At 41.5% G+C, this 140,099-nt stretch overlaps 11 protein-coding genes and 3 non-coding genes across 16 annotated transcripts in view; 6 read left to right on the forward strand and 8 right to left on the reverse strand.

The window, feature by feature from the left end:
- Positions 1-4,994: 4,994 nt before the first annotated feature.
- On the reverse strand, positions 4,995-46,028 carry lamb4 (laminin, beta 4). Its single transcript, XM_071542164.1, has 35 exons — positions 45,914-46,028; positions 42,516-42,550; positions 40,131-40,288; positions 36,071-36,206; positions 35,872-35,945; positions 34,498-34,686; positions 34,324-34,387; positions 34,001-34,215; positions 31,831-31,951; positions 30,708-30,896; positions 30,176-30,331; positions 29,349-29,461; positions 28,341-28,420; positions 27,475-27,631; positions 26,630-26,761; positions 25,000-25,182; positions 24,063-24,175; positions 23,263-23,383; positions 22,972-23,152; positions 20,333-20,476; positions 18,645-18,876; positions 17,887-18,044; positions 16,887-17,111; positions 15,733-15,950; positions 15,267-15,363; positions 14,214-14,583; positions 13,861-14,021; positions 12,435-12,637; positions 11,418-11,621; positions 11,057-11,201; positions 9,905-10,112; positions 8,606-8,741; positions 7,259-7,426; positions 6,047-6,200; positions 4,995-5,192 (listed from the first exon to the last, which is right to left on the reverse strand). The coding sequence occupies exons 2-35, from the start codon at positions 42,538-42,540 to the stop codon at positions 5,053-5,055; spliced, it is 5,370 nt and encodes a 1,789-aa protein (XP_071398265.1). The 5' UTR covers positions 42,541-42,550; positions 45,914-46,028; the 3' UTR covers positions 4,995-5,052.
- Positions 46,029-49,271: 3,243 nt separating this feature from the next.
- glsl (glutaminase like) lies at positions 49,272-62,582 on the reverse strand. The gene is made up of 21 exons (XM_071542165.1): positions 62,461-62,582; positions 60,845-60,945; positions 59,707-59,756; positions 58,826-59,090; positions 57,835-57,970; positions 57,675-57,741; positions 56,424-56,536; positions 55,436-55,565; positions 55,031-55,098; positions 54,770-54,933; positions 54,303-54,361; positions 54,169-54,213; positions 54,031-54,089; positions 53,480-53,546; positions 53,349-53,399; positions 52,711-52,887; positions 52,358-52,489; positions 52,147-52,239; positions 51,982-52,043; positions 50,908-51,048; positions 49,272-50,215 (listed from the first exon to the last, which is right to left on the reverse strand). The coding sequence occupies exons 1-21, from the start codon at positions 62,505-62,507 to the stop codon at positions 50,128-50,130; spliced, it is 2,115 nt and encodes a 704-aa protein (XP_071398266.1). The 5' UTR covers positions 62,508-62,582; the 3' UTR covers positions 49,272-50,127.
- Positions 62,583-63,405: 823 nt separating this feature from the next.
- On the forward strand, positions 63,406-66,814 carry cunh15orf40 (chromosome unknown C15orf40 homolog). Its single transcript, XM_071542187.1, has 5 exons — positions 63,406-63,660; positions 64,551-64,680; positions 65,346-65,473; positions 66,057-66,231; positions 66,542-66,814. Exons 1-4 carry the CDS (start codon positions 63,457-63,459, stop codon positions 66,144-66,146), a joined length of 552 nt encoding a protein of 183 aa, XP_071398288.1. The 5' UTR covers positions 63,406-63,456; the 3' UTR covers positions 66,147-66,231; positions 66,542-66,814.
- An 8,087-nt stretch (positions 66,815-74,901) lies between these two features.
- cart2 (cocaine- and amphetamine-regulated transcript 2) lies at positions 74,902-78,513 on the forward strand. The gene is made up of 3 exons (XM_071542181.1): positions 74,902-75,047; positions 75,822-75,905; positions 78,085-78,513. The coding sequence occupies exons 1-3, from the start codon at positions 74,928-74,930 to the stop codon at positions 78,190-78,192; spliced, it is 312 nt and encodes a 103-aa protein (XP_071398282.1). The 5' UTR covers positions 74,902-74,927; the 3' UTR covers positions 78,193-78,513.
- Positions 78,514-79,552: 1,039 nt separating this feature from the next.
- LOC139663490 (small ribosomal subunit protein eS17) lies at positions 79,553-85,778 on the reverse strand. Its single transcript, XM_071542178.1, has 5 exons — positions 85,737-85,778; positions 84,511-84,662; positions 83,641-83,746; positions 80,927-80,992; positions 79,553-79,676 (listed from the first exon to the last, which is right to left on the reverse strand). The coding sequence occupies exons 1-5, from the start codon at positions 85,737-85,739 to the stop codon at positions 79,599-79,601; spliced, it is 405 nt and encodes a 134-aa protein (XP_071398279.1). The 5' UTR covers positions 85,740-85,778; the 3' UTR covers positions 79,553-79,598.
- Positions 79,769-79,895, reverse strand: LOC139663500 (small nucleolar RNA SNORA71). The gene has a single exon (XR_011696712.1). It is a non-coding gene; the product is annotated as a small nucleolar RNA SNORA71 (small nucleolar RNA).
- LOC139663501 (small nucleolar RNA SNORA71) lies at positions 81,191-81,317 on the reverse strand. The gene has a single exon (XR_011696713.1). It is a non-coding gene; the product is annotated as a small nucleolar RNA SNORA71 (small nucleolar RNA).
- Positions 83,836-83,962, reverse strand: LOC139663502 (small nucleolar RNA SNORA71). Its single transcript, XR_011696714.1, has one exon. It is a non-coding gene; the product is annotated as a small nucleolar RNA SNORA71 (small nucleolar RNA).
- Positions 85,779-87,701: 1,923 nt separating the features above from the next.
- Positions 87,702-91,107, forward strand: pclaf (PCNA clamp associated factor). The gene is made up of 4 exons (XM_071542185.1): positions 87,702-87,827; positions 89,319-89,399; positions 89,497-89,671; positions 90,943-91,107. Exons 1-4 carry the CDS (start codon positions 87,782-87,784, stop codon positions 90,980-90,982), a joined length of 342 nt encoding a protein of 113 aa, XP_071398286.1. The 5' UTR covers positions 87,702-87,781; the 3' UTR covers positions 90,983-91,107.
- A 1,458-nt stretch (positions 91,108-92,565) lies between these two features.
- On the forward strand, positions 92,566-107,308 carry LOC139663495 (L-fucose kinase). Its single transcript, XM_071542182.1, has 24 exons — positions 92,566-92,922; positions 93,584-93,735; positions 94,684-94,734; positions 94,818-94,943; positions 95,559-95,631; positions 95,973-96,070; positions 96,250-96,330; positions 97,196-97,315; positions 97,497-97,668; positions 98,251-98,362; positions 98,463-98,562; positions 99,274-99,444; positions 99,885-99,958; positions 100,413-100,768; positions 101,277-101,315; positions 101,370-101,571; positions 101,672-101,838; positions 102,184-102,411; positions 102,784-102,927; positions 103,159-103,278; positions 103,429-103,616; positions 104,610-104,709; positions 105,388-105,611; positions 106,594-107,308. The coding sequence occupies exons 1-24, from the start codon at positions 92,844-92,846 to the stop codon at positions 106,663-106,665; spliced, it is 3,249 nt and encodes a 1,082-aa protein (XP_071398283.1). The 5' UTR covers positions 92,566-92,843; the 3' UTR covers positions 106,666-107,308.
- A 73-nt stretch (positions 107,309-107,381) lies between these two features.
- On the reverse strand, positions 107,382-111,740 carry commd9 (COMM domain containing 9). The gene is made up of 6 exons (XM_071542183.1): positions 111,679-111,740; positions 109,964-110,080; positions 109,086-109,225; positions 108,900-108,934; positions 108,336-108,439; positions 107,382-108,160 (listed from the first exon to the last, which is right to left on the reverse strand). Exons 1-6 carry the CDS (start codon positions 111,730-111,732, stop codon positions 108,026-108,028), a joined length of 585 nt encoding a protein of 194 aa, XP_071398284.1. The 5' UTR covers positions 111,733-111,740; the 3' UTR covers positions 107,382-108,025.
- A 731-nt stretch (positions 111,741-112,471) lies between these two features.
- On the forward strand, positions 112,472-120,188 carry sh3gl3b (SH3-domain GRB2-like 3b). The gene is made up of 10 exons (XM_071542179.1): positions 112,472-112,516; positions 113,690-113,758; positions 114,423-114,495; positions 114,822-114,965; positions 115,519-115,652; positions 116,238-116,396; positions 117,604-117,707; positions 119,044-119,174; positions 119,278-119,331; positions 119,977-120,188. Exons 1-10 carry the CDS (start codon positions 112,472-112,474, stop codon positions 120,186-120,188), a joined length of 1,125 nt encoding a protein of 374 aa, XP_071398280.1.
- A 4,975-nt stretch (positions 120,189-125,163) lies between these two features.
- nedd1 (NEDD1 gamma-tubulin ring complex targeting factor) lies at positions 125,164-134,354 on the forward strand. 3 transcript variants are annotated; one of them, XM_071542172.1, is made up of 16 exons: positions 125,164-125,225; positions 125,980-126,123; positions 126,649-126,743; positions 127,256-127,372; positions 127,795-127,935; positions 128,527-128,756; positions 129,023-129,227; positions 130,039-130,162; positions 130,254-130,385; positions 130,995-131,045; positions 131,139-131,228; positions 131,425-131,591; positions 131,757-131,949; positions 132,742-132,883; positions 133,083-133,149; positions 133,597-134,354. In XM_071542172.1, exons 2-16 carry the CDS (start codon positions 125,988-125,990, stop codon positions 133,699-133,701), a joined length of 1,995 nt encoding a protein of 664 aa, XP_071398273.1. In that variant the 5' UTR covers positions 125,164-125,225; positions 125,980-125,987; the 3' UTR covers positions 133,702-134,354. The 3 variants fall into 3 exon arrangements, with proteins under 3 accessions (XP_071398273.1, XP_071398271.1, XP_071398272.1); XM_071542170.1 differs by lacking the exon at positions 125,164-125,225 and adding an exon at positions 125,703-125,809 and having other exon boundaries at positions 133,597-134,213; XM_071542171.1 differs by lacking the exon at positions 125,164-125,225 and adding an exon at positions 125,703-125,809 and having other exon boundaries at positions 130,257-130,385; positions 133,597-134,213.
- Positions 134,355-134,404: 50 nt separating this feature from the next.
- The window catches only part of LOC139663488 (serine-threonine kinase receptor-associated protein-like), a 7,157-nt gene continuing 1,462 nt past the window's right edge, over positions 134,405-140,099 (reverse strand). Inside the window, exons 3-10 of the mRNA XM_071542176.1 lie at positions 139,421-139,556; positions 138,761-138,842; positions 138,515-138,587; positions 138,321-138,420; positions 137,325-137,462; positions 136,339-136,475; positions 135,935-136,084; positions 134,405-134,738 (exon numbers count right to left, since the gene is read on the reverse strand). Of these exons, the coding sequence (XP_071398277.1) occupies positions 134,677-134,738; positions 135,935-136,084; positions 136,339-136,475; positions 137,325-137,462; positions 138,321-138,420; positions 138,515-138,587; positions 138,761-138,842; positions 139,421-139,556 (878 nt within the window). The 3' untranslated portion in view covers positions 134,405-134,676. The remainder of the gene's footprint in view (positions 134,739-135,934; positions 136,085-136,338; positions 136,476-137,324; positions 137,463-138,320; positions 138,421-138,514; positions 138,588-138,760; positions 138,843-139,420; positions 139,557-140,099) is intronic.

Genomic DNA, 140,099 nt, shown 5'->3' on the forward strand with positions numbered 1-140,099 from the left:
ATTATCATTATTATTATTATTCATTTCATTTTTTGTATATATGTATATTTTGTATATATGTATCCAGTTATGTACTCTTGTTCCCACCAATCAGGTCGCCATGCCACCTAATTGTAGAGGGAGTATATAAACAGTATATCTGGTACCAGTAGTGGAAAGAGTACTAGAATGTCCTACTTAAGTAGAAGTGTCACGTTGCTGATATTTTACTTAAGTAGAAGTAAAAGTACTGTTGTAAACATCTACTTAAGTAAAAGTAAAAAGTAGCTTATTTATATTGTACTCAAAGTTACTGAGTTACTTTTTAGAAAAGAGAACGTTGTTAGATGTGATCTTTTCCATGCAATCATGAAAGGACGAGAGAACAGAGTTCAAACTCGATTATTTTAATTGGAAAATCTGGACATTGCAAAATAAAGTGCACAAACAGTCATCTTCTTTGATGACTGACTGTTCACTGCAAATGGCTCCAATTTAGGATTATCCAGTTTCTGATGCAGAGCCATAAAATTTGTACTCTGTAATGGATGTGATTTAAAATGGAGTGAAGTGCATTACTAAGCTAAAAACGTCCTTAAGTAAAAGTAAAATTACTGACTTGAAAAATACCCAAAAAAGTACAATTACACAATAAAGCTACTCAATTACAGTAACGTGAGTAAATGTAATTAGTTACTTCCACCCTTGTCTGGTCCTCTGGTCTAGAACGCCCTGAAGACCTGCTGAGGCTGAAACGTTGGTATCTGAACACTTTGTGGTATTTTGTTCTTGACTTTGGAAGATGTGCCGCCTCTGTTCATTTTTGACATGTGGACACAATTACTTCTATTTAAGGGATTTTTTTTTTTTTGCTTACAAAGAAGTCCTTGTTCTTGTTTGCTCTGCCATTTCTGAGCTTCTATTCTTTCCAAACTATCTTTGAGAAAATGAAATATCTGCCATTTGAAAAAATGTGACACCTCCTCTAACAAAATGACTGTTGGAAAGTAAATTGATTGAAGCATTCAATAAGCTATCTTGAACCTTAAGTACAAAGTAAAATTTTATAAAATATAATAATTTGTGGAGTTTTTTAATATTGAGTAAATAACATGAATTTTATTTTATTTTTACAAAATGGATATAAAGCATTATTTTTGAATTTGTTTTTTGTTTTTTTTACATTTTACATTCTGCATGTTCCAGCACTAGAGGCCATGATCTACCTCTCTCTCTTCCTCTCTTCAGGATATAAAGCATGTTAACCTTATGTTTTCTCCTGGATCTTCAGTCCCTGCAGCAGCAAACTGTTCACTGGAAGAGTCTGATCCACTGACCGGTTTGATTCTCTGAGAGACTCTGCATGTTGAGGCTTGTGGAGCACAAACGGCCCGGAGGGGAGTGGGGGTGGGGGGTGGGGGGCAAAGAGAGAGGGTACTTCTATTGTTGTTCTTTTGTTTTATTGTTCTTCATCTGTTATTTCATGTTATGATGGATTTCTATAGTCTGTTTTGTGAGACAAATGTATGCTTTACCTTTCTTTCATTTTTATGGATGAGCACCATCAGTGCACATTTGCTTTGGCAATATTGTTACACAACTGTCATGCCAATAAAGCTTATTGAATTGAATTGGGATGGGGGGGGAGAGAGAGAGAGACAGAGAGATGGGGGAGAGACAGAGAGACAGAGAGAGATGGGGAGAGAGAGAGATGGGGGGGAGAGAGAGAGACAGAGACAGAGACAGAGAGACAGAGAGATGGGGGAGAGACAGAGAGACAGAGAGAGAGAGAGAGAGACAGACAGAGAGAGATGGGGGGAGAGAGAGAGACAGAGAGACAGAGAGATGGGGGAGAGACAGAGAGACAGAGAGAGATGAGGAGAGAGAGAGAGAGAGAGAGACAGACAGAGAGAGATGGGGGGAGAGAGAGAGACAGAGACAGAGAGACAGAGAGATGGGGGAGAGACAGAGAGACAGAGAGAGATGAGGAGAGAGAGAGAGAGAGAGACAGACAGAGAGAGATGGGGGGAGAGAGAGAGACAGAGACAGAGAGACAGAGAGATGGGGGAGAGACAGAGAGACAGAGAGAGATGAGGAGAGAGAGAGAGAGAGAGACAGACAGAGAGAGATGGGGGGAGAGAGAGAGACAGAGACAGAGAGACAGAGAGATGGGGGAGAGACAGAGAGACAGAGAGAGATGGGGGAGAGAGAGAGACAGAGAGAGAGAGAGAGAGAGAGAGAGAGAGAGAGAGAGAGAGAGAGAGAGAGAGAGAGGGATGGCTTGGTTTAGAGCTTCTGCATGATTTTAGGCCCCAGACTAACTGGACTGTAGCAAACATGCACCTAACCATTAACAGAGAAATGGAAAGTCCATTACACTGTGTGTATTTTCACAGCTAGAGCGGTCAGTGAAGTGGAAAGTCATGAGATACAGAGAAAGGGATTAGAAAGGGGGATCAAATGTTTCAAATGTTTTGTGTTGTAAGAATCAAGGCTGGTAGTAACTAATTACAGTAAGTAACTAAGTACATTTTCACTGAAATATTGTACATTTTAAATCACATCCATTACAGAGGACAGATTTTGTGTCTCTCCAACGTAAATTGGCCAATTGTGGATCTATTCACAGAGCCACAGTGAGTGGCTTTACTTTGTTTCTGCACTTTATTTTGTAGTTTCTAATTTTTCAAATCAAAAGAATCTAGTTTGAACTCCGTCCTCACTCCTTTTAGAATCACATGGGAAAGATCACAGCTGACAACGTTCTCTTTTCTAAAGAGGAACTCAGGAGGTTTTACTCTGAGGACATTTTATATGAGACTTTACTTATGTTTACTGAAGTACATTTTCACACCAGTACTTTTTCTTCTACTTAAGTAAAATATCAGCAAAGTAACAGTTCTTCAACGTCTAGCACTCTTTCCACCGCTGGTAAGATTACGTTTTCAATCCCATTCAGTCTAAACAAGTTTTGTAAATTCCCCAATTTTGTCGTGAAGTCGCGTTTCTAGATAGTGTAGAAGCCTGTTTGTATTTATTGGATTACATCAAGTCAAAAACAAGAGGATCGAGCTCAGAGGCAAACGAACACATGGACACATTTCCCATTTCCAACCTGACAGTCAGTCACTGTTTAATCTTGTGACACTGCTGAAAAAAAGATACAAGCTTTGGTATCGAGGTGGTCAATCCAACACACAGGCTTATGTACAAATAATACACTAGATTGAAAATATTACATAGCTTTAAATGGTACATTGTAAAATGGGAGGTAGGAAATTCAAAACAGAAAGTTTCAAAGCTTCACAAGCTTTTAAGCACAATGTCAGTGAGTAGGCAGATTAAAATGTCACCCTGAAGCCACTTAAGAGGAGAGAGAGAGAGGAGAGAGAGGAGCTCAGGACAGACAGAGAGTTTGGTCACAGAGCGCCGCCTGGTGGGCATGAAGATAACTGACAGTGGTGGAAAGTAAGTACATTTACTCAAGTACTGTACTTAACAACAATTTTGAGGTACTTGTACTTTACTTGACTATTTCCATTTTATGCTACTTTGTACTTATACTCCTCCTCATCCTTTCATACTCAGTACTTCTTCCACCACTGATAACTGAAGTCAGATTTGTAGTTGAGACAGAAAATCAGAAACACAAAGGGAAAATACAGAACTAGGCCCATCGTCATCAAGCGTCTCAGAATTACTCTGAGGAATCAAATTAAAAGTGACTGTGACCAAATTTACTCACAGTTTTGTCGTTTTTTCCCCCGTTTTTTTTTTTTTTTGAGGGGGTGTGGAGGGGGGGACACTTGAGTGAGTGTACTGCACATTTCCAAACAACAAGACAGATTTTTTTCCTCAAATATTATTTAGCGCATTTCATCCAGTCAGTGACTTTACAGTAAAAAGAAAAACAGATGAAAACAGAAAGTGCAAGTAAGAGAGAGGAGAGATCAGCAGAAGAGAGCGAGAGTGAGATAAAAACACTCTAACGGAAAACATTTTTTCCTCATGATTCTCAAGTTTCTCATGAGAAAAAATGCAAAAAAAAAAAAAATGCATCATGTCACTTTGGCGGCTCATAATAACTTTCTCTTACTCCTGTGTACAAAAGCAGGAGCACATCTGTGTCACTCTGAGAATTTTGGGGCAGTTGGGACCAATTTCTTACTCTGAGACGTTTGATAACTACGAGCCCAGGTGTTGAAGTAGTTACACTCATTGGCCTTGTGATGATGCTATATTAAAGGTCAGACTCCACTGGTCCGACTGGAGGGATGCTGCGTCTTGTCACTGATTGGCCCAAAGGCTTCCTGCTTCATTCATGGGGGTCGACATGTTTACTTGTTTCCTAAATGCTTTTCATTTGGTCTGGGAAAGCTTTCAGAAATCTCTAAAAAATACTGACTGGATTACACCAGAAACAGTGTTGCAGATATAAAGGATCGAGGCAGCGGGGGGTCTAGCAGGTAGGAAGCCGTCCTGTAACAGAATCATCTCAGGTTCGATCCCCACAACTTCAAATGTGTCAGTTAATGTGTCCGGTTGCAGTATCGCTGTAAGTCTCTCTGCATAACAGCATCAGTTAAAGCTTAAAGGAATAGTTCACCCAAAAATGGAAATTCTGCCATCATCTCCTCCCCCTCATGCCAGTTGAAACACAGGTGAAGTTTGTCCATATAACACACAGGGAGGCTGCAGCACAACTCCATAGCAGCCTTCTCCAAAACAACTGAAGTCAGTGGGGACCAGTTCTTCAGAGTTCCAAAAAGACCTACAGTATATTTACACCATCATTTAGTGCAAATCTTAACTACAGCTGATTGATTTGCAACAAATAATGGTGTATAGGTCTTTCTATTCACAGTGTGATTGTTTGGCTGTTTTTGTTTTGGAGCTCTAAAGAACAGGTCCCCATTGACTTCAGTTGTTTTGGAGAAGGCTGCTACCAAGTTGTGCTGGCAGCCTCCCTGTGTGTTATATGGACTAACAAATTTCACCTGTGTTTAATTTGGCATGAGGGTGAGTAGATGATGACAGGATTTTCTGACTTGTGCTGACTTGTGTTCCTGAGGCCTAGGAGGTGCAGTGAATGTATCCTTCTACCCGCTTGGCGATCTCCTTCCGGAGGGAATCCACCGTCTCCAGCAACATGGCAACCTCCTTCGCCTTGTCCTCTTTACTCTTGATTAAATCCTGGATCTTCTTCTCCAAATCTGGCAACCGAGACAGAAAGAAAGCAACAAGAAACCTTTCCATGAGAAAATACTACTACTACTACTCAGAGGTGGAAAATAACTAAGTACATTTACTTGAATACTGTACTTAAGTACAATTTTGAGGTACTTGTACTTTACTTGAGTATTACCATTTTATGCTACTTTATACTTCTACTCCACTACATTTCAGAGGGAAATATTGTACTTTTTACTCCACTACCTCTATTTGATAACTTAAGTTACTAGTTACTTTGCAGATTCAGATTATTAATACAAAATATAATCAACTAATAAATTGTGATGTATTATTATAGATTACTGTAAGCTACCCAGCAGTATATAAAGTAGTGGAAATCAGCCCCACCTTTTCCAGCTGCAACATTAAAGTGATGCTTACACATTAATGCATCAATAATTATAATTCAATAATATAATATATACTGTATTATTCTGAAATGGGCCATTCTGCATAATGAGTACTTTTACTTTTGTTGCTTTAAGTACATTTTGATGCTAATACCTTTGTACTTTTACTTAAGTAACATTTTGAATGCAGGACCTTTACTTGTAATAGAGTATTTTTATACTGTGGTATTTCTACTTTTACTTAAGTAAAAGATCTGAGTACTTCCACCACTGCTACTACTACTACTACTACAATAATAATAATAGTGGCTGTTAGTTCTACAGCAAATAAGCAGTTAAAAACATACACTTACAAAGTTACAGAATGAGAGACAATAAAACAGTAACTAAAAGCCAATAAGATAAACATGTACAATCGTATACAACAAATATAATTAATGAAAGCACTGTCTGTGAAAGAAACTCAAATCTCTTGGAATGTCTACCTTCAATTTGTTTAAGTTTGTCCTCTACTTTGCTTTTAATCTTCTCCGCCTCCATCGTTATGTTCTTCAGCCGTTCGCTCGCCTCGTCCTGCAGAGTCTGGTTGGAGTTTTTCTCCTTTAAAACATCAAACAGGTTCTTCACGTCTTCCAGCTCCTGTTGGAAAAACATATCAGAAAAAAACAAACTCTAAGAATCCTCAACTACAACAATAATGTGAATGAATGTATCACTTTATAGGTTTTAAAACATCTTGCCAAAAGACTGCAGTTGAAAATTATGGAAATGTTGATTAATGTGTGTTGTCCTTATAAATAAACAGAAACAGAAATAGAATGTAACTTAATGAGTACGTCGCACACTTCATTAGCTGCGTTGGTGTTACTTGACTGACCAGACTGATAATTCCTCTGAATATATTGCATGTTTGTTTCCCAGCCTGCTTCTTTTACATATGCGGACCAGATCAGCCTCAGCCTCAGCAGGGCCGCAGCCAGCTGGGGAAGGGACCGGGTCTTTTTCCCCCCAAAATTGACCTTTTTATTGTCATCACATGACATATTATCTGACACCTTTGTCTCACTTATTAAAACAGTTCCTTGTTTAGTTAAGGTACAGAAATTGTACTTATACTTCAGTACATTTTAGAGGGAAATATTGTACTTTTTACTCCATTACATTTATTTCACAGCTATAGTTACTAGTTACTTTTCAGATCAATATTTTACATTTAAAACATTTGATCATCTTTATAAAATAACTATAAAATAGCATTGTTATAGATTAGACTACCCAAAAGTAAAGCTAAATTGTTAAGATTAGCTTCACGTTGACAACTTTAAAATGCTGCTTACATGTACATGTATGTCAATAAATCAGTATTAATATTCCAATAATTTATGAAAAATATAACTCTCTAAATGGGGACAGTTTGCATAATGAGTACATTTACTTTGATACTTACTAAGTACATTTTGCTGCCAATACTTATGTACTTTTACTTAAGTAAGATTTTGAATGCAGGACTTTTACTTGTAATGGAGTATATTTACATTGTTGTATTGCTACTTTTACTTAAGTAAAAGATCTCAGTACTTCTTCTACCACTGCTTAAAATAACAAACCTTTAGTATAAACAGACTATTCATAATCAATAGCTTAAAATGCATGGTATCTAAACCAAGATGAAAAGACGGTGTGTGGCTGCAGCTTACAGTCTGGGCGTCTGCAGCGTTGGCTAAGGCGGAGTCTGCCGCCTGCTTGGCCTCTCTGGCCTGCTCCCGGTTCATCTCTGTTTTGTTCTTCAGGGCTTCGATCTCATCCAGCAGGTCTTCAGGAGACTTCTTCAGGTTCTTTTCAATGTTGTTCAGCTTCTCTGTAATCTGTGGGTCAGAATGGAGTCTGAAACATGTTTAAACATATGGATGGATGGATGAGTGAATGGATGGATGGATGGATGGATGGATGGATGGGTGGATGGATGGATGGATGGATGGATGGATGGATGGGTGGGTGGGTGGATGGATGGATGGGTAGATGGGTAGATGGGTAGATGGGTGGATGGATGGATGGATGGGTGGGTGGATAGATGGGTGGATGGATAGATGGGTGGATGGGTGGATGGATGGTGGATGGATGGATGGATGGATGGATGGATGGGTGGGTGGGTGGATGGATGATGGATGATGGATGGGTGGATGTATGGATGGATGGATGAGTGGATGGATGGATGAGTGGATGGGTGGATGGATGGTGGATGGATGGATGGATGGATGGGTGGATGGATGGGTGGATGGATGGATGGATGGGTGGGTGGGTGGGTGGATGGATGGATGGATGGATGGATGGGTGGATGTATGGATGGATGGATGAGTGGATGGATGGATGAGTGGATGGATGGATGGATGGGTGGATGTATGGATGGATGGATGGATGGATGAATAGATAGATGGTGGATGGATGGATGGATGGGTGGATGTATGGATGGATGGATGAGTGGATGGATGGATGCATGGGTGGATGTATGGATGGATGGATGGATGGATGGATGGATGGATGAATAGATAGATGGTGGATGGATGGATGGATGGATGGATGGTTGGATGGGTGGATGGATGGATGGATGGTGGATGGATGGGTGGATGGATGGGTGAATGGATGATGGATAGATGGATGGATGGATGGATGGTTGGATGGGTGGATGGATGGATGGATGGATGGATGGATGGATGGTTGGATGGATGGATGGATGGATGGATGGGTGGATGGGTGGATTACGGGCGGAGATTTGTGTCACCAGACAGCTGAATTTGAATTATGTGTTCTGAATTTTTATGTGATTAGTGAAATTGAATGTTGGCAATTTGAATGTTATCTTAACCAATATTTAGGCACAAATAGAAAGAAATGAATTTAGCTTGTTTGTTAGTTTAGTTTAAAGAAATGAACTGAAAGATATAGGTGTACAAACAAAAACTGTGTATGATGAGCCAAAGGCATTTTCATGATGGACAACAACACCGCGAGAGGAAGAGAGAGAGAAAATGACGACTGATATTTACATCTTTGGTTTGATCTGCAGCCTTGTCTTTGTTGCGGCTGGCGTCCTCCAGGTCGTCGTTGGCCTTGTCCTGCGCCCTCTCTGCATCATAAATGGCTTTGGTGATTTCTTTCACATCAATGTCCTTGGTCCTGTCCCTGGAAACAGGAAGCTGCAACATTCACACCACTCCTCACCACTTCCACTGAAAATCTAAAGACCTCAAGTGACGAAATTCCATTGAAATAGTTGTTATTCTGCAAAAGTCGACATTTTCCAAAAAGATCCCATTTATCCTGTTGTTTTCTGAGTTTTTAGTAATGAACTCTGAAGATCAAGCTAGTGACATCATTGGGTTATGCACTGTCACTTTCCTGTAGTAAACATCTAGAAATTATGAAAAACATAACATCACTGTCCATAACATTTTCTTTCATCTGTTACAGGCAGTGTAGTTCACTGATGTCACTGGATTGCATTTTGAGCTTGATCTTCAAAGCGCACTACTTTTAAAGCCACAAAACAAGAGAAAAATTTGATATTTAGGAATTGGAATGTGAATTTTCAGGAAAATGTCGACTTTTGCACTTAAAGCTAAAATTTTATGAAATTTCCCCTTTAATGCACCTTCAGTGTTCAGGCAACTGAACTCAATTTCAGTAGAGTAAGTAAGTAAGTTTCATTAAAAGCCGAGTTCAACCCCTTTATGCCAAGCTCAGACTACACAGAGAATATGTATTTTATGATGTGTAGTATGTTAGAGCTGTTGTGCTGTTGGCAGTGTTTTGTTGTTGAAGAGGACGCTATCTGGGTGGTCTATCCTCCACAGAGAAGTAAGGTAATTAATGTTTATATAACGCTTCCTTCACACTGTACAGATTTGTTTCCTAGTGTGGAAACAGAGGGAGACAGGAGTCTCACTGTACCTATCTGTGCCTGCAGTCTTAGCCCCGTTGGGACTGGCCCTACACTGCGTGGTTTCCAGTCCCAAGTCCTTGCATTAAAAACCTTGGTTTTTTGATCGTACAGGAACTTTGACTATGAGTGGGCAAGGTTTACAGACCGAATTTAGCCAATCTGACAAGCTTTCTGGGGTCCTTGAACCCTTTTCTGTTACATAAGTAAATCATATTGTTTGAAAGTATTTACAATAAAGTATAAAATCTTGCCGTTCTGTGGCTTGTCCTTGTTTTCATATGGATTTCTTAAAAAAGGCAGCCACTCTTCTTCTACACTTTCTTCTCACAGGGAAGAGACTTAGAAGAAGAGTCGTCTGAGCTTGGCATAAGAAACACAACCCATGTCTTCCTAGTGTGCTAACTTGAGATCCCGGGCTTTCTCCAGCAGATCCTTGGCTTTCTTGGCTTGCTCATCCAGCCTCTTCAGATCCTCCTTGAAGTCTGTGGGGTTGGAGAGCAGATTTTTGATGTTGTTGATCATGGAGCGGATCTCGTCCGGGGATCCTGGCAGCTGGATGGCCAAGACGGCTCTGGCCATCTTCTCAATGTCCTCTGGTGGAACCATCTCATCTGTTGGTGAGGGAATACATCACTGGGTCAAATAACTTTAAGGGCTCTATTGTCATGAATCAAGGTGCAGACATGGGTGGTGGTACAAGTTCACAGGCGCATGAACTGTGTCCGCATGAGAGTCCCAAATTTAACTCACAATCTTGTGCTTTGAAGACCTGTGCTTTAACCTCAAGGCCAACTCTGGAGTTGCTGAGCCAGAGGGGGGAAACAAAAAAAGTTTTGTGATAGTCCAACCTATGTTGAAAATATAGCCGCAAGCAGTTAGGCATTACGGTTTCTGAGCTAAGCGTGCTCAAATTTCATTGGCTGATGGCAGCCATGTTTTTTTTACTGTACTACTTTATTTTTGTATAGCCTGATAAGGATTTACACCAAGTTCCAGTTCAGAACATTTCAGATTCCTGGGACAAACGGTTGAGGATATAAACAATTTTTCGTTTGGATTGGACAAAGCATTCGTGAAATATTCCTGAAAAATGTCAAAGACACCACACCCACAAACTGGAAATCAGGGTGATTGAAAAGTGTAGGATAAATAATTATTTATCCTACACTTAGTTCAGCCTCCACTGATTCTATCAACACCACTTTTGTTCTAATCACAGAAAAATCCAGGGACTAGTTTGCAAAAGTAGCAGAAACATTTATATAATGTAATAGTAAGTAGTATGCATATAGTATAATAATACTAATGACGCGCTATTGATCCTCTCAGGGAAATTCTCTTTTGGTTTTCCCCCTCCAGACACCTGATCAGCTGCAGAACAGCGTTTGAACCCTATGGTTTGAACCCAGATAATCCAGTTGAAGGACAGTTTCTAAACTCTAGGCCACCCAGCTGACTCAGTGTGTTCAGTGTCTGTCATACTGACCCATCAGTAGTCAGTGTGTTCAGTTCTGACCCATCAGTAGTCAGTGTGTTCAGTATCTGTCATACTGACCCATCAGGTACTCCTTGACCTGTTTGATGAGTTCCTTGGTTTTGCTTTTCTCCTTCTCAAAGTTTTCCTTCTTGTCGTTGATCCTGTCCTGAAGTTTGTCTGCCAGGCCCTTGGTGTCCAGAGCCACCTGTCTGGCATCATTGATCTGAAACAGGAGACAGGGTTAGAGCTGGAGAAGTTCTACTTGTGGGGGTTAAGTATTTAAGGATTTAAAGGAGCAAGGATTTAAATGGCAAGCTTCAAGTTACAAGCCTGCATCTCTAACCTCTTGGTGAATGTCTGTCTCAATATAGAAAAACACTACGGGGAGTGGACTTCCCAATCTCTCTTAAAAACATACACCAGTCGTCTGGTAACTTGCCTTATTTTTGGAGTCCTGCACTTTGTTCAGCAGGTCATTAATATCGTCCTCCACTTTCTCTGCTGTGTCTGTAGCATTGTGGCTCAGCGGGACGCTTCCTCTGCAGTTGGGACCGCCACACTTTCTCTTTCCCAGGGGGAAGCGACAGAGAGCGCCTCCACATTTTGATCTGGAGCATTCCTCATCGCCCGGCGCTCCGCAGATCTGCATGAGACACAACATGGACAACCAGGTTTCTACTATACAAATGTATTATCATGTCTTTTCGTAGATAGACATCGCTTCGTTTTAAGGGTCACGAGCCTAAAGTTTTGAGAACCACTGCAGGGTATTATATTGCCACTGTCCTGTGATGCCTTGAACACAGAAACATTTTTTCTTTTTCTTTTCTGCAATTAAAACAATTGTTTTGCAGAGTCTGTGACTTTTAGCATCCTCTTGAGTGCAGAAACCTTTTAAGATGATTTCTAGATGATTTCTTGTCTAGATCATGGTGGACAAGAATGGAGTGAACAAGAACTTACTGAAACAAAAACTGGTTTGTACAATAATATTCATAGCATTTATAGCAATACAACAAATATGACTACATAATTAATCTGACCAGTATACTACTTAGAGGAACTAAAAAATGACTGTTTCTTGTATCTCCTGACTGGTGTGATATAAATGACTTGGGAGTGAAGAAATGAAGGAACTGTAATATAAAAACAAGTGTTTTACATTATTGTTTTTACATTATGCAGCAGTCGTGCTCGGGGCTAATTTTATTTCCACACCCATCCCTGTTTGCTGCCAGTTACGGTTCTAGTCTGGGTTGAAGTGCTAAAACCATTTTCACACTAAAAGAAAATTCAGAACATTCAGAACTACACCTCTTTGCATTTTACAGGATATTTTTCGCAAATAACTCCACTGTTGTTCTAATTTGACGTTTTCTCTAGCAGCGGTGGGGTTCAGCGGTGCTGAATGAATCTAGAAACAGTGAAAAAACAATGATTTCAGATGAACGCTCACGTCTTCGTTGAGGTCGGCCACGCTCAGCGCCTTGACCTTCTTCTCCAGCTGAGTCATGTCTCCTCTGCTGCTGCAGCTGGCCAGCTTCTCTTTGATCTCCTGTCGTTTGTCCATCGAGTCCTCCAGCGCCTTGTTAGCGTTCCTCACCCTCTTCTCCTCCGCCATGAACGCTTTATGAAGCTTCCTTATCTCATCCATCAGCTCTGAAACATGAAGGTACGGTGAAACGTCAAAATCGATGATGAGGTCAGAAATGATTGCACAAGATGTCTCCTCTGTAATTTTATGCTGCAGTTGTGCTTGGTTCCACAAGTGTTTCTGTTTTGGGCCCAGTTATGGTTCTAGTGCAGATTGTAATGCTAAAGTCAGTTTTCTCTGGATACTTAAAGGGGCAATAAGTAAGATTTTTCCCACCCCATACCACAAAATTACCATAATATATCATTAGGGCTTCATAGGGTTCTTGATCAATACCAGTGACTTATTACTTGACCAGGGACTGAGATTTCTGGCTTTCAAAACCCACTTTTCAGCTCGTAGTTTGTTTTGGAACAAAACTCCCCACCCATTGGAATTTCATGGCACTGCCAACTTTGCTGTTGTTACAGTTAATGGAGAGGAAAGACTGCACAGAGAAAATAGAGAGGAAAATTAAAGAAGGAACTACATATGATTTGAGAAGATATTTTTTCCAAAATGACATATCCACCATTTAAAAAATTGACTGTCACTCTCAGAAAATGATGGTACTTTTTAAAGATAGTAGGTAACTCAAGGTAGACAAAACCTCTATTTTAGAGATGGAATGCCTATGTTTTTAATAAGTAAGTTGAATAATGAATTTCAGGTAATGATTTTGTTGCAAAATGGACATATGGATCTGGAACAGAACTCTTCATATAATCACAGAAATGAAGCATCGCGTTAGTTCAGGCAGAACACTGAAATCGTGCACGCCATCAGCTGATTGGCTATCAGTTGTCCAATCCAAGCTGACTCTCATCACCAATCACATTCAAACAACATGAGGCGGTCTTTATAATCTGCCAGCTCACACTGCCGTTCATTCATGCCGCTGCTGTTGACCCAAGTCAATGCAAATTCCTTCCACCACCCCAACCTCCTCCTGTATTATCTGCTCCCAGGATGCTTGTGCAAGCTATCTCTATCCTTTATGTTGGTTCATATTATTAATGATATGTCTACTATTATATGCCTTGGGGGGGTTTATTGCGCTCCCTGCAGAATCTCTCACATGCTGCTTGGATTCACTAGGGAGCATCCTCAAGAGCAGAGCCTTTTCCGCCAAATACAACTATTGTATATAACCATTAGTGCTATAATGGTCCAATCTCCTTTAAAGTAAGTGTCTCTGACTGAACTGATATTAGATGTCCACCGGCCAGACGATGCGGCTTCACTGTACCTTCCACCTCCTCTTCATCCACCTCCGGCTCATCGATGACTTTGTCTTTCAAGTTGTTCAGCAGCTTCTTGAACTCATGCAGTATGTTGTCCATTTCAGTGTTCAGGAGCGGGGATGGGTCGATCAGGATTAAGTTGGGATCAATGCTGTCTTTCAGCTTCCTGTGTGGGAGAAACAATTTGAGAAGTTTGGAAAAATGTGGTTTATATAAAAAACAGCTTGAGTGATGACTGAAGCCAGCTCCTCCTATACTGATAATGTATTCCTCCAAATCCAAACAGGTGCATTCAGGAAAACAGGTTTAACAATAACAAATTTAACAATTGACAATTAATTACCACCACACAACATACCCGATCTTCAGACACAGTTTCTCCACCTTCTCCACCTTGGGAATGGAGCGTCCCGTCAGGTTGACCAGCCAGTCCAGCTTGGAGTGCATCTCCAGCATCCGTTGCCAGCGGTGACTGTATCCAGGCTGCACGTCGTCGCCGTGGCGAGGGATGAAGGTCTGCATCCTCTGGGTGGCGCGTTTGACGTCGGTGACGTTTTCGGTCCAGAGCGTGGCGCAGGCGTGACACGGCGCGCAGGCCGGGAAGACCGAGTCGAACTCGGGGGCGCACTCGTCACAGAAGATACCCGTGACACCTACGCGACAGAGACACTCGCCGGTGTCGGGATCACACGCCGGACGCTGCGTTCCCTCCATGTTACAGTCACAAGCTAGGAGAGATAAGACCAGATGAAATTTAAATGATTAGGACAGAGATGAGAACAGAACAAACAGAACATGTTCAATTGATATTGTTAACTGATCATATTGTCAGATTTACATGGAAAACCATATGTACAGAAATGTGTACAGACATGCAAATGTGCATTCTTATCTATTTAATATTGATAAAATGTGATATGGGGAGACCATATTTTGTTTGCATAACAACTGCAGTTTTTATACCAGCTTTGGCAAGTACAAAATTAGCTAAAAAAAAGGAAAAAATGATTTTTGAAGAATGAAGAATGTTTAATGGATATATTTAGATTGATAAAGTCTACTGTCTGCTGCCAGGATGTACTATTATGTTAGTCTCTAGACTCTGTTGTCCTGTACCATGTGTGTCAGTATGTACTGTGTCTGTTGTCCTGTACCATGTGTGTCAGCATGTACTGTGTCTGTTGTCCTGTACCATGTGTGTCAGTATGTACTGTGTCTGTTGTCCTGTACCATGTGTGTCAGTATGTACTGTGTCTGTTGTCCTGTACCATGTGTGTCAGTATGTACTGTGTCTGTTGTCCTGTATAATCCCAGGCTGTATATTTATTATACCTGCCAATTAAATTGGTTGTGAATTGCGTTCAGCACACTGGTGTACCGTATGAGTTTGGTGTCTGTTGGCATCACTTACATATACACTGCAGGTCAGGATTCCCAAAGTGATTTTCCCCACATTCATCACACTGTCTTCCTCCAAACTCTGGACGACACGGACACTGTCCAGTCACCTGGAGAAAACATTTACAACCTTTTGTTCATTTCCAAAATGCTATATATCCATCCTATGGGAAAATCATTAAATGAAGTTCATCAATCCATATTTTGTAAAATATCAAGGATTCAATCTGTAAAGGTGTTATATGTATCAGTGTTATCAGGGGACAATTCCGGTGTGATTTGAGTTTTTGCTAATTTTTTACAGTGCCACTCCTCTGAACTTGGAAGCTGTGTGGAATAGCCTACCGAGTTATAGCCAACCAGTTTGGTGATGCTAGTTGCGCAAGACTGAATCTAGGTGCCCACATTGGATGACAGATGCGTAATTCACCACATCCTTCAAAGCTCTACAGATACCCGGTAGGTTGTGGAAGTCTTGCCTTGTTGCAGATATTGGAGAGAGCGTTGGCAGGATCGCAGTTGCAAGGCTGACAGCCCGACGCCCCGCCGATGTTCCAGAATCCGTCGTCACATTCGTCACAGAGGACGCCCGCAGCGCCCGTCCTGCAGGGGCACTGTCCCGTCCGGGCGTCGCAGAAACACGGACTCCCCAGGGGGCACTGAGTGACCTCCGTACCTCGCCGGTCACAGGAGCACTCTGGGAAATACATGATATATTTAGTTTAATGTTAGGGTCAATATTTAGTTTAATGTTAGGGTCTATGTTAGGGAGGCAAGGAAGATGTCCGCACACTGAATATACTATAAGCTCCCAAAAAATGTATTGATGCAACATTTCGACCAGCATGGTCTTGGTCAGGTAAACACCCACGTGAAGAAAAGACGGGCTATATACAGTATGCACAGGCAGGAAATGACATCACATCTACAATCAGGTGGTCACATGATATTTAACTTACCTATAACCCCCAAAAAAGGAAGAACTATATATATACTGAAGAAAAATATAAACGCAACACTTTTGGTTTTGCTCCCATGTTTCATGAGTTGAAATAAGAAATCTAAGACGTTTTCTATTCACACAAAAGGCTTATTTCTCTCAAATTTTGTTCACAAATTTGTTTAAATCCATGTTAGTGAACACTTCTCCTTTGCCAAGATAATCCATCCACCTGACAGGTGTGGCATATCAAGATGCTGATTAAACAGCATGATTATTGCACAGGTGTGCCTTGGGCTGCTGACAATAAAAGGCTACTCTAAAATGTGCAGTTTTATCTTGAAAAAAGACATTTATTAGGCACTGAACTATGGATCTCACATGACTAGGGCTACAGATATGCATATATAATATATTTATATATATACTTATATATAAGTATACATTTCATTGTATACTTATCATTGTATTATTAGGCTATTTTTATTTTTTTGTGCCACACATGCCTTTCTGACATTCTTTTAGCCTACTGTACATCTGTATCATGTATACCCAGCATCAGTATTATCTGTATACAACAAATACAACTGACAAATGGAAGAGTATGGGCGGCTGTAGTGTGTCAGTATTAACTAAGCTGGAGGGAAGCAGATAGCGGTCCGACCCTCCCAGCCTTAATATCGCCATCGTTACCTTTGCAGTCCTGAGCCAGAGCGTCGCCATAGTAACCCGGCTTGCAGCTCTGGCAGCGGGGTCCCTGGGTGTTGTGGAGGCAGCGGAGACACTGTCCCGTCACGCCGTCGCAGGCCGCCCGGTCGTCTGGGTCGATGTTGTTGTTGCAGGGACACTCCTCGCAGCGGGCTCCCGGCAACGTCAGGTCGCCATAGAAACCAGGGGCGCACCTGTCACAGCGGGGGCCTGAGAGAGTCACAGACACAATCACTTCAGCTGTGAGAATTTGTCTCTTGAGCCTGTAACATAATAGCATTTTTGCCCATAATGTAATAACTTATTACTTTATTGACCATTTATGACATTACCACAGATAATCCCCAAGTGCCACAAAGCCTGTTACAAGAATCAAGTTTGGAAGTAACTAATTACATTTACTGCCTACCTGCAGTGGTGGAATGTAACTAAGTGCATTTACTCAAGTACTGTACTTAAGTACAATTTAGAGGTACTTGTACTTTACTTGAGTATTTCCATTTCATGCTACTTTATACTTCTACTCCACTACATTTCAGAGGGAAATATTGTACTTTTTACTCCACTACATTTATTTGACAGCTTTAGTTACTAGTTACTTTGCAGATTTTGATTATTAATACAAATTATAAATCAACTAATAAATTATGATATATTTTTATAGGTTAAGCTACCCAGCAGTATATAAAGTAATTAAAATTAGCTCCACCTTTACCAGCTGCAACATTAAAGTGATGAACACATTAATGCATCAATAATTATAGTCCAATAACATGATATATATGATTCTGAAATAGGCCATTCTGCATAATGACTACTTTTACTTTTGCTACTTTAAGTATATTTTGATGCTAATACTTTTCTATTTTGACTTAAGTAATATTTTGAATGCAGGACTTTTACTTGTAACAAAGTATTTTTACACTGTGGTATTGCTACTTTTACTTAAGTCAAAGATCTGAGTACTTCTTCCACCACCGCCTACCTGTATGTCCATTCAAGCAGTTGCAGGTCAGACTGCGGGATTCTGGGTCCTTGTTGCAGGAACTGGCGAAGAATCGTCTGCTGGTCTGAACATCTGGACACAGGCAAGGCTCACAAGGCTCTCTGGAAACCGGGTCACCGTAAAAACCCTGCACACACCTGAGTCAGCAACACAGACTTGTAAGAATCAATACATGTACAGGACTCTGTCTTGGTGAATATAACTTGAAGAGTTTCACAGTACATACTGACACCCAAATCAGTCTCAAGTCTTGAGGAGCAAGTCTCAAGTCTAAATGTAGAACAGCAAGTCAAGTCAGAACAAATCAAGAGATCAAGAAATCCAGTATCAATTTAATATCTTAAAGAAAACTAAATATCTAGGACTACTCCATGCAATATGGTTTTAATAGGATAAAACCTTGGTAAGAGCATCATGAGTTTCAACTTCAATAAATTCAATCATTCCATACAAATTCAGAAAACAGAATTTAAATTCAGTCGTCTGCTGGAACAAGAAAACAGAATTTAAACACTTTAGAAACCTTTTCAAGTCATCAGAGTACAAGTCAAAGTCACCAGAACCCAAGTCAAGTCAAGTCTCAAGTCTTCTCTTCATGCATCAAGTCAAGCCTCAAGCAACCAAAACTGTGACTCGAGTCCAAGTCATGTGACTCGAATCCAAGTCATGTGAGTCGAATCCAAGTCATGTGACTCGAATCCAAGTCATGTGAGTCGAGTCCCTCCTCTGGTCAGCACCTGTCACAGTGGTCTCCGGTGGAATGCCCCCTGCAGTTCAGGCAGGCTCCGGTCTCCTCGCTGCACAGCTCTGCCAGGCCGTGGCACTCGCAGGGCCGACACAGCGGGAAGCCCCAGTAACCCGGCTGGCAGCGGTCGCAGCGGCGGCCCGCCACCTCCGCACGGCACGGACACTGACCTCTGACCTGGTCGCACAGCTCCGACACCGAGCCGCGGGGGTCGCAGTCACACGCTGAATGGAAAGAGCGGAAAAGGAAAGGGTGTAGCGGTCATCTATGCTTTTTTTGTTGTTACATCGTTTCCTTTTTAGTTTGGAAGTCATTTCGTTTCTTACATTCAGTTCAGTTGTGTCTTTGTCTGCAATCATCTTTTTGGGTTTTATCATTTTAAAAGGTCTATAGGTAATTTCCGGTCCAATGCAGGCCTCTGTCGTTCAGCGTTGTCATGACAACACTCTGCCTCTCATCTCATCAGCATGGTGGGCAGGTTGGACTGTTTCACAATCAACAACAATCAACCTTCTGTCATGTTCTACCCAGTTGGACAATTTTTTTGTTCGAAGGATGCTTGCTGTGATCAGGATCCTGACATCACCACGATTCCTGCTGTCTGTGGATTTTTGGAACGTATGGAAGGTAAGGAGTCGCTATTTTGTGTGTGAAGTAACTCCACTTCCCTGTTACATAAATGGGCCGGTCCGTTAAAATTTGAGCTGTTTGGAGGATTACATACATGCTGAATTTACTAGAACATTCTATCAATTAGTAATAATGTCTCAAATTATATTTTACGATTTGTGTTTTTTGCTTATACTGTGGGCAAAAACAAATTGCCAGATTTTTGAAGGGGCCTTGGTAGGAGGGCATTCAGCCTCGGCCCGCTCCTGTGTTTTTGAATGCAGACATTTCAGCTGTTCACTTTGTTTCACTCTCTATCATTCAGGAACCTCTGCTGATATTTACTAGTCATATTATGCTTCAGTGAAGCAGACATATTACACATTTACCCTTTAATAACTACAGTATAACCCTGAAAACCACTCAGCTTCACTAATGTTGCAGAGTGTCCTCTAGGTGGCGCCACTGTACTCAGTAAAACTGGAAGAATGTTCAGTCACAGAGGATTCTTGATAGCTCTGGTTGGTTCATTTAGCAGGTGGTGGTATGACTTAATATAATATTGGGAAGTTTAGTTTTGCCTGTGGTTTTGTTTGTCTTAGTTCATTTATATCATTTATAGATGGGTAGAAAATTGAAGAAATTTGATTTATGTAATGGTTAACAATAAGAAGATGCTTTTATTTTAAAAAGGCTTTACCTGTAAAGGTTATAGGGACCTGTGGGTAATTAATATGGTGTCGCAGGTAGCCGCAGTTTTTCAGTTTATTAGGAAGACGCCAGCACACACTTTTCAACCACTTCTTGTTATAGTATTATGGTCTTATTTTTATAAGTTTAAATCATCATGCCTTTTAAACAACACTCCCTACACTACATACTCCCTGGACCAACACTACAACCAACCACTAAACACGGTAAATGGCCTTCATCTCTATTCATTCATGAAAGCGTGTTGAAAACCCTGCTGTGGCATCTATTGTGGCTATGAGAAATAAGGTGGTGTGATCTCCAACTATCTGTTGGAGATCACAGTATGTGTCGATGACTTTGTTAGTAACAGTTACGTACGTTTGCAGCCTTCTGGTCCGAAGCCAAAGGTCACCGGTGCGCAGGTATCACAGCAACGGCCAATCACGTTGGCCTTACACTCACAAAGCCCGCCCAGTTTGCTGCAGGACGGTCCCAAGGAGCCCTGCACATTACACCTGCAGGCTGAGACACACCGCTTACTTTAGATTCACTTTCATGCAGAATGGAGTGATAAACACAAAACAGAAAACAATACCAAGTAGTGCAAGTGAAAATACATAAAAGGGCTTCTAAAAACATCTCACCTCCTGTGTGTGTCTGTGTTTTCAGGAGGAAAACAGAGACACACACACATATGCACACATACACACTATACAGCTGCACAAATCTTTGTGTAACATCTACAGTTCTGCTAAAAATAAAGTGGGTGACTTCCTGCAAACCAATAAACATGACTCGACTTCCAATAAACATGACTCGACTTCCAATAAATATGACTGGACTTCCAATAAATATGATTAGACTTCCAATAAACATGACTCGACTTCCAATAAATATGACTAGACTTCCAATAAACATGACTCGACTTCCAATAAATATGACTAGACTTCCAATAAACATGACTCGACTTCCAATAAATATGACTAGACTTCCAATAAACATGACTCGACTTCCAATAAATATGACTAGACTTCCAATAAATATGACTAGACTTCCAATAAGCATGACTAGACTTCCAATAAACATGACTAGACTTCCAATAAACATGACTAGACTTCCAATAAATATGACTAGACTTCCAATAAACATGACTAGACTTCCAATAAACATGACTAGACTTCCAATATACATGACTAGACTTCCAATAAACATGACTAGACTTCTAATAAACATGACTAGACTTCTAATAAATATGACTAGACGTCCAATAAACATGACTAGACTTCTAATAAATATGACTAGACGTCCAATAAACATGACTAGACTTCCAATAAATATGACTAGACTTACAATAAACATGACTAGACTTCCAATAAACATGACTAGACTTCCAATAAACATGACTAGACTTCCAATAAATATGACTAGACTTCCAGTAAACATGACTAGACTTCCAATAAACATGACTAGACTTCCAATAAATATTACTAGACTTCCAATAAACATGACTAGACCTCTAATAAACATGACTAGACTTCCAATAAATATGACTAGACTTCCAATAAACATGACTAGACTTCCAATAAATATGACTAGACTTCCAAGAAGCATGACTAGACTTCCAATAAATATGACTAGACTTACAATATGACTAGACTTCTAATAAATATGACTAGACTTCCAATAAATATGACTAGACTTCCAATATACATGACTAGACTTCCAATAAACATGACTAGACTTCTAATAAATATGACTAGACTTCCAATAAACATGACTAGACTTCCAATAAACATGACTAGACTTCCAATATACATGACTAGACTTCCAATAAACATGACTAGACTTCTAATAAACATGACTAGACTTCTAATAAATATGACTAGACTTCCAATAAACATGACTAGACTTCCAATAAACATGACTAGACTTCCAATATACATGACTAGACTTCTAATAAACATGACTAGACTTCTAATAAATATGACTAGACTTCCAATAAACATGACTAGACTTCTAATAAACATGACTAGACTTCTAATAAATATGACTAGACTTCCAATAAACATGACTAGACTTCTAATAAATATGACTAGACTTCCAATAAACATGACTAGACTTCCAATAAACATGACTAGACTTCCAATATACATGACTAGACCTCTAATAAACATGACTAGACTTCCAATAAATATGACTAGACTTCCAATAAACATGACTAGACTTCCAATAAATATGACTAGACTTCCAAGAAGCATGACTAGACTTCCAATAAATATGACTAGACTTACAATATGACTAGACTTCTAATAAATATGACTAGACTTCCAATAAATATGACTAGACTTCCAATATACATGACTAGACTTCCAATAAACATGACTAGACTTCTAATAAATATGACTAGACTTCCAATAAACATGACTAGACTTCCAATATACATGACTAGACTTCCAATAAACATGACTAGACTTCTAATAAACATGACTAGACTTCTAATAAATATGACTAGACTTCCAATAAACATGACTAGACTTCTAATAAATATGACTAGACTTCCAATAAACATGACTAGACTTCCAATAAACATGACTAGACTTCCAATATACATGACTAGACTTCCAATAAACATGACTAGACTTCTAATAAACATGACTAGACTTCTAATAAATATGACTAGACTTCCAATAAACATGACTAGACTTCCAATAAACATGACTAGACTTCCAATATACATGACTAGACTTCCAATAAACATGACTAGACTTCTAATAAACATGACTAGACTTCTAATAAATATGACTAGAGTTCCAATATACATGACTAGACTTCCAATAAACATGACTAGACTTCTAATAAATATGACTAGACTTCCAATAAACATGACTAGACTTCCAATAAACATGACTAGACTTCCAATATACATGACTAGACTTCTAATAAACATGACTAGACTTCTAATAAATATGACTAGACTTCCAATAAGCATGACTAGACTTGGCTGGACCGTCACTCACCCACAGCTCCGTTGTTGATGCGGGCGGACATGCTGCCGATGAGGCCCTCACACACCTCAGGCAGCTCCTCCTGCTGGCCCAGCTCGGCAGCCAGTCCCATGCAGCGGAACCGGCGGAACGAGTCCAGGTCGCTCTGGGAACAGAAGTCCTGCACCGCCTCGATCCGGGGAATCAGACCCATCTGGACAACAGACAGCGACTGACAGTCATTTTTCAGCCCAGGCAACTCGCTATAGAGCAATATATAAAATCAAAACCAATATTATTTTTCAAGTACATAGAACGTCTTACAGAGTCGACGAGGATGTGTGAGCTGGATCTGGGATCAGAGTTGGGCTGTTTCTTGAAGATGATGTCCACAAAGTACCGCCCCCCCGCATTCAGACACACCGGCTCGTCCAATATGGCGCTCCTGGGAACAAACATATATTAGTAGTAAACCAGATGGGCCCAAGTGTCATTACATAAAAACATATGGAACTTCCACATGATTGATGGCTTTGTCGGCAGTAATCTGATCTAACAACTCCATGTATAGTGAGAGATAAAATGAAAGCCAAGTAGTCCAAGCGGTAGTCAGGAATTCATCATATAGAATTAAAACATAAAACCTGCACTAATATTACAATGTTGTTCAGGATTTTTAAGTATTCTGTTTGATGGTTGGTGAATGATTGTGCATTTAATATGAACTCATCTTTGTTGATGTCACTGTTCAGGCTTAATTCATGTTAGTAAACCAATTAGTTAACAGTATTAACAAACATGTATAACAACATTAATTAATGCAGTTGTTCATGCGCATTTAACATTAACTAATCTTTGTTAATGTTGTTATTCATGTTTAATTTCATGTTAGTAAATGCATTAGTTAACATTAGTTAATGAACACTTAATGTAAAGTGTTACTATGGTATTGATTTATAAAGTCAGGCACTGTAAACCGGGATGTTTATGATGAAGATGAAGAAGCATATCAACAGCTTAAAATCTTGATCAGGATCTGAACTTCTGGCTGGAGGACTAAGACCTTCATCAGGAGGACTGTGTGCAGGTGAGCAGAGACAGTGTTGTGTGTTACAGCGTCTCACCTGGCGTTCCCAGGCAGGTTCAGAGTTCTGGTTCCTGTTGGATCTCTGGAGCAGTGTCCGTCACCAGGAGACAGAGGGACGATGCTGACCGAGGCCAGCCAGCCGTCTGGAGACTGCAAAGCAACAGCTGAACACATCAGGCTCACACACACGCTTTTTACTCTGGTTTGTTGTAGTACATTGCAATATGTGTATGTATGTAGTGTGTACACGTGTAGTATGGAGAGACATGTGTGAACTTGTTACCAATGGCAAATAATGACTGTACACATATGAAGAGCTCTATTCCAAATTGGTATAAATCGGTAACACTTTACAATAAGGGTCACTAAGTTAAGGGTTAGTTAATGCTTAATAAGCATTAACTAACCCTTAATTAACAGTTAACTAATGTGTCTGGTAATCATTTACTAATGGTGTTCATGTTAACTAAGGTATTTATACATTATTTAATAGTCATCTTTATAAACTATTAAATAATGTATAAATTAATACCTTAGTTAACATGAACACCATTAGTAAATTACACATTACTTAACTGTTAATTAAGGGTTAGTTAATGCTCATTAAGCATTAACTAACCCTTATTAATCATTAACTAACCCTTAACTTAGTGACCCTTATTGTAAAGTGTTACCAAAAAATCAGTACCTAAAGTCCTTCATCTAAAATATAGAGAATAGAGTCTATTAAAGTGTATTTGATATACTGTAAAGACAGAAGAAAGAGCCTGTAAAAGTGTCATTTAGCTTGTGTGAGTGCAAGTCAAGAGTGTTATTCCAAAACACCATAAAGTATCTGTTTGGAAATCATTCAATATCTCTAAAATATAGATGGTCCAGTCTGTAAGTGTGAGGACTTAGGTTACCCACTATCTCTCAGCAAGTAAAATAATGTATTCCACATGCTGGTGTTTCAGTGTGCTGGCGGTCCGTACCTCGGGCTCGTAGCGGATGACCAGCTGGTAGTCCAGGGAGGAGGGCAGGTTGTCAACAGTGAACCTGAGCCCCGCCCCGTCCAGCGCCCGGACGAACCCCGGGCCGGTCCAGGTGACTGGCTGATCCGCCGTCCGCCGCCGGGGGACGATCTGCAGCGCCGAGCCCGGGTCCAGAGGAATCGTCTGCATGGAGAACAGGAGACAAAATGTTTCATCCAAAACTCACCGGCCGTGATTCCTGTGGTTCCCAGCCAGATGTGAAGTTTAGGGCAAAAACACAACCATTTCAACAAGATTGTGTTCCTGGCCCAAAAACACTCCAACCAAATTAATAATAATGATTCCGTTATGTGGCCCTAAACCATGGCGTGACTGTTGCCACGGCTCAGCTCTGCATTCGTTTGTTTTGGCGGTGGCATCAAAGCAAAGGACGCCAACAGACTGAATAAACTGATAAAAAAAAGGCTGGGAAGGTTATCAGATCCAAGCTGGTCACACTGGAGGAGGTGGTGGAGGAAAGACTGCTGGCAAAACTGCTGGCGATTATGGACAACACCTCCCACCCCCTCCATGACATGACAGCCAGGCAAAAGAGCAGCTTTAGTAACTAATGTTAAAGCTTTAGTTGACTAATTCAACCCCGGTGTGTAAAGGAGCGACACAGGAGATCATTCCTGCCAGGTGCCATCAGACTCTACAGTTCATCTGCTTTGCCAGGCCTGGTGACATTAAACTGTCTGTGGACTAACTTTTATTATTTTTAACTTGTCAAGTATTTATATCTTTATTTATTAATTTAGTCACTTGCTTTTTAGCCGTCATAGCCTCTTGTGTTCTTATCTGTTGTGTTTTAATGTATTTTGTCATCTGTGTGTCTTGGCTACTATGTCAACTCATTCCCTTCTGGGATCAATAAAGTTTTCTATCTATCTATCTATCTATCTATCTATCTATCTATCTATCTATCTATCTATCTTCTTTACACGCTTACTCCTATTCACGGTGGGGGGGGGGCTGGAGCCTATCCCAGCATGCATTGAGAGGAAGGCATGGAGACACCGGCCCGGTCTCCAGTCTGTCACAGGGCGAACACAGACTGACAGACTGACACTCCCTGTCAGACCTACGGAGGGCTCACACTCTGGTCCCCGAGGGCCAGTGTACTGTCTCCCTGCCTTCCACCCAATGCATGCTGGGACAGGTGGTGAGTGGAGGAAAGCAGGAGAAGACAGGGAGAACATGCAACCTGCACACAGGAAGGACCGCGAATCAAACCCACGTCCTTGCTGTGAGGCAACAGTGCTGAACCACTAAGCCACATTGACTCAGTATAACTCAATTATATTCAAATATCTCAATTATAAGACTCATTTGTTACAATAATGTGTTTAACTATATGATAAAACACAATAAATAATAAATGGAGAGCATTCTGTAAGCTGTATAAACTGAAGATTAATGATTTTTTGTGGCTTTTTACCTTTATTGATAGGTCAGGAGAGATTGACAGGAAAATGAAGGCAGAGAGAGGAGGGAGGAGGAGGATTAGGACTTCGCCTTAACGGATCACGCTCCACCGCTGGAGCCACCGGGCACCCAGAAGATGAAGGACGGACTGAGGACGTCCTACCTTGCCCTGTCTCCTCTTGCGGGTTTGTCTTCGAGTCCGTCGGACCAACACGAGGCGGCCGTTGCTGTACTTGAAGTCGTAGCCCTGCTCTCTGAAGTACTTCTCACACTTGGGCAGACCTGTAGGGTTCAGCTGGGAGTTGAAACAGACAAACACACAGCCACAGTTACTGTCAAAGACTTCAACAATAAATAAAAATGTACTCAACCTTATATGAAATTAATGGAAAGGACCAGGAATTAATTTGAATTGAAGTAACTCCTGTGCAAAGTTGCATAAAGCTAGTGTAAGACTAGTCTAAACCTGGTCTTACATTCTCAGGCTGGACTAGGCTAATTAAGACTGTCTGTCTGTTACTTAAATATTACGACTGACTTATTTTGAGGTAGGAATGTTAGCCACCCTCCCCCTGGCTAATCTTGAGTTAAGAATTTTGTTGTTATGGCAACGAGTCGGCCTAACTGTCAGAGTGGGACGTTTAAATACTGAAGCTATTTCATAAAAGATGGCAAATCTTTGGTTTTTGAAAAGAACCTGAAGAAGAGAGAGTCTTTAGAGAAAACAACAGAAACAACACATTAGATCTACAACAATCAAGAAGGTGTAGGAACAGGTAAATATAAATGTCTATAGCAAGTTTGACTTAAGGTAACATTTAAGTCTAAGACTGGGTCTATCTTTATGCAGCTGGTCCCTGATCATAGTAATAACATTCTCCAGTGTGTCAATACTAATACTCATACTAATACAGAAATCCTCCTGCAGTACCAAGTGTATCACTAACAAATTAACTTCTCTGACCATTAGATGGGTTCTAGAGGTCAGAGTTCATGCTTAGCACACACCAGAGAAGAAGAGCTCCCGCCGTCCAGCGGAGCAGCGGACTCTGCCTCATACAGGAAGTAGTCCAGGGGGAGTAAAAAGTGTCCGGGGGCGGGGTCAGCACACCGCCGGCCCGCCATGTTGGGCAAACACTGACACTGTCCGTCCTCTGGAGAGCAGCTGGGGAAACACACGACACCCACAGTGACTTACAGTAGTTATCTGTCACATTTTCATATAAATACATTACTGTTTTGCTACTCTCTATCACCCACTGATATAACACATTAGTGAGTCAGCCTATATCCAGTTCATAAAGCTTCTCCACTGTCTGTTCTAAACAGCCGGTGTCTGGTAACTCTTTCCTGGGGAAAGATCCTCTGTCGCACAGGAAGTGATGCATTTAACGTTTCTGGTTTGTTTGGAATAAACAGAAGAAGAAGAACTGGGTAGTTAGCATGAGCAGCGATAGCCACCATGGCTGAACAGACAGAGAAAAGAGAAAGAAAATCCAAGCTCCGCCCACACTGTTTGATTGACAGGTGATCTGTGGGAAGTGCAGTGCAGAAACACCACAGTGAGGCTGAGGGACAGAGATGGAGACAATTTATAAAAACACTTGGCAATATTAAAAGAAAATAATAATATCTTGCAGATTTAGGAGTGATCATCATTTCTTCCATATTCCATTTGTCAGATGTTTTTATGTCTTACAGCAACAGGAGTGCATACATTTTTAGCATGGGCAGCTCCAGCAGTGATTTAACATACTGTAGTGTTAGTGCCATGCTGCAGGACCACCTGGATATAAACATAGATGTTTTGACATGCTACTTGCAGAGCTTTGACTTCTCACAAGCGGACAAAGAGAGTGTCAGAGTTAACGTACGCTGTGCTGTGTGCTCCTCCAATGTCACAGTCACAAGGTGCACATCTGTACACAGTGTTGCCCAGACCCCAGTAACCTGGCTGGGGACAGAGGATACAGGAGAAACAGTTCATGAAAATATTACACTTTGGAATAAAAAAAAAAGTATATTTGTTAGTTTTCTTATAGGCTCTAAAACACTATGATGACTGAAAAAGTTAATAGAAAAGAATGAAGTGCACTTTACTGAATTGATGTCAGTAATTGCTGTACTCCACACACTGGTGAAACACTGTTGCTCCACTACTGGCTTTGCTTGCATTCTGATTTATTGGATTAATTATTATTATTATTATTTTACACCTGGAATGCAAGGTGAATTCAATTCAATTTGGGTCCAGAGGACTGAAAACCACCGGACTGAGACATTTGTCACTCTTACATTTACTATCTGAGCTGCTGATATGTGGTCTAACATTTTGTGACAGCCAAAATTTATTTTGGAGGTATACATTTCATGAGAATAGGCAAGGAATCTGCACAATACTTAAAATCAGACTCAAAGACTTTTTCTGCCCCCTTTGTTAGCCTTTTTGAGTAGTGTGTACTGTGCAGATTCTTTGCCTTTTCTCATGAAGTCTCTGCTAATTGGAACCTAGGAACCTGCTGCCAATTACACCAAAGGACTGAAAAAGCACTAAATACTGGAGTCAAAAACATCTATATTTTGAGTTATTTTAGATTAAGAAAGTTCCAATAAACGTACTTTCCATCTGCAAGGCAAAGTTTTCAAGTAAATAAGTAAATAAACTCCAAATTTATTTCACTGGGCGTCATATCATATCATGTAACCACGATTCAAATTTGGCCCAGGAACTTTGTTGCATGTCATCCCCCTCTCTCTCCCACTCTTTCCTGTCTATCTCTACTTTGAACTGTCAAATAAATGCAGAAATGCCCCCCAAAACTTTTTTTTTTTTCATGGAGAAATGAACTGCTGAATGTATCTTTAATCCTGCTGATACCTACCAGACACTGGTCGCAGAACGGTCCGGTGGCCAGACGGTCACACACACACTGTCCTGTCTGCTGGTCACATGCATGGGGAAACTGGACGCTGCCCAGCAGGTTACATCTACACACTGCAGCAGATACAGAGGGAGAACCAGAGAGATGAGAACGCAAAGAACGCAAACTGGGTTCTCTGAAAGCCTGACAACTGGATGAGACCTGGAGATTTAATAATCCTCAGAGAAACAGTGAAAGGTCTAGGATAATAAAGTAAACACCACTACAGACCCGGGTGAAAAAGAATGTGTAAATGCCCGCATGAACTAGGCAAATGTAATTGAAATATAATTTATTCAAATTTTCTACGACAGTTAAACTGACAGAATCTGAAATTCCGAGTTAAACCCCTCCAATCTTTTATCCTATTAAAATTATATTGCATTGACAACTCCTAGATGTTTTGTTTTCTTTAAGATTTTAAATTGATACTGGACTCTTGATTTGTTCTGATTTGACTAGGTGTTCTTCATTTAGACTTGAGACTTGACTTGAGACTTGTTCCTCAAGACTGACTTGGGACTCGAGAAGAGTTGACTTGGTCACACCTCTGGCTGAATGGATAGCGCTCAGAGTAATATTGCTGACAGATATTGGATGTCTGTCCCCCTTGCAGTGTATATGAGACCCTGTCGTCCTTTAGATGTGTCAGTATGCATTGTTTTAGTGTTGTATCTGCACCAACACCCCAAAGACAAATTCTTGCACATTTATTGTATTTGGCAGACAAAGAATTCCTGATACTGATCATATTGTAGTGACTGTGTGAAGTGATCTTTGATCCTTACTCTGACAGCCAGCGGGATCCTCCTGTCTGAGGCCAAAGAAGCCGTATTTACACTGATCACAACGCTGCCCCTCCACGTTATCCTTGCAGACACAGTGACCCGACACTGGGTCACACAGGCCGTTTCCCTGGGAGCCTGCTGGGTCGCAGTCACAGGCTGGAGGAGAGGGAACGGAAATGCTTCAGAGAGATTTACATCAACGTGTGAAACGGAACCTAAACTGACCAAGAGAAAGCAAGGAAACACTGCAAATTCTAACAATTTTTCCTCTAAAGCACACTCCTGAAGATGACCTAGAGTAAAAAAAAAGTTGGGTGCTGTTTTTGATCTAAAAACTGGAATATTTTGGATTGGAATAAAACAAGATATTTTTACAAACTCCATTTGGACTCAATGTTAGCAGCAAGAGGCAACAGAGCTCGCCGTTTCAACCAGCAGCTGACTGGAGACAATATTGTCTGTGGGTCCAAGTACTACAGGGATGTAAGAGACTAACTATATATATTGAGAAGCTCGGTGTGTAGAAACGTACGGATGCAGCCTTGCGGGTCGTCCAGCGCTCTCTGTGGATCCTGGTAGAGGTACGGCCTGCACTGCTCACACTGAGGCCCGACCCGCTCGTTTCGACAGTCGTCACACACTCCGCCGCTCACCCTGCCGGTGGCCTCGAACCGCGAGGGGTCGAAGTGACACAACTCAGAGTGGCCATGACAGTTACACCCTGACAGGAGGGACAAACAGCGTTATAACTCTTATGTTGTGCATTTAAAGAGTAACTAAACCCCAGACTTTTGTGGGTTTGCTGCCATCTAATGGTTAAAAGTGTGCTATTGCAATTGCCATCTGCTATTGGCTGTCACCTTTACAGCAGGTACAACAGGTGGTGACATCACCTGGTACCAAAGATCAGCCAATAGCAGAAGTCTAGGGTTTAGTTACTTTTCATTCCAAAACTAGATATCATCACCTGAAAAATGTGACACATTCTCTGATAAATCAAAATGAAAACAAACAAATAATAATTAAGTAAATGAAATTAGTATATAAATGATACAATGGTATAAATCTACGGAAGAGGATTAGGGCCACCAAAAAAAAAAAGTTGTCAGGTGAAAAAAAAAAAAAAAAAAGTTTTGTCAGGTGAAAAAAAAAAAAAAGTTTTTTCAGGTGAAAAAAAAAAAAAGTTTTGTCAGGTGAAAAAAAAAGAAAAAAAAAAAAGTCAGGTGAAAAAGAATTCTGAGTTTAAAGTCAGAATTCTGACTTTAATCTCAGAATTCTGACTTTAAAGTCAGAACTCAAATAAATGTTTCACATGTGGCCCTAATCCTCTTCCGTATAAATCAGTGACATCAAGAGTTAAAAATTAAAGCGCTGTAATTACATATTGAAAAGTGTGTTATTAGTTAGGTTGAGCCCTTTACTAACAAAATAGTAGCATTTTAGAGGATAAAAAACTTTTTACCTTTTCTACCCAGCTCTTGCTCTTTCCCAGCACTTCTCTAGCCTATCATACATGTCATATTGCCTCTGACCCTTGACCTCCTTAATATTTGTTGCTTGTAACGTCAGTGGAATAGAAAAAATGTAAGCTTATTGTACTGCTGCTGGACACACTATGATACACTGTGGGAAAGAGTGAAAAGGAGACTGCCTACTCCTGCAGATGTTTGGTCCATGTTCTCCACCCGGCCTCCAGGGGGCGTCATTGTGAAAGTCCTGGCATCTCTCACAGTTGTCACCCACTGTGTTGTGTTGGCACACGCAGCGACCGTGGACCTGAAGGAGAAAAAAAACACAGTGTCTACCTATTGTTGGCTTGACATGCCGCAAAAATCTTCAATAATTCAATAGGTTTTCAGCAAATTTCCTTTGAATAGCTGTTACCTCGGATGATAGGGATCCGAACAGAGAATAGATGCATCATGAATTTAATTTCAGAAACTTTATCTGGTATTAAAGCTAGACTTCACATTCATTCTCTCAACAAGAGCGCACTTGTGTTTTATATTATACAGTCAAGGTGCCCAAACCTTTTCACATGAAAGGCCTTGAGCTAAAATTGACCACGGGCAAATATATCCCCACTAAACACAGATGATTTGGAAAAAAGTTTTGTGTTGTTTTAGTTTTAATTCCCTGAGGCAGATTGCCTGATATCAGACAGAATTATCAACTCGTTCCACTCCATTTCCATCCTCAGTCTGACATTGCCTCCACTCTAACCGATTTCCGTGGGGGAGGGGGGTTCGATTTTCCCTAACCAATCACTAGAGACCAACATATGCGCCTGAATTTAACGTCATTTTAAGTCGACACTGATGCGAAAAAAAACATCTCCCCTTTGAATAAATGCCTTCAAAGCAGAGCGCTGTTCGGATTTCAAAGTAATTGGTACTTTTAATTGATTTAGAACAGCCTGGATAGCAGCGTCTATCTTGTCTATAGCGGTCGCCATTGTTGTTATTACTCCTCCTTGGTTCCGGCGCACAGCTTGACAACAGCTTGACAACGGCGTTAGTCCCGCCCGTGGCCATGATTGTTTAATCGTTAGTCCCCCCCAGCGCTCAATGGACCGATCAGATGCGAGAATGGAGTTGGAGTTGAGAGACGACGTCTCATATGCAGATATCTGTTTATAGAGATTAGCCGAAATGTCGTCCAGACCTAAAACACCTACAAAAAGTATTGATGTTTGTGTATTGTACTCAACTCCGACTCCATTCTCGCGTCTCAAGTTGCTAATCGGGACTGTAAACAATGATCGGCGCAGGAAAGCTATTAAAACTATACATTTATGTACCCTGTATAACATTTTTGTAAACTGATTTATGATTTCTGACAGTGTTCTGATCCCCTGGCTTTACATGTTTGTTTATTTATTTGTTTACCATGCTGTTTGTTAATAAATGAATAAAAAAAAAACAATGATCGGCGCACGGAAGAGGAAGTCTTGGCCCGGATGTCCGCTGGCTACACCGGAAACCCCGAAATATTGGCCGTCGCCCCCAGAGTCTAATCGTCGTCAGACCGATAGACGATGGGTTCCGAGATTGACCTGCAATAAGCAATATCAGACCTTATAATCGATCCTGAAACTAATCTGTGCTATGTGGAGATTTCAAAATGACTAGACCTATGTTATATAGTTTTTTGAGTTGTGTACTTACATTATCCCAAATGTTTCCAACAATGTTCGAACCCAGAGAAATCCATAATTTTATTCAAGGTAACGGTGCGTTTCATTTGGTCGCCTGTCATGGCGTCATATCCCCTTTACCCCCTAACTTCCTGTCATGGCGTCATATCCCCTTTACCCCCTAACTTCCTGTCATGGCGTCATATCCCCTTTACCCCCTAACTTCCGGGGAAACACGGGAAACACCAGATGATCCGTCAGAGAGTGAGGAAGGAAGTCGGCCAGCTAGCTAGCTAGCCGCTCTAGCCGCTCTGTTGTTTTTTTCATTCTATTGTTTTTATCGCTCACTGTGACGGATCACGATTATTCATCCCTTTTTGCTGCGCGTTCTGTCGCCGAAGCTGTCCCCGTAAAAAAACTCCCATGAACCCACACTACTTCACGATGTCATCAAACTACGTCTTTTGTTATTGTTTTGATTGAGAGACCCCTAGAGGCAGAAATTACATACTGTGCGTTTAAGCCTGTTAGCCTTTATGCACGGTGCAGTGCGATGTTTGTCCTTGGTAGTGCGGTGGCTTTGCTGTGTGTTATTTACAAATGTGTTGCGGTTTCTGTCGCCCTCTAGTGGTCAGAAAATGTTGCTTATTGCAGCTTTAAAGAGAAAGTAAACCAAACTGGTGCCGTACCATGCCTGCCTCAGTGAAGACGTCCCCCCTGCCTCCGTCCACAGGCATGCACTGGCTGGCGTGGCCGTTACAGAAGCAGCTGCCGCGCACCACCATGTCGTACAGGGCGTAGTAGTACTTCTCCTGCGGGTTCCTGCGCCTCCGGCCCAGCAGGGTGTCGCCCAGCGTGAACAGACGGGAGAAGTTCACCCGTATGTTGGTCATGGTGATCAGCTCTAAGGATGACGGGAAAAACAACAAAAAGAAATATTAACAGTATTTGCAAAAGGTATTTGACCCCAAGTTTTATGAAGCCTAAGTAAATGAAACAAACGGAACAAAACCTTGAATTTGGGGCGCATACGGGTTTTCTATTTCAAAGGTCGGATCCAAAGCCTTCAGCACCACCTGGGATGGAAATACAGAAAAAAGGAGAAATTTAAAGAATTAATTAGTGAACTGAACTGAATGCATGCAGGGTTGTGTGTGTGTGTGTGTGTGTGTATGAGTGTGCGCACCTCTCCGTCAGTGGAAGGTTCAGACCCGGAGTATCGACTGTCGCAGACGACGTCGTCCACGCTGTCCGCAGGCTGTGCGGACGCCCAGGGGAAATGAGCCGCGCAATCCTCCGCAAAGTAACGGAAAACCTTCCAAGTCCGTCCGAAGTCCTTCGACCGCTCCACCAGCATGGCCGCCGGACGGAAACTCTGTGAAGAAGAAGCACAAGAAATGACATCACAGGATAATTTTCCTTTAACATTTCAGTTCACACTCTTATCCAGGGCTGCGTACAAGGAGGGAGCAGGTAGGTGTCTCAATCAAGGACTCTTCGACTGGATACATGGACACAAACTGGTGGCTGCTGTAGGGATTCAAACCTGTGACCTTTCAGTTACAGACTGCTCTCTCTAACTGTTATTCCACCCTGCCAGCCAAGCAGATCTGATTTTTGTGTGGTAATCATAGCAGTTAAAAGTTTTAAGTCTTTTGGAACTATATATAATTTCTTTCTTCCATACAGGTCTTGGACCCACAGACAATATTGGCTCCAGAGTCAGCTGTTGGTTGAAACAGCGAGCTCTGTTGCCTCTTCAGTTCAGTTCAGATCAACTTTATTATGATGAGAGGGCAATTGTTTCGCAGGCCAAAAGCAACACAGCAATAGACAACACAAAGAACAACACAGAAGTTGAAAAAGACATAATCAAACACACATCACAGTGGGTTGAATAATTCGGGCAGACCAGCCTGACTGACTCCTATAACCTTGCTGCAGTGCTTCACAATCCAGCTATGAGCGTTTTTACTTTTCACACTTAGATTTCCGAACCAACAAATCATAGAAAAACACAATACTGACTGAATAAATGATTTGTAAAAGATGGTCATTAGTGTCTTGTCAACATTGAAAGACCTCAGTTTCCTCAAGCAAAACAAGCGTTGTTGACCCTTCTTACAGAAGACATCAGTATTTGTGTCAAAGCACAGTTTGCTGTCAATGACAGTTCCCAGATGCTAACAATGAGTCCAAATGGGGTTTTGAGATTTTACTCATACCCAAAGATGAAGACACTGCCTGTGTCAAGTGTTTTGCACCTAATAAATAATTATTCCATGTACTGCAGAATCCCTGGGTCAAGTTTACTTTCTTCACCCTATTTCTACATAACTTGAAGTCCTTCTGTTGAGCACCGATCCCTGTGGCGATTACTGTAAGGATGAGACGCGTGAGCTTTGTTATGATAATAAAATGGAATTAATTACTTTTGGTTCAAAAGCAAAGAGAGAATACATTATGGCAACAGAGAAGTGAAATTTTCCCTTGTGACACCTAAGATATCATAAAAATAACAGAAACACTGTGTGGATGGTCTTCATGTTTGGTAGTTTACCTTGAAGGTGAGGACGAGATGACTGAACTGGAACAGGGTCTCCAGGTTCAGTTGGATGCTGACTTGATGAACTCCTACAGAGAAGAAAGAAAGAGATGGGCAGACAGACAGACAGACAGATGCTTTATTAATAACCCGGGGTAGTGGTGGTGAACATAATAAACTCTTTGATCAGATCTGTATAATCTCTTCAACCTACCGTTCTCAGACTGCCACCACCTCGTTTTGTGGTCGGGGTCAAAGGTCGTGATGACGTTTTCGATGCGGTGGCTGTCTGGGTTGTTGTAGCGGTTGTACGGCAGCCTGGAGTCACATGTGAAGCACTTCTGCTCCTCCTGATAGACGAAGAAGAGCATAGACATCATGCCGACCTTCTCAATTATCCAGTTTCATTGTGTTTAGCATTGTCGTGACTAGGCCAGTGATTCTCAACTTGGGGTCTGGGGACCACCAGGGGTCCTTGAGGGGGTTCCAGGGGGTCCCCAGCAAACTGATGCATTGTTAAACTTCACCATTACTTAATTTACAAGAAGTTAACACCATTAGAGAATGTAGAAGAATGACTGTTTTGACAAAATCATATCTAACAATAAAAATATTCTCAGATTTGGGTCCAAGACAAAAAAATATCATCAAATTGGAGTCCGAGGCCCTAATGTGCACTAAATTAGGGGTCCTTGATATGAAAAAGGTTGAGAATCACTGGACTAGGCGAGAACAAAGCCAAAACCTTGTAGTCATAAGGAATATAAATCATACAAATGTAGCCTACATAAGGAACTTCCATGTAAAGACAAATCCCATTTAAATACCCTGACCATACAATATAGGATGCATCTGTTGAGATTCTGTATGAAGTCTCATAACATTAAATGGGACTGCAACAATCCAGTCTGGTAAAAATGTATTTGTACATGTGGATGATTCTCATTCCAGATGTATGTTGGATACTGGAAATACATTTTCTTCCCATTGACAACAGACATCTGCAAGTACAATATATCAGAAATATATTTTTGAACACTTTATAAATGTTGTCTCCATCTAGAAACACATTTTGGCAACTTTTTGTACATTTTAAAACATCTCTGAAGATAAAAAATCATTACTGATCAGTCTCACCCATTACATGATGAATTCCAATTAGGCGTTTTAGAATGACAAAGGCCAGTAAAAGTGTTTTTAAAAGGTCATGTCCCTAGTGTAGTAAAGATTTTAAACCAAAATCAACGTATTTCTCCTCCCTCCCCCAATCGTTATCATTAAATTAGAAATTAAGTTTCAAGGGCCAGAGACTTGGGATTTACTTAAACTTCCTTCTAATTTTGTTGAGGTGGGACGTACCTGCACCGTATTCTGCAGCAGTTAACTATTTTTATTGTCTGTGTTGTTTACAAGGTCTGTATTGACTGTCTTATCTTGTTACTTGTGTTGAAGCCAAAGACAAATTTAGAGTTTTCGTATTCGTATCCATATTCGTATTCATATTCGTATTCGTACTCGTATATCTTGAAATGGTAACACTTTACAATAAAAAAAATTAACTAACTCTTAATTAACAGTTAACTAATGTGTCTGGTAATCATTTACTAATGGTGTTCATGTTAACTAAGGTATTAATTTATACATTATTCAATAGTCAGCTTTATAAACTATTAAATAATGTATAAATTAATACCTTAGTTAACATGAACACCATTAGTAAATTACACATTAGTTAACTGTTAATTAAGGGTTAGTTAATGCTTATTAAGCATTAACTAACCCTTAACTTAGTGACCCTTATTGTAAAGTGTTACCCTTGAAATATATGTGAAATGTAACTGAAACACTTAAATTAATAATAGGGGAAGGTGCATGAAAAAGTGACAAGCCCACATACCAGGCTGAAGAATGAACCTGCCAGCTTGGAGGAGGGGTGGGGCAGGAGAGAGAGGAAGAGAGAGAGAGAGAGGGAGAGAGAGAGAGGGAGAGAGAGAGAAGGGAATGCAGAAGTAATGACGAGAGCTGGAAAACATAAATGAGTCCCCGGAGCGGTGTAAGGGAAAGCCGGGTAATGACCTATAAACGTGGCGGATCAAGACTTGTCTCCAGTATGAAGCATCTTCAGGGCGAGCCAGCGAGACGTCAGTCAAACCTGCAGGCTTCATATCCACCTCATCACAGCTGCTCTCTTACTGTATGTGTTTACGCTGGGAACTTTCCTCACTGTTGTTTTATAACACTGGAGGCATAATAAAAAGGTGGATAAACTATGACTTCTGGTTGGTTGGTGATCATTTTAATATGTTAATAGTTTACTCTTTTAATCAATGCTCTTCATAAGCTGCATTTCTTTTTTTCGACTTTTTATTTCATTTATCTATTTATATTGAATTTTATCTCATGTATACAAAGTCTGATGCGTTGGATTTTGCTGGAGTGGCAAAGACAATTTCCCATTGCATGTAATGCAGCGGACAATAAATATCTATCTATCTATCTATCTATCTATCTATCTATCTATCTATCTACCTATCTATCAGTCTATCTATCTATCTCTCTATCACTATATAGCAAACAACCACCAATATAAACAAGAATCAATTATATTTTCAGAAAAGTATCAATTCATGCTGTTTTTCTCTTCTGAGACTCTATCCTCATATACCTTACATCAGTTTGATACTACTTACTATAATGTAAACTATGAATTTACCTCATAAAGATCCATGGCAGCCTAGAAAGGTGGATAAACTGAGTGTGTTTACACTCCACTATATCACTATCATCTTCAGTTAAAGGCACAGGTAAGTACGGAGCCCCTAAAGTCCCGAAAAGTGATATTTTTTTTATCTTGTGCAGACAAGTTAATTATCTTGTGGGAACAAGTTATGTGCGCACAAGATAAAAATATCACCTTTCGGGACTTTAGGGGCTCCGTAGGTTAGAGTGTATAAAGTAACTAGTTACAACTATTCTTCTTACTGCAACTGTTTTTGTGCAAAGTCGATTAACTTGAGTATTTCTTCAACTATTAAGTTAAATTTTTATAGCAGGCCTAGTGAAGACAAAAGGCCATGGCATTTATAGTAAACCATTATGGATTTTACTTCTCATAATTGAGTAAAAATGTTTTTAAAAGGTCATTTGTCCATAGTGCAGTAAAGATTTTAAACCAAAAGCAACATACAGTATATACTGTACCCCCTCCCTGCCCAATCTTTATCATAAAATTAGAAATTTAGTTTCAAGGACCAGGGACTTGGGATTTGCTTAATCGTCCTTGTAATTTTGTTCAGGGGGAACAGACAAGGCCACACCTGCACCATATTCTGTAACTGTTTACAAAGTCTGTACTGAGTGTCTTGTCTTGTCACTTTTGGTGAAGCCAAACACAAATTTCCACATCATGGACAATAACGTTTTTGTATACATATTCATATTTGTTGACGTATAGTTTGAAATATATGTGAAATGTACTAGAAACACTCAACTAAATAATGTTCATGAAAAAGTGACAAGCCCACATACCAGGAACCATCGCCAAACCACGAGCTGATAAAGACAATTAAAAGGTGGAATGTGTGCAAAACCACCGATAGATATCAGGTAATTCTTGTACAATTTGTACAAAACACCTTGTGGAAGTGTTGAGGCCACGTGGCTCATTTGTGGTCCTGCAAGTGACAAGTGACAAGGCTAGTGGAAGTCTGGGTTAGAGACTTGGGCTTGTGACCAGGACAGTAAAAGACTGTGGTTGAACTGGGCAGCTCCCAGTATGAATATGTGGAACTATACACACTAGTCAAAAGTTTGGACACACCTGGTTGAATGTTCTATGTTTTTCATTCTTTTAAAGCCATTTTGATCTAAAGGCTTCTGCTTAAATGCTTGAAATTAGTTTCTTAGACAAATATAAATAGTGAAGTTGATCCTATGTATGAATTTCTTTCCAAAGCCTTTGTCTTTCCATCAAGGCAAAGGGCGGCTACTTTAAAGAATCTGAAATATAAGATAGTTTTGATTTGTTTAACACTTTTTTGGTCACTGCATAATTCCATTTGTGGTATTTCATAGTTTTGATGTCTTTACTGTTACTGTCTGTTACTTCTAAAATCTGAAAAACAGTAAAAATAAAGAAAAATGCATGTGTCCAAATTGGTAGTGACTGGTAGTGTATGAATAACTAAAACCTCAAAAACTATAAGGTAAAATAGAATCCAGTACAATAACGTTCTAACCCCAGAGTTCCCCCCGTTTTAAAGTTGACCCCTGACCTCCAGGTATCCAATGATGCAGTAGTTCTGGGGTCCGTCCAGGCCGCAGGTGGAGGAGGCTGACAGCTGGGCGGCCCGGCCCACCATGAGGTCACCGAGCCGGGGGTTACAGGAGCTGCCCTCGCACTCCTCCTGGAGCCGAGCGCCGGGCACCAGGACTGCACACACAGCAGAGAGTAGCATCAGGTTCATGCAGAGGTGTGACCAAGTCAACTTTGCTCAAGTCCCAAGTCAGTCTCAAGTCTAAATGTAGAACAGCAAGTCAAGTCAGAACAAATCAAGAGTCCAGTATCAATTTAATATCTTAAAGAAAACTAAATATCTAGGACTTTTCAAGCAATATCCTTTTAATAGGATAAAAACTTGGTAAGAGAATCATGAGTTTGATTTCTATAATCAGTTTCAACTTCAATAAATTCAATCATTCCATACAAATTCAGAAAACAGAATTTAAATTCAGTCGTCAGCTGGAACAAATCTCATCACTTTCAATCTAAGTCATTTACACAAACACAAGATCTCAAGTCAAGACTTTAGAAACCTTTTCAAGTCATCAGAGTACAATTCAGAGTCAAGTCCCAAGTCACCAGAACCCAAGTCAAGTCAAGTCTCAAGTCTTCTCTTCATGCATCAAGTCAAGTCCCAAGCAATTAAAACTGTGACTCGAGTCCAAGTCATGTGACTCGAGTCCCACCTCCTCTGGGTTCATGTATGGTGAGAGTCATCACTGTATGGATATGAAGAAATTAATAATGTAATCATGAAGGTATGCTGCTCTGGCATTATGAGTGACAGTATTTGCTGTGTTAGTTCCTGACTTGTTTCTATATCAGTGCCAGTCTGAGCTGTTAGGACACGAGTTGTTATGCTTCTGCATCGGAGCTAGAATGTACTGTGTTGGGACTTGAGTGTTTCATATGCAGAGGCGGGAAGTAACAAAGGAAAACTACTTTGTTACTGTACTTATGTAAGATTATCATTGTGTAAGATAAGAAGTTTCTCTAGTTTTTCTTTCACTTAAGACTTTCTACATTTACTCACTACATTTCAAAAGAAAAATCTATACTTTCTCCTCAAAACATTTTCAAAACAGACAGTTACTCTCAGGAAATCATCAACTGATTTTTTTTTTTTTTCCAGCATCAGACAGCTTCCATCCTGATCAAGAGCCAGATGTGATTGGCTGCTTGTTCACCAAAATGACACCAAAAAGGAGAGAAAGAGACAGAGAGAGAAGCAACAAGAAGAAGAGAGAAGCAACAAGAGGAAGAGAATTAACGTTAGTGATCTGAGCTGCAGACTGTTTCTCATCTGGGATTCACAGGAACGCTCAACAGAAAACCAGTTTATAACATTAGAAATGAATTTTTTCAGACGACTAATTTTACTTTTATACTTTAAGTGAATTTAAGACCATGTACTTTTATACTTTGACTTGAGTAAAGGATTTGAAATAGTACTTGCACTTTTACTTGAGAAAGGAATTTGTGTACTTCTACCACCTCTGTTGATTTGTCTCTCAGGGCCACCAAGACAAATTCCTTTACATTTATTGTATTTTGCAATTACAGTGAGTTTTATTCAGATGGAGGAGGAAACTGCTCTTCCTGTCTGTTGTGGAGGAGCTGAGACTCTCCGGCACATGAGGAGTTCCTTCACCAAAACTGTACTTTATGACGTTGTAAAACACTATACTTGTCAGCCTTAGATGACACACGCCTTAATCATGCATACATTATAGGTCGGCACTAAAAGCATCGCTGCTTTTGATTGCAATCAGACACTGTAATCATCCCATTTTTTACCTAGACTACTGATCTTTTCTTTAAGATGTGCTGCAGGCTTTGATGACGCTTTTAATTCTTTTGAAGAAAGCCTTCAGTTCATGCCATAACTAATGTTGACAAGCAGAATCAATGTACAGATATTGAGAAAAGCATTCATTGTGAAGAGGCAGGACATTCATCCCCTGTGCCAGAATTTGCATACATCAGATACGAATTCTGCAACACATTATCTTTCATGATACAAACTCTGCACAAGACACTTCACATGAAAAGAAAACGAAAGGATACAGAAAGAGTTCTGATTAAAGATTGGAGGAAAGTATGCAAATATAACATAGACACTGAAAAAGAGCAAGTGCCAGCAAGTGGAAATATTCTCCATCGGTGCTCAGCAAGTGATCACACGCCTGCAGAGAAGACTATTCATCGACTAGGATGGCAAAGAGCGTTAGCCTCCTGCCAAAAAACTCAACTATCTAATCCTGCCCTTGTCGGAACAAATAGCTGGGGAGGATCTGTTTTTTTCTTTGCAGACTCTGTACTATTTGCCTGTCACCGTCCGAGCTGTGCCAACAGGAGGTGGAGGAGCTGAACTCACCCAAAAGCAGGAAGAGAGAGAGCATCTTCTGTCGTCTGGCAGGAAAGGCGGGAGAGGGACAAACAGATGAGAGGAAGATAAAAAGCACAGATAAAAAACATGTGGGACAACATCAAAGCAATATAATGCTGAAGCCATAACACATTCTTTAGGCTTAACAAAGTATTGAAAGGTAATCACTGTATGAGTAGATTAGTGATGATCAGCGACATTAAAGGTTATGCCATGTCGCCCCATAATGATGTTCAAAAATCATTTAATTTCACTGACAGGAGGTAGTGATATATTTGTTTATGGTCAGATATTAAAGTCTAAAGTTTAAATGTAGAACAGCAAGTCAAGTCAGAACAAATCAAGAGTCCAGTATCAATTTAATATCTTAAAGAAAACTAAATATCTAGGACCTTTCAATGCAATATGGTTTTAATAGGATAAAAACTTGGTACGAGCATCATGAGTTTGATTTCTATAATCAGTTTCAACTTCAATAAATTCAATCATTCCATACAAATTCAGAAAACAGAATTTAAATTCAGTCGTCTGCTGGAACAAATCTCATCACTTTCAATCTAAGTCATTTACACAAACACAAGATCTCAAGTCAAGACTTTAGAAACCTTTTCAAGTCATCAAAGTACAAGTCAGAGTCAAGTCCCAAGTCACCAGAACCCAAGTCAAGTCAAGTCTCAAGTCTTCTCTTCATGTATCAAGTCAAGTCTCAAGCAGTTAAAACTGTGACTTGAGTCCAAGTCATGTGACTTGAGTCCCCACCTCTGGTAAATATTATATAATGTGATCAAAGACTGCTCAATTTGTATAATAAAACCTGAGCAAACCACAGTAGTATTTGCTTGTATATGGTTTTGAATATTCCCACTGGATTTTCAGGATGCTTTCTCTAATTTATTCATTCTTAAAGAAATCTCTGCTGCATCTCTCCTTCGCTCTTATTATATTCACTTTTCTAGCACCTCTCTTACATGATAATTCTGGTTTTACTGGAATATTATCAAGGCACAGTGGCCCTGATCCTTACACTCCTTACTCTTGTTGCTAGTGACAGCAGAGACCGAGGAACTGAAGCTCATTCTGATGTTGCACCAAATTATTAACTGGTAAAAACCAAATTGCTAAAATGTAAAAAACATTACTGCTTTCTTAAAGTGTAACATCAACTTTGTTACGTATGAGTGAAATAAGATGCGCTCTTACTTGGTGTTACACAACCTGTCACATATTGTGTTTCCCTGCTTTATCCTCATTGTGAGACTTAAATGCAGGTTACGCTGGCAAAATAATAAACCCAGGGGAGGGAGCTGGAATGTACTGGGCTGCTATATGGCTCTGTATGAAAGTGTGAAGCCTGAAGGGATTGATGAACTTCAGGGGGAATGCTTGGGCCCCACCAGTAATTGTATGGGGATTTACATTGTGTGGCGAGCTGCAGCCTGAACCTGAACGCTCCCACACAAACTTCAAGTAGAACGTTGAACTGGCTCTTACTGTATGTGGATAAGTTTTATTCCAAAGTGAGACATCCACTATTTGAAGAGAGCATTGTATATAGTATTTTCATTTATTAGTTAATGATAGGCTGATTCTGGTGCTAATGTAATGCTGTGAGCAACACTTTTAATGTAATAATACAGCAGCAGTGTTTGGGTGAGAAAAACAAACATCTCATCATGTCTTTCTCTTCATTCATTCCAATGGCTATAATCAAATTAATTCATTCTCAGCCCCCATAACCCAGTTAAGCTGCACTCAGTGATCGGTCTCACTTTCTTCATGCTGATTTTCTCACTGTAGTTAACCTGTGTTTGCACCTAATTTATTTACATAAATAAACCAGAGCGCTGCACAATCCATACACATCAAGCCAAAGGGGTAAACAGTCTGGTTTCCGCTACAGTTCCACTACTTGTTGTGGAGAAAAACAGCTGAAAACCATCTAATGCAATGAAGGTGTTCAAGAAGTTCTGAAAAAAACCATTCTGCTCCTGTAAAGTGACCGATTTGTAAATTCTGTGATATTTCCTGACTTTCCCTGTCTGGAATTCACCTCTAAAAAAAATGTACAGATATTTCAGAAATTCCCTAATTCCCTAAGCAGAACATCCATCAGCACCACACTTAATCTTATTAACATTAGTGTGACGGCCTGATTTTATGTCATGGGACAAATTGTCTCCACAAGGACATTAAACTTTATCTCTGTTGACCGCTGACCTGAACCAGGGTTCATATCCTGCTTCACCCCCCTGCCTGGTTCCCCGAACACACACACACACACACACACACACACACACACTAGTTAGGCGCTTAGTTATTGTCATTATTATAGGGGAGACCGGGGCATGTTGTCACACTTTTTACTCATTGGTGTATTTCTCAGCTAGATCAAGGTCTTCTCTAAAAAATGGCATTTTTACATTTTGAATAATTTACCACTTGACAACTTATCCCAAAATTAATGTAAAGCTATTTCGAACCAAAAACAACAAAAAACGTTTTGGATAGTTAAGGCAATATGCCCCAAGATCGATGTGACAACATGCCCCACCCAGCATTCCTGACCAAGGACTCCTCCCTGAGCTCACAGCTTCACTAAACCATTCAAATTTATTATCAGGTTGTAGCTGAGCCTTGCTTTTATGTCACAATCTATAATTATTTTGATTCCTTTACAAGAAAAAAATAAGAAAACACTAAGATTTTCATTATTTACTTTTATAAGAATTGTTCTTCTGTTAGAGTGTTTTGACTGTTGTATTCAACATAAAGTCTTATTAAAGCCCTATTCGCACGGGACTAGTATGACCTGGGGACCTCTAGTAATTTGTAATAATTGCGGAGGTCGTCTGTGATCTTAATCCCGTGTGAATCTGCCATGTCTGTAATTTGTAAAGTAAAAATTCCACCGCAAATGATCTACCATATTTTGCCAAACACAGAGGTCATATGATAATATTAGTACCCGTGCGAATCGGCATCTCGGGGATTTGGGGTTGTATTTTTTTTTTTTTTCTCAAGGTTTTTTGTTTTCTCCGCACCTTTTTTCTGCCTCTCATCCGGGGGATAATGTCAGTAAATTCGAGCAAAATACAGACTTCGCTTATCCCGTGCGAATGAGCCGCATGAAACACAGACGTGGGGGGGGGGGGTAATTTATAAATCACATGAGGTCCCCAGGTAATACTAGTCCCGTGCGAATAGAGCTTAAGAAAGTAAACATTTGTGTAATTGGACTTTTGGCTCTGAAATATTTCGTTTCAGAAATAAAGCCACTGAGACAGCTTACCCATGTGACAACTCGCCCCGCTCTCCCCTGCTTACACTTGCTTATGGCCTTAACTGCTGACAGGAGTCTTATAGCATCAGTTGTATGAGAACCTCACCTGGATTTCACCAACCTGTATGCAGCAGGAAGGTCCTTGTTGTGTCTCCTCCGTGTCTCCAGCACAGAGCGGGCGGTGCGTCTCTTATCTCCCCTCGCTCACTGCTGAAAAACCTTTGATTGAGAAACTTCACATGAACAAAACAGCTCCAGTCAGATCTCTCTGACTGGAAATGAACCTGCTGCTTGGTAATAACACCTTCACAAACATTTAGCCCTAAAACTGGCTGGAGAGCCGGTACATTTACTCCAAGGGCTGTACTTAAGTGCATATCTGAGGCATTGGTACTTTAGAATTTAGATTTTAGAGACATTTTCCTTCCTTCATTACTTCACTCCCTTTCAGAGCATCACTCCTCTGCATCTGAAATCTTTTCACTCTGTTACAGTTAACAGCTGTGTTGACTGACCGGAAACGACTGCACACAAAACAGGCCGTAAATTCATGAATATGCTGTGATTTCAAAACTTTACATAAGAGTAGAAGCAACACATTTAACATGACTTTTAAGAGGTTACAATTGCAAAGCAGTGAAATATCACATGTAATATAGGATGAGTACTTTTAATACTTTTAATACTGTAATATCAGAGGTGGAAAGTAAGTACATTTACTTAGAGTTTTGAGGTTCTGGCACTTTACTTGAGTTTTTCCATTCTGTGAGACTTTCTACTTTTCCTCCACTACATCTCAGAGGGAAATCTTGTTGTTTTTCCTCCACTACATTTATCTGCCGGCTGGAGTTACTTAGTTACTTTGCAGAATAAGGTTTTATATGCAAAACACATGTTAAGCTCATAAAATACGTTGCATTGTTAGAGCTCCCCAACAGTATATGGAACAGTTAGACCGACAACATTAAAATACTTCTGACAGGTTCATGTTTCAATAACTTAACTCTCTGACAGAATGACGACTTTTACTTTTCATACTTCAGTTCATTTTACTGCTAATACTTCGATACTTTTACTGAAGTAAACTTTTGAATGCAGAACTTTTACTTCTAATTAAGTGTTTTTCCATTATGGTATTCCTACTTTTACTTAAGGATTTGAGTACTTTTTCCACCACTGTTTAATATATTTAATAGTAAACTTCAACTCCAGACTATAGAGTACTGAATGGCGAACTCACTTTTACCACAGTGCATTTCTGTCAGGCAATTTCAGCATTTACTCACAACAAGTAGAAGGTGTATTTAATTCTACCACTGTAAAGCCAAATAATCCAGACTGATTAACTTACTGTAATACTTAACTGTGACTAATTTCCTCCTAGTTTCTTCTCCCCTCTCAAGCAAACAGGAGGCTAACTTTTCTCCATATGAAGAGTTTGGTCCAAAGTGACACACAGAAAATCATTGATAGCAAAAAAATGAAAATAAATTATCAAACTTTTTAAATGAGAATCGGTTGCATAGTTTTTTTTAAAGATAGTAGGTAACTTTCAGGACACTTTCCCTCCCTGGATCCTCTGTGTTTAAGGAATATTGAATGAACTTCAGGTAATCTTTTTTTTTTATCAGAATGGATAAACAGCATTTTGGAAATCATCTCTATAAATGCTCTACTCAATTCACAAACTATTTTTTCCTCAACCTCTACTAAGTCAGTACATACTAGGGTCTATTTCTCATTTATTTATTTCTCATTTCTTTTTAAAGCGAGTGTGAATGAGTGCCTACCTGCCCCTGCTGCCCCACTGTGCGCTCAGCAAGATAATGACTCAGAACGCCTCAGCATGTAACAGCAAACCTGAGCTGCATGCAGAGAGCAGGCCAAATGTAGCCTCTGGCTGTGTGTGTGTGTGTGTGTGTGTGTGTGTGTACTATACGAGAGAGAGAGAGGAAGAGAGAGAGAGAGAGAGAGAGAGCAGAGAAAGGGATTATATTTCATTAAAAGTTGACACATCCACACATCCCTTTCTTTGTCATTGAGACCTACAAGAGGAGCAGAGAAGGGATTTACCCTCACAAAGAAATGCAGAATACAGTATATACATGTTACTGAGGTATGATCTGAGGAACAGCCGCCATATAAGAGAAATTCACTATCAATACATGAAGAGTTGTGCTCCAAACAGTGGTGGAAGAAGTACTCAAATCCTTAAACTGAAGTAAAAGTTGCAATACCTTAATGGGAAAATACTTCATTAAAAGTAAGTTCTGCAGTCAAAAGTTTACTTAAGTAAAAGTATAGAAGTATTAGCAGTGAAATGAACTGAAGTATGAAAAGTAAAAGTCGTCATTCTGTCAGAGAGAGATTTTAATGTTGTCAGTCTAACTGCTCCATATACTGTTGGGGAGTTTAAACTCTAAGAATGCAACATATTTTATGAGTTTATCATATGTTTTGCGTGTAAAACCTTATTCTGCAAAGTAACTAGTAACTCCAGCCGTCAGATAAATGTAGTGGAGGAAAAAGAACAAGATTTCCCTCTGAGATGTAGTGGAGGAAAAATAGAAAGTCTCACAGAATGGAAATACTCAAGTAAAGTGCCAGAACCTCAAAATTATACTTAATATATAGAGGCTGTTAAAGCTGTTTAGAGGAATAGTTCATATTATTTGACAGATCTGTTGTTTTTCCCAAGACATTTCAGAGCAACACCAAAATAATCTTGATATACGATATTATCTTGATAATTATTAATACAATGAAAACCTTAAAAGCAATACTGTAATATATTCCAATTACTTAAAAACTAATTTATCATATCAATCACAAGACATTTCTCTTTTTAAAACACCTTTTAATGTAAGACTGTCTACCGTATGTGAAATATTAGATTTTTTTCTTAAAAAACAACATGCTAAAATGCTGGTCTAGCTTATAGAAACTGTAAAGATAGTCTTAAACAACACAAATAAAAATCCAAACAGCATCTAAAATAAATAAAGTCAAATGAGTCTCAAATAAAGTGCTGCTGGTCTGAATCCACTTCAACTCTGGATTCAGACTGCAACATGAATATAATAATTTATTAGAGCGCTCCCCCTTTTGGGGAAAATAAAACATCAATCTACTGTTTTTAATCACAATATATAGCAATACCAGTTATTGTCCCATCATTCACCCCCACTGTCCTGTCCAACTGTCCCACACCAGCAGATCTTGTCCAGATAACAACCCCCTGTTGTGTTTTGTGGCGTTTTCATTTCTCAGTTCAACACTTGGAATCAGCTGTTGTATTTCATCAGTTGTACTTAAAATATTTTCCAGTGCTGGCAGGTTCACACACATCCGGCTCACACTGACAACCAAGAACTACAACCACAAAAAAACTTGACACGTGTTCAGTTTCTTTTCTTTTCTTAATGTTTCTTTATTTTATACTGCAAAGTATATGAACATGTAAAAACAAACAAAACTAATTTATACTGACAGTATTACATATTTTGGTGTTTCCTGCTGTCCCTGCCTGCTGTGTGTCTGTGACAGAGCAGTGGGCCCAACAGGTCTGAACTGTCTTAGCAGGAGGCTGAGGGTTCGGCATCCCCAGACTTGTTATCCTCAGATTTTTTGGAGGTGTCCATCAGAGCTGGCTTTCAAACTGCCCTTATTATTTAGTTTCAGTCTTTCAATAGGCCTCTACTCCAGTGATTCTCAACCTTTTTCATATCAAGGAGCCCTAATTTAGTCCACATTAAAGCCACGGACCCCCATTTGATGAGTTTTTGTCTCTCAGACCCAAATCTGAGAATATTTTTGTTGTTAGATATGATTTTGTCCAGAAAACTATTTATATTGTAGGTAGAGAGATAACAGTGAAACTATGATCAAAATAGTCATTCTTCTACATTCTCTAATTGTGATAACTTCTTGTAAATTAAGTAATGGTGAAGTTTAACAATTCATCAATTTGCTAGGGACCCCCTGGAACCCCCTCAAGGACCCCTGGTGGTCCCCAGACCCCACGTTGAGAACCACTGCTCTACTCTATATGGTATTTGTGGAATTGAGCAGGTCAAAGCCTTGACTGGCAGTTTTATTGCATGGCTGGAGGAGAGCACACCCATACTGTAAATCTATTGCTCATGTCCTTTATTTTTAAATGTTTATATTAGGCAATCCACAATCTCACCTGGGGCTGAAAACAGGCCAGAGTTGGGGCTGCTGTCTACATGTAGACTGATATGTATAGATTGATAAGTGCAGTCTACTGTCTATATGACTGATATGTATGGTGTAGTGTTGTTGGTGGATGGGAGCGGGTCAGGCGGCCCCCTGCGGCCCCTGCAGCAGGCGGACTGCAGCTTCCTGGTTGTGCCTCCTGGCCTCCTGCAGAGGAGAGCTCCCCCACCTGGTGGAACCACAGAACTACATCAGACACTCTGGGTGAAATACCTGGGTGAAAGTAAAAATCCCCTTGGCAGAGACTGAGAAATGTATTTTAATACCCTATTTTCTTGGTTTTCTCATGTGTGAAAGTGCAGGATGGATAAATATATAATTTAAGAAGGTCATTCAGACAAGGATTTACAAGTTTGCTATTATTCTTGAGGAATTGTGATTATTGTAGCTTGATGTCTGGATGACAATATTGTTTCTCTTCCATATGTACTTGATTGTTAATTCAATGAGATGAGCTGTTTGTTGTGTTTATGGGGTTATAGTGTGTATAAGTGTGTATGACTGTATGTGTGGTGGACCCCAGGAAGAACAGCCAATGTTTATGCTGGTGCTAATGGGGATCCTAATAAAGACATAAAGACACACTCTGAGCAAAACCAACATCTGTGTAAATACCTGTGGACAGATAGAGTCATATAATAATAAGAAGAAGAGGAAGAGGAGGGAATTGTCCCTGTTAATTAAATAAATAAAAAATAAAATAGTGAGCTGAAATCCACAAATAAGATCCCAGTGTCGAAGCCAAAGGTGTCCAGCTGTAAAAAATAAACAATAACATTGGGATCCTCATTCCCATCATTCCAAGGCCTCCTTGATTGATGTCAGGTTAGACTGATAAAACTAGAGCCGATTGGTCCTCACCTGTCCCTGAGGGCGGGGTTTGCTCCGGCGTTCTCCAACAGGAAGCGGATGACCTCGGCGTGACCCTCGGCGGCCGCCACATGCAGAGCCGACCTGCCGTCGTAGTCGACAGCGTTTACATCCACCCCAGACAGGAAGTACCTGCAGACAACCAGAGAAGAAGAGAAATGACAGGAGGCATTCACCTGTCTGTCAGCTCCGCCTGGCAGCATCGCCACCTGCTGTACTCTGTAGAACCTGGCACCAAAGATCAGCCAATAGCAGATGGCAATTTCAGTAACATGCTTTTTACCAGTAGATGTCAGGCTTTACACAGATTTGGGTTTGGGGTTTAGTTGCTCTTTAACAGTTTAGGTTCTGTCTACAGTCGGCTCTGTCTGCAGTGTAGGATCTTGCCTTCATGAAATTCTTGAAATCTCAGGACTAGTGCCAGGTTGTCATCAACAAATGACACATGTGACATATCACATACTATTTTTATGCTACAAAGTTGCTATGAGCCTAGTCACAAGCATTTCATTGTTCAGAATGACCCTGTGTTATACTGCACATATGACAATAAAAACACTTTGACTTTGAGTTGCAGGTATTTTCAGGGACAGTCTTGCCTTTGGCCCCAGCAGCCAGAGGGCCAAACAAAAGACAAGAATAGAACTAATATAAACATATTTTTAATCCATTTAAGAAAGAAATGTATTGAAAAACACTACAAAACAATAAATTGTCTCTCATTTTCCTTGCCACTGCATCAGTAGTTGAGAGAGAAGTAAAAATAAAAAAATAAAAAAAAAGCAAAGCTACCCATGTGGGGTTGAAAAACAAAAAAACTGCCCTTGCATGCATACTTTTGCTCAGCCCAACTTGAAAGTAATGTATAGAAAGGATGGAGTAAAAAGGGAAAGGGTTGGGATTCAGAAGGGCCCATGCTTGCCTTATTGGGCCCCCAAATTACTAAGTCCACCCCTAGGTATTTTCAGGAAAGCAATGAATCTTGAAGAATGACTTCAAGATACACTTTGAGCTACGACAGGCTTTGGGAAAGCCACCCAGGTCAGTGCAGAGGAGTTCTGGTACCTTCTGAGTGACTGAACGTCTCCTTTAAAAGCTGCCAGCAGGATGTTCATGATCTGGTAGCCCTGCAGAGGAGAGGAGGCCTGGTGAATGAGAGTCATACTGATCTTGTGGAGACTGAGATAGGCTGGTCTGGGATCAGAATAAAGCAGCAGAAGCAGAGCAAACCTCAGATTCAGCCTTCCACTGCCGGTAGGCCAGAACCTGCCTGAACGGAGTCCTGATGTCAAAACTGTGCAGCTGAAACGTCGATATCAGCTCCTGCAAATACAAACATCCTGACTGTTAGAAAGAACCGGAAATCATCAACATCCTACATCACCTACATCTATAACATGTCTTCACTTCTACATCAGATGCTGCAGGATGGAGGCCTCACCTGGCAGAAGTGGACGGCCCTCCAGGGGTTTCCAGAGGCGTCTAACTCTGGACAGAAAGCCATCAGTCCCAGAACACCAGGCACCACGGCCAGCAGGGAGCCATGGCTGCTGGACACCGCTGGTATGGATGTCTACAACACACACACACACACACACACACACACACACACACACAAACACACACACATGATTTGGGATATTGTTACATGATCCTGCCACAAGGGTGCGCTCTCTCCCAAATAAAGGAACATTGTTTGATGAGTCTCACAGAGTGGAAATGCTGGATTGATTTACATTATTTATATTTATACTGCAGTGATTTAACTGTGTGTGTTTAGTTGTCTGTGTGGACCTTGTAGTGGAAGGTAGTGGAGTAATCCTTCATCCCTGCCACCTGCATCATGGACAGCATACTCCGCGTTGCCGCCGGCGACAGCACCTGGTCACCTGACAGCGGGCAAAGGCCCCCATTGGCTAATGATGCGGCCATGGCGGCTCCTGATTCACAGGTGATTTCTGTTGAGGCGCACTGTCAGACAGCAGAGACACAATACAGACGCATTAGAGCAGTGGTTCTCAACGTGGGGTCCGGGGACCACCAGGGGTCCTTGAGGGGGTTCCAGGAGGTCCCCAGCAAATTGATGAATTGTTAAACTTCACCATTATTTCATTTACAAGAAGTTAACACCATTAGAGTATGTAGAAGAATGACTGTTTTGATCATAGTGTCACTGTTATCTCTCTACCTACAATACAGATAGTCATGCAGTTCTGGACAAAATCATATCTGACAATAAAAATATTCTCAGGTTTGGGTTCAAGATTCAAAATCTCATCAAATGGGGGTCCGTGGCCCTAATGTGTGCTAAATTAGGGGTCCTTGATATGAAAAAGGTTGAGAATCACTGCATTAGAGACACGGGTGAGACGGCTGAAGAGTCTGCATGCTCAGGATAAATAACTTTCAAAAGCAGAGCAGTGGTGTTGTACCTGCAGCATCAGATCCAGAGCAGCGTTGATGTCGGCCTTCTCTGGAAAACACTGAAACACAGGATATGGGTTAGAGCAGGCGGGAGGTGGAGTGGGCCGGTCGGTCCTGATGGAGCGGAGACAATCTTTACCTTCTTCTCCTGCAGGTAGAAGGACAAGGCGTGGAGCCGGACGCTGGCCTTCCTGCTGCTCTGGTAGCTGACGGTCACACACACAACAACACATGAGGAAGTGACGCTTTCTTTCCGCCGTATGTCTTCACAAAAGAGATGTGCCCTCCATAAGTATTTATACTCAAGCATTGTTCTTAAAAGTACAGTATTTTTCAGGTGACTTGCTCGTACATTGCTGCAGTAGGCTATTTACATTTAGAGAATTTAATACTTTTACTCCTCCACATTAACCTGCTGTGTCCTCAGTTTGTTAGACTAATGAACCAGCCAACCAATCAGAGAGAGTATAACTAGACCTTCAGTTAGTACAGTAAGTACTACTTTCACCAGAGTACTACTGTATCAGAGGATTACTACTTTTGCCTGAGTATTTCTCTCTCAAAATATTAATATTTTTACCAGAGCACTACTGTATGAGAGTATTAAACCAGTATTTTCCACTACCAGAGTTTCTCAAAGTCAGAGTATTTATCCAAGTATTACTACAGTTCCTTAAGCAGTATGAGTACCTGGTGCAGTTTAAGTTGGCGTGCTCCTTGTTGCAGAGCCTCCGGACGACGTTCAGCACCTACAGACAGAGAGTAAACAGAGTCAGTCTGTTTCTGGGGGGACTTTTGTAGTTTTTACCTGCCGTCTGCTTCACTTACTGAGTCGTACTTCTCCTCCTCCTCTGCACACAGCCTCCCCGCCAGCTGGAGACACACGGAACAGAGTATCAGAGGAAGTGACATCACCGTCAACAGGAAATGGATGGATGCATGGGTGGATGAGTGTGAGTTACCTGTAGTAAAGATGTAGTAACGATGGCTCCGGTCTCCGTTAGCGGACTGTGAGGAATTCCTGTAGGGAGAAAAGTCAGTCAAACGGTCAGGGGTCATGTTAATTTTAACATGCTAGCTATGTAACATTAGCTATTGTGCAGATCAAATGTGTTGACAACAAGACAGTGTTGGTTAGCTGACCAGATACTATGGTTAGCTAGCTAACAAGCTGATATTATCTAAACATTAAATCAATCAGATGGATCAGTGAAATGATCAGTTCAGTCAAAAACAGCACAGAAATTAACTGTGCAACTGTACTGAATAAACTGTTCAGTTTTGTTGAGATGAAGTTTTATGATGTTCTCAGTGTTTCTCTCGAACCTTGTAAACCTCCAATATGGCCGCCACAGGGTGCATTATGTCACCTGAGAGCCCTCTACAGTCTTAAACCAGAATGATGTCAGTTGATAGTGAGGTTGTGAACCTGTTTTGGTGAGGGTGAAGGGAGAGTCGTATCTGGAGAACTCCTCCACTCCAACGTATCTGTGGACGAAGTCGGAGCCCAGCAGGTCCACCGCCACGCCGTAGACCAGCGGCCATGACACCTCGCCCAGAACCAGAGACCCCGCCCAGTCACCCAGAGACAGCCTGAGGGACAGACAGGTAGGTAGACAGGAAGATAGATGAACAGAGAGATGATGGCAGAGCAGCTGGCTTTACTTTTAATTCATTTTGACAGACGTACCTCTGTCCATCCACAGTGCAGACTGAGACGCCCCACTTAGCGTTGTCCATGCCCTCCTTTTCCTTCTCCTGATTGGACAAAGGTTTCGTTCATCATCTCTAAACAGCTTTCATTTCCATGTCAGCACCAAAGATAAAGCCCACAGTGTTTAATTTGCTTGAATAAAACACTAATCAAAAACATTGATTCAACAGTATCCAGACATTTCAAGGGTCAATCCACCCAGCTTTTCTCTTTTGGTCCAGGATTTTGACCAAAAAAGAAATCTGGTCACAAGTCCACCTGTTGCTGTATTCATGTTACGACTACATTATGTTTGACCCTAGAATCTTATAAGGATTATGGGGCAGGGTGGGGGGAAGTTGTGGCTGACCTCTGACCTCCAGGTGTCAGAGCAGAACTCACCTGGACAGACGACAGCTGGCGACACTTCGAAAACAACTTCTGAGTCTCTTCAGTGAAGGTAGAAAAATCTGGAATGACAAATCGTCCCTGCAGAGCTTTCAGGATGAGGGACACGAATCCTGTGACGCACCTAGAGCGGGAAAAACACACAACAGCATCAGAACCAGAACCACAACATCAGAACCTGAACTAGAACCACAGCATTAGAACCAAAACCACAACATCAGAACCTGAACTATATATATATATCACGCCTTGACTACTGCAACTCCTTACTGGCAGGGCTCCCAGCATGTACGCTCAAACTCCATTCGATCCGCATTCGAGTCCCTCTCAATCTTTAAGAAAAGGCTAAAGACCCAGCTCTTTAGCGAACACCTTCTCACCTGATGGACTGAAAATTCTTCCTCTGCCTCTATGCACTCTATGCATTGCCTCTATGCACTGCCTCGTGGCACCTATGTCCTGTCGGACTACAACTTAGCTTTATGGCACTTACTCTCGTTCTCTTCTAGATCCTTACTTGTGTTGTATGAAAATCTCATGTGTACGTCGCTTTGGATAAAAGCATCTGCCAAATGGGAAATTGTAATTGTAACTAGAACCACAGCATTAGAACCAGAACCACGATCAGAAAAACAACCACTACAACAACCAGTACCAAAACGAGAACCACAACAACATTGATAACCACAATTAAAATCAGAACCAGAACTACAACCACAACCACAACCAGAGAGGAATCCTGTGATACACCTATAGTAGCAAAACACCACCGTAACATCAGCTTTAGTGGGAGATACAGCAGTGTGTCATCTGCATAGCAATGAAAGGGGATAGCAAATTTCTGAATGATTTGAACAGTGGCTCCAGCAAAAAATCATTGTACAAGGCACTCTGAGAACTGCTGTTTCTGACTGGATCATAAAATATATTCTCTCGTTCCTCATATGGATTGTATGATCACAGACATGAACCAGGTTCTGACCTGTGGAAGGAGGATCTGTCCACCGTTCCCTCTGCATCCTGCAGTTTCCTCAGGTGGAAGAAACACTCTCTGAGCCGGGGGTCTGATCTGTGCAGACCGGAGCTCCAGACAGCCTGACAGGGAAAACAAGCGCACCCATAACCCTCAACTCACCCAGCAGTCCTGAACACAAACTCAAAAACAGCAAAAACACATATACTGTATATGTTAAGTGATAATAAGATAAGATAAGCTAAGATAAGATAGCACTTTATTAATCCCCTTGGAAAAATTCAGGATGTGCAAGATTCTTGTTTTTCTTTATTTTGGCGACTTTGCTTTGTGGTAAAGAGACTCATTATAGACCGCGGCTTCTTATATTTCTTCTACCTTCTTATATTTTTTTCCAAACAAACAGCTGTTGCTGCTTCTGTAAACATAAAACACATCACGTTCTGTGCGTCTGATGATTTTTCCTGGGAAATAGGGAAACCTCTCATAGGTGTTTAGAACAGCAAATATAAAAGCCTAGATATAGGTTGAATCGCTGTTGTGCTATACCAGTCAGCAATAAAGAGTAGCAAAATGGTACATTTATTTATATGAAAAAGTTGCAGATTATTACTTTAAACATAGATCAGTAATGACCACATATAGCAGGAATGTAGTGTTAAATCAAAAAGGTGGGTAAACTGTGTGCTCCAGTTGGTGTTCATCATGAGGCAAACAACCACCAATAGAAACAAAAATCCATAATTTCAGAAAATCATTAATTTATGCTTTTACATCTTAAAGGATATCAGTTTGACACTAGTTATATATCGAAATTCAATATATCGCAACACACAAATGTGACAATACGTATCGTGGAGCAGAAAAATGAATTGCGATATTTGCTCCATTTTATTCTGCTGTAGTAAATTATATTAGTTGCACTTTGTAATGACATTTTTAAATTGTTGTTTACATTCTAACAGCCAGTGGCATCGCTAGAAAGATTTGTGTGTCAGAAATAAACATAATTCTGCACAGTCAGACTTTGTTGTCACGGCACTTTTTATTTATTACATCATATCACGGTTGTATCGAATCGTGAACCTCATGTCACATATCGAATCGTATCATGAGATAAGGAGATCATTCCATCCCTACTGCTTATGATGATGTATTCTATGAATCTGTGTTATAAAGATATGTCAGCCTCAGAAGGTGGGTGAAGGGAGTTCGGGTGGGTTTGCCCTCCACTGCGTCCCTGCATGTGAGAGAAAATACCTCAAAGAACTGGTTGATGTTGATTCTTCCGTCTGAGGCGAAGCTGTCGAACAGAACGTCCGCCGCCCTGAAACAACACAAACAACACAGTCACTGCTGTCGGACGGCAGGTTTGGCTGACAGCTTCCTAACCGGAACAGAGAGTGAGTTACAGACTTACGCCCTGCGCTTGGACGGGCCCTGCTGGGGGGGGAACCAGGGCTGGGCGGGGGGGAAGCCTCTGTCCTCCGGTTGGACCACCGCCGTCTGGGGAAGAGGAGGCTTCAGACAGCCGTTACTGACCGACAGAGGGACCGCTGCACAGACAGGCACAGCTTGTTAGTATGACTTTATTTATTATGTTGTAATAATAATAATAATAACTTTATTCAAACAGAATGCAACTCAAAGCTTTACATAAAATAAAAGGATTAAAACAATTACAAAAACAAAAGCAAAATTTTCAAGCAAAATCAAAAATACAAGCAAAAGCAAGACAGAAATTAAAACAGTAATATGTCTCATTAAAAAAGAAAGAAAAGAAGATAAAAATAGGTAAGGATTATAATAAAAATGTAAGTAAGGATAATAGTGATGTCAGTTGTGTTGCAACATGTCTTGTGGACACCAGGAAGACTAGCGGTGACTGAGGCACCAGCTAAAGGGAATCAAAAAAAGTAAACGTCATCCCCCGTGAATGATGCAGGCGTCCCATCGGCCAATCAGTTACAAGATGTATCATCAAATCCAAGCTTCACCAAAATTGGAGTGTTGGTCTAGCAGTTCAGTTATGGTCTTTCAGAGTTTGAAATTTTGTCCTTTAGTTATAGCGCCCCCTTCAGGCCCCTTAGTGTAATTTGTAAGGATAGCCGGAGTTGTGTAGCACGTGTTGCTTTTGTGGCAGTTTGACCTACCGTGTAGCAGAGTTTCAGAGTTTGAAATTTTGAACATTTTTGAAATCTTTAGTTAAAACACCTCAATCAGGCCAATCTAGTCTAGTAATTTTTTTAAACACCAGAACAGAGTGAAACAATGCATCCAAAAGACAGAACAATACTACAGAGTGGAGGACGATAAAGGCAGGACAGACAGAAAGAACTGGTTTCAACAGAACAGATCGGAACTGATCTTTTCAGCCACTGGACATCCTGGACCAGAACCTACAGCTGTACCTGCTGATCCAGGACTGACAAGGCTGATGGGTTTCTGGACCGGACTCTGGACCGGACTCTGGACCGGACTCTGGACCGGACCCTGGACCGGACTCTGGACCGGACTTTGGACCAGACTTTGGACCGGGTTCTGGACTTGAGTCTGGACCGGACTCTGGACCGGACTCTGGACCGGACTCTGGACTGGACTCTGGACCGGGTTTTGGACCAGGTGCTGGACTGGGTGCTGGATCAGGTTCCTGGGCAGGGGGCGGGGCGGCGTATTCTTGGAAACAAACATCATGACAGACAGAGGAAGGAGTCAGAGAGAGAGAGAGAGAAAGAGAGAGAGAGAGAGAGAGAGAGAGAGAGAGAGAGAGAGAGAGATAGAGATCACATTCCACAAATTGACCTTAAAGTCACAATGAAATGAAAAATGACTGTCACCTTGTTACCTATCTAAACACCAAAAAATTTACAAAGGTTTCTATTTTCCTATATTTTTACATTGAAATCCCATTACATTTACTTTCTGGATAACAGGATAGTTTTAGTGGTGACTTCATTATGCACCAGGAGCCATAAATAAAAATTCTAACCAATAAAACCATCACAGAGTTTTGAACAATCCTGCCTGGAATTATACTGTTGAAGCTTTCTGTTCAGACTAAAGACATCAAGACTGTCTGACCCTCTGTCTGTTTCTGTCAGGAGGAGGAAGAGGAGGAGGTGGAGGAGGAGGAGGAGGTATGAAGGCAGGTTTCCCTCCAACTCTTTGATCTACAGATCAGAGTTTGACTGAGGAACACACTGATGTGAGCGTGAGCGTGTGTGTGTGTGTGTGTGTGTGTGTGTGTGTGTGTGTGTGTGTGTGTGAGACAGACAGGTTAAGGCAGGTCTACCTGGTTCTCAGTGTTCCTCTGCTGGCTCCTGTCTGTCATCCGTCCGTCTTCTGCCAGAGAGAAGAGCAGAGAAACTCCTTCAGCTGTCAGTTGTTTCTGTTGTTACTAAAACAAACTGTTCATCACTCAGAGGCTTCAGTTTCTGAGCTGTTGACAAATCACAAGTCCTGTTTTTCTGTTCTGTTAAGGCCACACCCACTTAATCTAAACCCTCACTGATTGGCCAGAGTAGTTTCACGCTGGGTGCACTCGTTTACGGTGACGTACCGGCCGGGAGGAGTTAAAGCAGCCCTCCGGGTGGCAGGCTGCTGACCGGAATCCAGCCAATAACCAAAGTGGAAAGCCACAATCTGACCAGTAAAACCAGTCCAGTACCTTCTCTGGTGTTCATACCAGTTAAGAACACATGAAGATTTAGCTGAATATGAGCATCGGTTTGCCCTTTGCGGTCGTTTCCTGCCGTTGGTTGGTTAACTTATAATTATTTAAATTCTTAGTCCTTTTTTAGTACCTTTTTATCCTAGTATTTTTTATATTGTTTTGTTTTGTACTTGTATTTGCCTGCACCATGATCTGAGAGAAACAGCATTTCGATCCTCTGTATGTCCTGTACATATGGCAGAATTGACAATAAAGTTGACTTTGAAATAGGACTTTGAAATTACTCCTAACGAACCGCAGTGCAGTTCTCCTGTTAGAGGACTGAGACTCTTGGTGCCGTTATTTGGTGCCACCAGAGTTCAAAGGTCATTGCTCTCACCTGGATAAACCAACTGAACTAAAGGAGGAAACACTGCAGAGTTCAGATAAACCGATCAGAACAGACTGATGTGAACGCAGCCTAAATAAGTGCTAGGCTTCGTAACAGTGTGAATGTGTTAAACTGTAAAAATGAATGGGAAAAACTGAAAAATAAAGGTTAAAAAATAGATTTAGGGGTGGAGCCATAGCCCACCCCTCCAGCCAATCAGCAGCTCTGTGGTGATGAGTGACGTCTGGACAGAGCAGAAACTCTTAGTTTAGCTCCCCCCAAGAAAATACCTAACACACCACTAATCACAGGGTGGTTCACATCTCACACCCACACACACACACCACACACACACACACACACACACACACACACACACATACAGACCTTTCATATCTGGGTCTTTATTGGGCTCCAGCAGTTTGTTGCCGTCCAGACCGCCGTAACGCTTCCTCCATTTCCGTCTCAGAGAAGGAGTCCTCTGGAAACTACACAGTTCAAAACAGCATTTCTCTACTTAGACGTTCATTTAAAAATTAAAAACCTTCTAGCAAGGTAAGTAGCTATAAAAATGATTAAAGCAAAAAAAATCATCAGGACTTCCACAGTCAACCACCTTACAACAACATCATACAAATAACCAATCCATTAGGCACAGTACCAATACTACCAGTGGTGGAAGAAGTACTGAGATCTTTTACTTAAGTAAAAGTAGCAATACAACAATGTAAAGATACTCCATTACAAGTAAAAGTCCTGCATTCAAAATCTTACTAAGTAAAAGTACATAAGTATTGGCAGCAAAATGTACTTAGAGTATCAAAGTAATACATGTACATGTAAGCAGCATTTTAAAGTTGTCAACGTGAAGCTAATCTTAACAATTTAGCTATACTTTTGGGTAGTATAATCCATAACAATGCTATATCATAGTTATTTTATAAAGATGATCAAATGTTTTAAATATAAAATATTGATCTGAAAGGTAACTAGTAACTATAGCTGTGAAATAAACTAGTAACTATAGCTGTGAATATTTCCCTCTAAAATGTAGTGGAGTATAAGTACAAAATAGCATAAAATGGAAATACTCAAGTAAAGTACAAGTACCTCAAAATTGTACAGTACAGTACTTGAGTAATTGTACTTCGTTACTTTCCACCACTGACTACTACCACTGATACTACTACTACCATTACTACTATTACCACTACAACTACAGCTACTGCTACCACTACTAGGATACTGTTACTACTAATAATAATAATACTAGTACACTTTAGTTAAGGACCATTTGGTTTTTGTGCTGTGACATTATTAAGGGCTTCAAGTCCTGATGAAAACATCACAAAACATTAGAATTAATCAAAGAACCAAAAACAGAGAAAGAAGAAACAAAGAAATAACATGAGTGGACAAAATATTAGGAACAGCTGCTGTCTCCATGAATCAGACTGATCAGGTGAATCTGATCCTTTATTGATCAACTAGTGAAATGAGCTGCTGTATTGATTGGTTGAGACAAAAACCTGAAGACTGTCCCCTGTCATAATGTTTGAACCAAACCTTTCTCACAGCAGCCAGCATTAACCTGAACTGGAACCAGTACAGTTCTGGTCAGGAGGTCAAACAGAAGGCCTGTACTGACCCAGGGCCAGCCTCTCTAGGACAGCACTGTCTTTACCATCTTTACTCTCTTTCCTGTCTTTCCTGTCTTTATTGTCTTTTCCATCTTTCCTGTCGTTTCTGTCTTTTCCATCCCTCTTGTCTGTTCGGTCTCGTCTGGTGAAGCTCTGCCACGTCTCAGCCTGTCCCTCACCAACTCAGCAGGAATGTAAAACTGGAATGCTTCCAGCTTTACAGCGGCTTCATTACATAGAAAAGCCTGAACATTGTTTAGGAATGGACTTCCCTACAGGCAGCAGAAGGCAACAAGCAGACAGAATAAACCAGGCAGAGTCACTCTGGTGAAACAGGTAGTTTTGGTAAATCCTCTTCCTTACCACAGGTACGAGCTGTCCTCTGCCTCCTGGCTCTGGCTGTTCTCCATGGAGGATTTAACCTGCGTTAGTCCGGTTATTCTGTGAAAAGGCCTTCATGTAAGACTGTTAGAGGCAGTTAGTGCAGCGACTGGCTGCCTCAGTGAGCATGTCTGCAGGCTATAAACTTTCCTTAATGAACGGGATGGTTAGGAAGGGAGGGGAAACCAGCCAGCGCCTGCAGACACTCCCAGCTTCTCCGCTGAGCTCCACACTTACCACACACTGCTAAACAAAGAAAATGCTAACTAATTACAAAATGATGTCAGCAGAAAGACAATACAAAATGGGAAACAGAAATTATAGAAACCACAGACACTTTAGAAGTTAAGCAACAGCTAAACAGGACAAAGAAAAGGATCTAAGTCTTTAAGCTCATTGACTGAGAATGAAAAGTGTTGCTGCTACTACATGAGTATCAGTGATGTTTATATGAAAACTTTTGTGAAAAAATTAAACATTTGAGGATTGCTTCAGTTTTTAAATTCTGCACAAACAATGAGCACATTGGACCTTCCAGTACTGTCTTACTGTTTATATTTTACAACAAATCTGACTGAAACACATCGGTTTCTGTTTAGCTGCATTATTCAAAGCAGTAGACATACAGTCTGTGTATTTTTGGCAGCCCTATATATAGTAACTTGCATAGGCCTATACATGGCTATGAATATGCTTTGAAAAGGACATTTTGGGGGGGGAAATAAAATTTTATTTTAATTCAATAATATTCTTCCATAAATGTATTTTTTTATTTTCACTCTGGTACTTAATATAACTACTCAATAACATTGCAACGTGTTTGTCAATAAGGCTTTTATTTTGAAAATTATTATCGGAAGTCCATTTGATTATGTGAGGTTAGTTGATTTTATTTTGAAACAGGAAGTCCTGTTGTTTACTGTCTGCAACTAGCTTGTGTGTTCTCTGCCTAGCCGACAGCTAACAGCTAACTGGCAGATGTTTGGCCGGTTGGGTTTAACCGGCAGTTTTATCCGGTTATTTCCTTGTTTTCAGCACTTCAGATTAAACCGTTTCTCTGACTTCGTCCCGGTGCTCTGCTGTCGGTTTACTGTCCGTTCCCGGTCCAGTCTGTCTGTACCCGGTGTTCACTGGCGACGGGGTTATTCTGGAAAACGTCAAATGCCTAAAAAAGACAAAGCTGTGAGTTAATACACTTAACTATAACTAACCGGTCCATACTGTTAACCAGGTCATACTGGTTTAAAGTTCCCTGTAATCAGTCTGGTTCAGACGTTAAAGGACAGTTAACTAACCCCTGCATTATATGAACCAGGTTAAAGCAGTCAACATTATACAAGGGTTAGTTAACTGTTCTTTAACCTGGTTCACATTATACAGGGGTTAGTTAACTGTTCTTTAACCTGGTTCACATTATACAGGGGTTAGTTATAGTTAACTGTCCTTTAACCTGGATCACATTATACAGGGGTTAGTTTACTGTTCTTTAACCTGGATCACAATATACAGGGGTTAGTTAACTGTTCTTTAACCTGGTTCACATTATACAGGGGTTAGTTATAGTTAACTGTCCTTTAACCTGCTCAACATTATGGATGGTTAGTTAACTGTCCTTGGTTCACACTGTAACCTGGTTCATACATAATGGAGGAGTTAGTTACTAAGTTATAGTGATCCAGGTTAAAGGACAGTTAACTAACCCCTGTATAATGTGATCCAGGTTAAAGGACAGTTAACTAACCCTTGTATAATGTGATCCAGGTTAAAGAACAGTTAACTAACCCCTGTATAATGTGAACCAGGTTAAAGAACAGTTAACTAACCCCTGTATAATGTGATCCAGGTTAAAGAACAGTTAACTAACCCCTGTATAATGTGATCCAGGTTAAAAGACAGTTAACTATAACTAACCCCTGTATAATATGATCCAGGTTAAAAGACAGTTAACTATAACTAACCCCTGTATGATGTGATCCAGGTTAAAAGACAGTTAACTATAACTAACCCCTGTATGATGTGATCCAGGTTAAAAGACAGTTAACTATAACTAACCCCTGTATAATGTGATCCAGGTTAAAGGACAGGTGCCTAGCGGTGGACCGGCGGTGGTGGAAGCGTCTGGTCCGGTGGCTCGAGACAAAAGTGGAGCGGTGACCATAACGGTTCACGTGAAGCCCGGGTCCAAACACAACGGAATCACAGGTCACATTCATGCTGCATGCTTTCCAGCCATGAGCATCTTTGCAAATAACATAATAAAGTTAAATCACTAACAATAGCTCAGTACTACAACTTAAAGGAAAAGTCCATCCTCAGATACTCGCTGTTAATTTTAGTGAAATGGTGCCAGGTGATGTCACCTTCTATCTACCAAAGATCAGCCAATGGCAGATGGCAATTTCAGTAGTATGCTTTTTACCATTAGATGTCAGGCTTTACAGAGATTTGGGTTTGGTGTTTAGTTACTCTTTAACCATTAAAGTACCGGCCTTGGGCACTTAGTGTTTTAACATATTTTGGTAGTACTGACATGATTCCATCAGTGCCAAAAATGACAGTCAGTACCCAATTTATGCATAGTATTCTCTTACATCAGCACATGGCCATCCTGGTAGGAGAATAACAGGTGATTGTATTAAATTAATAGGTGATTATGATCAAATGACAGCCACAGCCAATGAGCTGTGCACGTGGTAAAGCACCATATTGGTAGCAAATGCCTGTGACATCATGAGAATACTATCAATATCCCTGAAATATCTGAAATATGGGGCTGTGCCTGTGAGTGTTGGTCAGGAATCTGAGATAAGAGTAACTTCTCTCTTTGACAGACGGACAGTAACGTGGTTTTCCATCCACTCTTCTAGACGTTTCTGCGGAGGCGGTGGGCGTTGCCGTGGCAGCGCCTCCTACAGACGGGGAGGCGAACGCCGAGCTGGTCCGCTACCTGGCCGACGTCCTGGACCTGAAGAAGAGTCACGTGGTTCTTGACAAGGTTCCTGCTCTCAGATGAAAAACACTGTCTCCTTCACCTCCTTTATCCTGTCTCCTTCATCTCCTTTATCCTGTCTCCTTCACCTCCTTTATCCTGTCTCCTTCACCTCCTTTATCCTGCCTCCTTCATCTCCATTATCTTGCCTTCTTCACCTCCTTTATCCTGACTCCCTCACCTTCTTTATGCTGACTCCTCCACCTCCTTGATCCTGTCCACATGCTTTATCCTGCCTCTTTTATCCTGCCTCCTTTACCTCCTTTATCCTGTCTCCTTCACCTCCTTTATCCAGACTCCTTCACCTCCTGACTCCCTCACCTCCTTTATCCGGACTCCTTCCCCTCCTGACTCCCTCACCTCCTTTATCCTGCCTTCTTCACCTCCTTTATCCTGCCTCCTTCACCTCCTTTATCTGGACTCCTTCATCTCCTTTATCCTGTCTCCTTCACCTCCTTTATCCTGCCTCCTTCACATTATTTATGCTGACTCCTTCACTTCCTGCCTCCTCCACGTCCTTTATCCTGCCTCCTGTCTCCTTCACACCGGTTATCCTGCCCCCTTCACCTCCTTTTTCTTTCTCTTCCAGGGCTCCAGGTCCAGAGACAAGCTCATCAGACTGGACTCCTCCCTCAGCCCAGAGGAGGTGCTGAGGAGGCTCAGACAGGCTGCAGGCTGACAGGAGGAGGTGGGAGGAGGGAGGAGGTAGACAAAGGAGGTGGATGGAGGCTGAAACAGGCTGCAGGCTGACAAGACAGAAGGAGGTACAGATTCATCACTAATTCAACTTTTAACTAATAAACATTTATTTGCAAAACATTTCTCCTCAGTCAAAATCATGAAAATTTAACAATATGGAACCTTTAAGTGTAAATGATGTCCTGTTTTGTCGTCATAGCAACACCTCTTCATGGCGTAAAGATGTGAAATATTAACACGTTCTGCATTATGGAATATGTGTAATAAATGTACATTCATATTCTGAGTCTCAATAACAAGAGGAACTGCTCTTATTACTGTTTACTACTATGATTTTTACATGAGCTGACTGAATCTACCTGTACACCATGACAGGATACTGGTGTGGGTGGAAACACTGGTGGGGCTTCACAGCTGGACCAGTATGGACACTGGAACCACTGGAGAACCAGAAGAACCAGAATATTAGCAGGGAAACTGCTGAACTGATCCACCGGTGACCAGGAGGCGTTTCCATACCTGCTACCAATGGAGAAGAGTTATCCGTCTCACTGTAGGCTGGATATCATGTTTACATGTTTTATGTTGAGATATCATGAGTGACTCAAAGTATTTTTATGTCTGTCATATAATTAAATGAGCTGATGATTACCAATAAACAGCCTTTTGATTCTGTCTGTTTTACAGATTATGACGTACTTTAATCAAATCTTTTTCATTTCATACATACATTTAATACATTTCCCTCTTTTAAGGCATTTATTTATTGGGATTTTTTATGAAAAGTAAATCAAGGATACAATGTAAAAGTTAACATACACTGTAGACAATTGCCCCTTCCCTCCCCCCAAACATCTCATCCAGGAAAGAAAAACAAACAAACAAAAGAACAAAAGAATTTCCCTCTTATTATGTTTTGTAAATTCTTCAAGATTTTATTTGAAGCAAAATTAAAAACCTGTAGCATTTTCACAATCTTATAGGTTTCTCACAGGGTCCTACTGGAAAAAGAAGAAATCCTACAGGAGTTTTTTTAACAAGGACATGAAGAGAATACTGAGAGATCCTGAATATTAAGAGAATATTGGTGTGCGTATAAATGTAGCCTCTGTTGCCTTAGAAGATGGGGGCCTCTGTCAGTCAGTGGGCTGAAACTCTGGAAGCAGGCAGTAGATGGCGCTATGTCACCACGACTGTCATTTCATCCAGACCTGCAGACTGAGGAAGAGGAGCTGGGAGAGCTGATGATGGTAAAACTGAACATAACACTGCAGGTTGAAGGTGAAAATGAGACTGACTGGCCTCACAGTCAAAGAGCGAGGGCTTCTTTCTAGAGCCGCCATTTTGCACCAAGAGACGTTCAACAATCATACAGGGAGAAATCCATCGTAGAAAAGGAGAGAGACCAATTTCTCCACCTATAGGAGCAGGAGAGAGACCAGCATGATACGCAGCAGAGAGACAGGTTGGGGTTCTGAATAAGGGGGTTGACTCTCACTTTCTCTAGACTGGAAAAACTCTCGCTCTCTTCCTCTTACTATATCATTCCTTATGCTCTCTCCACCTACACAAATAACCAAAAGCTGGAACAACGTGCTCACACCCCTTCTCTGGGGGTTGTCGAAAGGCATTCTGGGAAACGTAGGAAATCACTAATTTAAGTAGAAATAGACGAGGCAGGTTGAGGGAAAGTGGCTTCAGCGAAAAAGTAAATTACAACACTTAATCACAAAATAACTTTTGAACATCACAGATTGAAAAGCTCTAACAGTGGAAGAGGATCAGAGGTGTTAAAGTGTTTTACGGTGGATTTTTCCTTTGACACCAGTATTATTCTCAGCAATAATACTGCCTGTAGTTCTGGTTCTATTGGTACTAGCAGAGTGCTGATGATGGACACTGCCTCAGGAAGCAGAGCAGAGTTCCCCCATTTATATCTCACTATTTATCCTTTTTCTTCAGATAAAAGTGTTTGGAAAGAGTGTTTCCCATTAATAATAAAAGCTACGCTGTCCAAGGATGCACATCAGAGAGTTATGATTCTAATAACATCGTCCAGGTGTTGACTGATGACTCTAATAACCAAACCCAGTCCTTTCCCCCTGTGGACTGAATGGTGAATATTTGAATACTGATCAACGTCACCGATTCCACGTTTAACCCCCCCCCCCTCCACCTCACACACCCATCGTCCCGTGGCGTCGGGGCTGTGGTTCACGTGACGCCGGGCACCCGGGGGCCCCATGTGAGCGGTGGGTGTAATAGCCGTGCAGCGTGTCCAAAGTCGCTGGAAAAGCTCATTACCATCAGTCATCAGCCACAGTATCAGAGGATTGCAGTGAATTAGCGGAGCAATAATGAGCCTGGGCCTCTCCCACTTAAACCAAGAGGGAAACAGCCTTCAAAGAGCGAGGGGTTGTGGTGGATCATCAGGATCTGAGCTGACATCAAAGCCTGGACAGATAATGACTCTGTATCAAACTTCCCAGTTTGTCTGAAGCTTCGTCCTAAAACTGCAGACCGGGACAAATTACATCCAAGCTGCGGACGGACCGAGGTTTTGGCTTGTCAGGGACAATTAAGCCAAAACGTAAAAGTTTTTCAGTTTTATTTTTGCTGTCATTGAGGCCGTAACACAAGAAATGACTCCGGAGTGGGCAGAAGGGAATTCGTTTTCAAGTTTGACCAAATCACACGTCTACTTTTACTCGGGGTGGCTTCTTCTGCCGACAGGAAACAGTTTTCAGAAGAAGTCGTGTTTCATCTCCCGGCCTGTCCAGTCCCAGACAGAGCAGTGCAGTAAGCCTGGATCAGCAGGGTTAGGGCTGCTGGTCCGTCCTGTCAGCATGAAGGATGTTCAGACGCTGCGTTAAGCTGCTGGAGACAAGACTGGACATTTTCCCTGTAAATTTCAGGGATTCATAAAGATAAACTCCTTCCTACATGGTGCATGGGAGATCACTGGGGGTCAGTATGTGGAGATTTCTGTTTTACAAACCGACCTGTCTGGAACAACAGGGAGTGAAGGTTGGGTGTGACCTTTGACCTTCCCCACTCTGTGTGAACTTATACACAACTACTGTGTATTTAACCCAGCAGCCAATAAACGTCTTATACAATGCGATACGATACGATACGATAGAACTTTATGGTCAGATTTGTCCGAAATTTGTTATGCATCATAGCATTTTCCATCAGGAGTTACAGGTTGTTTGTGTTCTGTAACTTAAAAAGAAAGAAAGAAAGAAATAGAAACTAGAAGGGCACTCTGAGAGCGCAGACCTCCACCAAGGTTTGTGCTATTATTGCTTGTTCGTGAGTCAGATCCGGATCCGCTCCAAAATTTAATGGGTTCTTCCTTGGCCCATGCTACACCCTTCCACAAAGTTTTTTCGTAATCCTGCTAACAGACAAACAAACAGACAAACAAACAAACGGCACCGAAAACATAACCTCCTTGGCGGAGGTAATAAAAACAAGTAAACATGTCGTCCCCAATGAATGATGCAGGCAGAATTGGACCAATCAGGAACAAGATGCATCATCACTCCAAGTTTCATCAGAATCAGACTGCTGGTGTAGCAGTCTTTTGGCCTTTCAGAGTTTACATTTTTGGCCTTAGCCTGAGCGTCCTCTCAGGCTAATCAGCGTCATTTCAAAAACACTGGAACACAGAACTGAGATGAAGATAAATCAGACCAGTGGGGTCAGATATCACGTTTCACCAAACCGGACGGGACACCTCAATTAGAAGTAGCAATTAACAGATAACACAAAGTCATTAGCCGGCCGTACGGACTCTGATAAGAAGAGACTTCTGGTTGTCGCCGTCCGGTCGATGGAGGAAGCTGATGGAAGTGATCTGGGTTTGATGGAGCTGGATTACCCTTCCCTCCCTGTCCGTCTGGGATCAGAGGTAAATTGAAGATGAAGTGATGATGGTGTGAATCTCAGTCTTATTCTCTATTTTGTCCTATTTCCTACAGAGCTGAGCGACCAGGGAAACTGATGTGTGGACCTTTCAGACATCGGCCATTAACAGCCAATCACATTTGCATGCTTCCTTATTTCTATACAAACCGATTGAGTTCAAATAGTTCTGCCTGGCAAGAACAAAGTGGAGGAGAAGTTGATTCCAGCCATTCAAATCTTCCCAGTTCTCTACAACTTTTCCTATATGAAAGATGACAGGGATATGTCTCTAAAACGATGCTTGGGGAACGGTTACACTCATCAGTGGGGTCGATGGGAAGCTCTGAAGTCATATGTTTGGGGTTTTTTCTGTTTGCTTTTGATTAATGCTGCCTAGCAACTCGTTAAAACAATGTTAACAGGCAAAACCAGAGCTGCAAAAACACCCGATTTGCCTGTTGAACTTTGTAGCTGCAGACCGCTACAGAGATGCAACGGCTCTTAATCCAAGTCAGAGAGAGAGATAGCTTTAGATTGAGTAGAGCAGTGGTTCTCAACCTGGGGTCCGGGGACCACCAGGGGTCCTTGAGGGGGTTCCAGGGGGTCCCCAGCAAATTGATGAATTGTTAAATTTCACCATTATTTAATTTACAAGAAGTTAACACAATTAGAGAATGTAGAAGAATTATTATTTTGATCATAGTTTCACTGTTATCTCTCCTCCTACAACACAGATAGTCATGGAATTCTGGACAAAATCATATCTAACAATAAAAATATTCTCAGATTTGGGTCCAAGAAACAAAATCTCATCAAATGGTGGTCCATGGCCCTAATGTGGACTAAATTAGGGGTCCTTAATATGAAAAAGGTTGAGAATCACTGGAGTAGAGGATGTTGGAGATGTTTTCTGTTTGGAGGAAAAGATGAGAAACAGAGGAACAGAATAAGGAACAGAAGAGAAAGATATCGTCCAGCCTGCAGAGAGGAGAGTGGAGAAAACAACAGAGAGAGTCAAAGATGGAGGCATCCTGGTGGCTCATTTGGTGTAACTGCAATATCCTGGGTTAGAGATGAACAATTAATCGGGGAAAAAAAACATTGAAATCAATCAGTCAAAGATATCAACTCTGGTTAACCTTAATTGGACCTGTTTTAAATGATGTACATATGAGGATGGACTGATCTGTGTGATTCTCTTTTTGAATTGTCTTAGTTGTTTATTTATTCATTTATTCATTAATTTCCTCTTTCGTGTTATTTGTGATTTTCTGTTCTTGTAATCTCGGCACCACTGGAAAAGAGGGTCTCAACCCTCAGTGTGTCTTCCGAGAACTAAATAAAGGTTGATTGAAATCGCAATATGAACTTTCTAGAGGCTGCAAATAATTGTTTAAGAGAGAGTTTGGTCCAAAATGGATTTGTGAACAAGGAGTTTTAGAGCTGCAGGTAATCTTTTGGTCCATGAAGTCCTTTCATCAGACTCAAACTCAGTAACTCCTGCACACTGACATCTATTTTATTTAACAAAATCACTTTAACCAACACTTTAAACAATTTTAAAGTTCTAAAAAATGTATGACAAGAAAGAAAACAAGAAAACGTTTTCACAGTTTCAATCGCAATTGCAATATTCTGTCAAATAATCAAATAAAATGTGTCAATATCTTTCAGCTTTAACTTGAATCAATAGTGTTTATAGTGAGTCATCCCTCTCTCCTCCCTGTCTCTCTCTGCTGTGACCTGTCTGTCCAATAAAGGCAGAACGGCAAAAAAGAAAGAAAAAATAGCATGAGTCAACGGTGGCTGCTTATCCATCCAACTCCTTGTTCACAAGTAATTTAAGTCTTGACGGTTGCATGACATGCCACTACTTCTTTGGGCAGAGAAGAAGAATCGCCCGGGGGCCTGACAAGAGGATCAAACACCCACAAAGAAGAAATGATTAAAAGATGCAAAGCTGCGTCCTGCTGCAGATTCCCTTCTCTACGCACTGAATACCAACAGCTTTCATCTTCACTTTGACAATAAAGAGGGGGGGGGAAGTCAGCAGATTTATTTTATTTTTATTTTTTGGATGGAGAGGGGATGGGTGGGGGAAGGAGGAGGGGGGAGGGTGATGTTTATGGGGACGGTTCTCTTTGCTGATCCCATAAAGAGACAAACGTCAAACCAAATCGTGCCCCAGAGCCAGATGGGAAGTGGAAGAGGAACAAGGCGCTGGTGTTAAACCTCTTACTTCTGGTTTATTTATAGCTTCTGTTGAATGGCAGCAAATACCCACCCGGCCCCCTGGGAGCTGACATAACATGCTGCTCTGATCCTTAAGACCATTTCACTTGTTCGCTGTCTATTCTCTGCCGGCCCAGTACCAACACACATCAGCACAAAGCTCTTCTTCTCTCACAGACGCCTTGTTGACAAGAGGAGGATTTGGATCCAGCGGGTTCTGACTCGGCAGATAACTCGCATCCAGACAGGATGTTTACTTCCACAATCAACTCCATGTGTCAGCCGGCCATGTGTCATCATCATGGAGCAAAAAAAAAAAAAAAAAAAGAAAATCAATTATATTAGCACAAAAGCATTGATTTATGTTTTTACCCTAAAAGACCTGATCCTGGGCTCGGAGCCTGACAAGGTTTTGACAAACTTTACAGCCCAAACACCTGACTTTGATCAACTGTTTATTATGAAATATTTTAATAATGATAATGTCATCACATAAATACACAAATAAAGAGATACTTACATTACTAAATAGATCTCCTCAAGAGCTTTTACTTGATATGTAGATCTAATATTCGCCAAAAATGCCACTTAGGCCCATCTGGCTCCAAGCCTTCTGTGTAACTTACATCAGTTTTATATCATCCACTATGATGTATATTATGAGTTTGTCACAGGTGTGACCAAGTCAACTTTGCTCGAGTCCCAAGTCAGTCTCAAGTCTTGATGCACAAGTCTCAAGTCAAGTCTCAAGTCTAAATGTAGAACAGCAAGTCAAGTCAGATCAAATCAAGAGTCCAGTATCAATTTAATATCTTAAAGAAAAATAAATATCTAGGACTTTTCAATGCAATATGGTTTTAATAGGATAAAAACTTGGTAAGAGCATCATGAGTTTGATTTCTATAATCAGTTTCAACTTCAATAAATTCAATCATTCCATACAAATTCAGAAAACAGAATTTAAATTCAGTCGTCTGCTGGAACAAATCTCATCACTTTCAATCTGAGTCATTTACACAAACACAAGATCTCAAGTCAAGACTTTAGAAACCTTTTCAAGTCATCAGAGTACAAGTCAGAGTCAAGTCCCGAGTCAGCAGAATCCAAGTCAAGTCAAGTCTCAAGTCTTGTCTTCATGCATCAAGTCAAGTCTTAAGCAATTAAAACTGTGACTCGAGTCTGAGTTGAACCGACACGACTTGTTGACAGAACCAAACTGTCTCTGCAGAATCCATGCGATACGTTCTGGTTCTCCAAGGAACCAGCATCCAGATCCAGGAGAACCTCAAGTCTAAACAGTCTGATTCTGTCTGCTAAACCTGCTTTTCCTGTCAATTCAATATATTGCTTTAACTGCAGGTAGACAGATATTAGACAGATTTTTTTTGATTGAAGCTGCCAATATCCTATATTTTGAGCCGAAGTTTAAATTTGACCATTTTCATGCTGGAAAGTAGAATTCAGCGTTTCCCCCAAATTTTCCTCTCATCAGGGTGGAAAAGCCTCTGAAACATTTAGACCATTATGGGAAACTAAAACTCTCCACTCACTCTCTAACTCTTCATCTCCATCCATTAACTGAATAAATATTATAAAATATTGAAATGTCTGAATTCACATGATTGTTCATATAGAAGAGTGTTTATTTGTGAAGATTATATTGTATTATTGTTATTGTCATGGTGTGCAGGTGACAGATGATTCATATTTTACCACCAACACCAACACAACAGCAGAGCTTTTTATTTCAAACTTCAAATTTCAATGTCATTTGCCTTTATTTTAATCAGAGATAACGTTCTCCTGTCTGGCGAATACATCTGCCTTGGTTTTTAATTCCATATTACATAACACTCCGCCCCAAATGACCAGGACAAAAGCTTCTGGATTACACAAAAGTTTGAGTCATATCTGTTCAGGGAGAGAGGATGTTTGGTTAGAAAACACCTGGAGGGATTCAGAATAATAAAGTTGTGTTGAGATTTAAAGTGACTCATTTAAAACCCAGCAGAACTTTACTGTTTATAACATAACATACAAACACTTCATCCTCCTGGGATTAAAACCATCAGAAAGAATCACTAATTACTAATAATCAGTAACCACTAATTAGTAATTGGAGTAATTGGTCACTAGCAATCAGTTAATTGGTATTTAATAATGAGTAATTAGTCATCAGTTCTTAGTAATTATTCTTACAATCAGTAATCAGTAATACTTCAGTAATTAATAGTTAGTAATTAATGATTTGTAACATAATCTGTAGTTAGTAGACTATTCAGTATTCAGTAATTTGTAATAATAATACAGTCATTAGTAAAATAATCAATTCATTAGTGGGCTAATTCTCTATCAGTAGCCTACTTAGTTACTATTAATCATTTATCAGTAGGCTAATTATTCATCAATATTAATTCATTATATGGCTATTTATTAATGAGTAACCACTTATTAGTAATCAGCAAATATCTGCGATCATTAGGATCCAGACCACGTCATCCATGTGACGTAATCCTACGGCTCGAGGCGGGGCGGTTAGGTATCAAAGAGTCCGCGGACCGGGCAGCGCGGGAAAAACCGGCGGAGTCTCGCGGACCGGAACTGTCTCCTTGGCAACATGTGGGCACGAACTGTGCTGTGCGCGGCGCTGCTGTCCGCGCTCTGCCCGGCGGGGAGGACGGAAGCCGAGAGGGACGAGAGGGACGTCCAGGAATACCCGTACAACTCCAACAGACTGGTAGGTAAACTTTTAAAACACAGACTAGATAGAAAGAGACGACAGAACTACCGTTATTACTCCAACAGACTGGTAGGTAACGTTAAACTAGTTAAATTATAATAACCAGTCAGAAAGAGATTGCAGTACCGTTATAACTTCAACAGACTAGTAGGTAAACCTTTAAACTATAATTACTAGTCAGAAAGAACTAACAGGACCGTTATGACTCCAATAGACTGGTAGGTAAATAATTAAAATACAGTAGCCTAACTAGACAGAAAGAACAGACAGATCTAACTTACTGTTATGACTCCAATAGACTGGTAAATAATTAAAATACAGAAACTAGACAGAAAGAGACGACAGGACCGTTATAACTCTAACAGACTTGTAGGAAAACAAAAACTACAGTAGAAAAAAAACAACAAATACAGTAGGCTACTAGTTAAAGAGACAGGACTAACTTACTGTTATAACGCCAATAGACTGGTAGGTAGTTAAACACCTATACTAAATTGTTATTACATGCCAATACTACTACTACTGCCTTAACACTAACAGACTGGTAGGTTTCCTGTTATTTACAGTTAACCCACTATATACAGTATATCATATCAGGAGCTTGTAGGCTGCAAGAGAGATTATCTCCTTTCTCCAATAGATAACACTCCTATATATTCATTTCCCTTGTCATATGCTACTCTGGATGCTACCTGTAAGCTTTAACATGTAAATGAGAACGCAAGTGGTGAAATTATGACCTGAAGAAGTGAACCTGTGTGTGTTTGTCAGCTCGGGGATCTGCATGAAGTGCTGGAGAAACTGCAGACCAAGAGGATCAACCCCTGGGAGAAGAAATACGGACAGGTTCCCTCTGTGAGTCACAGGAGCTAATATTTTAAAATGATTTCTATTACAAGCTAGGGTGTTTGACAAAGACAGAAAAACCTAAGCAGCAATCTAAACCTTTTATGGAGATCAAAAACAAAAATCACAAGTTTAAACACAGGCTAACACAAATACATGCAGAGTGATTTATCTGTAACCCACTTTTAAAAACTAATTTGCAAATGTATGAAAACATTTGTGAATAAATGCTTTTCAGTTTTCATTAATAGGCCTATATCATGACTTTGTATGTTATGTAAACACTAACATTTTCAAATAGGATATTTAAATATCTTCATTTGCATGGCTTGACCACAGGTCTGTATGTGTGAGTCGTGTGACATTTGTTTCTGCCTCTGTGAGACTGTTTGTTTTCCATAAGTTTGTCTCTCTCCGAACAAATTAAAAGTAATAGGCTATTGCAAAAATGTTCTTTTTAACCTCAGACAGCAGTGTTTGTCTTTTTGCCACAAGGTGGCGCTAGTTCATTTGAATAGAAATCAACAAAACGGAGCTGATTTCTTGACTGCAGAGTGATAGTAGATGTAAAACAATTTTAATTGCTTTCTTAAATATGGATTACTACATATAAAATATTTGGTGTATATGTAGGTATGAACAGTAAATATATAAGTACATTTATATGAAGTAGGCTATGTACAAATAAACATTTGTAATATAAGCAGGCTATGTATAAACATATTTGATAAACACTGTTATAAAAGTGTTATAAAGTATATAAATATCAATATGTATACAGGTTATGAAATAGTGTGATTTAACAGACCTGACAAGGATTGCATTGGCCAATCAGAACTGAGTACAGCAACAAATCCATATTGACTGATAATGTAAACTAGGAGCATGAAATAGCTAATAACAAAATACTGTATTGTATTGTTTTATATCTTATTGTTTTATAGGTTACAGAAATATTTACATTTTATATTTTATTTATATATTTAGCACTCTTAATTCATTAGTTTAGCTTGAACTATTCTATTTTTAATTGCTGTTTGTTATGTGTGAATGCACCGTCAGGATTGCCACTCAGTTTGTTTGTACTCAGTGACAGTAAAGGAATCTGAATCTGAAACAAACTGTCAGCACTTTCCTCTGATCCCTGCTGTCTACAGATGAAGGCAGTTCATTAACACAGGAGGTTTATTCTGTCTGACATGTGACTGACTGGACTTCACACTCATTTGAATAATCCAGGTTTTAATGTAGATTGTATTGTTGACATAATATGATGTACGTTGTTGTGAACTCATATCTGCTCCTCAGTTTCACACATTATTCTGTTGTTTCTTACATTTTCATAATGCTTCCACTAGCTCATACCTTGTACATATTGATATTTTAATATTATAGTGTTTAGACACATTTACATGTACATATAGCAAAAATGTTTATGCATACTTATTGACCAAATGTTTCATATTTAGTAATCCATATTTAAATAAGCAACCAAGACTCTTGGTAACAGCTGCAAGTAAATCCATAAATGTGTTTTCCATTTCTTCCCATACTTCACTTTTACAGTTTTAATCTACTTAAGTGTTAAAATTGTCAGCAACAATATATAGAACCCCAAAACTGTTTTTTTCTACTGTTTTTAGTCCTTATTTTTATATTCTAGTTGTGTTGATAATAATGTCATCTAGGGCTGGACCATAATTCAATATTATCGTTTATCGTCTTTCAGTGGGATTATATTGTGATGATATGGTGATTTTGGGATATTGAGACGCACAAGACTGCTGTCTAAACTGATGAGAACAAGCTAATTTTAGTTAGAAACTCAGACAAAATGGAGTATGGGAGGAATATTATGTGAAAAGTTTAGTTTGACATCACACCAAATATTACCATTCGGTTCAATATGATGAACATTAATTTGATTATTTAACGTGATTTCGCTTATGTGAGCCATATCGTCATATATATTTGATATCGAAAAAAATCCTTATGATTATTGTGATATTGATTTCAACCATATCGTCCAGCCCTAACACACTACTAAATAGATCTCCTCAAGAGAGTTTACTTGATATATAGATCTGATATTCAGCCAAAATGGCAGTCAGGTCCTTCTGGCTCTGATTTGTGTGTGATCAGAAGAGGGATCAATAGTTTCCCCTGTGCTCTGCTTCCTGTGTTGCAGTGCGACCTGGGTGAACACTGTGCGGTGAGGAAAGGATCCCGCATCGGCAAAATGTGCGACTGCCCGCGAGGAGCGTTCTGCAACTTCTTCCTGCTGAAGTGCTTATGAGCAGAGGGAGCAGAGTCTCACAGGAGTTTTACAAACATATGAAATTATTGTATAACGTAGCCTAGAGAATGGAATGTCCTTTATGAAGCTTTATTTGAAGACATTTTGTCGATCGATGTGAAGTTCTCCATGTGTTGCATTAAAGCCGTTTTATCTTGCTTTTCCAATGACTCTTTGATGAATTTGTTTCAACTGTTTTCATGACTTTTAAAACCAAAGTGGCAGACACAGTACTGGCTGTAAGCTTGGAGCAGCAGAATTTAGGTTCTAAATTAAGATTTAGGGGTTGAGCGATAATTCAATATTATCGTTTATCATCTTTCGGTGATTTTGGGAAATTGTGACACAATTCTGCTGTCTAAACTGATGATTACAAGCCAATTTAATTTAAAAACTGACAAAATTAAGTATGAAACATTTTAAGTATTATTTGGAAATTTCAGTTTTGTTTGACATCACAAACCAACATTACCATTCGGTTCAATGGGATCATCATCAATTTGATTATTTAACATGCGATTTTGCATATTATACGGAGCTCCTAACGGCCCGAAAGGTGATATTTTTTTATCTTGTGCGCACAAGATAAAAAAATATCACTTTTTGGGACTTTAGGGGCTCCGTAATCTGTAATATTGCGATAAACATATCGATATAAAAAAAAATCCTTATCGTGATATTGATTTCAAACACATCACCCAGCCCTAATTAGATTTCAGAAAAACTTCAGACCTCAGTTGCTGTTTCAGCCTGCTTAGCCGCATGTAAAGTTTTCCATTCCTGACTTGACTGTAAAGTTTCCAGTGTCACATTTGTCTCAAAACCACGACCCTTGCAACTGTTAACTGTTAAAACCTTATTGGAGAATAAAAAAAATATATATATATCTCTGTGGGGGCTTCAATGAGAAAATGAGCGTTTTTTCTTCTAAGTCCAGGAAACAGCAGGTTGGACTGCAGGAGGCTTTAAGGTTCAGTGTGTGTAAACAGATATGCGTATATTTATACTTGTACTATGTATACCTACACATGTATTGCTGGTCTCTACAACTGTTAGTTGCATTTTACTGCCAGAGTAATGTTATCTGTATTTTATCTGAACAGCCAAGCAACAGGGAATCAAATAAAAAGGAGGAAGAGGAAGGCAGGACCGGAGAAGCTTCCATCAGTGGTCTGTGTTGTTACAGCGCCCCCCTCAGGACAACGAGGGTCAGATCAAGAATTAGTTTTGCTCGCTCTTTAAAAACGACAATTGTGAAAACCAGACAGTTCTGCAGCCCGACAGATAAGCAGCTGAGTCTGACAGGAGACACACAGGAATGATCATTTAACAACGTTAAAAACAAAGTCTTCCTCAGCAGTTGAGTTTTTCCAAAGGGTTTTTATTAGAAGATATTTTACAGACGTCTAGACTCCTCTGGGCTGTTTGAAGTTCATGCCGACGGTGGGCTGGGTGACCTGCAGGTTGGACAGACTGCCGAAGTCCTGAGGGAGACAGAGAGAGAGACGGATGGTCTGAATACACAGCAACAAGCTGACAGCTGGAGCTTCTAGCTAAACACTGCTGCAGGTCTGAATGTCTGAGAGATACAGGGTTTGACAGGAACAGAGAGTCCAACAAACACGGGAAAGACTCTCAGGTTGATTTTCCTGTACTATCAATGACCTGGCAACCAGAACACCATGGTCACTTTCGATACAGGGTGGGAAAACGACCAGTTCATTACCAAGGGTTGATTCTTTTAAATTAAGTGTTTTAGGGTGGATTTTTCCTTTAAAGCCTTTTCTAAAATCAATGGCAATGAAATCTAAGGACAAATTCAATTTATTGCACTCTAGAGAAAGCCCAAGCAATGCTAGTCTGTCATTTGTTCCTTTCTTCACCTCAGATGTTGGTTGTGTACACTGGATATTTACAGTATATAGTATTGATTTATATTTACAGTATTTTAGTGTGCTTCAGTATGATGATTTAATAAAGTAACATGGCAGACGGCATGCTGAGCTGTCGTCTATTCTACTTCTGTCCTTCCTGGCTACATAAAGACTGTAGTTCGGTTTGCCGACTGGATTTCATGTTGGAAAACTTTCCAAAATCTGTTTTCATAAGTTGGAATAAGCTGACTGTTTCAGCTGTTGCTGCTCTGCAACTCTGAACTCTCAAGGCCTCACATTTAAATAACTAAAAACATTAAGCCGTTAAGGCCTGCAGACTAAAACGTCTTAGACAAGAACCAACATAATGTCCGCAATCTAAATACTTCTGATGTATCGGCAAAGTCATTTTACTAACTAATGACAAACGTAATGACATCATTTTAACAAGTCAGTGTGGCCTTAAATTAAGGCAACATTTTAAATACTAAGATTTCAAAAGTCATGGACAGACTGACAAGTGCTGGACAGCACCAATGACATCATTACTATTGACTACTGCTATAATGACATCATCATTATGGCCCCAGACTCAGGAACTGTTGTTTTGATCAAAGAGCTGCTACATAACTTGAATTTTTTAAACAAAAGCTTAAGACTTTTATTTTTCTGTATTACCTAGATATCTGCACTCTATTTTCCTTCCATTCATTTTAAATTGCAATTAGTTTTACTCTGAAGCGCATTGAATCATCATGCATTAAATGTGCTATATAAATAAAGTTTTGATTTGATCGATTGATTACCATGTACTACTCCTACTTTAATGACATCATCATTATAAAGACCAACAGTCTTACCAGCAGCTTCAGCATCTCCTTGGTGTCTGGATCAACCTCGATCAGCTCCTGGTCCAGAGCAGAGACCTGGACAGACAGAGACAGACAGACATTAACCATCTATTCAGTAGATGCTGGTAGAAGCTTCTCTCCACACAGTTATTAACAGCATGTAAACACTCCTGACAGAAAGGAAACCAGTGGCAGTTCTGTGTCTCAACAGCAGAAAATCTCCATCGGACACCTGGTAAGGAAGAGTCTAACTGACTACAAATCTTTGTAAAATGTCTGAGAGATACAGGGTTTGACAGGAACAGAGACTCCAACAAACACGGGAAAGACTCTCAGGTTGATTTTCCTGTACTATCAATGACCTGGCAACCAGAACACCATGGTCACTTTCGATACAGGGTGGAACAAAGACGGAAAAAACCCCCAGAGGAGGGACTAAGGTGTTGAAACCAGCTAGGTAGTGTTGTTGTGGGCGGGTCTCAACACCTTGTGAAGCAGTCTATACACATTTCATTGGCTGATGAAGCCTGTCAGCAGATGAGGTTTAGTCACACTCCATCAAAAGTTGGAACTAGTTTCAACTTTGATAGACTGGGTTGATATTTTCACACACTGCACTCCATCAACGCATAGGTCTGAATGAAATACGTGGGATATTGTCTGTTTTTTTTTTTTACCTATAACAAAGGATCATGTGAACGCTGCCTAACATCAGTAAAACACATGGAGGTTAACAATCACAATATCATTTAATGCTTCCAAGAGACAGCATATTGGTACACTGATGCTACATCAGAATTAGGGCTGAACGATTTTGAAAAAAAATATCTAATTGCGATTATTTTGACTGATATTGCAATTGCGATATGATTTGCGATATTAGAGGGAATGATCATTTTTACATCATTATTCTCATTTTCATTGAAAAACGTATTAAAATGATTATGGTGTGATTTCTGCGGGGATCTGTACCAAACAAAGATGTTTTCTTAAGTCTGTAGAATATGATGTGTAGGCCAGGACATCTCTGCAGCACCACAATATTTAATTTAAAATGGTATTTTGACACATTTCGCCTTCAACAAATACTGCACCTCCTGCGATTTGAAAACTGCAGTAGGCCATATTGCGATTGACAAAATTTTGATTAATTGTTCAGCCCTAATCATAATAATGCTTCCTGTAAGGAAACAGTATTTCCTCCTCCCCCCTGCACATGGAGGTCAGAGGTCAGGAGCTGGTAGGGATTCAGTGTCTTTGTCTCTTGCTCCAGACATCCTTTCACCATTTACATGCATCATTTCCTTTTCAAGGCTTAACGAAATACCACTTCATACCGATCCAAGCACTTCATTTAGACAAACTACAGCCTCCATTCAATGCATTTTGAAATAGGCTTGTGTGCAATTCTCTCCTGTTACGGCTTGTAAGAGTCTGTCTGTGACCGGACAGAGTCTTACAAGCCGAGCTCAGAGCAGCATCAGGCGGCAGCCTCACTAATCCATCAGAAAACAGACAGAATTATTGGCGGGTAGATTTCTGTCAACATGGCGGCGAGGCAGAAGAACAGGAAGCTTTGCTCATAACGGCGCTACTTGATAGAAAAGAGAAGAAACAGACTCTACAGCATAAACTCAATAAGAACCTGAGCTGGAAAACCTCAAGTCATCCGAACGTTATACTGGGCTTTCTCTGTTTTATCTTTGATTTGGTTGGACCGTTGTCTGTTTTTTCCAAAACAAATGTAGGCACGCCCCTGATTGGCTGAACGGACGGTGACAAATCCGTCCGTCCAGAAAAAGTTCCGCTGGGTTGAAGTTTGTCAAAAGAGATGGAAATCTGACAGACGTCATCAGTCCTGACTGACAACAGACAGCTGTCAGAGAAAATCAACTGAAATGAACGGAGACGGACAGAGAAGGGATCAGTGCGGCCGCCGCCCACCACACACCACAGGATCATTCAAGTCATTCACTTCCAAACATTTGAGACCACCAGTCAGTCCGGAAATGCTTACTGACGGCTCATTAAACTTCCCTTCCCTCTGCCCTGGTACTGAACAGAGCTAACAGACTGTCAGTGCTGTCCAGCTCAGCTCTCCACATGTGAAGCTGCTGAACCAACATGGCAGACGACAGCGCTGCTTCTCCAGCCTCCGTCCACATGCTGCTCTGTCTGCCGCTCTGAAGACTACAGACTATCATCTATCAGACTGCAGACATTTCACTTTACATCTGTAGGACCCAGCTACGTCCCAGTCAACTACCAGTGTAACCAGTTTATATCTGGGAAACCACCTACATCTCAGTCAACACCAGACCGCTACATACAGCCAGTGTCATCAGGCTGCTGCGTCACACTGTTCCAGACATTACTACTCAAATCCTCTCATCTGACAAACATCCACATTTCAGTTTTAATTCATTCACACTATGATACTGCGGTCTATGGGTTCAGCCAGAAATGCTGATCCCCCCCAAAAGCAAGAGTTCAGAGAATGATTTTCCCTTTTCAGGCTGTTGTATTTTATTCTTTATCAGAAGAGGCAGAGAGACTGAAAACAATTCAGTATTTCACAAGAAAAAAAGCAAAAATAAGGAAAAAAATTGAAAAAATAGACATGATAGTAAATTTGTAAAGTAGCAACAACAGCAGCAGACAGCATGGCAGTCTGTCAGTCTGTCTGTACCAGCAACAGACAGCATGGAGGAGACTGTACTGACCTCTGGTACGTAGTTGTCCCTCCTCTCCCTCTCCTCCTCCTGCAGCTTGATGGAGATTCCTCTGACTGGACCTCTCTGGATCCGCTTCATCAGATGGGTCACATACCTGCACAGGAGCACAGGAACACACTGGTTACCAACTACAGCCCATAATACTCCACATGCACCGCAGTACAGACGCATCACATGCTGGAATGTCTGAGAGATACAGGGTTTGACAGGAACAGAGAGTCCAACAAACACGGGAAAGACTCCCAGGTTGATTTTCCTGTACTATCAATGACCTGGCAACCGGAACACCATGGTCACTTTCGATACAGGGTGGAACAAAGACTTATCATTGGAAACACTCCCCCCCCCCCCCCCCCCCCCCCGGCCACCCACCCACCCACCCGAGTGATGGACCCCCCCAGAGGAAGCATCCCCACCCCTGCATTCCTGTGCTATCAAATGTCAGAAAAACAAATTTCCTACTAGGAAATTTAATATGAAATGCCACTCAAAATCAGAAAATCTAACTTTTGCTACCCGGTTTTCCCAGTTATGATGCAATGATGACCTTTAACCTTCTCATCGTGGCACAAAACTCAAGTTGTCAACAGCAAGACAACATTTACATGCATCTGTATTACACATGGATATTTAGCCAGGCTATCGTAACTACACTTGTTTAAACTAAGCTCATTTAATTAACTTGTTAAGCTGCAGGGGATCTGCCTTTGTTTAGCGTTTATCTTCTGGGTTTCATTTTCCGACAAAATGGCAGCGCCGTTTAGCAGCGGCACGTCAACACACACTGACTCACCCACTGGTCTACATCAGCCCTGAACCCCCCCCCCCCCCCCTTTCTTCCTCTGATACTGGACTCACCCGGCGATCTTGTTGCGGAGCTTTTTGCTGGGGATGATGGCGATCTCCTCGCACACCCTCTTGTTGGTGTGGAAGTCGTTGCCCAGCCGGGTGTAGTATTTCTCGATGATGACCCTGGCGGCCTTCTTTACCGTCTTGGTCCTGACGCGTCCCTGGAGTCACATGACACAACGCTCAGTGAGCACATTTACATGGACACTGATAAGTCAATTAACCCGTTTATGGCAATAGAGCCACTACTGAAGCTGTAGAGTAGACACATTCACCTGATTATCATAATGGGAATAAGGTGATAATCATAGGAACATAACCCAGTTAACACCTAGGTTTCAGCTCAATCTTTCCATTTATTGGGGCAGTTTTTTTCAATCTGTGCATGTCAAAGGTTGCAGTAACCCAGATATTGTATTTACAAAGCAAACATGGTGCAGTGCATATACAAAGTAATTGGAGAAATCACACAACTTCAACCCACAAACACAATCAATACAGCCTTACGCTGATTCCTACCAGTAACCAGTTTTGGTGTGCATGTCAACATACTCATAGATTCTGTCTGACAATTCAAGGCATTAACACTATCAAATACATGACTTATAATTTAGATTTACCAATAACTCCAAAGAATGGTTTCAGCTCTGAATATCTACCAGTAGCCTACCTGGCTATTCTGTCAGTAGACATCAAGTATGCAACTACTATGTGAGGTGAGTATAAAAACTCAGCTTTTGGCTAGGACACATCCTGTGTAGGGTTACCACTAGATAGACTAACCAGCTCATTAGCTAAAGCCTCCCCATAGAAAACCAGTTAGATACATTAGCTGCATTATTAGCAGCTAAGCTAACGCTGCCTTCGCCTCCAACGCTAATCAATAGCTGGACATGTTTGCTAGTAAATTCACTGGTTTGACTTCTACGATAATAGCGCTACAGGTTAGGTTTTGTATTCTACTGTTCAGGACAATTTCTGTGATAAATCCTGAATGAGAAACGTGCTTCACTCAGCAGGAAAGCGGCTTCACTTCGTTTCCTCCGGTTGCAGAAAATCACCGAGTAGAATATTGTTGATAAAACGCACAGCTGGCCTCATCTAACTTCAATACTTCACCCATCACATATAACAGACAGTCCGGTGAGTGTGGCTGAGACACCGAACCATGTAAAACCTTGAAAACCCTAGGATTAGGACGGATACTGCGGGGTGGAAATCTAAAAATTACCCACCATGTTGGATCGGCCTGGTAGAAGAGGACTACCAGACTTCCGGGGGAGTTTAAGTTAGCACGCGGAAGTCAGGAACAGCGACAAGTCCTCTGCTGCCCCCTGTCGGCTGGAGACTGAAACGTCAATACGATCTGCATGATAGGTTCTTCTTCACTGTCCTCCTGTAGTCTGTATGATCAATAATATGTCATATATAACCAGTGGTGGAAGAAGTACTCTGATCCTTTACTGAAGTAAAAGTACCAATACAGCAATGTAAAAATACTCCATTACAAGTAAAAGTAGTGGTTTGGTCCCTGTGACTGATATTTTATTATATATGACATCAATAGATTATTAATACTGAAGCATCAGTGTGTAAGCAGCATGTTACTGTTGTAGCTGCTGGAGGTGGAGCTAGTTTGAACTACTTTATATACAGTTAGCTAGTTTAGTCCAGTGGTTCCCAACCTAAGGGTCGGGCCCCTCCAAAGGGTCACAAGATAAATCTGAGGGGTCGTGAGATGATTAATGGGAGAGGAAAAAAGAAAAAAACAAAGTTCTGATACACAAATCTGTTTTCAGTTTTTGGACTTTTTCTCTAATCTTTGATTTTTGCTGAAATATTGGATCATTTGAACATTTATTGAAATGAAACCATGTGAGGTTTAGAGGGATTTGGTGGAGCTGTTAACAACTCATAGACATCTGAAATGTGACCCGACTACACACTGCTTTTTGGAAACCACTGGTTTAATCTTTAACAATGTGTTGTATTTTAAAAGCTTGTTATAGCTATTATCCGTTGTGTCAAATCTCCATCTGAAAAGTAACTAAAGCTGTCAAATAAATGTAGTGGAGTAGAAAGTACAATATTTCCGCTGAAATGTAGTGGAGAAGAAGTATAAAGTAGCATCAAATGGAAATACTCAAGTAAAGTATCTCAGAATTGTACTTAAGTACAGTACTTGTGTAAATGTACTTAGTTACTTTCCACCACTGTGTATAACATATAATATTGTTGTGTAACTCATTTGTAAAATGTCATTGTCTTGTTTTGTATTTAATCTTTTTTATATATATAATGACTTCATTGGTGCCACAGACAATTTCCAAAATGTTGGCGTTTGAAGTTCTCCCTCACAGACACACACAACATATAAAGACACATTTTAAATTAGAGTGAAATAATTGAATGTACTGGGGCTTTAAAGGAGCAACAATACAACACATTGGACGTATACTAGGAATCTACTTAATTATATTAACTTTGGAACATTGCATCACTCAAAAACATTGCAACAATTTCATCAACAAGACCTTTATTTTTATTTTTTATTTTTTTTACATTCCAGGAGCTCCGTAAAAGGTTAATAATAAAGACAAAAATAAAGAAAAGAAATAGTTAAATAAATATCTTGTAAAGCTTAAAGTGGTTATACGTTTTAACAGCTTTTTTGTTTGTACATTCGGATATTGAAGAAATGTATTGTTTGATATATGCAGTCAGCTCTGTAAAGTTTGGCTTTTTGCTTAAGAATTTGGATCTGTGAATATAAAATTTGGTCAAAATAATAAGCGAATTAATTAAATAGAACTGCGAGCAGAGATTCCTGTCATATTCAGTGAATCCAAACAATACATTTTTCCAAAGTAATGTAAACTGAGGATAGATATGATCAGCAATAAATCGTGACAATTTACTCCACAGTTGTTTTGTGTGCAAGACCAGACCAGTACCAGCGTTTCTCTGAGCTCCCCACAAAAGGTACATCTTACATCAATGTCTTTCTTAAGTTTCTGCAAATAATAATTAGTTGGATAAAACCTGTGAAGCATTTTAAAGGATATATAAAGGATAGCCAAACTTTTTCCCCAACAAATATCTCCAACAAATGTGCACTGATCTGCATCCTCCTTAGTCCCCGCCCCATTTGCTGACGTCACTCTGCACTCCTCCCATTTTAAATCCAGGCGGGAGTTCATTTCACTTCGCTCAGAAAAAGAAGATTTCCCTTTACCCTTGCGGACGGTTTAGGAGCAGAAACTCTCTTTACTTTGCCAAAATGGTGAGGACTAAAGCCGACAGCGTCCCCGCAACGTACAGAAAAGGTAAAGTCATGAAATACAGACACATTTTACGCATCTAACGTCGTATAAAGTGTGAGAATAAAGAAATGTGTTGGTCATTGTACTGGCGGTCCGGCGATAGTAGCCAAACAAAGCGGGCTAATTCGGATATTTCTGTTTCGACACTTGTGCATAAATGATACCTGGCCAAATAATGTTTTAACTTATCTAAACGTTTGCATGTTAGTCTTGTGTAGATCTCTATTTGTTGTAAATGTAGATCCAGAACCAGTCTTAACCTAACAGCCTCCCGCCAACATGTCGACCGGGTTCGCTTGGTTCCTGGTTCCGTCCGGACAGCCTGATGTGCTTTTGTCAGATTAAAGTCACGTTGCCGTTTGAAAATAGTAATTGCAGTGGTTGTCGACATGTCTGACGAGGAGGCTTTTTACTTAGTTGTATTCGGAGGTCTGTGTCTTTCATTCAGGCAAACTGGCGCCAGTTTTGGGCGCCTGTATGCTACTTTGTTTCTTGTATGAAGGGAAGGTCACGCCAAACTAAATGCATAAATTAGTCAGTTTAATGTTGTCTTGCTTTTCGACAAATGTACATACGTGGTAGAACATGTCATAAAACATTTTATCAATTAATACGGTTTTGTGGTAAATTCGGCATATTGCTGACCCACCATACAGCACTTGTATATCAGTAAAGTTAAAAAACATTTACTGCTACTAGTCTCCATGCTGCATTTTGGTGGGACAAGAGTGCAGGAATAATGGAGAACCAAGTTAAACAAATGCTGCTCGGTGTATTGGCTGTATGCCGAATTGAAGAGTGGAGCCCAACGATGAAGTCACGTTGTAACAGGCATGTATCTGTCTATGAGCAAGGCAGCATCAAACTGATACATTTTTTTTGAATGGAGTTTGGTGTGACTCTGTCTCCATGCAACAGATAAAGTCCCGCACAGGGCACCGGAGGCAGAGAGACAGGATGTCAATCTGACTCTGAGGTAGGGCTGCAACTAACGACTATTTTCATTGACGATTAATCTGTCGATTATTTTCTCGATTAATCGATTAGTTGTTTGGTCTAGAAAATGTCAGAAAATGGTGAAAAATGTGGATCAGTGTTTCCCAAAGCCCAAGATGACGTCCTCAAATGTCTTGTTTTGTCCACAACCCAAAGATATTCAGTTTACTGTAAAGAAAAGAAACCAGAAAATATTCACATTTAAGAAGCTGGAATCAGAGAATTTTGACTTATTTTTCTTAAAAAATGACTCAAACCGATTAATCGATTATCAAAATAGTTGGCGATTAATTTAATAGTTGACAACTAATCGATTAATCGTTGCAGCTCTGCTCTGAGGGTTTCTGTTTTTCCTCGAAACGGATATTCCATACTACTGTGAATATAACCATCATTTAAATCGGTGCATTTTGTGTCTGATGGAGCTGTGATATAACCTTTTTCCCTGCTGTATTTTATGCCATGTCCACTTATCAGTGTGTTTGGTTTTATTTCCAGCTGTTGCAGCTGCTGCACCCAGGAAGTCCCTGGGCGCCAGTTCAGCTAACTCCCCCTCCAGCAGCCAGGCGACCACACCCGGTCAGTCAGCTCAGCCAGTACTGAGACACAGACACACATAATGAACATAAACATGGTGGAGTTCATACTGATGGTATGTTTTTTTTTTATTTCACAGCAAAGGGCAAATATGCCGGCGGGAACCCGGTGTGTCCCCGTCCCACCCCGACCTGGCAGAAGGGCATCGGTGACTTCTTCGGTGGTCCCGGCAGGAAACCAGAGAAGGAGAACCAGCAGCCTCTGATGGATGACGAGGAGGCCGGAGGCAGCGGCATGTCCAAGACCAGCAGGAAGTAAGACAACCTGTTTTAAATGCCTCCTACATACTGACACAGACTGGGGTGGTCAGTTTGTCTGTTTCTAAAAACAATTTCACAAGTAAGAGTGGAGGAGCTGCAGAGTAAATCAGATTCATCACATCGCTCCGATCTGTCAGTAGATGATGAAACAGAGTTGATGTCCAAATCTGGCTGTAGCTTCTTCATCGTAGCCTTTGTAAAAATGTCTCTGCATGGTGAGCAGACATGGTGCTGCTCTGGTTCTGCCTCAGAGATTAGAGGAATCCATCAGCTTTTTGATCAACCTGCTGTTCTTATAAGAAGCCTGTTAACGGTCTGACTTGTGCATCTTCAGTATTCAGCACAGTTCTGTGCGTTGAGAGTTTATACTCTGTAAAATATACGCTGCACTAAAGCTTGGACTATCATGTGTTTAATACTGAACAAACAACGGCAAGGTCTAGTATTACTCTTCTTCAAAGAGTGCACGAGGCTCAAGGCATTTGCCTATTCAGCCTATAGGGAGCGCTGGCTCACCCGCCTCAGTTATATACAGACTTTGGTCTTTGCCTGTTCTCAAATAGGGCTGAACAATTAATCAAAATATTATCTAAATTGCAATATGGCCAAGTGCAATATCCAAATCGCAGAAGCTGCAATTTTTTGATAAAGGTAAAATGTGTGACAAAACACCATTATAAATGTACTGTAGTGCTGCAGTGATGTCCTGGCCTACAAATCTTGTTCTCCAGATGTAAAAAAAAAACATGTTTCTTTGGTACAGACGCCAACAAATCATATCATCATGATTTTAATAGTTTTTTCAGTGAAAATGAAAATTGTGATGCAAAAATGATCGTTCACACTAATCGTGAATCATATCGCAATCGTAATATCTGTTACAATAATCGCAATATTATTTTTCTTTTTTATCATATCGTGCAGCCCTATTCTCAAACTTTGAAACGGCGCTTCAAAATGTTCTCTTGCAATTTTGAATTCTGTTGCGCCTCCTGTGTGTTTTTACATGAAGACACACTGGCTGATTCTATGCATGAAATGGTATTGAAGACAGGTAGAGACATCCCCAGGAAAAATGTAGATGAATTAATTTGACTGCTAAAAACTATCCTTAGTCGGCAGGTATATTTTAGTTTACTAGCCTTTGAAATGAGAGCCAGAAAGAGTGAGAGTATTCCTCTAAAAAAAACATGTTTCCTGTGATCTGGATCCAGAGAACTCCTTTCAGATCCTTTCTTGACTTGAGTCTTTGTGTTTCCCTGCAGGTCCAGACCGCTGCCTGCTGAGGACGAGGAGGACGAATGAGTTTGACCTGACAGTGTTCCAGTCGTCCTGTTGGACCGGCTTAATGGCATTTTAATGTAAATCTGTATATAATTACTGCTGAATTCATTTTGTATAGAAGTTCATTAAACTTTTTTTTTAATTAATGTTTTATTCTGGAGCGGTTCTGTTGGTTTATCATTCTCAGGTAAAACGTTGTATTGCTATTAATGACTGATGTCTAGAGTTAGTGGTGGGCTAGTTACTCAAAACCGTAATATTACTCATTTGAAATGTAATATTACTTATTCCTCCCTGGCAGCAGTAATTGGTTCCTCTACTCGTTCTATTACTTTTCTGTTCCTCCTCTTCTAAAATCAGATCAGTCAGTTTCTTCTGCTGTGAACGATCAGGAAACCAAACCAGAGTAATGAATTAGTATTAATGCTGCAGAGGAAGGATGGAATAATAAGTACCCACACTCTTGGAAAATTTGTGGAGTCATGGAGTTTTAAAATTGTATTTAAAGTAAATGATTTTTTGACTGTCAAATCTCACAAAGAACTGTCTGGCTCCAAAACAGTCCAGACCTGTTGGAGGAGAATATTTTTGGTTGCTGACTGGTTTTGTTGACAGAGATAACAATTAATCCTTTTTTTTTTTTTAAGTGGAAAAAAAAGCCAGTGTAGTTGATGGTTACTTTTTAATTTGGTCTCATTAAATTTTTTCATTAAAATTTTGCATTGTTTGTGAAAATCGTATGGGAGGGTTGTGATGTTTTCTGAGTTTGGACAGTATGTGGAGAAAAGCAAATGAACATCCTGGTAGAGGAAGTCTGCTTTCACTGGATGGTTGATTTTACGGTTTAATTTTATGTTTGAAGATGAATTAAAATAGTAGTAAATACTTAAAACTAAAGATGTGAAAGCTGCAGACTTTTGCAAGACCTCAAAAATGGTTACCAAAAATACTCAAATACAGTAACTAGAATAGTTGTAATTAATTACCTCCTCCCCCCTCAGCTTCCATTATGAGTTAAAAATTAAAATGTCAGATTTTTATTTCATTATTATTTTGTAAAAACAGACGCAATGACTGGCAGCTTTGTGGTGAGACAGTTTTATTAACCAACACAGTGAAACACGAGCAGGGTTCATTTCATTCACTCCTCTAGACTCCGCCCTGACGGGATATCCAGAGATCAGAATCAAACGCCATTCACCGTGGTGTACGGAAACACGAGCGGTCCAATATTGTCGTTTAGTCATCAGGTTCATGGTTTTCTCGTTAATATAGAACCTCCTTGGGTTTTCTAGCTGCTTTAGTTTTAGATAGACACTTTATTGTCCTACAGCCTACGACCAGGTGGAGGTTTTAGACCAAGTTTAGAAAGACGATACTACTTTTATGTCATTTTCGAATAACTTTCTCCTCTCATTTCACCATGAGGAAGTATAAGCTCTATACTCTTTATTATTTGCAAGCTTACGAGACATTACAGACCTTTTACGAATTACGAATTTCCTCACACCGCCTTGTTGGGAGGTTCAGAGGAGAAAATCAAACACGACGATGTGTACGGAAGCCCGAGCGGTCAAAACTCGACAAGGGAATACATGTAGCGAACAAACAGCACGGTTGTTTTTGAGTTAAAAAGCACCAATTTCCAGATGATAGCGGATCAAACAGGGGGGTCAAACTGGGGTCGGGGTTCGTTAGGTTTACACGCCAGTGCACCGTGCGGCTAACACCGCCCTGCTGGGCTGGTTACTCTGCTGTCAGAAGTCAAAGTGATTGGTGTGTTGCTGCTGATGGAGCCGCAGTGTTTACAGACAGCTCAGAGGACATGATCAGTGTTTCTAAGTTGGTTTACGACACTCTATAAGACATCAGCCGTGTCGTGATGTCGGGCGGAGGCTTCAGCTGGACCGTGGTGGTCCTGACCTGCCAACACAAAGACACGGTCTACTGCTTCCAGAGAGGTGAGACCTTTATTCTGTCTGACTGTCCCTGCCATGACACTGACTGGCCTAAAGGGGGCGCTGTGATCAAAGGTCACAATTTAACTCAAATATAAAGTCTCAAACACCATCTGGAGGGATGATGCATTTTAGATTAGATTAGATTCAACTTTATTGTCATTGCACAGAGTATAAATACCAAGACAACGAAATGCAGTTTAGCATCTAACCAAAAGTGCAAAAGAAGCATTAAATGTGCAGTGCAATGTGATGTGTATATATAATATATAAATAGAATAAGCTATAAGGGTAGTATGAATGTGCTAAGATATATACAGTATTAACAGTATCAACAGTATGAACAGTGGATATGAGTATGCAAGATATATGAATATGCAAGATGTATATAATAATATATATAATATATGCAGTATGGTGTATATACAGTATGAACAGTATTAACAGAATGAACAGTATGAACAGTGGTATGAATACGCTAAGTATATAAATAGAATAAACTGTAAATCTTGTTGCATCTTATTGGTTTTATATTTAGGCCGAGTGTTTAGTTCAGTTTATATTCTTCTAGATCCTTAATCTATATGCATAGAGTACAGTACAACCTGTCATATTGTGTGTGTGTGTGTGTGTGTGTGTGTGTGTGTGTGTGTGTGTGTGTCAGAGCTGGAGTTGCGGCAGCAGCGTGGCTCTCTGTCTCGGGGTGCGTTGGTATTGACGGTGCGGGACCGCCAGGAGCCGCTGGGCAGCGGGGGGGCGACGCTCAACGCTCTGCTGGTGGCAGCAGAACACCTGAGCAACAGAGCCGGGCACACCGTGAGTCCCACTGGGCAGACTGAGATATGGGTTAGGCTGATCAGATTAGTTTAGACTGGTTTAGACTGGTCAGACTGGAACACCCTAATAACCAGTAATCACTTAACAGTCACTGCAACTGACTGACTGTGAATAGAAATCATCTGGTAAACCGCCTGTTCAAACAGCACACACATTTTCTGCAGAAAATCTACCTAATCTAATTTGGAGGATAGCATTAAGCACAAATAAAAATCCAAAGAACATCATCTAAAATAAGTCAAATGAGTCTCAAAGTGATACTGGTCTGGATCCACTTTAACTCAGTCAGCCACATGAATACCAATTTATTAATCAAGTAAATTAAGTCAGTGGTGTCAACCTTTTTCATATCAAGGACCCCTAATTTAGTCCACATTAGGGCCATGGACCCCCATTTGATGAGATTTTGTCTGTTGGACCCAAATCTGAGAATATTTTTATTGTTAGATATGATTTTGACTAGACTTCCATGACTATCTGTATTGTAGGTAGAGAGATAACAGTGAAGCTATGATCAAAATAGTCATTCTTCTACATTCTGTAATTGAGTTAACTTCTTGTAAATTAAATAATGCTGAAGTTTAACAATTCATCAGTTTCCTGGGGACCCCCTGGAACCCCCTCAAGGACCCCTGTTGGTCCCCGGACCCCAGGTTGAGAACCACTGAATTAAGTAATTCATCAAGTAATTAATCAAGTATCATTTAAAACATCAAGGATGACAGAGGAGAGCCGTGGTTATCACGGTGGTCATGGTAATAAAAATTAGGGGCGATGTCATATTACCATAAACTGTATAGTAATACCAGTTATTGTCCCATCACTCATATCCTTCTCATACTAAATATAGGACTATAGTTGTTCCTGGTTAGGCTGATGGAACCAGACCGGATGAAGAAGTGTTATCTCATGTGATGTTTTCCTCAGGTGGTGACGGCAGACGTCCTGGACGACGCTCACATCCTCATCCTGCACACAGTGAGTCCAGCAGGCCGCTTGCTTCTGTCCTCTGTGGCTCTGCGGGTGTTTTTCAGTCTTTCTCAGTCTGTGTTTGTCTGCAGGGTCGTGATTTCCCCTGGAGTCCCTGCAGCCGGGCGTTCTGCTGGCTCGGTCTGGACAAACCGGATCAGAGAGTCCAGGCTCCGGTCTGCTGTCTGGACCTGCTTCTGGACCGCCTCAACAACCAGGTCAGGTCACATTTTATTTGTAGGACACTTCTTACACAAGGAAACTCAATGTGCTTTATGTAAAAACAGTAACATCAAAACACATACAAAAGTAGTGCAAATCTGCCACAAAATACACATCTAACAGAGCAAATATATATATATATTACATAGAGAAATTTACCGTACATAACCCAGAACAGCCTGACTCAGCATCTGTTTATCCAATTAGTTATTGTGTCAAAACTCTGAAACATCCATTCCACTGACAAGTCATCAGATTTGAACATTAGAACATACTGTAAAATCCAAATAAAAAGTTAAGTGGAGGAATTATTTTACTATGGTAAATAAAACAGTTTTTGTAGTAAATTGCCAATTGTGAAACAGTACTGCTGTAAATAAATAACTCGCTGATAACAGATGTCAATACTAGCAATATGAATACACCGTACTGTAGAGTTTTGAAATGAGGAATGATGGGAGCTGGGTTCAGGCCTGCTGGAAGCCTTCAAACCACAACATGAGCATAATCCTGTTTAATGTGGAGTACCACAGGGCTCTATGTTGGGGCCACTGCTGTTTCTTATAAACCATTAAACTGTCTGTTGGTTTGTCTGTTGGTGACTCGTTCAGATCTGTCCTGCTTCTCCTCCTGGTGTTTGGGTCTGCAGCACTGACATGATCCTGACCATACCCTCCGACTTCGGTTAGAGTACTATTAACTATCATTATCCATGGTTAGAGTACGATAAACTATCATTATCTATGGTTAGAGTACCATTAACTGTCATTATCCATGGTTAGAGTACTATAAACTATCATTATCTATGGTTAGAGTACCATTAACTGTCATTATCCATGGTTAGAGTACTATAAACTATCATTATCTATGGTTAGAGTACCATTAACTATTATTATCCATGGTTAGAGTACTATAAACTATCATTATCTATGGTTAGAGTACTATTAACTAATCATTAATTAATCAGTCTGTCAGTAGGAATGTCTGTTATTTCTCCTGTACTGACGTTCCTGTGTGTCTGTTAGTTTTGTCCTGGGACGGTTTCTCTGGCGTTCGGGTTTTGGCTTTACCAGGCGACATTTCCTACGCAGCCAATCATGGAGTCTATCTGACCGACCAACAGGTAAATACTTAACTGTCATGCCTTTTTATCATTTTATTTTACCATTATTGTTTTTAGCCTCTTGTGTTTTTACCTTAAAGTGTGTTGTTTTTTACTTGTTTCCATTTATTTTATTAGCGTTCACCATGGCACAATGAATAAAGAGTAATGTGTGAGGGTGCGTTTGTTTTGTCTCCCAGGGTCAGGTCAGGGACATCATCTACAAGGGAACAACGGAGCAGATCCAACAAGCTGTGATGCCTGATGGGAAAGTGCCACTGGTACGTCCTCCTTCCTGCTGCCAGCAGTAGAATCAAACGCACCTTCACTAGCTGTAGGACGTAGGATTTGACCGATATGGATTTAGAAGGCAGATACTGATGATTTTCATGTCAAAAACATTCCAAATAATGACAAGTATTCAGTGTTTTGAGACAGCATTTTGACCATGAGACACTAAAACTCTCCACTGAAACCCAAGATAGTAAGTTCAGTTTTCACAAACACATCTGATTAGCACATTAGCTAATGCATCTAGTGGAAGCAAATGTTAGTGTAAGCAGTGGCTACTAGTCGCATATTCACATTAACATCATTCGGTGCGTTTGCTGGCTAGTTAGCTAGCTAACAGTTTGTTCAGGTTAACTGAGCTGACTCTTCTCAAGCTACAACCCTTCATGTTTTGGAGTAGAGACTAGGGCTAAAGACAAGACAGTTTACTGTGTCACAGTAACCTACATTTGGAAACAAATCCACCTTATCACACTATTCACTTTTACTGAGAACGTTACTGAATGGATCTACAGCCACACCACAACAAGCTGACTCAGCTGCTCTCTGGTTCTAGCCTGGTAGATTTAGACTTTATTAACTAACAGATAATTCTCCAATGTTCCTCCATGATGGAGACACAGCTGGTTGGTGGCAGGTTGGTGATGCAACTGCAAAGCCTCTTTTGGTTATGATGACTAGTTACGTTATTAACAAATAAATACTCTATCCAGAGCTGATGTGGTCTGTCTCCCTTCCTGTCTGTCTCTCTTCCTGTCTGTCTCTCTGTCCGTCTGTCTCTCTGTCTGTCTGTCTCTCTGTCTGTCTGTCTCCCTTCCTGTCTGTCTCCCTGCCTGTCTGTCTCTCTGTCAGTAGGTGTCAGGTCCAGTCTTCTTCAGCAGGTTTGTATCAGAGAAGTTACTGCAGACTCATGTCACTCCTCCTCTGGACGGCTGCACCTACCTGGGCCTGGACTCTGGAGCTCCGCCCCTCCAGGTACCTGTCTGTCTGTCTGTCTCTCTACCTGTCTGTCTGTCTACCTGTCTGTCTGTCTACCTGTCTGCCTGTCTACCTGGACTCTGGTTTTGTTGTCATGCCAGCTTTTACTGATGTTGGATAATTGAAACTCTTCTTTCAGCCTTTTATTTTACCCCTCTGTCTTCCTGTCGTTCTGCAGATCTCTCTCTTCCTGGACGTGTTGAAGAGTCTCTGCTCAGATCAGACTCAGGATCAGTTTGTGAGCGAGGAGCGAGCCGGCTGCAGTTCAGCTGTCGGCCCACAGGGGGCGGCGGTGAGGAGTGGGAGGGCGGAGCTGTGGAGGATCCTGAGAGGAACGCCGCTCAGTCTGGGTAGATGTCTCTCACCCCTCTCTCTCTCTTTAAACCCCATCTATCTTTCATCAAGACTAATGCTGAATGGCGACACAGCAAATACGCCTACAAAGTGCAGTACAAGTGCGAAACCCTATTCAGTGTCTATGAGTAAAATTCAACAAAATATATATGGTGTAAATAATTTGTCGTTACCTTATCACAGCTGTCAAACAACAGCATGATCATTAAAATGTTTTTTCTTGAATTCTCAAAATACTAACATGACTCCTCTCTTGTATGGAAGTTTGCTAGCTTGTTAGCATTTTAGCAAGTGTTGCTGGAGTTTCCTCTTTCCCAGTGTTAAATGTCCATTACATGCACTTAGTAAAGGCAAGGCAAGTTTATTTATATAGCACATTTCGTACACAAAGGCTTTACACAAGATACATAAGACATTAGATAAGAAATACAGGATAAGATAAAATAAAACAAACAAAAAAAAGAGATAAAGTGTATAACTAGGTGAAGTTGTACCAGAAAACTATTTCAGCCTCTACCGGGTGTCCATGTCCTGTCCTCAACCGGGTCCTCACCAATGCTTTGGTCTCGTCCTGACAGTGTATGTCCCTGGCGGTTGCTATGACTACCTGACCCTGTCCGGAAAGCAGCATGTGGAGCGTCTGACCCGTGATTGGACGGAGAGCAACACTCTGTCTCACATCCAGGTGACGCTTCATCATCATCATCTTCCTGAGCCCGGCCCCAATGAGGTCCTCAGTTACCATAATGAGTTTCACCAACACTGACCAGCTTCCTGTTTCCCCTCAGAGAGAGCGAGGAGTGAGTGAAGGAGGCCGGGTGATCAACAGCGTCCTGGAGGGAGACGTTGCCGTGGCGACCGGAGCCGTGGTGCAACACTGCCACCTACAGGTCAGGAGTTTACTGCAGTTACTCCAGACTCCAGAGTTTAAACTCTAACAATGCAACATATTTTATGAGCTTATCGTATGTTTTGCATGTAAAACTATGGGCAGAAATATGTATCACTAGAAATTGAAATTGAATTATTTATATTTGAATTTGAATTGCTCAACTTGAATAATTGCATTAAAAAACTGAATTTGAATCACATAATTTGAATTTGTATTGTTTAACTTGAATAATTGCATTGAAAAACTGAATAGCATAATTTGAAATTGAATTTATTATTTAATTTATTAGTTTGAAACTGAATTCCAATAAACTTGAAACTGAATGTAGTATTATGAAATTGAATTCATTTGCTCTGAAACTGTATTCAGTTCTCACAATTTAAATTTAGTTCTCGTAATTCAATTTCAGTTTACTGAGACGCACATTCTGGTTGTTGAGGAAGAGCAATCGAGTGCCTAAAACCTTGTTCTGCAAAGTAACTAGTAAATCCAGCCAGCAGATAAATGTAGTGGATTTAAAAGTAGAAAGTCTCACAGAATGAAAATGCTCAAGTAAAGAACCAGTAGCTCAAAATTGTACTTAGTTGCAGTACTTGAGTAAATGAACTTAGTTGCTTTCCACCTCTGGTTTTGTCCTATTAAACATGTTACTGTGTAGATTATTGACACGTTATTTCCCCCTCGCTCGCTGTGTGACCTCTCGGCCCAGGGTCCTCTGGACGTCCCGTCAGGTTGTTTACTGTCGGGTCTGGACTTGTCCTCATCACACATCAGGCAGCTGGCGCTGGCCAATGACATCATCATCCAGGGACATCGTATCGAGCTGGGAGAGCTGAAGCTGAAGGTCTACACAGTGATGGGAGCGCAGGACGACCTGGAGGTAAAAAACTGTTTAACCAGCTCAGACTGGTCAGACTGGTATGTGGTTGATTATTGATTATTGAATTGATTATTATTATGAGTTTCAGTGGAGAGTTTTTTCGGTCTAAATGCTGTTTCAGAGGCTTTTTCACCCTGACAAGAATAAAGTTCTGGAGGAATCACTGAATACTTGTAATTTTTTAGCATGAAAATGGTCTAATTTATTTATTTAGATACAATATTATTTAACACAATATTGCTATTGGCGGTCAAAACCCCATATGGATCAAACCCTGGTTTTATCCTCTGCCTTCATCTTGGTTTTGACCTCTGCGACCTGAAGGAGGATCCCACTGAGACAGGAACATGTGATGTGGGACTTCCTGTCCTCCTTCTGTCCTTCCTCTCTTAACCTGGCCACCTCCTCTTCCTCCTCCTCCTCCTCCTCCTCCTCCTCAGGTCTCCTCTGATGCCAGCAGCGCCTCGTTCCTCAACCACAGTTGGAGTCTCTTCTACAGCAGAACTGGAATCCAGTAAGACTCTGCCTGCTACTTTTGACCTTTAAACATCAAGGCTCAATTCTTCTATAACCTGAAATCAGTTGCTTTAATGTTGAGATTTTTACTTATGTATATAAATTTCCTCTCCTCTCCTCTCTCCTCCTTTCCTCTCCTCTCCTCTCTTCTCCTCCTCCTCTCCTCTCTCCTCCTTTCCTCTCCTCTCCTCTCCTCCTCTCCTCCTTCCCTCTCCTCTCCTCTCCTCTCCTCTCCTCTCCTCCTCTCTCCTCCTCTCCTGTCCTCTCTCCTCCTTTCCTCTTCTCCTCTCTCCTCCTCTCCTCTCCTCCCCTCTCCTCTCCCCCTCCTCTCCTCTCCTCCTTTCCTCTCCTCTCCTCTCCTCTCCTCTCCTCCTCTCCTCTCCTCTCCTCTCCTCTCCTCTCCTCCTCTCTTCTCTCCTCCCTTCTCTCCTCCTCTCCTCCACTCCTCTCAGGCCAGAGGAATTGTGGGTAAGAGGAGAGCAGCGCTGCCTCCTGGAGGCTCGTCTCTTCCCGGTCCTCCACCCCAGAGGAGGCGGTGTGGGTCTGGAGGGAGGCGTCGGCTGGCTGCTGGGGGGTGGCGGCTCCCTGCGGAGGTGGAGGGAGGCGTGGAGGCTGTCGCTGAAGGAGGTGCTGTCACTCAGCCACCAGGAGGCGGAGCTCCAGTGGAGGGAGGAGCTGCTGTTCCTGGCGGGGAGGAGGAGGGTGGTGGACGTCCTGAGGAGCCGCTCAGACGTCTGCCTGCTGCCTTGCTTCAGGGCCGCGGTGCTGGGCGGCCAGCAGGGGGCGCTGCTGGAAACACTGGACTGCAGTGAGTCACTGCACAGGAACAACAGTAATAATGAGAAGAAGAAGAAGAAACTTTCTTTGTATAACGCTTTTTTAAATTGGAGTCCACAAAGTGCTTTCACAATCAAATAAAATCAAACATCATACTCCTAAAGAATACTCCTAATGAATTAAATTAACCACAAGATAAAAGGATAAAAAGAGGCTAAAAACAATATAATAGTAAAAATACTAAGATAAAAGAAACACAGCAGAAATCACAGTAGAAATTACATTTGTATAGTTTGTTTTAAGAAGTGAGTAGGGCACTATGAAATCCAAATTCCTTCTTATTTTTTCCTATATTCTGATTTTTCAGTTGTAATTTTCATGGTTTCCGGTTTTTATATAGCAAAGTATAGTATAGTATAGTATAGTATAGTATATATATAGGTGTATGTTAGGATATGGAAAATTACCTAATAAGATGGAAAAGTCATTTTTCACCTTATTTTGTAATCAATGAACCCCCCCAATCCGTCTCTCTCCAGTTGCAGCAGGTAGGAGCGTGGAGCTGGGGGCGGAGCCAGGTCCAGGGGCGGAGTCAGGTCCGGGGGCGGAGCCAGGTCCGGGGGCGGAGCCAGGAGCAGAGCTGGGCGTGGCCGCTCGGTGTCTGTCCTGTATAGCTGATGTGTTGGTGTGCATGGCGGGGGAGGGGCGGGGAGGGCTGAGGAGCGGACCGGCCGCTAACGAAGCCTGGAGCTCCGCCTACTCCCTGCTGGAGGAGGGGGACCTGAGGGGCGGCGTCCATGCCCTCGCCACGCAGAGAGCTCATTGGCTGAGCAGGTGAGAGGGGGCGGGGCTATAGGGAAGGAGGGAGGGAGGAGAGTATTTTTCTGTGGATTATGAGAAGCTTGGTGCTGAGATGCTGTGCTGCCCCCTGCAGGCCGGACCTGCTGGTTCGGGCGGCGCGGCACTATGAGGGTGCCGGCCAGGTGCTGCTGCGGCAGGCCGTGATGTCATCGCAGAGGTTCATATCCATTGGCCAGGGTGAGGTCCCGCCCCTAGAGGAATGGCAGGAAGTGGAGTGTCCGGCCCGACTGGACCTGGCAGGTGAGTCGACCACAACACTGCCGGCACTTTAAGCTTTTAACGTTCAGCAACGAGTCAGTCCCAGTTTCACAAATTAGAATTAGGTCTGAAAGTAGGCAGTCCATGGAATGTCTCTCAGCCAATCACAATGCGTGGACGGGACTAACTGTTAATATGTAATGAAGGAGGAAATTTTTATTGTCCGTTCCCTATTATCCTTCAAAATGTACCAAAAAGTGCCTCTAATTCATTTAAACAGTAACACCATTTGGTTTAAAAAGTACCATCATTTGGTCTAAAACCTTTGTTTGGTTTAGTCAGTTCCATTATTTAGTTTAAAAAGTTCCATTGTTTGTTTGTGTTGAGGCGGCTGGAGCGACACTCCGCCCATCGCCTTTGAGCTCGGCGGCTCAGTGACCAACGTTGCAGTGAAGGTGGACGGGAAGCGTCCTATTGGTGCCAGGGCCCGTCGCATCAGAGAGCCCCGCCTCCTATTGGTCAGCCACACCGGAGGGCGGGACTGTGGGGTTTCCATGGAGACGGTGTGTGAAAGCCTGGATGACCTGAAGGACCACTGTCAGCCACATGCACCTGGTAACCACGGTTACTATGGGATGGACTAGTTATTATGAGATAGATAGGATATTATGGGATGGATTAGGTTACTACGGGATGGATAAAAAGGTCACCATGGTTACTATGGGATGAACAGGTTAATATGGGAAGGACAAGATTTTATTGGCTGGATAGGTTACTATGGGATAGACAGGATATTATGGGATGGATTAGGTTACTATGGGATAGACAGGATATTATGGGATGGACAGGTTACTATGGGATGGACAGGATATTATGGGATGGACAGGTTACAATGGGATGGACAGGATCAGTGATATGGCTGTAAATGTATTTTAGGGGCCCTACTGAAGTTTTTTTGTGTGTTTTTTTGTTGTGTGTGTGTTGCAGGAGCCCTGCTGAAGGCGGTGTGTGTGTGCAGTGGTCTTGTGTCTCTCTCCTCCCAGCATCCCCTGGGGGATCAGCTGATGCAGCGGTGGGGAGGAGGGGTGGAGCTCCACAGCTGGTCAATACTGCCCACCGGATCTGGACTGGGTGAGAACCTACAACATCTAACACCAACAACACAAAAACTATATCTACCACCAACAATACAAAAAACTACAACATCTACTACCAACAGTACAGAAACAACATCTACCACCAACAATACAAAAACTACATCTACCACCAACAATACAAAAACTACATCTACCACCAACAATACAAAAAACTACAACATCTACCACCAACAAAACAAGAGGCTGATCTCCTGTTGGCCTGCAGGTACCAGCAGTATCCTGGCGGGGGCGCTGCTGGCTGCCGTCTACAGATGCACCGGCCGAACCTACGACACCGACTCCCTCATCCACGCCGTCCTACACCTGGAACAGATACTAACCACAGGTCTCTCGTCCTCCCACTCTCTCTCTCTCTCTCTCCGTCTGCGGTAGATCTGTTGTTCAGAGTCAAGTGTCAAGTGTGTAAACTCCAATGTTCCCTGTGTCTGCTGCTTCTCTGGTTGGACTGAACTTCCTCCTCTCCTCTTCTCTCCAGGAGGAGGTTGGCAGGACCAGGTAGGAGGTCTGGTGGGCGGAGTCAAGGTGGGTCGTTCCAAAGCGTCGCTCCCCCTGCAGGTGGAAGTGGAACGTCTCAGTCCTCCAGAACACTTCCTGGCTTCCCTGGAACAGCACCTCCTACTGGTCTACACCGGCAAAACCCGCCTGGCACGCAACCTGCTGCAGGTCAGTTCCTCCGTCCGCTCCTTACCGGAAGGTCACCGGTTTGAAAATGTGGGCTTTGGTTGTTCTGGTCAGCATGGAAATGTGTAGAACTGGAGAAGGTGAAATGTGAAAGTATGAATGTGAGGAAGTCGACTTTTCCTTGACAACCTTGGAGAGATTCTGGGGCACCAGGAAAAGGACGAATACCGGTAGTTATTAAATACTACTGTTATGTCACCCGTTAGAGGTTTAAGTCTTAACAAGTCATTTTATTCTAGTAATGTTGTGAATGAGTGAAAAAGTCTGCCAGTAGAGTGAGATAATTCTACTTTTTTCCAATGCAGTTTCAGTCTTGTTTCAGGAATTTTCTAGAAACAAGTGTCAGTATGTTGAAACACAGCAGAGTGAGGCACTTCACACCACTAGTATAAAGAAAATGACACAGGATTCAAGAAAGTCAAGTGTCCAAGACTGCGGTCTAATGTTGACCTATTGGGGTTCTTGACATGAACAAATTTATGGCCCTCAGTATTTCTCAGTACTGGAATCATTTATTTTGTGAAAATAACTTCTAAACCAGAGAAACTAGTGCTGCCTTTCTAAATCTAATCTATTCAGTGACTGGAAACTTGATGTAAAGCTGCTGCAGCACAGAGGAACTTCCTTTCCTGGACCGTGTCAACACAAAGTTAGTCAAGTCTTACAGAGGAACTGGGGCTTACAGTGGAGATGATGTCACCTCACTAGGTTCAAAGGTCAAGTTGGCCACGTTACCCTGCTCTGTTTCATTCCACTGACCATTAAATGCTAAAGAAGTTAGTGTTTTACACCAGTACAGAATCACAGAGATGGAAACAAGGAATCAGTTTAAAATTAGAAACAGCTCTGGTCCAGTTTGATATATTGCAATATTATAGTGTGACTACTGTTGTTGCTGCTGGTTTTGGTGGTGGTGATGATGATGATGATGATGATGACGATGATGATGATGATGACGATGGTGTTATCCTCCAGGATGTGGTGCGTAGCTGGTACAGCCGTCTGCCCTCCATGGTCCAGAATGCCCAGCAGCTGGTGGCCAACGGCGAGGAATGTGCCAGAGCCTGTTCAGACGGTAAGACTGGTAACTACAACCAGGTTAATGTGCTAGAACCAAGTTAATGTGCTAGAACCAAGTTAATGTGCTAGAACCAAGTTAATGTGCTAGAACCAGATTAAAGATTAAAAATCCCCTCAGATCTTCCTCCACTGTTGGATCTCATCAATCAGTGATGTTCAATACATTCCAGGAGTTATTTTGTGCTCAGGTGTTTTACTTTTTTGGTGAACCCACTTTCCCTCAACCTGCCTCATCTACTTCTACTTTAGTCAGTGATATCCTACATTTCCCAGAATGCCTTTCAACAACCTGCAGAGAAGGGGCATGAACTTGTTGCTTTCAATCAAAGGTGGACGTTTGGGCAAATAAATATAGATCTGTGATCGCGGCTGCGCCCCTTAAACAAAAACAGCACAGAAATGAACCATGTCTGTTCAGTTCTGTTGAGATGGACAAATTGTACATTTAGAAACACAATCAGCTGTGGTCCAAGATCTGATGACCTCCCTCCAATATGGCCGCCAGAGGGGGTGTTACATCACCTGAAATCCCTCTATAGTAAGGAGGTCAAAGGTCAGGGCCTCATCCCTTTGCTCCCCTCACATTCAGCACTAGATTTCCCTTCATCCTTAACACTCTCTCTCTCTCTCTCCCTCTCTCTCTCCCTCTCCCTCTCTCTCTCTCTCTCTCCAGGCTCTCTGTCCAGACTCGGACTCTGTCTGGATCGGTCTTGGCAGCAGAAGAAGCTGATGGCTCCCGGTTGTGAGCCGGGGTCGGTGCGGTCCATGATGGAGGCGCTGAGGCCGCTGGTCCTGGGTCAGAGCCTGGCCGGGGCGGGAGGGGGGGGGTTCCTCTACCTGCTGACCCGGCAGCCTCGGCAGCGCCAGGCGGTGCTCCAGGTCCTCAACAACACACCGGTAAGCAGAAAGACTGGCGGTTTGGTTCAGGGATCCATGAGAAAGGCTTCTCCATAGAGAGTGACTGTTACCAAACTACAACTAGCTCTTTATTGTTACCAAACCACAGTGAGGCCTTTAGAGGGTCAGAGGGTTTTTGTTTTTGGGTTGTCCATCCGTCCATCCGTCCCATTCTCATGAACGCGATATCTCAGGAACGCCTTGAGGGAATTTCTTCAAATTTGGCACAAACGTCCACTTGGACTCAAGGATGAACTGATTAGAATTTGGTGGTCAAAGGTCAAAGGTCAAAGGTCACTGTGACCTCACAAAAGACGTTTTTCGCCATAACTCAAGAATTAATACGCTAATTATGACAAGATTTCACACAAATGTCTAATAGGATAAAATTATGAAGTGATGACATTTTATATCCAAAAGTTCAAAGGTCAACTTCACTGTGACATCATAATGTTTTGCTTACCACTGTAGCTGAGAAAACGATCTTGGGTCATTCTACAAAAACGGTGGAAGTGCTGTCACTTACTTTTGCAGACACCAGAATCCTTTAAGTTGACCTAATAATCACATTAATTATATATATTCAATAAATAAAGACTGTCCTTGCAATGATAAAACAAAGTTTATTGGCAGAGGCATACAACCGCGAGGCGATTATTTCTAGTATTCTACTATTCTTCTATTATTCTTTCTAGTATTTTGAGGCATTTTTGCTTTTATTTGATAACTGACAGTGGAGATAGACAGAAAATATTGGGCTGGTGGACATGTGATAAAGTTCCCAGGCTGGATTCAAACCCACAATGTCATGGTTACGCAAAGCTAACTGAACCACCAGGAAGCCCCTTTTAAAGTTGTCAAAACACAACTAGCCCTGGGTGGGACTGTGGAACCCAATGACTTATTAATTAGCATGATGAACTGATTACTGAAGTGATGATTGATTGATTAGTAACCATGGTGATAATTGCTTTGCCCATAGGGTCTTGGAGACTTCAGTGTTCACTCAGTGGAGTTGGACATGGACGGGATTACAGTCCTACCACCATCCTGAGGACACACACACACACACACACACACACACACACACACACACACACACACACACACGCACGCAGACTGAGTGATTATCTGGTAATGCTCTCTTAGCCAGGCTCATGTCAGTCAGGATTTCCAACACCAACAGCAGGTTGATTGTTATAAATCATCTCTAGCTGAAGTATTAATTATGAATAATGGTATTGAAATTTAATGATGAATGTAAATGATTGAACAGTGTTGACCTCACAAGTATTGTCGTTCTACAGAGATGTGAGTATGAGCAACCAGGGCAAATACTGGTACATTATAACTGTCTAGCAGCCACTTTAGGTCTCATTGTAAAAGAGAAACTTCCTATAAAATAAAGGTTCAATTAAAAAAATAAACTTTGGCAGGTAACCAACTGTCAGTGAAAGTGACTGGTGGATTCTGGGATTTATCAGCCACTAGCAGACTGCCTTATATACAGCCATTTTCCCTGGTGAGCACTGATCAGTAAGACTCTAATGAATAGTGGTTTAGAAATATCTGCATCGAAGTAGATAACTGTAGCGCAGATAACAAACAGCAGTGTTTATTAATCTATTTTTGATAACTGAGCTGTGTGATTTTCCAGCTGCATGAGAAATGTCCAGTGTTTCATGAAGAGATTTGAACTGTATTCACTTTGTTTATTGACAGAATAAATCTACAGTACAAAAAATTCATACATTTCTGGCATTGCTAATTTGTTAGAAGAGTGTGTGAGAGAGAGAGAGAGCGAGAGAGGGAGAGAGAGAGAGAGAGAGAGAGAGAGAGAGAGAGAGCACACTAAGAAGACAACATTTCGTTTACTGATGTCATCGCACAGGATTTCTGGGTAATGAAGTCCTCAAAATTCAAACAGTTGCCTCTCGCTGCCATTTGGGGCCACCGGGGTGCAAAGCTGCCGGGTGCAGCTTTAATTCACAACCTGCCAAACTGCCTGCTGTCCCCTCTGCTCTTCTATCTGCATCTATATTATCCAAAGCACTATGATTTTATACATATATATATATTATGAGGGGTAAAAAGCTCAACACTAATGAAGTTGATTTCAGCCAGTTAGTGTCGTCTACCTCTGATCTGATGGAGATTCCCTCCTTTAAATAATTCAACAAGAATAACATTTTGGGGGAAACACTGAACACTTGTCGTTTTCTGCATTTTTTGGCATGAAAAATTGTCCAATTTAAAAATCTTGGAATATTGGCACAAAATATCAGCTTCTGGCAGCTTCAATCCAAACACATCGGTATCGGCCTTTAAAAACCGATATCAGCTGTACTCTGGTCAGGCGTTCAGGTGCTGCTGGTCCCGGTGGTGAACCGGTCGCGGTCCTGGTTCCAGTGTCCTTATTTCCCAGCCACCACAGACAGCTGGTCTCGGATGCGTCCCAGTCCGTCCAGTATGGTGTCCAGAGACTCTCTGCTCAGCTCCACCGTCACCGAGGAGACAGACTCACTTCCTGTAGCACACGACTCCTCCGTCTGAAAAACAATACAGCAGATAAAACAACACATCACAGAGAAACCTGGAGATTATCACAGAGAAAACAACACATCATCACACAGAGAACCCAACACATCATCATCACATAGACAAACCTACAGATTATCATACAAATAAACCTACAGATTATAACATAGATGTGTTCAGACCAACCTTGATCTGGACCAGGCAGGTGGGAACAGCCATGCGACTGACCGAGTCTGAACCTGTCACCATGTCAACTCTCCAGTCCAGCTCCTTCAGCTGGGGCAGGGAGACTGCTCACACACACACACACACACACACACACACACACACAGGTTAGAACTGAACACACGGACATGGCCACAGTGTCCTTTAGATCAGTGATTCTCAACCTTTTTCATATCAAGGACCCTAATTTAGTCCACATTAGGGCCACAGACCCCCATTTGATAAGATTTTGTCTCTCAGACCCAAATCTGAGAATATTTTTATTGTCAGATATGATTTTGTCCAGAATTCCATGACTATCTGTATTGTAGGTAGAGAGATAACAGTGAAACTATGACTAGAACAGTCATTCCTCTACATTCTCTAATTGTGTTAACTTGTTGTAAATGAAATAATGGAGAAGTTTAACAATTCATCAAGTTGCTGGGGACCCCCTGGAACCCCCTCAAGGACCCCTGGTGGTCCCCGGACCCCACGTTGTGAACCACCACTTTAGATAGAAAATGAATGTAGAATCAAACTTACTTGGGTTACTGAGAGCCTCAGTTCTCCATGTTGGACTGAAAAATAAAAACCAGACGGCTGGGTGAGCTGCTGCATCACAGAGAGACTTCTAACAGGCCAACAACATTACAAGCAACCAATAGGAAGCAGTGTTAACTGACCAATAGGAAGCAGTGTAACTGACCAATAGGAAGCAGTGTTACTGACCAGTGCTCCAGCAGGATCTTGGTCAGCAGGTTCTTCAGGCTGGAGTGGAACGACTCGGGGAACAGAGCGAGGATCTGATCTGGAGAGCTGAGGTTGTGGAAGAGGATGTGGTGAGACAGGAGGTGGAGCGCCTGGACCAGCTGCAGAGAGAGAGAGGGAGGGAGGGAGGGAGGGAGAGAGAGAGAGAGAGAGAGAGAGAGAGACAGACAGACAGAGAGACAGACAGACAGAGAGAGAGACAGACAGACAGAGAGAGAGAGAGAGAGAGACAGACAGACACACAGACAGAGAGACAGACAGACAGACAGAGAGACAGACGGACAGACAGACAGAGACAGACAGACAGACGGACAGACAGACAGACAGAGAGACAGACAGACAGACAGACAGACAGAGAGACAGACAGACACACAGACAGACAGACAGACACACAGACAGAGAGACAGACAGACAGGTTAGAAACAAATACAAACAAGCAGCAGCTGTCCAGTTTCTATTCAAGTAAGAATCAGTGATATGTTCCTCTAACTTTCCTCTAAACCCGCCCACACTGTTTGATTGACAGGTGATCAGTGGGAAGAGCAGAGCTGAAACACCACAGAAGCAAAGATGGAGACATTTACAGGACATTTGTTTATATGAAAATGTCATGTAGAGGTGTGTGTGTGTGTGTGTGTGTGTGTGTGTGTGTGTGTGTGTGTGTGTGTGTGTGTGTGTGTGCAGAAGCAGGTATATTCAGTTCAACATGGACTCCTCACTGCAGCTCTGTTCTGTGTTTGGACTCATTATCCTCTGATTTGACTCAGTGGAACAGGCTGAGGAGAAGGCATCACACACACACACACACACACACACACACACACCCACCCTCTCTGTACCTGGGCGGCCTGGGCGGCGGGGATGCTGAGCGCGGCGGCGGTGCTGTCGGCCAGCCGGCGGCTCGGGGCCCGGTGGCTCTGAACACACACCTCCCTCACTGCCTCTTTAGACGGAGCCTCGGGAGACACAACGGTTCAGAGTTAACTAGAGCTGCAACGATTAATCGATTAGTTGTCAACTGTTAAATTAATCGCCAACTATTTTGATAATCGATTAATCGGTTTGAGTAATTTTTTAAGAAAAATAAGTCAAAATTCTCTGATTCCAGCTTCTTAAATGTGAATATTTTCTGGTTTCTTTACTCCTCTATGACAGTAAACTGAATATCTTTGGGTTGTGGACAAAACAAGACATTTGAGGACGTCATCTTGGGCTTTGGGAAACACTGATCCACATTTTTCACCATTTTCTGACATTTTATAGACCAAACAACTAATCCATTAATCAGGAAAATAATCGACAGATTAATCGACAATGAAAATAATCGTTAGTTGCAGCCCTAGAGTTAACTGCTGTTACACACACGCAAAAACACAAAAACATCTTATTTCAGAAAAACAAGAATTTCTATAACTTACTCCAGTTTTGATAATACTTACTACCTCAAAGATTTATTTAAATTTATATTTGTTAAATATCCAATGAAAGGCAACATATAAACTCTGAAACAGTTAAATATATAAGGATCTGACAGCCATACAGTGTACAAACAATGTAATATGAAGAATTAAATAAAAGAAGGAATGCAAAATGATTAAGCCTTATGCTGTAGACTAGCTTGTAAGGATTTCTTTTAGTTTACGTGCTTTTCTTCTTCATAAATGCAGGAGACTTCAGACAGAAACAGCAGATCTGGTTAAAGACTTATGCATTTAGCTTTATGTATTGAAAACATAGCAAAACTCATGATTATGTTGGTCAGAAACACTAAGTTGGAGTCTTATTTGATTCCACCATATATAGCATCATGTCTAGTAATATTAGACAGTGACCTAGGGCTGGGCAATATATCAATATTAAATCGATATTGTGATATGAGACTAGATATCGTCTTAGATTTTGGATATCGTGATATCGTGATATGGCATAAGTGTTGTCTTTTCCTGGTTTTAAAGGCTGCATTACAGTAAAGTGATGTCATTTTCTGAACTTACCAGACTGTTCTAGCTGTTCTATTATTTACCTTTACCCACTTAGTCATTATATCCACATTACTGATGATTATTTATCAAAAATCTCATTGTGTAAATATTTTGTGAAAGCACCAATAGCCGTCCCTCCAATATTGTCGCAATATCGATATCGAGGTATTTGGTAAAAAATATCGTGATATTTGATTTTGTCCATATCGCCCAGCCCTAGAGTGACCTAACATCCTTTAACATGAACCAATCCACCCTCATACAGACTAATGTGACCCTAAACAGCTGGTTAACTGTATTCTGCAGATATAAAGGAGGGTGAAGTGAGTTGAGCTGGCTTTATCCTCCACTTCATCCCTGTTCTCAGCTCAGATTTGATCAACTAGTCTGTGTTTTATCAAGAGATAAGCAGGTAATATGCAGGACACACTGCTGCTAATGGAAGCTCTCTCTGAATTCTCAAACATTCAACAGTAAACTGACTAATGGAAGCTAAGCGGCCTGAAGGACAACAGAGTCAAACTTTTAGCTGACAGCCTACGAGGTAAAAACAGGTTTTTATTCATTGATACCTTCAGAAGAAGCTGCAAGGAAGAGAAATGTTCGCTGGAAACAGTGGCAGCCATGATGACATGTGACGTCACGTGCGTGTCATGTGACATTCGCTGCTGCTGCTCATGGGAAATGAAGTCCCGAGACAGAAATGAGATCAGAAATGAGATCAAATCAGATCAGATGAAACCTTATTGCCTGTGGGGAAACTGGGTCTCTGCAGCAGCAAAGTAACAGAATGCAGACAAGAAAAATAGAATATGAATAAAAATAGATGACAACACATGAAGGCAGCAGTTGGACTCAAACTGCTACTGTTGAATTAACCATGTGACAATAAACCTTAATAATACATTTATTATTATAAACTTATAATAAAAACAAATCTTACACTAGAAGATTCTGTAATAAGGCCCTATAAATATTAATTAGTTAAATTTGTTTATTAAGCCTCATAACAAACCTTACAATAATAAACTATCATAGAGGACCCTGTAATAAGAGGCCCTGTATAATAATACACTTTATAATAATAGACGCTATAATAGCCTAATAAATCCTATCATAATAAAACCAAACCCTATAATAATAATAAACCCTATATTAATAGCCTAAACCCTAGCAACCCTGTAAAACAAACGGCTGTAATACTAACCCGGGAGGTCCCGGTGGCTCCAGCCGGGGGGGCGGAGCGGCTCAGCGCAGTGACTCTCTGCGGGGGCCGGAGCCTCTCAGACGGGATGGAGCCTGTCGGTACCCGGCGGGTCCGCTGATCCCCGGCCGGTGTTTCCCTCCGCTCGGCCGGTGAGGAGGATGTCTGTCTCCGGGATGAAGAAGCAGCTGCACAAGGCCAGCCAGGTAACCGACCGGGCAGAACCGGGCCGGTGATCCGCCGGGTCTCCGGTGATCAATATTTTAGATTTATACTCCGTTATTGTCTGTCCTCTGTGCTGTACTGCGCCACAGGGCCTGCTGTCAGGTCCGGTATCGATCCATCACTCTCATATCGGCTTTCATATGGATCAATTCTGACCGCTGCCTCCTGCCTTCTTATATTGTCTACCTGTGATTTATTATTATTGTTATAATAATGTTATTATTAGTAGTAGTCGTAGTAGTACTAGTATGGTTATTGTTATTGTTCGTAGTAGTAGTACTTTTTTATTTTATTTATTTGAGCTTATCTTATTTTGCATCTTGCCAGCCATTGTAAACAAAAGTGTCTTCTTAATTGACTTGCCTGGTTGAATAAAGGTTAAAAATTGATGCATGAATAAATAAAACAAAAGGTAGAAGGATGAGTGAACAGCAGACAGGAAGAACATGTAGGCTATTTTCAAGTATACACTATACAGTATCCACTGAGTGTCACTTAAATGTACAAATAGACTATGTATTTTTGCCATTTTTTCTAATTTTAAAACATTCAGTATCTCCAAACATACTCTGATGTGAGATTTATTTCAAGAGATTTATATTTGATTGACATTTGTTTTAGGTGAATGTTTAGTTTCCTAATAGAATGTCACAGTTTTCTTACAAAAAACCCCCCAAAAAAACAACTTTCTTCTGCTTCTACTGAAGCTGCAGGGCTGTTTTTCTGTAGCTGACTCTGACCTCTGACCTCTGACCTGAGTGATAGAGGAGCACAGATAGAAGTGATGGAGTTGAGATGATTGACAGCGTTGAGAACATCGACTAGTTTTCAGCTAATGGCGTGTTTTCTGTACTTGGTGAACATGGAATTAAAACCCTGACAAACTAAAGACCAGACAGACCAGACCAGTGGAGGTCAGAGGTCAGGCTCAGATACAGAGCAGCAGCCCTGCAGCTGGTAGGGATTCGTGTCTTGCTCAAGGACACTTCAGCAGGGTCTGGGTTTGAACCCGGGTCTATCTGGCTAAAGGACGGTTCTAGTCGTATGAGTCAGCTAGTTATTAGATAATCCTAAATAGTTGTACTAGATTAGAATGACTGCCTGCTGACTGTTGTTGTGCAGAACTAGTTGTACTAGATTTGCTGTTTCTCCAGCTGCTGAATGAGAGGCTGATGGGAGCTGAAGGAACCAAGCTGGATGAAGACTTCCTGAAGATGGAGAAGGTAAAGATGGACCTCCACTCTGCTCTGCTGGTAGAGAGACCTCCGGTCTGAACAGAGGAGAGGAGAGGAGAGCTGATTGATTGAAGCTGCCAGAAGCTGACATTTTGTGCAAATATTCCAAGATTTTTAAATTGGACAATTTTTCATGCCAAAAAATGCAGAAAACGACAAGTGTTCAGTGTTTCCCCCAAAATGTTATTCTTGTTGAATTATTTAAAGGAGGGAATCTCCATCAGATCAGAGGTAGACGACACTAACTGGCTGAAATCAACTTCATTAGTGTTGAGCTTTTTACCCCTCATAATATATATATATGTATAAAATCATAGTGCTTTGGATAATATAGATGCAGATAGAAGAGCAGAGGGGACAGCAGGCAGTTTGGCAGGTTGTGAATTAAAGCTGCACCCGGCAGCTTTGCACCCCGGTGGCCCCAAATGGCAGCGAGAGGCAACTGTTTGAATTCTGAGGACTTCATTACCCAGAAATCCTGTGTGATGACGTCAGTAAACGAAATGTCGTCTTCTTAGTGTGCTCTCTCTCTCTCTCTCTCTCTCTATCTCTCTCTCCCTCTCTCTCTCTCTCTCCCTCTCTCTCTCTATCTCTCTCTCTCTCCCTCTCTCTCTCTCTCTCTCTCTCTCTCTCTCTCTCTCTCTCTGTCCAGAGTGTTGATGTGATCCAGACTCTTCTGGTTGAGCTGCTGTCCAGAACCACAGAGTTCCTCCAACCAAACCCAGGTACTACAACTACGACAACCAGAAAAAAACACAGTACTAGCCTACTACTACTACTACTACTGCTACTGCTGCTACTACTACTACTACAACTACTGCTACTACTGCTGCTGCTACTGCTACTACAACTACTACTGCCGCAACTACTACTACTACTAGGCTACTACTGCTACTACTATAGTACTAGCAGTAGTAGTAGTAGTGGTATACTACTAATGCTACTAGTACTACTATTACCGCTACTATTACTACTACTATTATCACTATTACTACTACTAATACAAAGTATCCTGTGTTTCTACCTGAAGTGAATGCGTTTGTTTTCACAGCGTCCAGAGCTAAACTGAGCATGCTCAACACGGTTTCCAGGATTCGTGGACAGGGGAAGTCCACAGGCTACCCCCAGACAGAGGGCATGCTGGGAGATTGTATGTTGCACTATGGCCAGGAGCTGGGAGCTGCTTCTGGATTTGGTACGTTCACAGTCCCAACACTACTAAACAGCAGCAGGACCGGTGCGCATCAAGGCTTCTAGCCGACCAGTTTAGTTCACAGAGCCATAGGAGCAGGACAGTTACCACGGCAACCTGCTGGTGATGATGTCACATATTTCTGAGAACCAGTTAAAGGATAAGAGTGGTGTATTTTTAAGTCAGTCCCAGCAGTGCAGGTTCCTCTGTCTTTCTGCACACAGGCAGCGTAGTTTTGCTCCTTTAGAAGAAGACATTTGCTGCCATTCAGTTTTGTCCAGTATCAAAAACAACTTCCACAGAGCAGTTCAGACAGACAGACAGACAGACAGACAGACAGATAAACAGACAGACAGACAGATAAACAGACAGACAGACAGACAGACAGATAGACAGACAGACAGACAGACAGACAGACAGACAGACAGACAGATAAACAGACAGACAGACAGATAGTGTTGTTCTTCCTGACTAGGAGATGCATAGTCTTTCTGGTTTTCCTGGTTTTCCTTTTTCAGTCTTTTCACTGTATGCATTGTTCATCCTCTCTGTCCAGGTGGTGCTCTGGCCGATATGGGTTCAGCTCTGCAGCAGGTTTCCCAGGCCAGGGACGCTCTGGACGTCAGCGTCAAACGCACCTTCATCGACCCCATGCAGGAGCTCCACAACAGCGAGCTGAAGGAGATCAGGGTGAGGGTTCAACTCCATATGACTGGAGGACGAGACATTACAGTAATGGAAAACTGGAAAAAAGACAGAAAAGTACATTTGGTGTTTTTTCCCCTTTGAATTTAAAGGTTTCCTGATCATTGTAACTTTGTTTCATGGCCCTTGGGACCTTGAAACATATTGAAAACCCACTATGGATTTTCAAAAACACATTTTGAAATTCAATGAGTCAATGAAAAAGTTATTTCTTCATTCTCTAGTGTCGTGGCTTACTAACAATTGTCTATAGCCACTGTAAAACAGGAAGTTGTATGTTTCTGACTCTTCTTGCTTTCAAAAACTTTGCCAATGCAGTTCCAAACTTGTTGCAAAAAACGTATTTACAAATAATGTAACAGTAAGCATTAAGTTGTCAACATATTCATTTTTTCAAATAATAATTCAATCAAAAATAATAATAATTGTGTAGACAACCAAAATGGCTCGAACATCTAGATTCATAGTTTTTGTCTGACATGAGGATTAGAGAGAGAGAGAGAGTTTGATTCTGATTGGTTAAGAGTTTGATTCTGATTGTTCTGAGCTTTGTTCTGATTGGTTCCTCAGCACCAGCTGAAGAAGCTGCAAGGCCGTCGGCTGGACTTCGACTACAAGAAGAGACGGAGGGGGAAAGTCCCGGAGCAGGAGGTCCAACAGGCCTGGGACAAGTTCACCTCCTCCAAGCAGCTGGCAGAGCGGAGCATGTTCACCCTGCTGGAGAACGACGTGAGTTCAAAACCCGGGACACCGCTCACCTCGTCAAACAGAAACTGAGACTGAAAGCCCCCGGTCCCAACTGGAGACTCTGTCAGCAGTCGTGGTGAAACATAATCTGCCAGTTTCTTCTCTAGTGTTTCTCTTTTTACTGTCTTTCACTAATAAGAACACTGGAAATCAGATTTTAACAATTTAACAATCCCACTACTGTACTTGGAGAGCGGGATGTGTGTTTGTGTGTCCCAAGAGGAGAGGAGGAGAGGAGACAAGGAGAGGAGAGGAGAGGAGAGGAGACAAAGACAGGAGAGGAGAGGAGAGGAGAGGAGCTCTCCCCTCTCCTCTCCTCTCCTCTCCTCTCTCAAGTGAGGAGACAAGAAGAAGAGAGTAGAGGAGAGGAGAGGAGGAGAGGAGAGAGCAGAGGACAGGAGACAAGAAGAGGAGAGGAGGAGAGGAGGAGATGAAAGGAGAGGAGAGGAGAGGAGACAAGGAGAGGAGACAAGGAGAGGAGACAAGGATAGGAGAGAGGAGAGGAGAGGAGACAAGGAGAGGAGACGGGGAGAGGAGAGGAGGAGAGGAAAGGAGAGGAGAGGAGAGGAGGAGAGCAGGAGAGGAGAGGAGGAGAGGAAAGTAGAGGAGAGGAGACAAGGAGAAGAGAGGAGAGGAGGAGACGAAAGGAGAGGAGAGGAGACAAGGAGAAGAGAGGAGAGGAGAGAGGAGAGGACAGGAGATAAGGAGAGGAGAGGAGAGAAGAGGAGGAGAGGAAAGGAGAGGAGAGGAGACAAGGAGAAGAGAGGAGAGAGGAGAGGACAGGAGATAAGGAGAGGAGAGAAGAGGAGAGGAAAGGAGAGGAGAGGAGACAAGGAGAAGAGAGGAGAGGAGGAGAGGAGAGAGGAGAGGACAGGAGATAAGGAGAGGAGAGGAGAGAAGAGGAGGAGAGGAAAGGAGAGGAGTAGATGAGAGGAGAGGAGAGGAGACAAGGAGAGGAAACAAGGAGAGGAGGAGAGGAGAGGAGAGGAGAGGAGACAAGGAGAGGAAACAAGGAGAGGAGGAGAGGAGAGGAGAGGAGAGGAGAAGAGACAAGGAGAGGAGGAGAGGAGGTACTGCATGTAACTCAGATCCCCTCTTCCTTGTCTCCAGTGTGTTCAGACCTGTATGGCTGCTGTGTGTGGGCTGGCAGACAGATCCATGCTGATGATGACTGTGCTTCTTCCTGCAGGTCGATCAGGTGAGTCGTCTGTTCGCTCTGATCGCCGCGGTGCTGGACTACCACCGCCACGCCTACCACATCCTGCTGGGTCTCCATGGCAACCTGCAGGCCAGGTGAGCAGTGCTTCATTTAGTTATATATGGTACAACACACAGCATGTACGATGAAGTGGAAACTTGTGGAAACCGGCAAAAACGACACTATCCAGTCGGCAACAGTAAGCCGATTTGCACCGAAATTCCAGGAAAAAAAACCCATTATGTGATGAATTGTCAAGAACCAGGATGGATGTGTTTCGTAATAAAATTTCCATGAATATTGATTAGCAATTGAAACTATGTCCATCAGTAGAGCTCATACCTCCTCCAACACTATGCAATTGTCAATATATGCCAGTTCCACATGTCACATTTTCACCAAAAGTGAATAATTTCTTTACAGACTTTTAATCATTTTATCAGATTATCCCAACACCACATGACCAATCTGCTCTACTGTATATCTGTTCAGTTTCCATCAGTGCTGCCATTCTACCACTGGACCAAGTTTTGGAGAAATTAAATGAGCTCTCCAGTGCCTCCATGTTGTTTGATTGGTCTGATAATGGAGGGTTTGCCTCTTCTTCTGTCTTCTGATTGGCCACAAAGTTTGATGGCGTTAGGTGAATCTGTTCGGAAGTTAAATGTCTTTTAGTGAGAAGCCACGCCGCCCTTTGGCCAATCGGTGTGAAAATAGTTACCCCATGACCAGTGGTGGAAAGTAACTAAGTACATTTACTCAAGTAGGCTACTTGTACTTGAGTAACTTTATGCTACTTTGTACTTATACTCCACTACATTTTAGAGGGAAATATTGTACTTTTTACTCCATTACATTTATTTCACAACTATAGTTACTAGTTACTTTTCAGATCAATATTTTAAAATATTTGGTCATCTTTATAAAATAACTTTTTAAAAATAGCATTGTTATAGATTAGACTACCCAAAAGTATAGCTAAATTGTTAAGATTAGCTTCACGTTGACAACTTTAAAATGCTGCTTACATGTACATGTATGTCAATAAATCAGTATTAATATTCCAATAATTTATGAAAAATATAACTCTCTAAATGGGGACAGTTTGCATAATGAGTATGTTTACTTTGATACTCTAAGTACATTTTGCTGACAATACTTATGTACTTTTACTGAAGTAAGATTTTGAATACAGGACTTTTACTTGTAATGGAGTATCTTTACATTGTTGTATTGCTACTTTTACTAAGTAAAAGATCTCAGTACTTCTTCCACCACTGCCCATGACCAACCTTTTGTCCAAATCCATTCATAACTTTCTGAGAAATCCTGCTAACAGACAAACTGACAGAATGGGGCAAAAAAGCGAATTTAAGGTCCCATTCTCCTTTAAAAGCTGGACATACACCTGTACCTGTACTTCCCCCTCAGGCTGACTGCTGCCAGTAACAGACCAGACCGCCGGTTCCGGCCCCGGCCCAGAACAATCCGGACTGGGACGGTAAAGAACGCCAAAACTGGATTTTACCACCAGCTGTCAATCACATCTGCCAGATCCTCAGGTTGTTTCTGTCATGTTTCTCTGGATAAAACAAACAAAACAAACCTGTGCAATAGTTTAAATTTTTTTTTACATTTCTGTCTGTCTACCCTCTCTCTCTGTAGGAGAGCAGTTCACAGTGTTACCCTCCAAACCGGACAGTCCTGTCGTCTGCAACGGTGAGGAAATCATCTCCTCAGTCCAAGATCTTCCTCTAAACATCTTCCACTAAACATCTTCCACTAAACATCTTCCTCTAAACATCTTCCACTAAACATCTTCCACTAAACATCTTCCTCTAAACATCTTCCTCTAAACATCTTCCTCTAAACATCTTCCTCTAAACATCTTCCTCTAAACATCTTCCACTAAACATCTTCCACTAAACATCTTCCACTAAACATCTTCCTCTAAACATCTTCCTCTAAACATCTTCCTCTAAACATCTTCCATTGAACATCTTCCACTAAACATCTTCCTCTAAACATCTTCCACTAAACATCTTCCACTAAACATCTTCCACTAAACATCTTCCTCTAAACATCTTCCTCTAAACATCTTCCACTAAACATCTTCCTCTAAACATCTTCCTCTAAACATCTTCCACTAAACATCTTCCTCTAAACATCTTCCTCTAAACATCTTCCTCTAAACATCTTCCTCTAAACATCTTCCTCTAAACATCTCCTCCTCAGTCTAACATCTTTCTCTAAGCATCTCCTCAGTCCAACATCTACTAAACATCTTCCATGATGGTTTCTCTCTCTCTCTGTCTCTCTCTCTCTCTCTCTCTCTCTCTCTCTGTCTTGGTGTCTCTCGTCCAGCTGACAGTGACTTAGTCCTGGATCAGCCCTGTTGCCGGGCGATCTACTCCTTCCATCCGCAAAACGAGGGTGAGCTGGGCTTTGACGAGGGTGACATCATCATCCTGACCAATCAGATCGACGACAACTGGTACGAGGGCACGCTCGGCAGCCAATCAGGGTTCCTCCCCATCAGCTACGTGGACGTCCTTGTGCCTCTGCCGTTACCATGACGACGAGTCAAACCTCGGCAACCGTGAACACCGACGCTGACGATGGAAATCAGATTACAGATTCTGATCTGATTTCTGATCAGCAGCAGGAATGTGTCTGGTTGTCTGGTGTCAGATGATATGCAACGTTACTGCTTTTGCTAATTTTTACTTTTTACTTTCGCAAATCTGCGGGCTGCCTGTCTGTTTTATTAGGAAGAGAAGGCCATAGTTTCTTCTAGAGCACTTTAGTCACTGATCTCTGAACAGCTGATGTTTTAGGCAAGGCAAGGCAAGGCAGCTTTATTTGTATAGCACATTTCATACACTGGGGCAATTCAAAGTGCTTTACAGAGTAAAAAAAAAATACAGTAAAGGTAAAAGATTTACAATTAAAAAGTGCAAAAGTATAGACAAGAGATACAAAAGATAAAAGACTTGAAAAAGTAAACTAGTCCAGTTCAAATGAAGTGAAATAGAAAGATAAAAGAACACAACAAATACTCCCACTTTTAGATGCACATTGTGAGTGAACCCATATGTTATTCTTGAATTTTCTTTTCCCCTGTCCTTCCTGATTCTACTCTTGATCTGATATTTACGTCAGATCTCACTGGCTAAGGCAGACGAGAATCATAGATTCTCCCCTTGGTCAAAAACCTCACCATCCACAGATGGATGAGGATCATACAGGGTAAAGCTCTGCCCCCCCCCCCCCCACACACACACATATAGTGTTCACTCATGTGCAAGTAAGCATTACCCGGACAAGACCAATGAAAATTTGTACTTGCCCGTGTCAGCTGTGTTGGGATCCTGAACAGAAAATGTTGTGCTTCACAATACAAAAGCTTCAAATACCAGCTGGCTCATAGCTGAGGTGTGTAAAGAGAGGCTCAGTGGCCAAATACAATGTTCTTTAGATTCCAGTGTGTTTTCCCTTTAAGAAAAGCCTTTAGCTCCACTTCCACTCAACACACTCCTGCTGCCTTCAGAGCAGAACTCTGAATTTCACCATTAACATTATTCCTCCTGTGTCCTCAAGGCTTACGCACACTTGAGAAACACATTTACATCAGTCTGCTATGATATAAGTTGCGGACTGATTTGAATGGCACACTATCTGGATGCATCCAGCATAATGTATATTTCTATAGTAACTATTAAAAAAACAATACTGTTAGCCTATTTTTTTAAAATCTGCAGTTAATGCTAAAAGCCTGGTGGGTCTGGCTTGTGCATCATGGAGCGATAAGGGAACCTCAAAATACTGGATATCTGGGGGAAGGAAAACATTTAAAAACAGCTGAGAGGTTGTGTGGCAGACAGACTTGTATATGCAATCATCACTGAAAGACTTGCCACCGAGCCCATGCATGGTGGGACTGAAGGGATCAGCCTGTAAAAAGCACAGAGGCTGGTGTAGAACCACACCAGAATATACAGTAGAGATATTACAGTCCTTAATGTGATGTTATGCTTTAAGATGAAACAGCTGCTGTTTTCTGCTTATTTAATACAACTCACAGAATCTGATCTACTGTAGACTAATACAGCTGATACAGATTAGACTACTGTAGCTGATATAGACTACTGTAGTCTAGTCTATACCAACTATAATTGATACAGACTAGACTACTGTAGTTGATATAAACTCTAGACCAGTGATTCTCAACCTTTTTCATATCAAGGACCCCTAATTTAGTCCACATTAGAGTCACTGACCCCCATTTGATGAGATTTTGTCTCTCGGACCCAAATCTGAGAATATTTTTATTGTTAGATATGATTTTGTCCAGAATTCCATGACTATCTGTATTGTAGGTAGAGCGATAACAGAGAAACTATGATCAAAACAGTCATTCTTCGACATTTTCTAATTCTCTAACTTCTTGTAAATGAAATAATGCTGAAGTTTAACAATTCATTAATTTGCTGGGGACCCCCTGGAACCTCCATCAAGGACCCCTGGTGGTCCCCAGACCCCATGTTGAGAACCACTGGACTAGACAACTGTAGTTGATATAGACTAAACTACTGTAGTTGATATAGACTACTGTAGTCTATATCAACTACAATAATCTATACAAACTGCAGTTGATATAGACTAGACCAGTGATTCTCAACCTTTTTCATATCAAGGACCCCTAATTTAGAACACATTAGAGCCATGGAGCCAGATTTGATAAGATTTTGTTTCTCTGACCCAAACTGAGAATATTTTTTATTGTTAGATATGATTTTGTCCAGAATTCCAAGACTGTAAAGAGATAACAGTGAAACTATGATCAAAATAATCATTCTTCTACTCATTCTCTAATTGTGTATATTGCTGAAGTTTAACACTTCATCAACTTGCTGGGGACCGCCTGGAACCCCATCAAGGACCCCTGGTGGTCCCCGGACCCCACGTTGAGAACCACTGGACTAGACTACTGCAGTTGATGTAGACTTCACTACTGCAGTTGATAAATACTAATGTAATTGATATAGACTACTGTAGTTGATATAAACTCTAGACTACTCTAGTTGGTAAAGACTACTATAGACTACTGTAGTTGGTATAGATTATCACTAATGTAGTTGGTATAGACTAGACTACTGTAGTTTATATAGACTACTAAATTGATGTAGACAACTGCACTTGATATAGACTATTATAGTTGACATAGACCACTGTAGTTGACATAGATTACACCACTGTAGTTGGTACAGACTATTATAGTTGATACAGACTAGATTACTAGTTGATATGGGCTACTGTAGTTGATATAGGCTAGACTACTGTAGTCGATGATAACTAAAATCTGGTTTTACTTAAAAAATAAATCAATTCACATGAATGTAATGAAATGATAGAGGTGTATGCATGTGTGTGTGTGTGTGTGTGTGTGTGTGTGTGTTTTCCAGGTAGTTTCTAGAGGATGTTTATTAGTTTAATTTCAGAGAGAGGAGAGAGAGAGGAGGACAAGAGACACCAGGATGCACAGAAAAAAATGCTTTTAGTTTATTTTTCTTGTTCTGATTCAGGGCCAAGTCAAATGTCTACACCAGATATTTTACATGTTGTGTGTTTAACATGGAATTATCTTTAAGATGTCACTTTATTCATATCACTGATGATAGATGTTTTCCTTTCTGAGAGATTATCTTCTATTACACTCATTTCAGCTTTGACCAAAAAGCTGCAAGTGAAATTAATGTTGATTGTCATTATATTTCAGGTAGTTAGGGAAGCAGTGGTTTAGAGTCAGTTCAGGCCGTCTGACATCAAATCCTTTTAAAGGAAATAAACTCCTCCAAATGAACCAAAAACAGGAAACCAAGAGAAACCAGGCCCTCAGATCTGGATCGGACTGCTGAGTAGACTGTCCGTTCATCTACAGATTCTGGATGGAGACCTGGTCTGCTTTAATCTGATTTTATCAATCTGATCGGCTATTCCAGATGTGCTGTAAACACTCCCTTGTTAAACAGGAACCTGTTGACGCCTGTTATTCACTCCAGCACAGACATGTCTGTTGTTCTGACACAAGGATCACTCAGCGTGTATTTCTGCAATAATATCTCTGATTGATAAATGCTTTAATGCCAGATTTTTGTGTTTATCTCTCCTCAATAAACAACTTCCCAGTCCACAAATGATCTGACATCTTTGGGTTTCTCACGCCGCTGACACCGGTTTGGACCAGAGTGTTGACAGTTTATTGATGAAAATGAGATGCATGTGTTTAAACTAGTTTTATTCTGCATGTTCACAACAACACCTGAATAAGAAGCACCTCCAGTCCAGAGCAGTGATTCTCAACCTTTTTCATATCAAGGACCCATAATTTAGTCCACATTAGGGCCACAGACCCAAATCTAAGAATATCTTTATTGTTAGCTATATGTGATTTTGTCCAGAATCCCATGACTGTATTGTAGGTAGAGAGATAACAGTGAAACTATGATCAAAACAGTCATTCTTCTACATTCTCTAATGGTATTAACTTCTTATAAATGAAATAATAGTGAAGTTTAACAATTCATCACTTTGCTGGGGACCCCCTGGCACTCCCTCAAGGACCCCTGGTGGTCCCTGGACTCCACGTTGAGAACCACTGAGCAGTGCGTCATGACAGCAGTAGGTGGCAGTGATGCTTAACATTATGATCTGCATGACAACAGGTACAAAACTACAACAGGACAGAAACAGAGTGACAGGCTCAGGAAACTAAACATCACACCAAAGCAGCAGCAAAAGTCCAGTTAGCTTTGGGGAGAGCTAACATCCAGTGTGCAGAAACAGCTGCTAAGATATTATCTAAATACAAAGAATAGTTTACTTAGTCGTTATTAGAAAATGTGCTGGTGTGTATGTATCAGTGTCTTTTATTTTTTCAATCTTTATTGAAACAACATTGAAATATACAAACAGTGCAGACGTGCTCAGCATAGTAGTATACAAAGAAACAAGAATATGAATTTAAATAAACAAATAAAAGTAATAATTATTATTATTTACGCCCCCAAATAAAACAGAGTTGGGATAAATAAACTTCATTAATATAAAATTATGATTAACCCCCCCCCCCCAAAAAAAAAACCATGTTATTCTTCTTTAAAGAGTTCACTGTACAGTTTGACAGTTTTATTACTTTTTTTTTAGTGTTTATAAGTTTGAGAGTCTTAATATATTCATTAAATTCACAGAAAAAAATCTAGTGAAATTGGGGGTAACCTTTGTTATTTTGCATTTATGGATGTGAAATTTACCATATAGAATCAATAAGTTTACAATGAATTCAATGTTATATTTATCCTGTTCAGAATGTGTAATGACGTTTTTACACTCAATTTTAATATTATGTTTAGTTTTACACAATATATACTCTTCTATGTATCGGTGTCCTGATCACCTGTTGGACGACCCTCTGACGTCACGGGACCTGGATAACAGCGCGTTTCCACTTTCTGTCCCTCCTGGCTCTCCGTAGTGGCGGTTTACTGTGGTAACAGGCGGGTTTGTAAATAAACCATCTTCTTCAGCAACTTGTGATTTATTCATCTTTCTGGGTATGTATGCTAATTCACACTGGACGACACAAACATTTGACTTGTTTCCGACTACTTATTTTGTGTTTCATGTTGTTTAACCGGTTTCTATGCCAAGTCGGTAACTTAAATTGTTGCCTGGCTAATTTGGATGCCGTGCTGCTAGCTAACTTAGCTAACTGCACTGTCGAGCCAAACTAACCGGTGAGCTAGCTTAACTACCGCCTAGCTAATTACACTGACAAGTAAACCTAAGGAACTGCTGTTTTCCAATGAAACACAAACAACTGAATGTGAACGCTACTTGTTTGAAATAGGGACGTTTGTCCTGCTGTTAAAGGCGTATTACACACTAACATGGAGTTTATTTTTAGCAGTGGAAAGTGTCCTGCTCAGATTGTCAGCTGTTGACAGTTTACTTGATGCTCCAGTCACTTTCTAGTAATTCACAGTTCAGTCAGTGCGGACAAACCAAAGCCCAAAACCTTCCCCAGCCTCAGAAAATCAGTGAAAATATCACCTGTTGCAGCTGTGCGCTCAGTGGACTGCAGTATTCAACTTAATGACTGGCAATGAAGCCATTTTACCTTGTGAAAAAGATCCAGGTGAATTAAAATGACTAGAATTCAAAATGCCTAGGTTTCCCTTTATTATTCACTAAGATGCTCAGCTGTACTACCAAACACACATTACATTGGTGTGTGTGTGTGTGTGTGTGTGTGTGTGTGTGTGTGTGTGTGTGTGTGTGTGTGTGTGTGTGTGTGTGTCCCTCCAGGCGTTGCCATGGAGGAGGTGACCCGCCTGGTGTCCTCAGGAGACTGTGTGAAGATCTGGGATGCGGTTTCCATGGCGCCGCTGGAGCAGTTCAACCCTCACAGCACCAGCCACCCTGTCGCCCAGGCCTGCTGGAGCTCCAACAGTATCCTCATACTAGAGAGACAGATACAGTATTCATCTGAAATTTTTAAAAAAATGAGGGGGGAAAACTACCCCCGATAATTAGCAGTACCCTTATTTGCATTTCACCCTTTTCACAGTGTATTGAGTGAGTTGTCATCGCTTCATTCATCATATTCCTTCTAAAGCAGGGGTGCCCACACTGGGGTCCAGGGACCTCCAGGAGTCATTGAGGGGGTTTCAGAGGTCCTTGAAGGGTTTCTAGGGATCCCCAGCTAAATGAAGAATAGTTTAATTTAAGTCAGAGAGTTTTGTTTTGTAAGGTTCACTGAATTCACTATATTCACTTACAGTTATATAAGTCTGTAAATCATATCTAACAATATAAATCCTATCAGATGGGCTTCCTTAGTGCAAAATCTTATCCAGTGTGTGTCTGTGGTCTGAAGCCCATCTAAATTGGTGGTTCTTGACATGAAAGGTTTGTGAATCCCTGTTATAAAGGATCTACACATTAAGGTGATGCAGCCTTGACCGGTGTGTTCAGACCAGTACCTGGTCAGCGCCAGCAGCGTCGGAGACAAACTGGTGGTTTCCAGTCTCAAGTCGACTCCTGTCCCAGTGGTAGAACTGGCCGAGGGGGTGAGTACACTGTAGTATACCTCCAATACGACACACTGTAGTACACCTCCAATACAACACACTGTAGTACACCTCCAATACAACACACTGTAGTACACCTCTAATACAATACACTGTAGTACACCTCCAATACAACACACTGTAGTACACCTCCAATACAACACACTGTAGTACACCTCTAATACAATACACTGTAGTACACCTCCAATACAACACACTGTAGTACACCTCCAATACAACACACTGTAGTACACCTCTAATACAATACACTGTAGTACACCTCCAATACAATACACTGTAATACACCTCTAATAAAATACAGGTAGACCTTGATAGCCAGCCCCCAGACGGCTAACTCACTCTGTCTGCACTGAACACTGATCTGTGCTGGTTTGAAATCACAGAAATTGCAAAGCAGTTTTGAAAGTCCACCACATAGATGTACTAACCCTCACTAAGGAGAGTATACTACTGAGCCTCACTAACGTCAGTATTTGTAATTATCCGTTCAGAAAAAGCAGACTCGGGTGTCTCTGAGTTCGTCGTCTCAGTATCTGGTCAGCGGAGGTCTGGATCACTGTGTTCACATCTGGGACCTGAAGACCAAGAGACTGCACCGCTCTCTCAAGGTAAGACCTCATACAGCACAGTACGGTACAGTACTGCATAGCATAGTACAGCACAGCAGTTACATGTCTGTTTGTTCAAGTCTTCCATAATCTGTATTTTGTAGAACACTTATTAAAATACGTACAAAGTACTTTATAAAATGTGTGCAAAAAAATGTAGAATAAAATAAAAATAAAAATAAATAAATAAAAAAAGAATAAAAAATGAATAAAACATAAAATGTGAAATTGACAGAATAATAAGAACAGAATAGAGAGCACAGTTCAGGTAAAAGCCAGTCTGAAGTGTCCTTGAGCAAAAACACTGAATCCACACCTTCTGATTCGTTGTTAATCGCTCTGAATAAGAGTGTCAGCTAAATGCCTTGACTGAATGTAATGGCCAGTCTCTCTCTCTCTGTCTCTCTCTCTCTCTCTATCAGGACCACAAGGAGGAAGTGACCTGTGTGTCCTTTAATGCCAATGACAGCTACATAGCGTCAGGTTCTACCAGTGGAGATCTGGTTCTCCACAGTCTGACCACCAACCTGTCCAGCAAGGCCTTCGGTCACGGCAGCAACCAGGTCAGACAGTATACTGTCACAGCTTTTTATTATGTAGAAATACACTGTAACAGCTGTTTATTATGTAGAAACGCACTGTAACAACTGTTTATTATATAGAAACACACTGTCACAACTGTTTATTATATAGAAACACACTGTAACAGCTGTTTATTATATAGAAATACACTGTCACAACTGTTTATTATATAGAAACACACTGTAACAGTTGTTTATTATATAGAAATACACTGTTACAACTGTTTATTATGTAGAAATACTGTCACAACTGTTTATTATGTAGAAACACACTGTAACACACTGTCACAACTGTTTATTATGTAGAAACACACTGTAACAGCTGTTTATTATATAGAAATACACTGTCACAACTGTTTATTATATAGAAATACACTGTCACAACTGTTTATTATATAGAAATACACTGTTACAACTGTTTATTATATAGAAATACACTGTTACAACTGTTTATTATATAGAAACACACTGTTACAGCTGCTGTGGTGATTGGTTGGAGGTCTCTTGGACCTCCAGAGCTTCTCCAGTCTGCTGTTGTTTTCATGTGGACTAACAGCTTCTGTGTCCCTTCAGCCCATCCATGACCTGAGGCTGTCCATGCTGAAGCGCTCCCTGCTGGGCAGCGTGTCCGACAGCGGCACCGTGGTCCTGTGGGACTCCAACACCCAGAAGGAGCTGCACGTGTTTGAGGGGGCCCACAAGGCCCCGGGCTCCGGCCTGGCCTTCTCCCCTGCCAGCGAACTGCTGCTGGTCAGCGTCGGTCTGGACAAGAAGATCATCTGCTACGACACCGCCAGCAGGATGTAAGACTGAACTGCCGTGCTCTTCAGTGTTTTAATGGCTGGAAGCCTACAGAAAACAACCAGTTTATAGCTTTAGATAGGCTGACTCACTTTGATTCAACCAGCAATGAATAGGGATGAGTGGGCTATGTAATGGATTATTAAAAAGTTAGTGAGGGAAGAGTTTTTGGAACTTTAAATAATTGCGAAGAGTAGTGAAACCCATTTTATGTTGTGTTAGCGCCGTCTACAGTTACCTGAATATAACGTGTGTGTGTGCTGTGCAGCACCCTGCGGACCATCCGGGTGGACTGCCCTCTGACCTCGGTGGACTTCAGTCTGGACGGGACCGGTCTGGTGGTCGGATCCACCCAGGGGAAGATCTACCACTACGACCTGAGGAACTCCAGCGCCCCCACCAGGGTCACTGTGGCTCACAAAACCTCCGTCACCTGCCTGCGCTTCCAGAGCAGCACCAGCAGACACAGCAAGGTACTGACAGACACAGCAAGGTACAGACAGACACAGACAGACACAACAAGGTACTGACAGACACAGACAGACACAACAAGGTACTGACAGACACAGACAGACACAACAAGGTACCGACAGACACAGACAGACACAACAAGGTACCGACAGACACAGACAGACACAACAAGGTACCGACAGACACAGACAGACACAACAAGGTACCGACAGACACAGACAGACACAACAAGGTACCGACAGACACAGACAGACACAACAAGGTACCGACAGACACAGACAGACACAACAAGGTACCGACAGACACAGACAGACACAACAAGGTACTGACAGACACAGACAGACATGACAAGGTACCGACAGAAACGATAAGGTACAGACACAAGGTACTGGCAGACAAAATATAATATATTATATATATTATCTTAGTAAATTTAAAGATGTTTTAGGCTGTAAATATTGTATGAATTCTGATTCCATTCTGGTAATTCTTCCCTTTTTTTTTTTTTTAACCCGGCTTTTATTTGGGACCAAATAAATATTATTTACAGAAACACCCCACCTCCCTGGCTATTTGAGACCCACTCTTTATTGTCTGTATTGGTTTTTATCGGTCTTTATTTATCACATCAGATTCCATCTTTGACCAGCGGTGGTTGGTCCAGATTGCTTACAGGTTTTTCTATAATTGTTCACTTCTAGATGCATAATTTAACACAATCCAAATAAATGACAATGCCATATAGACGTAATTTAGACTCCCCCTACCTTTTGTTTACTTCTCTCTCTCTCCCTCTCTCCCTCTCCCCCCCAGTCTAGTAAACTGAGCTCCACCAAGGTTCCCGGCAGTAAGAGAGCCTCCACCAAGCTGTCCAGCAGCCAGACAGGCCCCGCCCCCGGCACAGGCCCCGCCCTCCAAAGACAGACATCGGGTACAGGTCAGTCTGTCCCACTGGTCACTATGGAAACCAGACATTACATTATATTACATTATACTGATTACATTGTATTACATCACTGTGTGTCCAGCAGGGGGCGCTGCAGTGGAGTTGCTGAGCAGGGAGGCTGAAGGCCAGCAGGGGGCGGAGCAGCTTCCTGTTCTGGAAAAGTTCAGCAGCGTTGGAAGAAACAGCCTGGACTTCTTCTCTCCTGCCAGAGAAGGTCAGACCTCTGATGGGCTGGAGACTGACGCTGCCTTCAGGGCCTCCGCAAAACTCTGTACTTCCAAGTTCACAAGTCGTAAACACCACAGTGCTTGTGGTGGGAAACATGAACAGAACAGACCATATAACAAACATCGTTTTTTGGAGGTTGTTTAAATTGAATTTGTGCTGCAGCAGGATGAAGAGAATTCTCATCACTCAAGAGGAATTGATGTTAATTTATTATAAATAACTGCATGATAGCTAAAAGTGCAAGAAATAGTGAAAATAGACACATATATCAATACTAATTATAACTACAGAATGCCAGATATTATCCAAATGATAAAATACATCACTTTACCATCAGTTGTTGATACAGCTTCCATGCTCTCATCCCCTAAATGTCACATCTCAGTAACAACAGAGAAAATGTTCCCCTTTTTATACCCCATTATTATAATGTTTCCCAGCCATATTTATATATTCATTCATTATTGTATCTATCCTCATAAAGTCTCCCAGTCTTATTTTGCAATTTGTTGGGTTATTCATGTAGGTTCAGCTGGTAATTCTGATATTTCTGACAGCACTTGAACACAGCATAACCCTCAGCTCTTCTTTCCAGACTCTAGGACCCAGGGGATGATTGGAGACCCGCCGGCAGGAAGAGCACACGGTACAGCAGCCAATCACCTTACAGTTTGATAGAAGTTGAGTCGGATTGTTGCTGCTGTTCCTGCTCTAATTCTGGGATGCCTTGTCTCCATAGTGACCAGTGTGGAGATGTTGTCCAGAGACATGGAGGTTCAGCAGGTCATAGGTCGGGCCAGTCTGGACGTCTTCTCCCCGGTCCGAGACGGTCAGACTCCCTTCACTCTACTGGTTCTGCTGGTTAACCAAAGCTTTGTTGGTTTAGCTGCAGGACAGAAACATGTTTTAATCCAGTGGTTTCTGCTGGGAAGAGCTGGGAATCTCCTGCTACATTCCCAGCTCTTTTGTTTCTAAGATGTCACCATGTCACTGTTGTCATGGAGACGGGACTGTTTGTGTTTCAGACTCTTATTCAGGCGCCCCCCCTCACCGTAAGACGCCCCTGGGAACGCCACTGGGAACCTCCGCCACCCGGTGCTACAGCCCCCTGTCCGTCTTCCAGACCCCCCCGCCCATCAAAGAGGAGGAGCCAATCCCCTCCGCAGCAGCCGAACCATGTGACTCCAGAAAGGTCCTGACCTCTGACCTCAGGCTCTGTTTAGAAGTTCAACTACCTCAGCATCACATAGCACCGCATAGCATAGCATAGCAGAACATAACGCAGCACAACGTAAAGGGATGTAACATCACTGCTGTCAGTCGTCAGATAATTTCTTGTTTGTGTTTTGATTTACAGTCCGACAAGGCCAGCGGTTCCAGCCTAGAGGGGGAGGGTCAGACCACGCCCACCACGTCCCAACAGACCAATCACAGCCAGCCGGCCCTGCCCTTCTTCACCCCAGAGCCCAGCCTCAGAAAAGCCAATGGCATTCAAGCTCAGCTGAGCTATGACACACCTGTCCACGGAGCCCCGCCCACCAGCACAGCAGGTACAGCAAGGCACTAAACACTGCCGGGGTTTGTTTTTTTTCTCACTGTAACTACTGTTGGGGTGCGTTCAGGCGACGCTGTTTGAACATGTTTAAAAAAAGCGAGGTGCGCCACAAGCCTGCTGTGTGTGGAAGTGTACGAGTACTGAAGTGCTTTTTTTTAGGGCGGGGATTAGATTCACGTGAACAAGCTAGCCTAATTTAGTTAACATTAGCCTAGCTTGCAGACAGCGTTCAGTATTTACACTGCTCTGATGCGCTAGCTAATCATTCAAATCATAAACCACCGCCAGGCTTTTACATTCAGGTTGTGATAATCCTTATGAACTTGCTCATATACAGCGAGGATGAGTTTTTCCTCCATGGTTTGTTTCGGAGTCACTCATGTTTATCGTAGATGTTGATTGGTCGGCTGTGGATGACGTACCACACTCCCAACACTCCGCACAGAAGAAGCAGCAGTTTCAACTATCATAAAAATGCGAGGCTCAGCACTTTAGCAGAGGAGAGAAAACAATGAAAAGGAGCGCTTCAACATGTGCAAAAGGCGTTGTCTTAACACACCCAGAGTCACCAAGTCCTCCATGTTTCTGTCAGGTTACAGTTTGGGGGAAACCTGACCTCCCCCCAGCAGGGGGCTCTGTGGGTCTCAGTTAGTTGGTTATGGTTAGAGTTATGCAGAGGTTGGTTTGGTTTTATGTAACTAAGCAGTACTTTGGTCACAGGTTTTGTGGTCTGGTGAGTAGGGTTGGTCTGATTCTGGTTACTGAGCAGAACTAACTGTCTCTGCAGGTCCGGCTCTGGCGGCGGCCGTGTCCTCCTCCCTCTCCCAGAACATCGTGGAGGTGGTCGGACAGGGAGGAGCGGCTCCTCTCACCTCGCTCCAGATCCACTTCATCCAGAACATGATCCATGAAACCCTGGAGGACTTCAGGTCGGTCCCTGACCTCTGACCCCTGATATCTCCCTAGAACAGTTCTCTTGTTAAATTTGGGTTCTTATGTTTGTCTGGAAAGTTGCAAGTTCTTATTAAGGCCTGGAGAAGTTTGGAGTGAGGCTAAAACACTAAGTGATAAATAGGAGGCGTGTGTGAACCTCCTGGTTTCAGTGTGATGTTCTTGTCTCCTGCTCAGGGACGCCTGTCACAGAGACATCGTCAACCTCCAGGTGGAGATGGTCCGGCAGTTTTACATCCAGCTGGTATGAACCAACACATCTGCTACAGGACCGTTCACCTCTGTAGTCGGGCTTTAACGTTGTCTCACTCACGTCTTCCTCCTAAAGCCTGTTTTCAACTGTCCACTTCTTTCATCATTAATTTTGTTGCCTTTTATTGTCTGTAAAAACTTGGTACTTTTTGAAAAGTACTACACAAAAAAAGATGACCATAATAGTAACCGTTAGATCATCTTCTCCCATCCTGCCGAGAAACTCTGAAAACCTCAAGCATTTCATTGTAGGGATTTAAAGTGTTAAAGTAGAATTTAAATTGTTACTTGCGACACTCACAGCTGAGCTTTGTGTTTCAGCAGAGGAAAAAGCTCCTGTGTGATCATGGCCTTAGCATCATGACCAGCCAGCCAACAGGAAATGGTTAGCATCACTTTTTGGCGTGTTAGATGACATGTGGGATGTTTTGTGTTTCAGAATGAGATCCACGGTCTGATAGAGAAATACTCTGTGAATGAGTCTCTGGTGGAGGAGATCGAGAAGCTGAGGGAGGAGAACCGCAAGCTGAAGACCAACTACTGACCCTCTGAGTCCAGACTGAGTCCCGCCTGGAGCCTTAAATACAGACTGTACCACAAACTGCCTCCCTAACCCCCCCAGTCATCCGGCTTCCTGCTGATGAAGCAGGACTGACGGTAAAAAAAACTGCTTCCCTTTTTCCAAGACGTTTGTATCTGAGTGACTGAGCAGCAGCAGCGCCCCCTGGTGCCGAGGAGGACTGCAGCATCGTAGATGGATTGGTGTGAGTGATGTTGAGGTTTGCATTTTGTAGCTGGAGACCGGATGCTGATGAATTTTTATACCAACAGATAACGTAATAAAATGTCTCTCTAAATGGGTTGACGAAATAAGTTCACGCTGATATTTAATTTTACAGCCCATAATATTTTAATTGCTGGTTAAAAAAATAAAATAAAACCTCCACTATCAGTCTGAAGATGTTGGCACCTTAACAGTTCATACATTTTCAACCCCTTTGGAGGAACATCTTACTACATTATCAGCTGCCACAAGCCTGGAGCAGCGGGTCAGTTCGGCCAAAGCACCGCTCACGTCTGCTTGTATCATGTTTTTATTATTATGAAGCAGCATTTTGTCTAAAGAATAAAAAAAATGATTCTATATTAAAACTGAAATGACCAGAATCGGTCTCTTCTCTCTTCAGCTGTTAGTTACAGTGACTCAGTAAATGACGACGGCGGTTTCTTAGATGTAAACAGTTTTTAATTTAACAGTGAAACAGGGGAACACGCAGCAAATGAAACTTAAAAAAAAAAATAAAAATAAAACCCCAGGCAAAATGGATTTCATTCATCTCCTGGAAAACTAAAATCTGAAGTTTTATGCGACTGCGGCCCTCGTACGTTTCTGGACGCAGGAAGCTGAACCTGAAACCAGCAGAGTCTGGACCGCCTGCTGCCTGGAGGACCTCAGGACCGCCGTCAGGCCGCTGCCGCTGCTGCGATGGTGGCCAGGATATCTGTTTCCATGACGACCTCAGGCCTTGACCTCGGCGGTGTTGGGGAAGGAGGGCTCCGACTGGTCTGAGATCAGCTCCTCTGGAAAACAAACACACAATTTACAATTTCCCATTTGGCAGACGCTTTTATCCAAAGCGACGTACATATGAGATTCAAAAATCAGCTGTTCAGTTGTCAGAGCGGTTCTCCAGATAAACTCATCATCATGTCCCTGGAAATCCTCTCACTGCAGCCACCAACACAGGGATTAAAGAACGACATATAAAACTTGTCACTGTACAACTCTATTTATGGCAAATGTATTAAAGTCATTTGTATATGTTGCATATATCTTGATAATTTATAATTTTTTCATTCATTTTTTTTTTATTATTTGTCTCTTGTTCCTCTGTTACTTTGCACACCTCCATATTAGGGCTGAACAATTAATAGAATTTTTTTTTTTTTTTTAAATATTTATTTTTGGCATTTTTATGCTTTATTTGTGAGATATAGTGAGAGAGAGACAGGAAGGTATGGGAGAGAGAGCAAGGGGAGGACATGCAGCAAAGGACCACGGGTCGGATTCGAACCTGTGTCGCTGCGGGAAGGCCTGAGCCAAATGGTACGCGCCCTACTCGGTGAGCCACCAGGGCGCCCATTAATAGAAATTTTATCAAAATCGCAATATGGCCTGCAATTTTCAAATCGCAGGAGGCGCAATATTTGTTAAAGGTGAAATGTGTCAAAATACCATTTTAAAGTAAATATTGTGGTGCTGCAGAGATGTCCTGGCCTACACATCATATTCTACAGACTTAAGAAAACATCTTTGTTTGGTACAGATCCCCGCAAAAATCACACCATAATCATTTTAATACGTTTTTCAATGAAAATGAGAATAAAGATGTAAAAATGATCATTCCCTCTAATATCGCAAATCATATCGTAATTGCAATATCAGTCAAAATAATCGCAATTAGATATTTTTTCAAAATCGTTCAGCCCTACTTCATAATACATTTAATATTCCCCATTCATTCTATTCTTATTTATTTTCTATTTTTGTTTGCTTTATCCTGTCACCATTTGCTGCTGCAGTGACCCAGTTTCATCTGATCTTTCACTTCAAAAAATCTCATCCCTGTGTTGGTGTGTGAGTGGCCTCACACCTGTAAAAACTGGAACGTTAGTGTGTTGGTGCCAGTGCAGCTCTGTCTGCCCCCCGGCTGTCCTCTCATGTGAGTTCACTACAGTTGTGTGTTCCCAGAAGCCCGCGGGGTTTCCGGTCTCACCTGGCAGGACGCACTTCCACAGGCCGTAGGTTTTTCCCACCGCCGTCTGCCACAGCCGCAGCGTCCCGTCCTCCGAGCCGCTGGCGTACAGCTCCCCGTCCGGACTGAACCGCACACAGTGGACCGGGCCGAAGTGGCCTTTATACGACTCTACGGAGACACAGGAGGGACACAAGGGCTCGGCACTCATGAAACTACTTCACATTCTCATAATTTCTGTGACTCTCTGATCCGGAAAGACTTCCAGTGAGGTCAACATTAGAATAAACTTCCAATTCTTAGATCACCAATATTAAAAGCAACCAGTAGTAAGCGGGTCAAAGGTCAAGAGAGAGGTAGGATGGATTTGTGAGAGTGAGTAGAGGAGGTGGGGGGCGAGGTGTGGGTGATCAGGCGGTTCGTACCGAGCTCCTCCTTGCTGCCGTAGTCGTACTTGTAGAGCTTGAAGTCGTCGCCTCCGGCAACAAAGAAATCCTTGTCAGGGTGCAGAGAAGCAGAGTGGATGGAGGCTGGAGCTTCGACACTCTGAATCAACTCCAGACTGGGGACACACACACACACACACACACACACACACACACACACACACACACACACACACACACACACACACACACACACACACACACACACACACACACACACACACACACACACACACACACACACACACACACACACACACACACACACACACACACACACAGCATAGCAGCAGAAACACACAGTTTAACAGTGGACAAGGCAGCAGGGAGAAACTGCAGGGTAATAAGCAAGGTTATTATAGTTTTGCATTTTTCATTAGTTTTTATTTTTATTTCGTTTTGACTTTTTGTTTTCAATTTCAGTTTAGTTTTAATTCGTTTTTAAAGTGGTTTGCTAGTTTAGTTTTTATTTTTTGAAAATGCTTAGTTTTAGTTTAGTTTTTATTAGTTTCAGTGTTAGTTTTAGTCTTTTTTGTAATATGGGGTATATGTCAGGGGCGAGATTCAAAAAAAAGGTAAAAAAAAAATTGGAAGATAGATTTCATATCCACCCAAAATACTAGGCTGTATGAAATAAATTGACAAAGACGAAAACCAAAGACATTTTCCCTATAATTTTAGTTTATTTTAGTTAGTTTTGTAAACACACAATACAGTTTCAGTTAGTTATCGTTTTTTTGTAAAGCCTCGTTTTTATTTTTATTTCAGTGAACGAAAATGTTTTTTCACACCTAGTTTTCACTATTTCATTAGTTGTCGTTAACGATAATAACCTTGGTAATAAGAATAAATACTAATAATACTAACTTGATAGTAAAATTAGAACTATGTTTCTCAACAACATCATAGACTGGTGAATGAGCTGAACACTAACAGGACTGAATGCAGTGACACATGTTTGGTACCTGAGGGCGTTGTAGAAGGCGACGGTCTTGCCGTAGGTGATGACCAGGATGTGTCCGTCAGCCACGTACTCCATGCTGCCCACCGAAGACTCAAAAGACAAACTCTTCACCACCTCCATGCTGCTCCTGTCCCACAGTCTGAAACAACACCAGGACTATGATCTGTGACTGAAATTAGTCAAATTCCACTGAAATAACGAATATTAAATCATAAAATTTACACAATATTGACACAAGACAGCAGGGTGCAATGAACGGATAATAACCGTTTCAATCCAGATTTGATTCACAGGTTTTTCCGTTATTCGGTTTCTTGAAAGATTTGAGTTGATGCTCAGCTTTTACTGAAGGGAATCTGAATATCTTCCCTTTCATAGTAGTTCTGTTTCAGAAACTTGTTCCTTTTTTCAACTTCATCTAGTAGTATGTCATTTATCTTAGTTTTCAAGACCTTAATTTGTTGATATACCTTTGGATCTTTTATATTCTGATAATCCCACTCCAATTCTCTTAATCTTTCAGTATATTTTCTATATGCCTCTAATTTAGCCTTTTTTACACGTGCAGTTTTAAATATCTTCCCAACATGGCTTGGAGGAGGAATTAGGAGGAGCGGGAATCTCCTAGTCAGCCTGGGGGTTTACTTCCAGGAGGCTGCTAGCAAGCATGTGTGCTAACAACAACCAGCTTCTACTAGCAGGCTGGTAGAAGACAGAGTGAGACAGAGAATGAGAGGAGCCAGGGACGCTTTCAGTTAACTTAGCTGTAAAAAAAAAAAAAGACGCATTTGATGGGCATGTTGGGATTCACATTCTTTACAATTTTTTGACATTGAACTGAAATTTGTTCTGACAGCCTTAGCCGAGCTCTCCAGATGAAGAACAGGTCTTATTCTCACAGCAGAAGCAGCATTATAAACAAACAGCTCTCTGATGCCATAAAGGCCCAGAGAGGAACCACAGAAGAAGAGTGCGGTGCGGCGCTGCGGCGTCTCACCTGACGGTTCGGTCCTCCGCTGCAGACAGGAGCAGCTGGTCCTGGTTACACCACAGAGCCTTCCTGACCGCTCCACCATGACCCGCAAACTCCTGAGGCTCTGACAGCAGCAGACACACCGGGTCAAAGGTCATCACTGACAACAACAGACAGACAGACAGGCAGACAGACAGGCAGACAGACAGGCAGCTCACCAGCGTCTGGTTTACTGAGGTCGTAGATCCGCAGGACTTTGTCGTTTCCTCCTGTCAGCAGCTGGTTGCTGTCCTGCAGAACAAAATTAGTTACTTATTAATTAACTAATTTTTAACGAATTCATTAATTAAAATAATTATTCATGAGAAATGATTCTGCATTTCTCAATGGGAAAATGAATGGAGATTTTCCTCAGGAGTGAAGGCTGCCAGCCAGCAGGGGGCGCCGGCTGTCTGCAGACTAACCTGACTGAAGTTCACCGACTTGACGATGTGCTTATGAGAGAGGCTGAGAACCTCGTCACCTGACACAGCATCCCATACTTTACTGTAGGAGAGGGGGGGGGGGGGGGGGACAGAGAGAGAGAGAGACAGCGAGTGAAAAGGAGAGAAAGAGAGACAGTTAGTATTGAAAGCAGTAGTATTGAAGTCTGTAATACTTCCATTTGCTCTGTTCTTATTTCTCTTCTATTTTTCTTTCTTGTATCCTGTTTCTATTCCCTACTTTCTCAAAATAATGAGTTAGTATCTTTGAGATACTAACTCAGTATCTCAAAATAATGAGTTGGTATCTTTGAGATACTAACTCAGTATCTCAAAATAATGAGTTAGTATCTTTGAGATACTAACTCAGTATCTCAAAATAATGAGTTGGTATCTTTGAGATACTAACTCATCATTTTGAGATACTAACTCATTATTTTGAGAAAGTTTCTCATTATTTTGAGATACTAAGTCATTATTTTGAGAAAGTTTCTCATTATTTTGAGATACAAAGTCATTATTTTGAGAAAGTTTCTCATTATAATGACTTACAGGATCTTTTTTTTTTTTTCATCACACTGGCGGAAATGGGCTTCCATACTGGGATCAGCTGGTTTGGTGTTGAATGAACTCCACACTCACGCTGTGAAGTCTGCTGCAGCTGTCGCTGCCTTGGTGGCGTCGTTGTTCAGCGTCGCTCCCCACACCGCCCCCTTATGGCCGAGGAAGGTTCCTATCCAGTCCCCCGTGTCTCCCTGCCGCAACATGGGCTTCCCATCTGCACAGAGAGCCACAGTCATGAAGTAGTGAATGAGGAGGAGGGTGAACTGTGACCTCCAATCTAACCCGACCACCAACAGAGACAACAATCAATTCTACTTTCATTCATTTCTACTTTTTACCTACTTTTTTAGATCATCTTCCACTGTTATATATCATCAATATGTGATCAATACATTCCAGTTATTTAGTGATGAAGTGTTGTAATTTACTTTTTTGGTGAACCCACTTTCCCTCAACCTGCTTCGTCTTTTCCTACATTTCCCAGAATGCCTTTCGACAACCACCAAAAAAGGGCAGTGAACTTGTTGCATTCAATCAAAGGTGGGTTCATAAAGGAGGTTTTATAGTAGAAGGATGTATGGGCAAGTGTACAGCTAGTTAGCCAAATAGTTTGTTTCATGTCTGTGATCCTGGCCACGCCCCTTAACTCAGACTCAAACCAAAACCTGTCTTGCATTCTGGTCTCTCTCCTGCTCCTGTGGGTGGAGAAATTGGTCTCTCTCCTCTTCTACGATGGATTTCTCCCTGTATGATTGTT

This window comes from Centroberyx affinis, unplaced genomic scaffold, assembly GCF_046629955.1.
Source record: "Centroberyx affinis isolate AG114_WGS23_722 - 3 ecotype Tasmania unplaced genomic scaffold, CSIRO-AGI_Caff_v1 ptg004027l_1, whole genome shotgun sequence".
Lineage (NCBI taxonomy): Eukaryota > Metazoa > Chordata > Actinopteri > Beryciformes > Berycidae > Centroberyx > Centroberyx affinis.

What these genes read in the sequence shown, in the direction of transcription:
- cart2 (XM_071542181.1), top strand. Translation starts at nt 74,928, where the DNA reads ATGTGGGCACGAACTGTGCTGTGCGCGGCGCTGCTGTCCGCGCTCTGC. An exon ending in CGTACAACTCCAACAGACTG is followed by an intron (nt 75,048 to 75,821) that starts GTAGGTAAACTT and finishes TGTGTTTGTCAG; the next exon opens with CTCGGGGATCTGCATGAAGT. An exon ending in AATACGGACAGGTTCCCTCT is followed by an intron (nt 75,906 to 78,084) that starts GTGAGTCACAGG and finishes CCTGTGTTGCAG; the next exon opens with TGCGACCTGGGTGAACACTG.
- lamb4 (XM_071542164.1), bottom strand. Translation starts at nt 42,540, where the DNA reads ATGCTCTCTCTCTTCCTGCTTTTGG. An exon ending in AACCTTCCACTGACGGAGAG is followed by an intron (nt 34,388 to 34,497) that starts GTGCGCACACTC and finishes TTTCCATCCCAG; the next exon opens with GTGGTGCTGAAGGCTTTGGA. An exon ending in CGGACCAGAAGGCTGCAAAC is followed by an intron (nt 18,877 to 20,332) that starts GTACGTAACTGT and finishes CTTTCCATTCAG; the next exon opens with CGTGTGACTGCGACCCCCGC.
- LOC139663495 (XM_071542182.1), top strand. Translation starts at nt 92,844, where the DNA reads ATGTCGGGCGGAGGCTTCAGCTGGACCGTGGTGGTCCTGACCTGCCAA. An exon ending in AGAGCTCATTGGCTGAGCAG is followed by an intron (nt 101,572 to 101,671) that starts GTGAGAGGGGGC and finishes TGCCCCCTGCAG; the next exon opens with GCCGGACCTGCTGGTTCGGG. An exon ending in TGGCACGCAACCTGCTGCAG is followed by an intron (nt 103,617 to 104,609) that starts GTCAGTTCCTCC and finishes GTTATCCTCCAG; the next exon opens with GATGTGGTGCGTAGCTGGTA.
- nedd1 (XM_071542170.1), top strand. Translation starts at nt 125,767, where the DNA reads ATGACTGGCAATGAAGCCATTTTACCTTGTGAAAAAGATCCAG. An exon ending in TGGTAGAACTGGCCGAGGGG is followed by an intron (nt 126,744 to 127,255) that starts GTGAGTACACTG and finishes TTATCCGTTCAG; the next exon opens with AAAAAGCAGACTCGGGTGTC. An exon ending in GAAACCCTGGAGGACTTCAG is followed by an intron (nt 132,884 to 133,082) that starts GTCGGTCCCTGA and finishes TCTCCTGCTCAG; the next exon opens with GGACGCCTGTCACAGAGACA.
- pclaf (XM_071542185.1), top strand. Translation starts at nt 87,782, where the DNA reads ATGGTGAGGACTAAAGCCGACAGCGTCCCCGCAACGTACAGAAAAG. An exon ending in CCCCGCAACGTACAGAAAAG is followed by an intron (nt 87,828 to 89,318) that starts GTAAAGTCATGA and finishes TTTTATTTCCAG; the next exon opens with CTGTTGCAGCTGCTGCACCC. An exon ending in ATGTCCAAGACCAGCAGGAA is followed by an intron (nt 89,672 to 90,942) that starts GTAAGACAACCT and finishes GTTTCCCTGCAG; the next exon opens with GTCCAGACCGCTGCCTGCTG.
- glsl (XM_071542165.1), bottom strand. Translation starts at nt 62,507, where the DNA reads ATGGAGAACAGCCAGAGCCAGGAGGCAGAGGACAGCTCGTACCTGTG. An exon ending in GGCCCGTCCAAGCGCAGGGC is followed by an intron (nt 57,742 to 57,834) that starts GTAAGTCTGTAA and finishes GTGTTGTTTCAG; the next exon opens with GGCGGCGGACGTTCTGTTCG. An exon ending in GACAGATCCTCCTTCCACAG is followed by an intron (nt 55,566 to 56,423) that starts GTCAGAACCTGG and finishes TTCCCGCTCTAG; the next exon opens with GTGCGTCACAGGATTCGTGT.
- commd9 (XM_071542183.1), bottom strand. Translation starts at nt 111,732, where the DNA reads ATGGCTGCCACTGTTTCCAGCGAACATTTCTCTTCCTTGCAGCTTCTT. An exon ending in TGAGGCTCTCAGTAACCCAA is followed by an intron (nt 108,440 to 108,899) that starts GTAAGTTTGATT and finishes GTGTGTGAGCAG; the next exon opens with TCTCCCTGCCCCAGCTGAAG. An exon ending in CCTGCCTGGTCCAGATCAAG is followed by an intron (nt 108,161 to 108,335) that starts GTTGGTCTGAAC and finishes ATTGTTTTTCAG; the next exon opens with ACGGAGGAGTCGTGTGCTAC.
- sh3gl3b (XM_071542179.1), top strand. Translation starts at nt 112,472, where the DNA reads ATGTCTGTCTCCGGGATGAAGAAGCAGCTGCACAAGGCCAGCCAG. An exon ending in GTTCCTCCAACCAAACCCAG is followed by an intron (nt 114,496 to 114,821) that starts GTACTACAACTA and finishes TTGTTTTCACAG; the next exon opens with CGTCCAGAGCTAAACTGAGC. An exon ending in CATGGCAACCTGCAGGCCAG is followed by an intron (nt 117,708 to 119,043) that starts GTGAGCAGTGCT and finishes CTTCCCCCTCAG; the next exon opens with GCTGACTGCTGCCAGTAACA.
- LOC139663490 (XM_071542178.1), bottom strand. An exon ending in GGGACAACTACGTACCAGAG is followed by an intron (nt 80,993 to 83,640) that starts GTCAGTACAGTC and finishes CTGTCTGTCCAG; the next exon opens with GTCTCTGCTCTGGACCAGGA. An exon ending in AGGAGATGCTGAAGCTGCTG is followed by an intron (nt 79,677 to 80,926) that starts GTAAGACTGTTG and finishes TGTCTCCCTCAG; the next exon opens with GACTTCGGCAGTCTGTCCAA.
- cunh15orf40 (XM_071542187.1), top strand. Translation starts at nt 63,457, where the DNA reads ATGTTTGGCCGGTTGGGTTTAACCGGCAGTTTTATCCGGTTATTTCCT. An exon ending in TGCCTAAAAAAGACAAAGCT is followed by an intron (nt 63,661 to 64,550) that starts GTGAGTTAATAC and finishes AATGTGATCCAG; the next exon opens with GTTAAAGGACAGGTGCCTAG. An exon ending in CAAACACAACGGAATCACAG is followed by an intron (nt 64,681 to 65,345) that starts GTCACATTCATG and finishes CCACTCTTCTAG; the next exon opens with ACGTTTCTGCGGAGGCGGTG.